Below are 144,179 nucleotides of genomic sequence, written 5' to 3' on the forward strand. Positions count from 1 at the left end.
ACCCTGGTTCGATTCCCACCCAGCCCATCTTGGAAGTTGTTTTTTATTTATGAAGTGCCCCCCGGGATTTATCGCTCACGGCCAACGCCACCGACGCCGACGACACCGGCTTTTCTGCGACACGAGATCCTTAACGCTGTCGCGTTAAAAAACATACTTAATGCCGTCATTACATTTAACAAATTGCGCAACCTCCGAAGAACTTTTCACACAGAAAGGATCATCCACATCTAGCTTCTTAAGGGGACAGGGTAGGTCCTATTCTTGCCATGCATTTTAGGGTATGTTCGTGACCCTTTTTCTCGTGATCTGCTGGGGTTAGAACATTAAACTTGGTGGCATTGTAATCAGCAATGTTAGGCAGTGTTACTGAACCAGGATTATTTTTTTTTAAAGATTAGTTTTTTTGTTTTCATTTTTTTACTGGACCCACCAAATTTTAGAGCCAAAATCTGCAGTAAATAGCCTGTAAACAAAAATATCCTAGAGGGATATTTATAATCCTGGTTCAGTAGACTTTCTGTAATGTTTGCTCAATATCTGGAAAATATTTTCTCCCTAGCTCTTGTAGTTTCTGAAAAAAAGGGTCAAATGTAGGAAAATTTGGTGTTTTGAGGTAATTGGCTTTGAAGTGGAAGAAAGAGCTTTATTGCAATATAGGACTATAGAAACAAATTCTGGCGCATTTCTTCAATAGCCACCAGCCTGGTAGTCCCCTCCATCGTCAATACTTCTTTTCTGTGCTGAGCTGCCTTGTTTTCCGGGCCTCCTTAGTTACCAGTCGTGTAGCCCTCTCTGCAAAGTACAGTCGCCGCCGGTCAACTTCGCGCTACCACTGGACTGTAAACCGTCCTGGAGAAACTCCGAATGACCTCAAAATGTCGGATCGAGCAATGCTGCGGTGATTAAAAGTTAGCACAGCATCCATTGTCGATATCTTCAGCGTCTTGAGGCCAAGAAAGACATTCTTCGGAGCGCGCACCCGTACAACGTAGTTGATCACCTCATTCGCGTTCTGAGTTTTTCCATGCAGACATTTCTGGAGAAGCTATGGCTTTGAGAGCTGCTGAAACACCGGCGTTCCGCTTCGAGCGTTCCGCCGAGCGCGAAAGCTTCGATGCAGACGTTCACGTGGTGGCCGCGGCGCCCACTGCTGGATTGTGTTGTGGAGAATTGGCGTCATTGGAGGTTGACTTATGCCGGTTTCCGTGGAAGATACGTTTTTTGAAGCACTTCTTTGGCTTCGTCATTGCATTACCGCTAAGTAACAAGCACCAAAGTATAAATAAATTCGATTGTCCGCGAAAACACGTCAAAGCACGAGCAAAACGCCGCGCGTTGCGAGTAATCCAGCTGCGTCTTAGGATTCGTTTGGCTAAGTGAAATATACTAGCTAGCTTTTCACTGTTGCCAGATGAGTGACAGCCATTCCGCTAAACGTGACAAAAAATAGGCGGTGAAAAAAATTTTTTTTTCAGTTTAGGAGAGGCAATGATCCCGAGCATGTGTCAAAGGGGGCGTGGCTGGATGCCGCCTAGGTTTCGAAAAATGTTGATTTTGAGGTAAATATTTTGCGTGCGCGCAAATGAAACACTGGGTCATGTTAAGGAAAGAATAGAGATTTTAAATTACACAAAAACAAAAAATCAATTTTCTTCGGAAAATTTGCCTACCCTGTTCCCTTAAGCTTATTCAAGAAAAAAAAAAAAGGCTCACGCTTTTTTTTTTTTTCTGCGCCCAACAAGCTTTCGAAGCTGTGCTCTCGAGTTTGGTGTGAGAGAAGGCGGGGCTGCCGCACGAGGCATCGGAAGCCTTTCGTTAAGTGCTCCAGAGGGGTTGTATATGCAGTTCCTTTGCACCGTTGCGGGCAGCTCTACATTGGACAAACCGAGCGTTGCGCGTGAATGACCGTTTAAAGGAACAAGCGCAAAAACTAAAGAAAAATGAGGATAAGGGCGCACATTGGTGGCTCATGTTAGCGCGTCTGGTTGTGACGCTCGATTTTCTGCGACTGCTATTGTGGGCAGGGGCGGCAGCGACTCTTCCAGGCTCTCTCTTGAGGCTTTCTTTGTCAAGGAGAATAGAGGTAGGCGTATAAGTTAGCCTTCTATCTCATCACTAGATGCCGAATTTAACTTCTTGCGCAATCGCCTTTGATGTGCATGTGCCTGTTCTCTTCTGCTTGGTATGCGCATGCGTGACAAGAGGATATATATGCACTATCCTTCCTTCCCTTAAACAGCTGTGAGTAGCGCTTGTCCTTGTCCACCTTTCTTGTTTCCGTGTTTTTATCGCGCTAAGTGACTACTTCAATTTTATCAGAAGTTGGTCTTAACAGAAGTGTTCTAAGAAATTCGAATGCAGTACCCAAATATTTTAAAAAAATTGATTGAGCAGCTTTATTTAGAACCAAAGGACAGCTGTGAAAACTAATTTATTTGATGTGTGCGATGCAAAGCATTGCTTTATGTGCGCTAATGTTAACGAATAATTGTGGCTTGCTGGCGCTGTGCAAGCCTGTGTGCTATCATAAAGCTGACATATCTCATCTAAACATTTTGCTTTGTCCTCATGTTGATGAAAAAAAAAAAAGTACCAGCGGATTCAGGAATAGCTGCGCCATGCGTGGAGATCGCTGGCAGGTGTCCGCACAAGGCCCTCAATCACGTTTTGGCGCCAGCACGGCAGCTTTCCAAGTCATTGACGTTGGCGAGGCTGTTTTTGTCCACAGAAACAACGTTCGCTCCTCGTGTAGCCGACAGAGCTGCATCCCCCAATCTGCCGATTCGGACCTCATCTAGGCCTATCGCGGAAGCTGTTCAGCGGTTCCTATTAATTAAACGTTTCTTGTGCATTGTACCTCTCGGAAATAAACAAAATGCGCACACATCTGGTTGAATATCCGGAAATTAGGCTTAACCTGGTTCGTCTTAACAGGAATCTACTGTATATATTCATTAAAACTTCTTTCTGGGCGAGTTGGTGCATACTTGATTTGAAAATTTTTACAGCGCCAACACATATGCAACCACAAAGTAACATGTATCGTCCTTGTTACTTTGTGGATGCATGTGTTAGCGCTGTAACAATTTTCAAATCAACTACTCTATATATTTTTATTTATTGCGGCTACGAGTATTGAGATTTCGCGGAATACCCCATTTAAGCAGCCCATAGTCGAGATGGCGATCGTTTTGGCCAACCGATTACTGCTCTACACACCACGAGGAGCCAATAAATCCAGCATGCTGTCACTGACAGTCACCGTGACGTTTGCAGCACAAGGACTCTGCCATTGGTCGCCATAAACGTCGCTGAGAACGCATCGGGGAAGCCGAAAAGCGCCGCCGCGACCCAACAAGAAACCACTGCAGATTTCGCTTTGCAAACGGCCTTCAATGCTCGCTTCTCCACAACAAGGATCAGTGTGTGGGGAAGCCTGCTTCGGTGTCTCCCTTTGTTCTGCGGACGGCATCCTGTTCCATTTTTTTTTTTTTTTTTTTTAAGAGCGATAGTTGTTTTTTTAGGTACAACTCCAAAATTCAATCTCGGCGCGCATTTGACCTTCAGTCGACGGCGCGCAAGTGTGAAGGTGTGATGTCGCGTCACGTGATCCGCTGCGGAGAGGCGTCGCAGCTGCGCTCGCTCGATCGAGCCTCGCCTCTGTGTACCACGTGACTGGGCGAGACAGCTGCTTCGCCGGCGCTTGGTTGGCTTGGTCGCTCAGTGTGGCGGTGTGGCTCAGTCTCGCCGTGGATGAAACACGCGCCGGTGCGAGCGCGTCAACTCTTCGCAGCACGTTGAGTCTGAGGACCAGGCTGAGTCTGAGCAGCCTGCTGACATAGCTCGGCGGGAAGAAGCACTGAAGAACCGTGTCGAACCATGCTTAATAGAGTTTTCGCTCGTGTAACTAGGTTAAAGCCACGTTGAACCACAGCCGTTTTTTTTTCTTTTTCTAACCTGTACCGAAATAAAAGAAAAATGTCTGTGGCAAATAGCACAATTGTAACCCTTGAGCTGAATGAATCTATCAGGCGACCATTATTAGTACGAGAAATCGAAATGCCTAATTGGATAATCAACATAACACTAACTTCTTAATTACTTCACGGTACATATTTAAATCTATATTGACTTGGAACGAATTCTGAGGATTACACCGGTTTCGAGATGTGCGCCGTCAAACTTGCGGTAAATACGCACTGCTGTGCTGCCCCACTTCTTTTAAGAACACGCTGTTTTATGCATTGCAGCACCAAAGTAATTGCAACGCTAATGCATTTCGTCGGACACTTTGAAAATTAATACCTCGAAACTGGCGCAGTATTGAAGATTCGTTCCAAGTGCATACACCTTGAGAACTCGTCGGCTAATTGTAGCCGACGACTAATTGTAGCCACGCAAATTGAAACATGTGCTGTATAATGAATAATTAAAAACAATTAGTGTGTGTTAATTATTTAATTAATCATCTTACTTTTTCATAGAAGTAATGGCCGCCTCATCCGTTAATTTAGCTCAAGGGTTAGGATTATGCTATCTGCCACAGGCAATTTTTATCAAAATTTGGTGCAGCTAAAAAAATACATAGCTGTCCATTGGAATTGCTTAACTAAGTTTTCCGCGCTGCACAGACTCTGGAAAGTGGTAGACACGTCTGTGCATTTGCCCTTCAGTCACGTACGTACTCTACACATATATGTGTACGCATCTTGTTTTTTTCAAGTTCTGTACAGTGCGTATAGTGGTACGTACACTATTGTGTTCGTACAAAACGTTGGTTCGTACACAAACATCAAGCTGCGAACATAAAGCTGCGGGCTAGACGCGGTAGCTTGTGGATGCAGCGCTACGCTGCTGCTAAGCTCGATGTCGTGGGTTCGAATCCCGGTCATGACAGCCACATTTCGATGGACATTTCGTCGAAATTAATCCGGAGCTTCCCACTACGGCGTGCCTCATAATCAGATCTTGGTTTGGTACTAAAACCTCGGAGATTATTTTTATTCATTTAAAAATTTTTCTTTTGTTGCATTAGCATGCGAGTAAAATCAACCCTCTGCTTACACTCAGTGACTACTTTTCACGTCAACGTGACGAGTGTTAGTTACACACGACCACTTTACTGAAGGCACTATACCGTGTCCAGTGGCGTAGCTAGGTCGTCTGGCACCCGGGGCCCATAGGTCTTCTGTCACCCCGCCCGGGTGTAGTCGAGGAAGTCGAGGATATCAACGATTTCCGGGTGTCGTGACATACACGTCATGCATGCATCCTGATATACAGGTATATGGCCAGTTAAACGACCACGACGTCATCACGACTGCTTAATTAAGAGACTAGTAGATAGACTCAAAGTGCCTAAAGTATACAAACAAAGAATGTTAACCGCATAAGAAAAATTACAAGGCTCCACTAGATTTAAAACGTACACAAAGATTGGCCTATACCAACCACCCTGACTTTTTTTCGGGTGCAGTCTGTCTACAGCGTCTTGGAGTACATTTCTGCGGTTAGCATTGTAACTTTGGCACATATTGAAAGTCGATCATAATTCGTGACTGCAGAGTATACAGTATTCCGGAGGAGGAGTTATTGTCATGGACGATGCTGTGTGCATTGCAAATGAGTTGTCCTTGGGAAGATGGCAGTGTCCGCGTTGTGAGAGTCCTGCTGAGTTTTAAAGTAAATGAGTTCAGATCCGTAGGAATTGCTCTGAAGTGATTTTTTTTATGTCCGCTCAGTGAGCCATCACTTTTTAATGCGAAAGCGTCAAATGGCTCATTGAACGAAAAAGCCTGCGTCTGTAGCGGCGAAACGGCACTTAAATTCCCAATGGCTGCGACGCCACGGCAGCACGAGCGCGCTCCGACGGAGAAGAGCAGGAGAAAGGGGACACCTGCTGTCCCAGTAGCGTGCCAGATGTTGTGTGAGGGGAGAGAGCAGACAGACAGACAGACAGACAGACAGACAGACAGACAGACAGAGAAAGAACTTTACTAATGGTCCTGAGGAACCGCGTTAGGGTACCTCCCTTTTCAGGGAATCCCCGTAGCCGTCGCGGGCCGCACCCACGTCGGGGTCGGAAGATCGTGGTGCCAACATGCGCTCCTCGCCACTCCGTAGACGCTTCTCGAGCAAAAATGGCGCTGAAGCAAGGCGCGAGGGCCCACGTGATGCTATTAGGCCAATAGCGACGTCGTCGCTATTCTCAGTCGCAGCAGGAGGGAGGTCTCCCTGAGTGCGAGGCCGCGCTGTGGAAGTGGTCGCGGAGGGCGGCCCAAGGCAAATAGCGACGCGGCGGCAGCCTCGGCCAGAGCGCGCGAGGAGGATGCGGTATTCTTCAAAGCGTGGCACTACTTTACGAAGTTTAAGGGGTTTTAGCGCCACGGCGATGCTCTCTCCCCTGTGGCGGGCTGTCCAGAGGGCCTGCGACAGGGGAGAGGGCATCGCCGCGGCGCTAAAACCCCTTAAACTTCGTAAAGTAGTGCCACGCTTTGAAGAATACCGCATCCTCCTCGCGCGCTCTGGCCGAGGCTGCCGCCGCGTCGCTATTTGCCTTGGGCCGCCCTCCGCGACCACTTCCACAGCGCGGCCTCGCACTCAGGGAGACCTCCCTCCTGCTGCGACTGAGGATTGGCTGCTGTTGCACGGGTGCTCGCCGCCACCAGATTACCATTCCTGCCGGACCCGCTAGGCCCTTCCTGCCGGTTTACTCAGCCGCTGCCATGGCGACTCTTTAACCCCCTACTCTCCTACCTCCTTTGCTCCCACTATCTCCCCCCACCCCTGTTGACGCTGAAACGTGCTCCCGCAAGGGCTGCAGAAAATAGCGTTAACCTTTCCTTTTCCCTTCAATAACCACTTCTCTCTCTCTCTCTATTGGCCTAATAGCTTTACGTGGGCCCTCGCGCCTTGCTTCAGCGCCATTTTTGCTCGACAAGCGTCTACGGAGTGGCGAGGAGCGCATGTTGGCGCCGTTGCTACGCTCGAGCAGTGTGAGTGGCGCCAAGGTCGAGGAGGGAGCGTGAGAGAGGAGAAACGAGGAGGAGATCGAGTGTCGCTTTACAAAGTTTGAGGGGCTTTACGCAGCGCCAAATTACCTTCGCTCTCGGAAACCCGTTATCCGCGCGTTCCTTGTCCGCGCAAGCTATTGCCTGCGTTCTAACTGCGCCTCGATAAGGCCAAATCAAAACGCGCCAAGCCAGAAGGCCTGTGCGCTCTGCTTTATGACGTCACGTTACTTGGATTAAAATTTCCATTGTCAAGCCCGGTGCCAAATATTGGCAAAAGATAAATATATACACGACCGTTGTTGAGTGACTTGGATTGGTGGGGTACTTCAGACCAAACTGTTCTAGCACAAGCTGGGTGAACCATTTCTTGTCTGGTTTTTAAATGTCCACATTGAAATCTCCAATTATGATCGATCACAGGGGTACACTGTCATCACGGCTAAACCGTACAAAGTGTACGTGTGGTCATGAACTTCTCGATATCACACTTGGGTGTGCCTGGAGAATATATATACACACTGGATATTACAATTCCGTGTATCGTTTCTACGGCACAAACATCCGCGCAGTCGGTGGCATTGTCCTCTTGCGAGGCAAGGGTGTATGGTTGCACATACATTTTGTCCTTGGCGTACACTTGGCAACTGCCTCCTGCTCGTGAGTCGATGTGCTGTTCACTAATGATTATAGTATACCCACCGACTTGAAACAATGGATTATGGTCAATTTCATTTATTAACACGTGTCGCAGAAAATCCGGTGTCGGCGTCCCGAAGCAGCGCCCCCGTGAGCGAAAATTCCTGTATATATTTAGGTATATGTATATGCCACGCCTTGATATATGGCATGCGGTATACGTGGGTTATATTGTCGCACCATTCTATCACTCAAGTTGTTCATACCTGTCTTGCATATACTTGACAAAGTTATTCCTCAGAATTCTGAGAATGACAGCCCGCAAACAAACGACGTGAAACAAAACAGCGACAGCGCGTGCCTTTTATGTTAAATCTTCTCAGACTGAAACATTAAAAGTGCGAAACAGTAACAGAAACTTGAAAATGATGCAACTTTCTTGTCGCGGCTGTGCACTACCTCCTGGATCGGCCCGCGCAAGAGGCCGCGTTTCTACCAGAAAGCTCGCGTTCGTGCAGAGCGTTCGACGCCAGCGTTTCCCGGTAAACATTACGGTTACATAAGCCGCAGTTGCCGAGAAGCGTGAGAAGCTGTCAGGAATCTTTGAATGCTTTAAGCGTTCACCAAATTTTATTATTATTAGGGGCGGAGTGCTTTAAGCCTGCGTCTCCTCCGCCGCAGGTCGGCCCTGTATTGCACAATCTCCGCGATCGGTTCACGCTCACTTTTATTGTCGACCAAACGCGAAAAATAGACGAAAATCTTGATTTACTGATTTCAATTTATTATCAGTAAGGGCGGAGTGCTTGAAGCCTGCTTCGCCTCTGCTGCGGGTCGGCCCGGTATTGCATTACCTCCGGGAATGGCCCACATTTTTGCCTACGGACACGTCAAATACAATGTGGGGTAAAGGTGGGGTGATGTGGGGTAAAGGCGCTATAAAAGCAAACCATGCTGTACTCGCATTGCACACATACCAGGCGTTCAGTCTGCCACTTGTCCCGTTGAAGGTTTTGCGAAAAAAATCGGAAGCCAGCATTTCTATAAATTTTTTCAGACATGTCTTATTTATCTTATTAAACTAATTAAAGTGCAGAAAATGGTCCAGTTGATTTTTTGATAAGTAATTTTTGTCGTAAAATGGTGATAAATGTGCTAGTCGCGCCAGCAATGATAAGTAACTAATGAATTGCTGAATTGAGTAAAGCTTTGGCCTTCATTTAGCTAAGTGCCTATGCAATGAACTACGCTAAGTGCAACGTGATAAATATTAAGGAAGTAATGTTCGAAAAACTAAGCAAAGTGAAAAAGAATTGCGAGCTTGGACGAAATTTATTTGCAAGATGAGCTGTAAATGCAAAAATATTGCATCAGTTTCTTTTGTTCGACTTGGTTGCATGCATCTCTATGAATGACTGTGCAAAATTTCATATCAAAATATTCATTCAGAAAAAAGTTATCAAAGATGGCGTAATATGAGGTACGCGGAGCAAAATCTTTTCAGAAAAACGTAAACAAATCTTTCAAACCACGTGAAAGATGTCAGACAGCACAGAGGCTTAAATGCACCAGCTTCATAGCTGGAGCATCCATGAAATGCGCTATTCTTTTGTTGGTGTGGCTGCTCATCGACAAAATAAAACGAAAAAATGTTTTACGAATATTTATAGAAAAGAAATAGCACTGATTTTCAGTTCCGCAATATGAGGGTATGGGTTAGAAAACTCACTGCAACTCCTAAACTAATGATGACAGGAAGATAATTTCTTTTGCAACATGTTTGAGCATACATAAAATGTAAAAAAAAAAGACTTTTGAATGGTCCCTACAACCACAATATTCCCTCTCCATAGAGACCTTTTTTTTTTTCGATTTCTCGGAATTGAAAACAATAACCAGTCATCTCGCACTGCTGGACGCAGGTGTTCTGTGGCAGCACCGAGACATATTGCGAAAGTCGCAACTCGGCTGGGAAAGCGTGTGACGGCTTGTAACCGTCGGAGGAGAGATGAAAAATGGCGGAGCGTGCCGAGAAAACTGACAAAAAAAAACCGGCGTCGCAGTGGTTATGTCGGCATCGGTCCCTTCAAAAGAATGTTGCCACTCTGCATGAAGCGGGGGAGGAGGTGCGCAATGAGGCACCCTGCCATTGGTATGTTGGCGCCTTGAAACGCACCGCAGAAATTTTGTAAATAGCCATCGGCTTTTTCAAAAGATACACGGAATAAGTTTTACACACTGTTCATACGTACGTGCTATGTATAAATGCTAGGCCATTGCCTTATATTTGGCTTGTTTCGGAGTGTTACGAAAGTTATCGGTAACAACATGGCAGCGGCGACGCAGTTACATTTTTTGCCGAGCTTTTACCCCAGAGCAAGTCTATTAACTGCATAGATAGGAAAGTTGTAGTAGGTTTATTTTACCACCGAACACACAAACGTTCAAGGTGGGGCAGCTACTCATTTGTTACATTCGAAAGTTGCTAAAACCGGTAATGCTACAAGTGGGTTTGACTGTGCTTCTGCCTAGATAAAATGTTTGTTCCTTGCACTTGAATAGTGACAAGCGTGTTGGACTGTAGCCTATTTCAAAATAACCCGTGCCAAGGAGCTATTGATAAATTACATACTGGTGCTTCCCATGCGAAAACTATGACCCAATTACGAGGGACGCCACAGTGAGGGACTACGGATTAGTTTTGACCGCCTGGGGTTCTTTTTTAACGTGCACAGTACAAGAGCGTGTTTGCATTCTGCTCCCATCGGAATGCGGCCGGCCGCAAACCCACGACCTCAGCAAAGCAACGCCATAGAAAAACTGAGCTAATGCGGCAGGTACCGAGGAGCTACTGCAATGCTTTTGGTCATGCGATTGGTATGACAAGGTGATCATTTCTTTAAATTTTTGTGGAATGTTAAAAAATCGCCTGTAGCAGATACCGCAATTCTAGCCCTTGAGCTGGATTATTCAGAGGCGGAGATTACTTGCATGATAAATCGAAACACATAATCAACAAATTAACAAAAAATCCACTATCTTTTGAATTACGGTTAAACCTCGATATAACGAAGTCGGTAAATTACTTCGTTCTACTGAAATTAGTCCTCTTATGCAAATAAATACGGTCACTGATTGATTTTTCTGACACACAAAGGGGCCGCAGAATTTCTCTAATTATAGGGCAATCGAAAAAAGCAAACTTGAGTAAGAAAACAATTTTGATGAATTTGGGAGCCGGCGACGGATGATACTGTTTCAGGTCACGTACGTCGACGATGTCTTCTCGGCGGTATGAATTAAGCGAAGCTAAAGTGTACTAGAATATACGGTCTAGTACACTTTAGCGAAGCCAACCACGCGTTCGAATACACTCCGTCCTCCGCGGCCGATAGCGTCGCCCCTACTGGGACGACGCAATCGGGAAAAGAGCCGGCAGGGGGAAGCGAATGCTTCGTCGGCCTCTCGATCCAATGGGTCACCGAAACTCGAGATTACGCAACCTCCAATACAAAACGTGTAGTAAGACGGCTTACGAAGTGGCACGCCTACTACCCCCACTCTGTCCACGAGCTCGCTTCCTTCCCCCTTCTTTACTCGTGCGGGTAAGGCGGCACTCGTGAAGCCGCCACCTTTGTCTCAAAGGACTTTTTTAGTACTAGTACCGAGCACAACTCGCACCTAAAGCACAGTGCACAATAGGATCTCGTCACACATAGACTTTATACGCAACATCAAGCGTCTCCACGTCGGCGGTCGCTCATGTCGCGCGATTCTAGGTGCGTTTGCGAGCAGCCGTTTGTAATTCAATCATTTGACCACCTGCGTCAGCGCAAGTTTCCAGTATCTCGGCATTCCTTTGCGGCAGCAGTGAAATTTCGTTACAATGAAACCTTGTACATACTTCGTTATACTGGGGTTCAAAATACACGGTGTTCTATGCACAACAGGTTATGAAAAGTTAAATACTTCGTTATATAAATAATTTCGCTACAGCAGTGTTTAACTGCACTCTATGGCACATACTGAAATTTACAAATTGTAGCCAGCGAGTTCAAGGCATATCCAACTTCGAATGGATTTCTAGAATGACGCACGTTTAGAGATGTGTGCCATCAAACTTGCCCTAAATATTCACTGTTCCACTGAAAAAAAAATCATCTATTTACGCAGTGAATCACTGAACTGGAATGCCCATGTATTTCATCCCACACTTTGGGAAATATCTTTGAAACTGGCATCAGACTAGAAATTTGAAGTGGATAAGTCTTGCATGCTCACTAGCTACAATTAACACACTGCAATGTGTGCTGTAAAGTAATTGAGAATTATTGAATTTTTGTTTATTTGGGTGTTTCGATTTCTCATGCTAATAATGTCACCCCTGAATAATCAAGCTCAAGGGCAAGAATTATGCTACCTGCCACCGGACATTAAAAATTTCTTAAAACAAAAACGATCAACCTGTAGAGAAGCTATTATTTAAGGGGGGGACACGGGTTGTGGCGACCAAAAATCGCGAAAAAAACTCGATTTTTTTTCTTGCATTTTTGGAATGTACAGCTATTATTGCATCTATATTGTTAATTTCATACCGATAACATCAGTATTTTAGCCGCAGTGACGCCTTATACGACATGTACTAGCTGAATTTCAGGCGGAACTTGCGCTGAAACGGCATATTTTCCGAAACGCGCGCCTGCTCTTCCACGTGTGCTAGCGCGGACATCTTGGTCTCATTTGAAAGAGCCGACTTTTCCCTTCAAATTCCCGCCAGAACGGGCCCCATTCAGCCATTGGCCACTTGTAAAATGCGCGGCAAAGAAAGGTACTAGAACGCCCTCCTATTCGTCACTCGGTGCACGTGACTTGAGCTTGCCTCCCGATTGGCGGAACTGCATGGCCATCGTCTGCTCCGCGCTTGGAGCCGCGCACTGAGATGCGCCATCTTGCCCCAGTGTCAACGCGATATCTGAAACGGAACGCAAATTTCGAACGCGGCACAAGTTTGGTGCGCAAAAAGTGGGACGGACACTCATCGAAAACTTCAAAAAACGCTCAGGACGCCACAACCTCAGCGACCGATGCCGAAATCGTCGATGCAGCAACGGCAGGCCTAACGACCGCATCGGCTGCTGCGGATACTGTGACAAGTCCGCCAGCCGTTGACCCTTCGACCCAGCGCTCGCGTACGGCAAGATACGATCTACCGGCAACCCTCCAAGCGGGAGGAGGAGGAAGCGAAAGCCAAAGCAAAGCTATCGGAGTTGTCTTCCGCTCCAGCGACGGAGAGGAAACGCGAGTGTGGGTGACAGCACCGACGATGCACTTCGCCCGCCTGATGGGACTACGTTTACGATTGTGGATTTGAGTGCCGTGAACACATTATTAACATTTGCGAACTGCAACATCTGCAGTGGTGCCTTATAAATCGTCCGAGACGAGCGGGAATATGGACTCGCTGTGAAGCTGCGTTTTATGTGCGCAAATTGTGGAGAGATTGCGTCGGTGTGGAGCTCGCCGCGCGTTCACAGTGCTGAACGAATGAAACCCTTTGCTGTGAACGTTTTGGCTAGGCGTGCCATGCAGGCAGCGGAGAACCGACAGACCGCGCTCAATGACGTTTGTCTCGTTGATGGGCATCAGCCGTCGGGCTCTTCACACGAAAACGTGCCAGACCTACGTGAAGACGAAGTTGACGCCAGCGGCCGATCGCGCGTCGCGTAATCTGACGAGCGACTGCGCGCGGTCGGTTCGCGAACTTTACGCCGAACTGAACGTGGGTCATACTGGGAACATCGCTGTGTGCAAGGGCCTCAAAGGACATAATGAAAGAACTATGTCTAAATCCGAGCGAGCAAAGTCGCACCCTCATGGCCGAGAAATATAGGCGTCAAATGACAGCATCAGCCAAGAAATGCAAAGCATCACAAAATTTGCGCCAGTCCCTCAAAAAGCGGCACACCGGAGCTGCGAGTCAGCAGGACTACATGCCTGGTGCCTACTGAGCTGTTACAGCTGTAAATTTGTAAATAAAGTAGGGTTTTGCACGTTTTCTCAAAACATTTTTTTGGGTCACTTCACTAGACTGTCGAAGTGATATCTCATGATCTAGAACAGCTAGAGCACTAATTCTTTCTTTAGCAGAAAGCCTAATCTACATATTACAAAGTGCTGAGAGCAGAATTTCAAATTTGTGCGTATGTATATTTCCATTTTATGAATTTTCTTTTGGTGTGGTAGCCTTAGGTCAAGGAAAGAATTTTGATCACCTGCAGAATGGCTAATTAAAATTTCATTTGAAAATTTTTTTTGCAGCATTGCAGTTATTGCACATTATAGTATCTAGCTATGCAATAATATTCAATTTCTGCTCAGCAGTTTTTTTTCCATTGTCTCCGGAAACAATAGAGTGGCAGCACCGTCAATCTCCTGAACTAATGAACCTACAAGAAAGATTATTGCATATTTGAAATCAGCACGAAAAACTAAGTAAGCTTGTATATTTTCATCAGATTTGGCCATAAGATGCAGGTAATAATCTCCACAACCCATGTCCCCCCTTAATGTCACAAGCTTCTCTTTTGTTTTCAAGGTTACTGGACCACATGCACGACATCAAAGGCTGCACACCAACAGAGAACAGCATTCGATAAATGCGCAGGGACCCTCTTTATTTTATGTGAAACGGTTCGGTTCACTTCTTAGCCGCTGCTGTCTTGGCTGTGCTCTTGGCCTTGCCTTTGGCGCCAGCCTTCTTTGTGGGCTTCTTCGACGCAGCGGGGTCCTTGACCTTGCCACCCCTCTTTTTGATCGCAGCTGCCCGGCGGGTCTCGAAGGATTGTTTCAGTGCAAGCTGCCACGGCTTCAGCTTGCTCTCATCCAGCTTCACCTAGAAAGATATGGATAGCCATTGTCACACTTCTCTCTCAAACCACACTATTTTCAGGAATTCCAACTTGTAAATTAAGAATGTTGGAACTAAGATTCGGTCAAAAATATTGTATTAGTACTCCAAATCTTTAGTGTTAAACATTTGCAGACTCCGTCTCGTACGCTTTGAACAGGTCCTCTGCGCTGCAGCCACAGCAAGAATGATCTACGCCACAAACAGAAATGTTTATCAAGTTACTTCATTAAATATTCACTTTGTGGGAAGTTCTGTCATACAGCAGTTCCATAAGTTGGCATTGCTGCTGCACAGGTAGGCTCATATACAGTTTTTGCCCATTAGAATGGATCCGCACACAGCATACTTTCGGATATATAACACTTTTCTTGATACTTAGTTTGGTCTGCCTATACAATTTATGCAACAAATTCCAGTTTGAACAGACCCAGCTATAACAGGCTATCAATTGCAACAGACACGTTTTCGAGTAAATTTTGTTTAGATTGTGTAAATGTGAGTGTTTTCATGATTATTTGTTCTTGAATTCGACCCTTGCATTGTGGTGAAGAGGAAGACGAAGAAGGCGCTCTTGTGTCGGCTGTGCGCGCGATCAGCGTTCGTCTACTGCCAGTGCAACTAGACTGTGCCTAGTGCTTTATTATAAAGTTCGAATTATCCATAAATTCGAATTAGAGTCGCGGACCGATTTTCCGGACTCCAAAAATTCGGACATGCTCGATTATTCGGTTTGCTTCGCGGCACCGCCATTCTCCTTATAGACCATAATGTATAACAACTGCCGAAAGTTCGAACACCTTAAAACCTCTTGTCTGATTTTTCGGACACTCCTTGAGCCAACTCGATCGAGAGCACCATGCTTCGACTGACCGGTGCATGGTTCGACTTGCTGAACGCCATTTTTGTTTTGAACGGAGCTTTCTTGCTGCCCCACGAAGTGGCGCTACTGCAAATCCCCGCTCATCATCATCGTTTCTGCCTGGTTCGGTAGATTGGCTATACAGCAGTTCCGGTTTCAGCTTAGTAAGCCATGCCAAGACAATCTGACAATCCAGCAGCTGATTTGTTTCTTCGCGCACGACGCTGCAAGTAGGCGACGTTTTTCGTTTGTGCGACTGGTGTTGGCATGGTGGCGCTTGCTTTTTGTGCTGTGTCGAGGTTCCGGTGATCCAACGCGGCATACAGAAACATCGCGTCAAGTGTCTAATGGCGCCGACAGTGCCCGCGCAGACTGCGCTGGGGAATGCCGGCAAGCGGGTGCCGGGAGGCCTAAGATTTGTCGCCTTCCGATGTGCTCCCTACTGACGCGGAAAATGTTCTGCCGAGACCTGCGCAGTAGTTGCATTGCGATTCCGGACACCGGCTCACAGTTTCACAGGCGCTGACACTGCTGTACTGACATGCGCAGAACTCGACGACGGCGAGATCATTCGTCAGGTTTCTGCTGCACCGCCGGACGTCGACTCCGAGTCGGAAGATGACGCACCATGTGCTACGCTGCCGTCGCATGTACAATCAGTGACTGCTTTCAGCCGCCTATAGTGACCGTACGGCCCTCTCTGAGATTCAGGCTTACCTGATTGCGCGCAAACGGAACAGCGTGCAACGGCGCATTCACGGTTTCTTCAAGCCTACTGCCGAGCTCGAATAAGTGCGTTGAAATAAAGGATTCCATTTTTTTTTCTTAATCTGCTTTTTCGGACACCTGTTTATTCGGACATTTCCGCAGTCCCCGTGAGGTCCGAATAAACGGTCGGCGACTGTATTGAAGTTTGAATTAACGAGCTTTCAGTGTAGAAACACATGGCTGGCATGCTGCGGAAACTGCGGCATCTGTCTTCACTACTATCCTAATACGGCATGTTTCCGCTAAGGGTGGGTGAATATTTTAGCTGTGTTACAAGCGTTGACGTATGAATAGGGTACACTTCTAACGTATCAGAGTAAATGTGGCTACTATCGTTGCCGCTCGCGATTTCTTGCGTGCCCACAAGTGCAGATGAGAAGAATCTAAAGACGCCTTTTTTGTTGTTGACCACAACCGTTATAATGTCTACACATAATAAAGGCAAGCTTGGTTGCAGCTTTTTTAAGTCATGGAAGTGCGGAAAGCGATGAAAGTAATGAAATGAGGCATCTACTTAAGAATGTTTGGTACGTGCAGACAACTTGGTTTGTCTTGAAGTCGTTCCCGTAGCATTCGACAGATGGTAAGCGCGATCAATATTAGCTAGACTTGGCACACGACATATCGCTGCGGCAAGTTTGAGGTGCGATTATTACAAGGGAAATTAAAAATAAAATCTAATTTTGACGACAAAATTCAGGGACGCAATCATTATGTGAGTAAATACGGTAACTCCTCTTGCCGGATTTCATCAGATTATCTAACTCCTGATAAACCATCCAATACAGTCGAACCCGACTATATAGAACCCGTTTACATCGAATTATTCTATATATCGAACAATTGCTGGTCACGGTATAGTTACAATGAGTATATATTTCTTTCTTTAGATCACTATATATCGACACTGCCCAGCAAAAAATACTCCTGGCCCGCCTACAGTGCTTGCTCAGACAGCCAATCAGAGGCTCTTGTGCGCTCTTCGTGCAAGATGGCGAAAGTGCGAGTCGTCTGGCTGCTTCTCTGGTTTATCGTGTTTGCGCCTTGTGGGCCTTCTCCCGCAGTGTTGCCGTGATGAAGCGGCAGAATTCGCCTTTCGTCGTGAAGCTCGAAATCACAAATCGCGTCGAACGCGATATCCCCGCAGCGTGCAAGATTCCGAGGAGCACTCAGCACGATTAGGGCTAAAGTGGCCAGACTCGCAACCCGGTGTCCATGGCGCCCGACGCGTACGCACGGCCGTGTACGAGGCGTTCTTCATACGTGCCGGTTTCCGCGTGCTCGGTGATGACTGTAAATTCTGATGAATGCAACGAAGCCGTTGCCGGTGTTGCCGAAGTTTGGAGCGAGCTGTCAAAATTTCCGGGACATTCGAATCAACGGTGGACGAGTTTGTGAGTGCAGATGATGGTGTCGCGACGACGGTAGATCCCGAAACGAAGACTACATCGCCGACATCGTACCGAGCACAAATGAAAGTAGGCACGTTGAGGAAAGCAACTACGGTCCTTTGCCCACATCTTCCGAAGTGATTCGTGCACTCGCATTAGTCCGGTGCTTCTGCGCGAATGCGGAAGGTTGCGGCCTCAGCTGCTCGGACTCCTTAGACAACGTGGCGAAGTGCGTGCGTCGCAGGCAGCGAAATTGCCCAAGCAGAAGAAAATGCAGGACTAATTTATGGAAAACTAAGCTAGTTTCTTCAATAAAGTGATTTTATAAATGGTATGTGCTTTTATGACATCCAATTATTTAGCAGGCTTATATCGAATTATGCTCTCTATCGAACTGATAGGAGTTTTTTGCGAGTTCGCTATAGCCGGGTTTGACTGTACTAGAAGTCATCATCACCTAAACATCTCGCCTTATTTTGCCCATACAGACACTCTTAAACACAGTGTCGCATACATGTAAACGCAGCTATTGTTCAATCACCTAAGGAGCAGTACTTATGTTTCTAACACGCAACAGTTCTTCACAATGTGAAACAGCTGAATAAAGACCACGGTTTCATCTTGACTGAATGCATGTTGGTTACGTGCCCTCAAAGCTGTGTGGTTGCCACTTATGATTGCAGCAATAGTGAATGTGGTTTCGGCTGCAGCGGTTGTGGAAAACAGTAGTTTTGTTTCAAGGCAGTGCAATGGCCGAGCATGCCACCAGTTGAAGCTGTCGAGAAGAGCAATCCTACCGCGGACCGCAAGATGACATCAAACTAGTTGACTACATCGTGATGCTGTTGCCAATTAGCTAAGTGGCAGGAAAAAAAAATTATCAGGATGTGCACGCTGTCGTGGAAAGCATGTCTCACATGAAGACATGTCTTGTGTTGTGGTCACATTGTGAAGGAGGTTGTGCTCATCACGAGATGACAAGAATTGCAGCTCCCGCACTGCTTCTGTGTAAAATTGTAACGGGATAAGTTGATTCATTCAGTGAATAAAAGTGTGCTGGTGCAGTAAACACCTCTTTACTGTTCTCATGAGTTCCTCGATAATGCAACACTCAATTTAACTCAGACATTTCTTTCAGTGTGAAATCCGAACCAACTAGGTTTTAGTGTATCTCGAATCCTGATATTAGTTCTTTCTTGTCAAATAGCATTAGCTACACATCTCTGAAAAATGTTCTTCCCAGCAACGCAAAATACTTGCTCCAAGATGCACCAAATCTACCCTATAACAACACAAGTGTTTTCGTTCCGAGCTTTCACCCTTGTCAGGCAGTGAAATATCGACCAAGATGAAATGGGGGAGAAAGCAAGAGAATGACTTACTCCCTTCTTTTCAGCAATCAGCAACTGCCTCTTCATCTTGCGCTTCTGGTTCAAGAGGATTGCAGCCCGTCGAGTCACTGCCGCATATGGATTGAGCCTCAACATTGCATTGGTGTTCTTCAGCGGGTTCTTCTTCTGGGTGCGACGGACAACGCGTTTCCTACGCCGACACAATTTGTTGAGGCACCAATTGTCACGCAAAAGACAAAAAGTGAACAAGAAAGTACGACTTACTGCGGTGCCCTAAGAAGGTGACGGATTTCCTCGCTCTTGAGTATGCGGTTAATATCCGAGTTCGTCATCTGGGGCTTGGGCAGACTGCAAGAGAGAAAATCATAACTTGAGAGCACAGTTCTGTGCAGTAATGATGCTCGCAGAACAACTCGTAGTAACCATTCAATGTAGAATGAAAGCAGAACAGCACCTTCGAAATTGACACTGACTAAATAACATAGGTGTCCAACGTTGTTGCGCAATACAACAGCAAACCAGATTTGATACAAGCAACAGCTACCACTATACGTATGCCAATTTCACTGTGGCATTTTGCGAGGCTGGCTGGTAAAGAATAGCTACATTGTACTGTGGGCAACCTGGCAAGCGCCTTGCAAACAAGGCAATATCCTTGCCTCTCCATGCTGTGTAACTAACTTGCTACTTATGGCATTTACCATACCCCAGAATGCGCACCTAATATTTACTTTTTTACTTTGGTTCAGAGTAGATAAACCTCATGACCCAATACAGCCGAACCCACTTATAACAATATTCAAGTGCCACAAGAACTGTAATAGCGAGGAGGCTTATTATTATATTTTTTCAGAAGGCACGGACCATTATTTGCCTCGTGGTGAAATACAATAAAATACGTGGTAGAAAGCAAGAAAACAGCACTTTCGTAGAGCGCTATCACCAAAAATTGTGAAAAAAAAAGAAAGCCAAATGCGGCATTGCGATTGCGCGCTGCAGTCACGTGGGGCACAGGGCACGCTCCTATTGGCTCCCGTAGATTTGAATTGCTGACGAACCTTTCCTGGGTGCAGAAAGGTTCGTTGAGAGACTGCTTGGTATATTTTCAAGAGTCATTCGCGTAGCATTCGACAGATGGTAAGCACGATCATCATTAGCTAGACTTGGCACACGACATATAGCAGCGACAAGTTCAGGGGTGCGATCATTATGCGAGTAAATACGGTATTTCCGTGTTTGCTTGAGAATACTGCCCCTTCGACGAAAGCTAGCAGCAGTGGAGAGCAATGCGGCTATTCTTTAGTGAGCTTACTTGAAGTTCTTCTTCTCGGATGAGGGCTTCTTCCATGTGCCATAGATCTTGTCAAGTCGCCGGAAAGCACTCTCGGTCCAAATGACGAAACGACCCACATGACCACCAGGCGCCATCTTCAACAGGTTCAGCTGGTCAACGCGTAGAGTGTCCACACCTGTGAATTAACGCACACAAAGTGGGTGAGCAATGCTGCACCACTCAACGGTCGACTCTTGGCATAAAGAATGAAGAGAACTGCCTAAAAGGAAAGTAACATGTTTGGAAAGGGTACGTTCCAACCGTTAATGTACCACTGATAACCAAAATATTTTTAACACAAGAACTACCGCATTTACTCGCACAATGATCACACCCCCGAATTTTGTGCCATGTTTTGGTTTCGATTGTAAGTCGACCCCCCACTTCCGATTTTCACATAAAAAAGGTCGACTTACAGTCGTGTAAATACGATAGGTGCGAGAACGAATTAGGAGCATAAACGACACTGCAAGTCTGATTTTTGAAACAAAGTGCTGCCGATTCCAGCTTCAGTGCGGTTACTCTTTGAGCATTTTCAAGGCCGAGTCTACATAGGTACAGTCAAACACGGCTATATCGAACTCGCAAAAAAAAAAAAAACGCCTATCAGTTCGATATAGAGCATAATTCGATATAAGCCTGCTAAATAATTGGATGTCATAAAAGCACATACCATTTATAAAATTCCTTTATTAATGAAACTAGCTTAGTTTGGCATAAATTAGTCCTGCATTTTCTTCTGCTTGGGCAATTTCGCTGCCTGCGACGCACGCACTTCCCCACGTTGTCTAAGGAGTCGGAGCAGCTGAGGCCGCAACCTTCCGCATTTGCGCAGAAGTACCGGACTAATGCGAGTGCACCAATCACTTCGGAGGATATGGGCAAAGGACCGTAGTTGCTTTCCACAATGTGCCTACTGTCATTTGTGCTCGGTACGATGTCGGCGATGTAGTCTTCATTTCCAGGCTCTACCGTGGTCGCGACACCATCATCTGCACTCACAAACTCGTCCACCGTTGATTCGAATGTCCCGGAAATTTTGTCAGCTAGCTTCAAACTTCGGCAACGGCTTCGTCGCATTCATCAGAATTTACAGTCCTCACCGAGCACGCGGAAACCGGCACGTATGAAGAACCCCTCGTACACGGCCGTGCGTATGCGTCGGGCGCCATGGGCACCGGGTTGCGAGTCTGACCACTTTAGCCCTAATCGTGCCGAGAGTGCTCCTCGGAATCTTGCACGCTGCGGGGACATCCAACTTCTCATCGCGTTCGATGCGATTTATGATTTCGAGCTTCATGACGAAAGGTGAATTCTGCCGCTTCATCACGGCAACACTGCGGGACAAGGCCCACAAGGCGCAAACACGATAAACCAGAGAAGCAGCCAGACAACTCGCACTTTCGCCATCTTGCACGAAGAGAGCACAAGAGCTTCTGATTGGCTGTCTGAGCAAGCGCTTTAGGCGGGCCAGGATCATCTTTTGCTGGGGAGTGTCGCTAGATAGTGATCTAAAGAAAGGAAGGATGCTTGATTCTGCAACCCGTGTGGGAGCACGGCGAAGCGTCGTCAGGGGAGAGGGGTGGCAAGTGAAAGATGATAGAAAAAGAGGGAGGATGGTGGCCTAATAGACTCCACTATGTGCGACACGGGGAGTGTCGACGGCTCGCCCGAGATAGCGCGTTCACGGTAGAGAGAGCGGTTGGAGCCGCGCCGCCGGGTTTCCCCGCTACCGCGAGGGAAAGCCAACCTCTGGGGGCACTTTTCCGCCGCTTGACGTTCGATATATCAGGAGTCACTGCAATATTTGTTCGATGTAAGCGTAATTTTTGCTATATATACTCATTGTAACTATACCGTGACCAGAAATTGTTCGATATATAGAATAATTCGATGTAAACGGGTTCGATCTAGTTGGGTTCGACTGTATAACGAAATACTGGTGAACAACCACTTTTCATGTAACTATCGAGTTTGTTATAAACAGGTCCGGCTACATTTAAGTTACCGACAGCTTGCAACGTTCTTGTTATGCAATGCTAGGAGACTCCAAGCACATGGATAACCACAATTTCTTGCCCAAAAATTTGTAAGCATTAAATTTTGTGAAACATTTCCCGATATTTGATTCAAACTAGGATTTTTCTTCTCAATTCAATTTGATATTTGATTTCATATCTAGTACTCAGTACTCGCACACCCCTAGCATTTGGAGCTGTTATGCGCAAGAATATAAGGCAGTCTGGAATTCCTACAGACATCATAACTACCAAGCACTCTATGCATAGCTGTTGGAGTCACCGTCTGAGCACCTCCCAAACAACCAGCGTCAGCAGTACTGACCAGGAATGTTCCTAAACGCGCGGGTCAAGCCGTGGTCAGCTTCGTAGATGACAAGTGGACCAAGCCTCTGAATGCGCCGGCGGTTCCTCATTTTCCCCTTGCCAGCACGCAGACGACGAGACTTGTACACCTGGCACAAACAAGGAGTGCAACACGAGCATAAAATTTTGACCACTGGCTTCATGGCAGCTTGCACAAGAAACATTTCAGACATGATGCAACTAACAGCTGGAAAGTAAAACACTTTTAACAAGCTGCTTACATTGCCCACAAATAAAGAATGCTTTACAAGCACATTACCACCAGCGACTAAAATATTGCCACAACATTTTGGTCACAACACACACACACACAAAACTATGCTCAGCTAAAAACAACGAAAGAATTTCAAGGTTTTGAAGGACAGCTACGACAAATAAGAGATTGCAATCACGACCAATATTTACGCTGAAATTTTGTTCGAAGGCGCTCGTTCAGCAAAGAGGACTGGCTGTCAGAAATACGCAGTTATTTTTGCTGCTAAAATGTGGTAGCCTTAATTTAAAGGATGCCAGTTATGCTAGTTACTGTAGAAACATGAAAACTCTTCAAGCAGCAAAATTTTTTTCTATCACTTTGTAAGAGCATAACTGCTAAAACAGATTGAACTTCTTACAAGTACACATCTTAATTTCATTAGTGAGCACCAACCTAGCACAACAGTACATCGTGCAACTTGTGAGCTTGGCAGTTATTTGATTGTGTGATTTGGCCTTGCCTGAAAGCTGCATTTATAGGCCAGCTGCACACTGAATTGTCATTAATTTGCATCTCCTTAATTCAATATTTCAGATAACTTGAAGTAGCCACTGCCGTCCGTCTAACAATGCATTGAAAGCAATATGTAAAGCATTCCGCTGATTCACACTGAAATCCGCACCGCCATCGATAATTCGAGATCCGCGGCATCGTGGATGGGGATAGTGCTAGCGTGTGGGAGCACGTTGGCATCACCGTGCGGGCCGCGAAAATTTGCTCTTTCCCCCTGCGGCCCTTTGTTTAGGCCTGACTGGAGAGAGATGCATTTGCACGTGGCCAGGCATGGCCTCCACTGCAGGTTGCTTCTCTCCCACTCTCAAGACCTTCAAGATAAAACGTGGCCACCATGCTGCATGTTCTTTCTTTTTTCTTTTCGTTTTTCATGTGACACCTTGGAGGCTATGGTCTTTCTTTACGGTAACTCTTACGGTCTTCTTTACGGTCTTTCACCGATAACTTGCCGAAAACACGAAATATCAGCATCACCAGCAGCGAATCAGGCTGTCAACATGGCGAGTCAACACAAGCTGGTGTTTCCCCGGCGATTTCCTCGAGCCGGTCATGCTCAACTTGAGTTATCTGACTTTAGACAAATGGTCTAAATGGTAGACCATTTGGTAGGGTAATTAAATTTTATTCCTAGACATATGTCAATGGCGCAGATGCAACGGTGTGCGAACACCAACACTTGAACTGCAGAATTAGCACAATGTTGTCAACAACAGTGTGGTGGAAAATTCTCATTTTGAAAACTTCATGGGTGCACACCTTGGGAAAAAAACTGTCCAGTGACCACGCAAAGCCCCTACTGCAAAACCGTTCAGTTTTCACAACTGTGCTGTGTACCCACAACGGGTGGCTAATCGTTTTTTGAGCACAACAAACACAACCTCAGACTCGAGCCACGGCATTTCCGGGGATTTCCAGCGCAATACTCTCAGTCTTTCATGAGCACCACATCCCCCTTATATATATGGCCACTGCCCCGATAAGAACAGCCAAAGCTCGCGGCCTTTTTTGCACCTGAATAACGTTTTGCTTTGCTGAATACACTGCATTTTGACTTACTCACAGTTATGGCATAATTAAAGCTTGACTGCTTTGTCTTTTCTTGAGTGGTCGCTTATATTGAATTACCGCTCATAATGAATTTTTTCGCCGTCCCATTGACTTCGTTTTAACTATATGTGAAGCTTCTGCCATAAATTTAGTTGCAAGCAAGCATCTTGTCCTGTTCTTTCCGTTTTGTCTTTGCGTTGAGATTTAAAAACTTCCTACAATGTATAAAACGAATTCCCGACAGTTTCCCGCTCTCTGGATGAGACCAATAAAATGTGTTGTCAGGCAAGTTCGTTCATGATGCGAAATTAATAGAGAGAGAAAAGAAGAAATGCACAAGACGAAACAGTGGAACCACTAACTGATGTATTTTGATACATGCATGCACAATAATACCAACAACAAGGACAATTGAATAAAGAACACTGCCAGTGCTTTACCAGAACTAAGGACCTTGTCAATTTAACCTTTTCAGAAACCTGTTTTCGTCCTTCCTCAAGTTGACAGACATGTCACTAACACAACCACCAAGCCTGTGCCTGGTGATGAAAAGAGACTAACCTTCTCCACGTCGGTCCACGCCTTGACTTTCTTGAGGAACAGCACAGCCTCCTTGGTCTTGGTGAGGTCCTGCACCTTGTCGCTCACCACCAGCGGCACCTCGGGGATCTGCTCAATCTTGTGACCCTTGGAGAGCACCAGCCCCGGCACTCCAGAGGCGGCCACCGCCGAGCAGATGGCGTAGCGCTTCTGCGCCACGTTGATGTGACGGTGCCAGCGGCGGTACGTCTTGGTCGGTGCAAACATGCGGCCACCACGGCACATGTTGCCAAAGGCACCCTGGCCTGAGCGGTGGGTACCTGCAGGCGTGCGTGGCAGAAATATGAAACTTAATGGGAGGGGACACGAGAAATTCCACAAATTGTGCTTTCAACACATACCACACACGCAAGATTAAAGTTAATAGATTTCATAGTGTAGATCAGGAGCACCTGAAAATAGACAAAACAGGACATGCATTGTACAGTCAAACCTTGTTAATATGTACCCGCTTAATGCGTAATTGCGGTTTAAACGTAGTTGCGAAGATTCCCCCACCCAGGCCCCATTGAACCCCATATATTGGCTGACCGCTTAAGCCGTAGTCATTCGGTGCCCACCAAATGTTTAGTGTGTACAGTCAAACCCGGCTATATCGAACTCGCAAAAAAACGCCTGTCAGTTCGATATAGAGCATAATTCGATATAAGCCTGCTAAATAATTGGATGTCATAAAAGCACATACCATTTATAAAATCACTTTATTAACGAAACTAGCTTAGTTTTCTAGCATTTTCTTCTGCTTGGGCAATTTCGCTGCCTGCGACGCACACACTTCCCCACGTTGTCAAAGGAGTCGGAGCAGCTGAGGCCGCAACCTTCCGCATTCGCACAGAAGCGCCGGACTAATGCGAGTGCACCAATCACTTCGGAGGATGTGGGCAAAGGACCGTAGTTGCTTTCCTCAATGTGCCTACTTTCATTTGTGCTCGGTACGATGTCGGCGATGTAGTCTTCGTTTCCGGCCTCTACCGTGGTCGCGACAGCATCATCTGCACTCACCAACTCGTCCACCGTTGATTCGAATGTCCCGAAAATTTTGACAGCTCGCTCCAAACTTCGGCAACACTGGCAACGGCTTCGTCGCAGTGATCAGAATTTACAGTCCTCACCGAGCACGCGGAAACCGGCGCGTATGAAGAACCCCTCGTACACGGCCGTGCGTACGCGTCGGGCGCCATGGGCACCGGGTTGCGAGTCTGGCCACTTTAGCCCTAATCGTGCCGAGAGTGCACCTCGGAATCTTGCACGCTGCGGGGACATCCAACTTCTCATCGCGTTCGACGCGATTTGTGATTTCGAGCTTCACGACAAAAGGCGAATTCTGCCGCTTCATCACGGCAACACTGCGGGAGAAGGCCCACAAGGCGCAAACACGATAAACCAGAGAAGCAGCTCGACAACTCGCACTTTCGCCATCTTGCACGAAGAGAGCACAAGAGCCTCTGATTGGCTGTCTGAGCAAGCGCTGTAGGCGGGCCAGGATCATTTTTTGCTGGGGAGTGTCGCTAGATAGTGATCTAAAGAAAGGAAGGACGCTTGATACTGCAACCCGTGAGGGAGCACGGCGAAGCGCCGTCAGGGGAGAGGGGGTGGTAAGTGAAAGATGATAGAGAAAGAGGGAGGACGTGGCCTAATAGACTCCACTATGCGCGACAGGGGGAGTGTCGACGGCTCGACCGAACAGCCCGAGGCAGCGCGGTCACGGTAGGGAGAGCGGTTGGATGGAGCCGCGCCGCCGGGTTTCCCCGCTACCGCGAGGGAAAGCCAACTTCTGGGGGCACTTTTCCGCCGCTTGACGTTCGATATATCGGGAGTCACTGCAATATTTGTTCGATGTAAGCGTAATTTTTGCTATATATACTCATTGTAACTATACCGTGACCAGAAATTGTTCGATATATAGAATAATTCGATGTAAACGGGTTCGATATAGTCGGGTTCGACTGTACTATTAGAGTGTTTTAGCAGAAAGTTTTTGACGGTCCGCTCCGCTCTCGCGTACCCGCTCACAGTTAGCGGAGCGGCGGACGAAGAATCAGTTTCAGTGGAGCGCCCGGCTGCGTCCGAAAGGCATGTGCTCGCCTGACGCGCCACCTTGCTGCAGAAGGTAAAACCGCTATGAACATAATACTCAAGTTGTAAGAATTGCCGCAATAAAATATTTGGAATTACTCAAATGTCTGAAGGCATTTCACGCAATACATTGCGCTTTCATTTATTATATATATATATATATATATATATATATATATATATATATATATATATATATATATATATAATCCTTACATTAACGAAGCCGTTACGCTGTGTTGTAGCCAAGGCAAGGTTTATTGCTATTTCAGTACACCTAAAACGTGGTCCTCATAAACAAACGCGCGCACATGGCAGGGTTCTGGAATGGGTTCATGGCCACGACCTCCCGAAGTAGAAGATCTTCGTGTCTCCTAAAGTGTACTCTAGGTTTGCGCTTTACAAATCCCCATTCAAACGAGCTCGTTGACGGCCCAGCAGCACTGGGGGCAGCCATTTTGCTTCGCTAGACCCGCTAGACCCGCTCGCCGCGCTCCGCTGAGAAAGCTTTCTAGCGGAGAGTGGGCTCCCGTCCGCTCGCCCGCTCACGGGTCGCGCATGCGCACGTGCGCTTCCGCTAGCCCGCTGAGCGGACCGTCAAAAACGTTCTGCTAAAACAGCCTATTTTCTTTCGTGTTCTATGTGCACAGGCACAAAATTGGCAAAATCTCGTGTGCAGACATTTGATTCTTGAGCTGCAACACCTGGACGACAGCCGCCAGCGGTACTGACATTAAAACTTGGCCACCATGACATATTTCCTGCTCCTACAGCTGTTGCCGACTGCAGTGCACAAAAGCATGGCCTCAGAGATTGACTTCTGGTAACGCAAGAAGCTCCCGGTAAGAGTGTGAATTCGCTGACCTCGTTGAGCGCCACCCAATTCAAGTAGCAACAGTGCAGGAGCGCATATTATTTAAATGCGTAGGCATTTCTATGCTTACCGAACGAGAAAAATGTCCCTCTGCCCCTCCGTCCTGTAAAACCACCGCTTTCAAGACAAAGCCAGCAGCAGCAAGCAACTGTACCTTCACGTTGCCTGTTGCTTCAACGCGAAGGAGGTGGTGAGAACACAGTGCTCAAGAAGCTCTCGGCTAAGCCGCACCCTGCCCCTTTCGCAGATCACTTTCAAGATGTGGGCCCGTGCATTTCTCTTCAGCGTGCGGAGTTAATATCGGGACTCTGTCCGCATCGCAGATTGTTTTCAAGATACGGTCTGCATAACCATGCCATATATGCAGGCGCTGCTGGTGTACGTTTGATCACAGTTCATGATGGTTCGACGCAGATGGATAAGGCGCTAATGAGCGATATGGGCTTATAATGATTGGAACGTTGTCAGCGCACTGGGTGCCGCCATCCGCACCAGTTCGTGTGACTACAGCGCTGTCGTTCGTCTGTACAGGTCAGATCAAGTTTAATAACACTGATAATGACATCAGGCTGCGTGGAGAGGAGCAACTGACCCAATGCTTATGCATACTTAGACAGCTTCCAGAGAAATTTCTGCATGAATTTTTTTAAATTCCAGTGTACTTGCAGTCGTGCTGTTCCACGGTATTTGCTGTGGCACGTCATGTTTATGTTATCGGGAAGTTGATGCTGCATCAGTGGAGTTATCTGATAGCGACATTGTTGCTGCTGTCGCACCTTGCCCATCCTCAAGCTAAAGTGATGACGACAAAGACGATGTGGAAGTAGATGACGGCCTTTCATTATATGACGCTGCGTGTGCTTTCAGTGTCATGTGAACCTTTACAGAGAAGCAGGGCCTTGTGGACAATCTCGCTCGTGGCCTTAGAGTTCGAAGATGTACGGCAAGGCCACCATGGCGGCATGCTAAGATTGCTGATCTTTTGCTGCCTACTTACAAATAAAGCCTGTCTGTGTGTTCATGTTTGAGAGCATTGTGACTTAGTTCTTTTCCGGCCGGTAGCAGCTTCTAAACTGGCACTGGCGGTTCATTCGTACATTGTTTAGTGCTTACCTAAACATAGTTCCCAGCCGACTCCGTATGAAGGAGGTTTGACTGCGCACGATGACGCCAAATGGTCTACCATACTGAATATGCTGCTCTCGACAAGTTACTGCCTTCATGTCTGGCTAAGGTCATGTCTAAACTTAGAACCATCCACACATAACTGTCAGAGCTGAAACAAGTGAAAACACCTCGGCAACTCCAATTCTGGGGTTTGCACATTAAAACCAGAATACAATTAGGAGGCATGCCGTTGTGGGGGCACTTCGGATGAATTTTGACCACTAATGGGGCCACTGCAGCGGGGTTCCAATCCCGCACCCTTGGGTTTAGCAGCACCATGCCACAGCCACCCACAACACCACGATTGGCACCCCTTGGCAACTCTGGCTTTTGGTCCTGGCAAGGGAGGTCAAGCCCAGTGGCCATTGAAAGCGCATATGTGACACAGCGATAGAAAGTACATATATTTATATTTGAAATTGTAATCCCGAGATTCGTACTCGTTGGGACAATGCCCACAATGCCTACTGAGCAAATTGTTAACAGGTTTAGTTAGAAGTGCACCAAACGAGACATCTAGGACAGGATATTCTTAACTAGCAACTGACAGACAACAGTAAACTTTATTGCACACACACTACACCGGTGTTACGAAAATGAGCAGCAGCAGGGCGCTTACATTCTCATCGGCACGTTTTCGCACTCAAGAAGGCAATGAATGGCTGGCTGATGGAAATCCTATCACTGCCTTTTATATAAAATGCTGCATTAATGCTCGGAGCAGTGCTAGTGTCAGACTGGTCAAGCAAACGAGACTTACCACACGAATACATTCCTTTTTACAACAAGGCAGTGCGATGTGCCACCACACAATTCACTTTTATGCAACTTTACTGTCCTATACATAATTCGATATTCATTCTTTCCATGTGCCCCCACCCCATTCAATATGTACCATGTTCGTCATCGCGCCTCTCATTATTGCCTTTGCTTTACTTCCATCTACTTTTGGATGTTGCTTTGATTGATGCACAGGGTTTAGCGTCCCAGAGCAACGCTGGGGCTATGAAAAACGCCGCAGTCGGGGGCTTCACATCTATTACCTTATGTCGTTTGACGTGTGCATACACAGTTTTCTTTTGCATTTCACACCCATCAAATTGCGGTCGTCGGGGCTGGCAATGAAACCCGCCATTCCAGATGCAATATTCTGCGCACAGGTCTTCCGGGCGGCAACGCTCACAACAACGCAAGCGGTTTGCTCTCGAGGCGGACTCACCTCCGCCGCGCACGCGGGGAATACGCGCCACAGCACGGCCCGTGCCCCAGGACTCGGCGGAAGTCTGGTGCCCAGCTTCCTTCGACACGGCGTACGGCTGGCGGCTGTTCTTCGCCATGTTCATGTGGACGAAGTTCACGATGTCGGGCCTGATGGGCGCCTTGAAGACGGCCGGCAGCGCCACGGTGGCGCCGGACAGCTCGTTCTTCTCATTGTAAACGTTGACCAAAGGTCGCGCTAAGGTGTACGCCTGCAAAAGAAAAGCGCGAAAGTTGCAAAGACTCTGCTGTCACGCTCGCGGTATCTCGATCGGTATTTAGGGCTGGACAGATTGCACTCAAAACTAGGGCGGCACTAAGCGGCCGGCGCATGTCATTCATCACTACGACGTGGAGCGACGTAGCAAACTACTGCGACGCTAACCGCACGATCCAGACCGACAAAAAGATGCCCCTCCGACACTGAGCGTGTCAAAACTCGCGAGACAAACTCCTGTACCACGTGGCGCAAGTCTGTAGAACAGCGATGTGACAGGCATTACGTCAATCAGACACTGATGAATTACGTGAAGCACGTAAAACCACTGCATCGATTCAACAGACTACATTAAGCAACACGTAGCATGCGGGCCTGAAGACCGCTTTCTTTTCTTCTCACGCTATTTACCGTTACAAACTCACGCACTAAGCCTACTGCTGCCGGCTTCCAATCAAGCGAAACATTTCGCACGCAGTCAGAAATTAATGCGCTAAACATACCAGCGTAATCTCAACGACAATATATGATGCGCTAACAGCGTAAGATTTCATGGAGAAATTAATTACTTACCATTTTTAAACGCGATTATGTCACGGAGACTACCTATCGCCTGCGCATATGGCGACGACGGAGCCGAAAAAGGGCGTAATGATACATGCACACACTTTTCAGACCGGAAAGCCGGAACCTCTTATACCAGAAACTGCCGGAAACACACGAGCAGAAAGAGGTTGTTCCTGCCGCGACGAAAAATAGATCTCAAAAGAAGCATTTTTTTCCTTTTGTTCAGTACAAGAGAAAACTGTTTCTATGTTACTTTTTATGTATACTTCAAAATAATGTATCAAATTATCCGTTAGCCATAGTAAAATATTATATGTTTCACAATTGCTATCGCTGACGTTTGTGGCGCCATCTCTTGTAAACACCCCAACATATTGCCAACACTGCTCTGCAGAGAAGACGACTTTGCGTGCTTATCAACACTTCCGACATGGTGAGTGGATATGTAAATAATGCATTCGTGTTGATTATTTTCTAGCTTTTGTGGAACAGGACACCTGCATACATTGATGTTCATCTTTCCAGCAGGCTGGAGAGCGTGAATTAAACGACGGCCACCACGATGTAATAGTGCGCTACTTGAAGTTCTCCAAATCGCAGCGAGCCCAGCGCCTCAAAGTTATCGACAAAAGTTTCGACGACGTGAAGCATGCGAGGTATACTTTTATTTGTCTCGCATAAAGCACGAAATGGTAAATAGGGGCTGGTTTCAACGCGCATGTTTACGCAGGCTCCTCGAGGAAACGTACACGTCCGAGGAAGTTCAACAGATCCTCGACGATCTTTGCACCGTAGTGCGAGCTGAGGTTGAGAGCGAGCTTATCAACTCGGCTCATGCAAACGTGGTTCTGCTCAGACAACTCTGCAAGCAAGCGGAACAGTGGCACCTCCAGCTTCAGGCAGATATGTCGGAACTTGAAGATGGGTAAGCTCATACATGGCGTCCGCACTAGTATCTTTCCCAGCTCGTAAAACGCGAACGTGACACACATTCTCGGACGATCACTTTCGGCGATACTTTCGCATGACGTGGCGCCCAGCCAGCCAATCATCTCAGCCGGTTTTGGTCAGAAAGTGATGTCCACGAAAGTGACCGTCCGAGAATATCCCCATATGTCGGCGTCAAGAATTTGTTGGACCGTGGTATTCGAGAAAACGTTGCATTTCCGAGCAGTCTGTGAAACCGTATTCTTCCTTGTCCTCACTCTAATTTTTTCAACAAGATTGTGTTTTTGTTATGCTTCATTCAATAACGTACATGGCACCTTGGTTTGCCTGGTTCATCCAGACTTTCTAATGCCGACACGAAGCGAAACCAATGTTTCATGTCAGTGCAGCAGCTTAAACCTCTGATTGTGAGGTTCCTGCACAGCAGCGGCTTTTCATATTTGACACATGAACCAGGTAAGCAAAAATGCAGTGTGTTGTATTGAGTATTGTAGGCCAAAAATGCGATCTTGGGAAATTTTAGCGCAAGCAAAGGAGCATGGTAAGCCCAAAGTCTCTTATAATTGCTGGAGTGTGGGTTGCCATGTAGTCGCTCTAGCCAGGATCACTACAGTGATGTGAAGTAAGCACATAACTGAATTAATTGGGGGTAAAGGTTTCCTTTAGTCATAATCGTTGGCAATTTAGCTTTTAATTTGTGTATCTATATTATATGCCTCGTGTTCCCAGATCGCTAATTGAAAATGTTGGTGGCATGGAACTGGAAGGATTGAGCACAGGAAAGCAATTGCAGGCATCTTCGTCAAGGTCACACAAGTTGAGCCCCCTTGAGGACTCGCACGGACCGAGCGCTCTTCTGCAGAAAGTATGTCCCAAAATGAATTGGCGATGGATTGCTTGTAAAGAAGCTGTGATTCACAGGCTTCTTGGATTTCTCTGTGTACCCTTGCATATTTTGGTCTTGCAGGAAATAGCACGAATGAAGAGTGAAAATGCAATGCTTCGAAGTCGGCTGAAGGACGTTGAAAGTCAGGTAGGGAGGCTTAGTTTTGCAGGTTTTATATGTAATAGTAGCACCATATGGCTATTGTTGAAGTTAACAGTGGCATGACGCACAGAAAATACAGTGAATCAGACAAGCACATCTGCACTAACATTTCGCTTTGGTCAAAATCAGAGCATGTCATTCATTACCTGTTCTATCCGCATGTCCTGGCACCACTAGTGCCGGTAATGTTTGATGAAGAAGCCAAAGTTTGAGTGAGTGCATTCTGTGTATTTAAGTGACACCACTGTTTTTATTTTCAGGTTTCTCAGATACTCAACCAGAAGTCCGAGCTGGCTGAGAGGTTTAACCAGAAGAAGTGTGAGCTCCTGGAAAGCTTGAGGAACAAGGTAATGCCTTCTCTGTTGATAATTTTGGTTAGTGTCAGTTAACCTTACGTTTTGCCCAAAGTGCTGTTGCCCAAACAGCACTCATCAACACTTTTCTGCACTATATATATTGCAATTGTTGCATGAATGACGTGAAGTGCAAGTTTGTGCAAGCTGCACGTCTTTGAATCGAACCTGTTTACTTTGAGCTTGACTTATTTGTTACGGATTCACAGTGCATACACATTCATACATATCTGTCTCAATTGTCCTCTATGCATCACTTGAAGATATCTGAGGCAAATTATGCTCTAGCTACCAAGCTGTCACATTGATCTAGCCGGGATTAGATATGGAGGAGTTTTAGAAATAGCGTAGGCCCTCTGCATTCTTTTGTGCTCCTTTTGTACTCTTTCATACATCTAGCAGATTTAGTCCCCATGACTTTGGGTTCCCTATATTTCTAAGATTCCCAATTGGCACTGATCTGAAATTTCTGCCTCTTTTGAACACATGTATGTTAAAGGGTCCCTGAAACAATTTGGACAAATTTTGCAGACTCGTAGGGTGCAGCTACAGCAAAACATTCGTGCCACAATAGACCTCTCCCTCTTTGTAAACAGCATGACGTCACTTCGAGCGCCGGTCCCACCTGCCGCACCTCCTAAATGGGTGCTGGTTGGCAAAAAACGTTCAACCGGCCGCATCTCTCTGCATAGGAGCGCTGCTTGTATCTAAATTGTTGCAATCACAATTCCTGCACATTTGTATTTTCTGAAGGGACAGCATCTATGAATTTTGCTTTGAAAGTAACCGTCATATATATTACTAGCGCAACAACGTAGCATTGTTGCCAAATGCCTGGTGCCAATTGGTCAGCATGACATTGTAAAATGTAAAGTGACATCGCAATTTTCGTAAATATAATAGCATTGCATTGACGTCAATGTACTTAATTTGTGTCCACTTGCATTGTAATCTTAAACAATATACAAGAATAATTTTGTCTACAACTAATCAGTCATACCCAGTTGTGGTGCTTAATTTCCGATGGGGTTGGAATGCAAAGGCAATTGATGAAAAAGTGCACGATGAAAAACCCCAGCTGGTCAAAATTAATCTGGAGCTCTTCCTTAAAGCATTCTTCATAAGCCACTCTGCTGATTAAGGACGTTAGACACAACATTTTAATTAATTTGACCTATTGGTCATCGCGATGCGAATGTGCGAACTGTATATAAAATAATACATCATCCATTGCGTGTTAAAGGGACAGACAACCTCTTGGAACATGAATTGAGATATTCCCACTGATGGAAAGGTAGCCTATCGTAGAGGCTAGAACGAGCCATGTTTTTCTAATTAAACATAGATTTATATTTTTGGTTCTTCTCTAAAAGTCGCAAAAAATGACTTTTGGTGCCCCAAGCGGCAATAACATGAAGATGTATACGAGGCCTACCACGTGACCTTCTATTATAGTACGCAGTTCCTATTCTTCTTACTAGTATTGAAATACAGTATACTTTTTTTCTGTTATAAGTTTTTTCTAATTCACAATGTGCAGATAGGCCTTCGTTTGTAGTGAGTAGAAAAGTGGCGCTGCCTTTGCCTTCGTTTTGGATGAGTTGGCTTGGCTTGCCTATTGACAGAACGAAGACGGTGCCTAGCCAGCCATGACTTATCAGCGTTGTTTGAGGTGGGACTCTTACTTTTTTAGAGGCTGCTCAGATTGATAAATTCTGCTTACAAAACATCCACATGCTTTTGGAAGTAACCGCTGCAGATGTAAACACTACTAAGGGTGAGCTTTGCGTTGCGCCATAAAAAACTAGGTCCTTGAAAATCAGTTGTCAATCCCGTTAACTTTGCTGTGCCTGTGGCTCCAACTTTAGAAAGCCCAGTTTTTAGTGTTTATTTATATTTATTTGTTTTTATTTGCATATACTGCAGTCCAATGTAGGGCTGTAGCAGGAGTGGGAACATTATACACTACTATACATTACAAATGAAAAACACACATATACACAACAAGATGAATGGTAAAAAAAGAAGCGCTTTACATATTAGCGAAGTGCTTACCAGTGATAGCTATAAAATCTTTTAGTGATAAGTGAACAAATGTTACTGGGTAGATAATTCTAAAGCTGTATTGTACGCGGAAAAAAACTGTACTTCAGTGTATTAATATGGGCATAAATAGGTGTTGTGTTCAAGGTGTGGGAGCTAGGGGTACAACTTGCATTAGTAAATGTGATATATGGTTAGAATCAGAAAGACCAGATGTGGAGTTATCAATTGCATATAAAAGAGTTAAGGCTTCAATGTGATAACATGAAAGTTATGGCTCAATCTTCACAAAGAATGTTGAGCCTGTGTTGGTGAGAAACTGCGGCTGTAACTTCGGCAAATGAAATGGACAGATTTTCGTTGAATGTTATTGAGCAAGCTTATTTCATTTCACCAAATGACAGGTGCATATTGTAAAACAGAGCAAATTAATGTGCATCGTCACACCATAAATTTAGTGTCGTAAAGTTAAGTAATGAAACAAGAAAACACAAATGTTCACTGTTTTAGTTAAGACCCATGAAATCTGCTGTAAAGCAAGAAAATTTTACTGGGTCGCCTTTTGTGCAATCACTGTGGTGAACCGTACACATGCAGCTTTGGAAATGGTAAAATCATGCTAATAGCGCATGCATGTTCCTTGTGGCGAGGCGTACCCTGTTTCAGGAAAAGCGAAAAACATGCTATGAGCTCATTTAAAGTCGCACCTTTCTTTAAACCTATAGATTATCCTCAAAAAATTTTTTTCTCCACACAATGCAGACGGCACTGAGATTTACGGGCTCCCTGATCATCGTGTCTTATTCATTCCCACATGTAGAAAAATGACAGGCCCTGAAGTTATGCCTAGTCACTGTGACTGCCCCTATTACACGTCAAGTGCATCTGTATTTTAGAAACGAGATGCATTGCTAATCGTGCATTACGCCACACACACACACATCCACACAACAATGTGGTCTGTTTCCCTACATAAAGATGAGCCCATACTGTCAATATTTTTCGTTGCGCACACTATCACACCACTACAAACGTGGCGCATCTCCGAAGAAAAGCCGATGTTGCTGTCCTTACCACAAACAGCCGCATTGTTCACTTTCGCAAGTAAATAAGCCAGCGTCGCCAGTTTTTCATCACACAGTTTACCATACATTGTTGTTCTCCGGTACAGACTACTGCTAATCTGACTGATAATATAGTTGTGGAGGTTCATGCAAAGCAGAAAAGACGCATCCATGTGGTGCACTCCTGCACCAAGCGCTGCACGACTGCACCTAGCCGAGAGTTGGCGGAGGCAGTGTTTTGCCAACCAGAGCCACTGCACACGCGCCAGTGACGTATTCAGGGAGAGGTCTATTTAAGTGAAGTGTCTCATATTAGGAGAGCGCTAGGTGATTGCAAGTTACCGTCCTCCCTAGCCATGCTTTTTCTCCTCAACTTTTTCGCCAAGCAATTGGGGCTATGCTCCAGCTTCACTGGCTCTGTGTCATGACGGGACATCGTGTCGTCTACTTCTGGTGTCTTGAAGCCAGTGTGTCAAAACTTTTCAACCTCTCCGCTATCTGCCTGGCCGTCGATCTCCAGCGAGAGCTATCCAAGCAGCGTGCCATGCGAGTCTTCTGTCTTGGCGCTGAGGGTGCTCTGAATTCCGGTAAATGCAGGCAAGCTGGGCGTTGTGACGGATGGCTGGCAGCATAAACGTGAGTGGCCTGCACGGTGCGGCCACCTGGTGGTGCATAGCTCAACAAGCCAATTACAGAGCTACAAATATTGCTGTAACCGAGTGTAAAACATTTTAATTAAACTTTGAAAGAGACAATGTGTTCCCGATTATGCTGCTGCCGTAAATTTACATGAGCAGAAAAGTAGAAGGTTAACTTGGTTACTGCTATATTAGCTCTGTGTTTGTCTGGTTGAGCTCTGTGCCACCAGGTGGCTGCAGCCTGCAGGCCATTCTAGTGTTCCTGTATATGCTCCCGCAGGGAGCAGAGTTGCGCATAGGTCTGCCGCCATGATCCAGCTCTGCAGCGAAGCCACTCCTCGCGCGCGCAGGAGCCAAATGCCGCGTGGTGTTCCGCCTTTTTCTCTAGTGGTCGCGAGTTACAAGCGCCAATGGTTCGCAGCCACTTAGCAAAGAGCACTTCTTAATACAGGCTACGCTCGAACGAGTCATTCGTGCAGCCGGAGGGGGTGGGCTTCCAACCAACCGAAACTTTGTATGTACCTATGTAAACACGCATATACAAACACACACACGAACGTATAAATAGGGGGTAGGACCGCCTTCGATTCCCCAAAATAAAGTATTCCCGTGGCTCGAACAGCTCCAAAGTTCGCTCGGAAATGCGCAGTACATTGCCACAAAAAGCGGTGCAATGATTTTCAGCATGCATATGAAGTTGTCTTATCATGGTCAGAAAGCAAGAAATGTTTTAAAGAGTGTTTAGAACTTCACACACGTAAGGTGGACACTTAGCGCATTTTGGCTGCCGAAACCAGCCGATTAATGACCGTCGCCAAGAGAGCTATCGTGCCTGCAGTTATGTCAGTGACCGTTAACAGAGCGCCATTTATCACTAACCATCGTTCACAAAAGCTGCACGTTTTCGATACATGCGGTGCAGACACAGATTTAAGCGCATTTCAAATGTTGACATGCGCACATTTTAAGCAAAGCTTACTTTTATTTACTATTACTATTTAGTAGTACTTACTATTTAGTAGTGCTTACTATTTAGTAGCAGCAAATCTGCAAGTAGAAAAAGATTCAAGATGGAAGAGCTTCTAGCTGCTCCTCTGAACGCACGATCGACAGCCCACTGATTGCAATGGCGATGGTACTGACGGAAACGACGAGTTCGCATGAGTCGGCGATGCGCCCGTAAAGTTGGCTTCGCAGCGGCGCGGATCATTTGACGTCATTTTTCGCGCTCGGCCAATAGCGGTGCGAGCGGCACCGGAAAAGTTATGCGCAACTCTGCTCCCTGCGGGAGCATATACAGGAACACTAGGCCATTCATGTTTGCACCTCCGCCCATTTGACACAACACCCAGTCTGCCTGTGTTTATTGTAATACTGGACACACTAAAATTCTCTATGCGGTAGTGAAGTGAAGGCTGCAAATGTGCAGATCCTGGTGCCGATCGGATACCGACAACACGATGTGCTGCAGCCACTCCGCTTGCCTGTTCCTTGCAGACAGACACGATGTCACAGCTTGACATGCTGCCAATCGCTAGTTTTGCAGTCTACAACGCAGTAAGGATGATTCGTGGTCCTCGTGAAGGGAAACCTTGAGACTAACACTCACCGCGCAGCTCGAAAGTTGAAAAATTATCAATGACACAATCTGAGCAGCCAATCGCATAGGTTGCCTGACATACATCATGCATGCCTGCTGCATAGATGGTAATGAGGCGGCTTGCAAACTCAGGGGGGCAGCACCACTGTGATTGGTAGCGATGCAGATTTTTAAAACTTCATAATAAATTACACGCTTTTCATGGAGTACTAAATTGGGTCACTTAATGATCAGGAAGACCTACCCCAATGACTCGTAAAATCAAAATCGTAAAAATCGTTTAAGGGTGCCTTTAACTTCACTGCTTTCATCCAGTGACAGTCACCCCACCTAGTGTGAAAAGCAAACATGGTTATCTTTTTTGATTGGCATCATTTTTAAACTCTACCATTCATGAAGTATATATGAGGGCACACTCACCACGAAGCCGCGGCATCTACAGTGCATCTTTCAGTGCGCTCATGGTGGTGTGATTGCTTTGACTGGGCATCTTTTGAGATCTTGAAATCAAATCTTGAAATCCACAGAGTTGCACAAGAGACGAAGCAGAATATGTGCATATTTTGCATTGATTTTGTTGCAAGGCTTCAGTGCATTATCATCTTTAGCTGTCGAGATAATTTGTATGTGTTACTGCCCCCTGCTGGCCTGATTGACCAAACAAGCGCACTGTGCTTAGCCATACCAACACACACTTTCGAGCACATGTTAATTTGAATGTAGTATAGCCACTGATCTTTTCTGTGTTTAATGTAGTCTCAAAACAGAAAATAGCCCCCTCAATGGCACTGTTCCAAGTTGAAAATTAAGTGTTCATCTTGAAGTTGCCCTGCCATCTAGGGGCAAAATGTCTTTTGGTTTTTGAAAAGTGAGTTGTCAGTAGTTTGCTTGGAAATAAATGTTTTCCTTTTTATGTAGCCTTTTTCACTGTAATTAGTTGTGCATTCTTCTTGTGCCTTCACCAAAATAAGGATCTTATTGGTGTCAGGATCTTGGCATTAGGATTGACACTTCACGTTGGTATTTATCGTACACAAAGTTTCCGAAGCAGTTGCATGAATGTTATGATATCACTCAGATGCTCTACTAGCTTTGTATTCAGCAGAGATTAAAATGCAGGTATTGGCAGTTTTTCAAATCATATGCATTATTGTAAAGTATACATTGCAGAATAAGGAAATATTTTTTTTTATATATATATAAACTACTATAGTATTTTCACAGTTGTGTGCCTTCTGTTATTGTAATCTATGGAAATTTTATGCTCAGCTGCAAGAATGTTTTATGACAACGTTGATTTCATATACCCCTTTCAGGAAAGAAAAATGGACGAATCAACAGAGTTTATTGAAGACCAAATGACCAAAGTCAAACTCGAAATGGAGGAGGTACTTTGTCATTTACTAAGCTCAAGTTTTGGCATGCTTTGTGACAGGTTTTAGTATTGCTGTGTACAGCCTTGGACGATAGTTATTATCAATATTTTCTTTTCTTCAGAGCCTAAACAAAAGCCGGTTGTCGCAGCAAAAATTGGAATCTGATTTGGTAGTGACAAAGCAGAAGCTTCTTGAAGTGCAAGCACAGCTGGACTTGGCCGAAAAAGTAAGTAAAATGTTGAAGTTTGCTCCTGTTTACCTTCTGTTGACAGGAAATGATTTTTTAAATTTTACCTCATCTTATGTAACAAAGTTGCATTTTACTATAACAGAAATTCTATAATTAAAAGGTTGCATTGCAATTCAACACCCATGATCTCAACTACTTGTAAGGCAGAGGTTGACTTGAACACTTGCTTGGTCTACATCAAACCTATGGAACGTGAGAAGGACAAAGAGAAGCAGTGATGGTGGTTATGTACAGTCAACCATAATTGTTTATTGGCCACAGGATCTGAAACAACATTGAATGTTCAAGCAGTTTATGACCATATCCAGTAAAACCGTACAACACTATGTTGTTCGCATATGCTAATTACAGGCTGGAAATGCTGCGTTCTGAGGACGGGGAGATATTCAGCTTTTTCTCAGATCCTGTTGTCCGTAACCTTTTGTGGTTGACTGTGCATGTCAGAGAGATTTGAATGTGTAACTTGCACTGTGATTTTTTATGAGAGGTACAATGTGTTAGAAATGTGTCATGTGCAGTTGGCATCAAAGGTTTACAGACTGCAGATCTGAGAAAAATTGAATGTTTCCACAGTCCAGACATGCAACCTGTTATCTGGATTTCTAGTCTGTAATTAGTACAGTGAAACGTCGTTAAACCATAGTTGGCTGGAGCTTGGAAAAAGTATGTACTAAATGGCAGTACTGCTTAACCGAAAGAGCATGAGATCGCCCCCTTACCTGTCAAAAACGGAACTCGGAAAGAGTGCGATGAAAGGGTTTGAAAAAACATGCAGTATTTATTCACTTCGTGCGACAAAAGTGTTATTTTCCTTTGATGCCGCGGTGGCCTAGCAGCGATGACAGCAGCCTCAAACTTGCTGAAGCTACGAGCCAGCTTTTCAGCCATTCCCCTCTTCTCGGCAAACACTCGCATGGCAGATTCTTCGTTGGCATTGAATATTCTCCGTGAACGGGCGCTGTAGCGCTGCAGAAATCGTGGAGTGCCTTTTTTATTGCGGGGTGCTGTTCTCGTCACAACGACTGCATTCATGAGGCTGATGTAACGCGCAGCTTCTGCCACTGTCAGGCCTCAATCTCCCGTGCTGCACTTTCCATGTCGTCCTCATCACTATCGTTAGGCGACACTTCGGCAACAAGAGAGGCGCAACTATGGCGAAAAGTCCAACCTTGTAGCCAACATCTCTTCACGGTCGCTGCAGCGCTGCTGAGCAACTTCTTCGCATTACAAATGCCGCACAGCGTAGTCAACAGTAGATCCCTGTCGCATGCCTTCGCGTCAACGCTGACTTCGTGTCACGTTCGATAGCACAAACGATGCCTAATTTTTCGTCTATGCTGAGCACCCGGCATCTTTTTTATTCGAGCTTCGGCATGACGTGGGTCCTTGCTTGCACGACGCCACAACGCTCTCTGGCACAGCACGGTACTGAAATGATGTTGATGTTGATGTGGCATCATAAGCAAACACACAGGGCGCTTGGAGGCCATTGTTCTGATCTCTGGGGCTTGTTGTTCTACCCGGCTGCCCGATAGGGACGATGCACCGCCGTGATTGCGCAACGAAGAGTGGAAACATTACATGTTAACCAATATGTACGCAATAAGCTGCTACGGTTTATGCGGATACAAAACGCATTATGTTCAATGGCCGCTGAGTCAGGGATTTCACTTTACTACTTTTAAAACAAAAGTAATGTTTAAGCGGGTATGGTTTAACGAGGTTTTACTATATGTGCAAACAACATGGCATTGTAGTTTTACTGGCATGGTAAAAAACTGCTGAGAAATTAGGTGTCTTTTCTGATCCTGTAGTCCATAGAGGCCGACTGTTTTCTCTAGAAGTAAGTACACCATAAGAAATATTGCAGAATGTCTAGAATTGAAACTATAGAAGAATGGGCTTGGAAAAAACGTGGAAATAGGGCTGAGTTTTGCTGAACGGTTAAACTTGAAACATGTGCATTACTGCTAAGATGATGGTATTAAAGTTGAAAAAAGGATGATAATTGCAAATGCAGTTTTCTTCATGTTCCTATAGCAACATGGCAGTGCCACCAAGGGCCTGCAATCACCCAACATGTGGTCAGCAGGTGGTGCACTATATATCACAGAACAAGGGTGGGAGCTTGTGGTGGTGGGTTGCCTTCTTAAAGGGGCCCTCTAACCCTTTTCCGGCCAATATTTATCGGTCGTGGGCTGCGTATATTGACTGTTGCAAATTTAAACGCAACAAGAACAGCAGCAATAGGGGTACACAGCCCACAAGTTATTCAGCCGAGAAATTTCTAACTACAAGGAAAGAAATGCATGCCTAAACTCGAGTTTCGTATGGTCTCCCATCCCTATTTCTGCTGCCCACTGATGGGCTGCCAATGGTAAGAGCTCCAAGCACATATCAGAAGTTGACACTCCACGATTGCCTGTTTTGCGCTCACAGACTTCGATGTGCTGATCGCACCTTTGCCATGGTAACAAACTAAGTGGAACCTCACCATGCTGTCTTGGTTACGCTTTTGAAGGCAAGGCTGGTGTAAGTAATGAGCTTCCCTGATGATAATGACTGAGAGGCGCGGCTATCACTACTGGTCACGTGTCCTGGGACTGCGCAAGGTCTCTTCTTTTGTTCTCTCATAGTCTGCGCAGGCAGCTCAGCACAGCTGCGCGAATGAGAGAATGAGAAGTGTGCACCGACAAGAATGCACTGAGGTGAAAAACTTTTAACTGCCTGAGAAACACACGTGAATGTATTACACATGTTAAACGAGGTGATGAAGCGAGAAGCTACTTGTGCGCACACTTCTTTGTAACATGGAGCATTGCTCAGAAGTCAGAGGCAAAAGAGCAGCAACTTCCGTGCTTTGTAGTTGCAGTGTTTTTTTTTTAAAGATAAAAAGTACAACAAACAAAAGTAAAGCCACACCTTTATCATGTTCTTGATGCAGTGCAGTGGTTATATGTAACTTTGTTTTTAACTAGTCACGGACGAGCGAGTGGTGACTTCGATTCTGGCACAAATGCTTCTAGCGAATGACATTGGGCCATGATGGGGTCAGCAGCGATGTAATTTTGTTTGCATCAATGAAATATTGAATATATTTATATTGGTGCTTTGACCTACACTAGAAGTGTCTCCAACCATCAGTCTTTGCAGCCTGCAGCAGAAAGATGGTGGCTTGAAACGTGTTTGAGGGCCCCTTTAACATGTACAAAACTGACATGGAGCATTGCAGCCATTAGTGGTATTGACAATGCTGTCTTGAGTTGTCGACCACAACCGCATTCTAGTTTACAATGACAGGTGGAAAGCCGTCATGGAGCCTAGATTACGTGAAGGAAATCTATAGATGAATAAAAATTGCCTGGAGCTTACTGATATTCTTGAAAAGGGAAGTATATACTCTGTGCATTTTACCAGCACCAACTTCTTGGGGAAGCTTGAAATGAAGGAAACTTGAAATGAAGCTAAAGGTCACGCAACAAAGACATGGCAGTTAAATTAATGAATTCAGTTCAGAAGTTCATGCAAGGGTGTAGATTATGTGGTCTGCGAGTGTAGCAGAAGGGATGCCAAGAGGACGAAAAAAGGCTGTTAAGGATGACAGAGATTTAGGTGCTGTAATGAGAATAGGAAATTAGCAGGTGGATGATGGAATCAGCTGTTACAGGACAGGGGTAGTTGGAAGTTGCTGGAATAGTCTCTATTTTAGCCTGCTATTGATATAATGATAACAGGTGTTGGGGAAGAGGCATTTGCCAGGCCCCCCAGGGGCACGGGCTTAGCTTTGGTGTGCTTTACAGCATGAATTGGCCTCCCATTATAATGAATGTATGCAAAAGGGACCAGCTCTACCGGTTATGGCATCGCACTGTTATTGCTTTCTGCTGGGATCACAGACTTGCTTCTTGCAAGGGCTGCATCATTTCGATAGAAGCAGAACGCGATAACAGCTGTCTTCTGAGATTTCAGTGTGTGCCAGTGGAATCTACAAGATAAATGTTCATGCAGCCTTTTGCTATAGCATCCATCTGTGTTATGGTGAATATTTCAGGAATGTTCAACCAAAAGAAAGGTCCACCACATCATGGCCTTTTCACTGTTTTCCACTCTATGTGCAGAGCTTGCTTTGCAATTGTTTAATTCATGCTCTCCTTGGCCATACCTTCGTGGTTGCCATTTTTGTCACTTGCATAATGGCGGCCAAGTTTCGCCTTATGCATTTCCCTCTTTCTTCCGCTCTGGGTACTATATATTTCATTGTACATAATCATTGAATGTTAATAGCCAGTGCTTGGTTTGTCCTCCTTGTTAACCTCCTTTCTTTAATACTTTTTCTTCACGTTTAATATGTGACCTTCTTTTAGAGCCATTGTGAGGGCCCTCCCCTTCAAGTGGCCAAAGAGACATTATCTCCTCTCTAAATGGCCTTAAAAAGTTATTGGACCAATCATGATAGCTCATTGGCTGTGGTGTCTTTATCGCCTTGTGTTGATCAATCCATCAATCTTCCAGTTTCAAGCAGGTGGTATTATTGCGTGCATCTTGCTTCGGCCATCAACTATTGGTTGTCTGCAGTACTAACAGCAGCTGCACACTGATGCTACATGTACGTGCACACAGACATAAAGAAAGGCACTCTGCTTTTAGCCTCTGCTTTGCATTCATTTATGTTGCGTTACTAGACGGTTGCATTATTACCATCCAATGTGTTACTATGCTAAAGAAGCGGTGCGTCTCTGTGCAAGCTAATTAAAGAAAAGTTGTCTCTCCCAGGAGCTGGAAAAAAAGTTCAGCCAAACCGCAGCTTACACAAACATGAAGAAGATGCTGGCCACTAAGAACGATCAGATCAAGGAGCTGCGCACTGTGCTGGCTACGTGAGTCGTTGCTTGAAGCACACGGAAAGCCTCGGGCATCTCCGCACACTTGCACTGAGGGCTTGTGCACACTGTCGCCTGCAAGCCTGCATCTTTGTTTGCTCTTTTGTTGTTTCTTTTTTTTAATTTCTTTATGTGCATCCATTGCAGCGCACGAAAGCGTCGCTGAAGCATGGGCTTCTCACCTACCACATTGTATACCTCAATCATACTCTTGTAAATTTAGTGTCACTTTGAGCGAGCTCACTTTGCTTCAATGAATGTGATTTTGACAACTTGGTGCCATGCGGCAAAATGAAAAGCCATTCAGATTTGATGGCAGTGACAATGGGAGGCTGAAACACGCACTTCAAGTGGCTATTTATATTTGGGATTGGCCATTGTGTGGTGAATGCGTATTGTGTTGCTAGAGGCCTAGTCAGGTGACTGCTGACGTTGCCTTTCGCCTCCCGCATCATGACAATCACGTGTTGTCAAGCAAATAAATAAATGTTACTTTCTTAAAGTTAAATATTTTTTAACAAACTGCATGGGCAGCAACACCACCACGCACCTGGGCAGTATTCTAATCCACTGTTCCACATGCAAGGTAGGTCATGATACCGGCTGCTGCTGAAATAGAGGATCGCAATGGAGAGATGATTCTCTTGTAGTGGTTTTATACAAACATATTAGTAAGAAAATTTGCACCTAAATACAGCGCTCCTAGTTTTCTTTCTTTTTTGCTGCTTTTTTTCACGCTTGCAACAGCTATTATCAAGGCTGCATTCGATGGTGCTGGACGAAGTGAAGCAGGTTCACCAAACAATGTGACTTTGAGTGTCATTTCACTCTGCCTTGTGACATCCTCTAAAGGACACAAATATCAAGTAATGCCTGCTCAAAGTGGCACTAAATTTGCTCATGTGAAAGTGTCTCACTCTGGGGCACGCTTTTGTGACACATGCATTCTTGTTTCCAATAGGTTTCAGACTGGAGAGGCGTAGAGACGAGAGAGATTGTCGAGTTTGTAAAGGTGGCAGTCTGCAGTGTATAAAGGCAGCTGCTTAGAGCGCTGGAACCTTCTAGTCTTTATTTATTATTTCTTTATAATACTAGATGCTCAACTTTGTCATTCGGTGCTTTATGACCACTATTGTGATGTCATTGTCTTTCTTTTTTTCTTGCTTGTTTATTTGACATTGCATTCAATGTTCTTTGTGTGATGTTCAGTGCAATATAATTTACTATGCTGAGATCTACGACATGTTCTTTTATCAAGTAACATTAGCGTTGAATTTGGTGGTGTATAAACACTGTTACTGCACCTGAACACTATTTTTAAGCGCATTTTTCACACATTCATGGCAATTTTTGATGGGGTCATTCTGTTATCCTTTGTTTTCTTGTACATGAGTTCATAGTACTTTTCACATATGTGAAACTAGGTGAATTTTCTATATTTGTACACAGGCAGATTGGTGACTCACAAGAAAAAAGGCCGTTAGAAACACTTCGATCTGTGATAGGTAACACATTTACTGTGATCTACTAGCTGCTTTAACCTGTATACACGACGCATTTAAGGCAGCTGGAATGTTAGCTCTCACCTGTTTGCTAATGTTAGGAAGAAAAGAAAAGCACGGTTGTCTCTTGTAGAAATCAATATTTTCACAGTAGGGAAAGGCACATCAGGTAAATGTGATATTTACGGTACGTATGGGCAGAATCAACAGGCCTTTTTTTTGCTTACATTTGAAAGTCGATGTTAAATCCAGCGATAGTGATAGATTAGGGCCCTCTATATCTCCATTTTTCTCGAGAGCTCCTGAGAAAATGCCACTTGAGGAAACAAATAGTAATACGGTTACACCTCAATTTGACAATGAAATCAAGGCTAGCAAGGCACTGAAGTGCATCGGACTGAGGATGTTACGGTATCGAGCTCCCAATAGGATTGTCATTTTTTATTGAAGCAAATACAAGATCTTGCATTGCTTTGTTATTTGCAGTATTTGGGAAAAAAATCATACTCTGCTTTTCACATTTGCACTTAACCAAAACCTAAATTTCTCAGTTAAATGGTGGCAGGTGCCATGAAATTTGACAGCACCGATTCCACTGACTTTCATTAACTCTCCCTCATTCCCATGGTGCAAGAAGCATTTGATGCCTCTCATCTTATGCTGATGGCAAAGACTGAGGAATGAAATTTCTGTTTATATTGCATTGTGATTTTGGCCATCCAGTCAGGTAAGAATATGTTGCTCTGTATACAATACTACTATGCTTATTTTTGTTTCAAGAAATCAGAAGCAAAAGAAAATTACCTGATAAAATATTTTCAACACATCCATTGCTTTATTTCGTTTGTGGCAGAATGTCAGTGCACTGTTGGCATTGAAAAATATGGTGGTGTGAATTGTGTCCAGGCTGTTGGTGGAGCCATCATTGTCACTGAATGTTTCTCGAGCATAGTGCCACCTGATCAAGTTACATAGGGCAGCACGAGTGTGTCCTATATTGAAATATAATAAAATTGGCTAAACTATTTTATTTCATGTCCAGATTCAATTCAACCATTTTATTGGCATTGGTTGACCATTATTTAAAAATTATACTGGGACACAAGATTTCATTGGGGAGCTAGCTCTGAATCCCATCTATCAATTTCCATGCTAATGAAAGCTCTAATCTTAGTGACAGTGGGGACATTTTGGAGTATTAATCTATCACTTTAGCCCGACTTAACATTTGCTCCTACTGCCCTTTTGAAGTTCAAGACGATGTCGTGCCAGCTTGTAGTGTGCGTGTTCTGTTTGCATTTCAGCAGCATCACACCTTAGGCAAAATAGTAGTAGAGAATATGATATGTTCAACACACACAGACACGCAGTTCCAAACACACAGAAGGCCCAATTATTTCGCACATGGGTACAAAGGCTCGAAAGGCTTATGTTAGATGTGTGCTTTGGTGGGTAAGCTTGTACCTATACACTTCACAGGAAAGTATAGCCTGTACGCAGGTTCGCGTTTTGCAGTTATAGTTGCACATTGTTCTAGTCGAAGAAAAAAAATGTTATTTATAAGCACCAGCAAGGAATACACTAGGAAAATACTTGCATAGAGCTTGTTGTAGATATTGTACGTGCATTGTTCAGGTGAACAAGCTGTTTTTACTGGTATTATTACAGGTCGTTGCACATTGTACTTGATATATGAATATATACGGGGTGCTGTGAAAGCAGAATTTTTCTGTTACATGATGCATCATTCTTAAATACCTCTGTGCACAGTAAGCTTGTTCATCTCCAAGTGGTACGTGTTGGTTCTTTAAGGCAGCCTTGGTGACTGCACGACTCCAGCATCATGAAATCTTGTCATAAAGAAATGGATGTTCCTCATCACACATGAATGAATGTGGGAAGGACTGTATTTTGCTGTTTAATCGCTAGTGCTGGACCTGCAGGTAGAAACCCCTATTTCGAGAGTTCAAGTTTGTTCAGTGCTGTTGCCTCGTTAAGAAGTATCATTCTTTTGGTGGTCCAGCAACTCTAGTCACCGAGGTTTTCAGTTGTGTGCAACCCAGCATGTCTGTCTTTGGCTGCGAGATTGTTGTATTAGTTTCGAAAGCTTTGGACCACCACCAGACTAAGCTTTACCGACATGTTTGCACCTTCCTAACCAGCTCTAGAGTGTGCAGGGGCAAATTGTTATACCAATTGCCTAACTCTTTGTGCAGCCTCGTTTAATGCTCAGGAAATACCAGTAAGAGGTTAGGCACTTGCAAAGTCTGGTTTTGACATTTCGGGCCTAGTTGAAAAACACTTAGAATGCACCGTAAAACCCATGCATGAAAGCAGCCCAAATGTGTTCTCTACTTGCAGCCTTGGCTGGCAATTAGTGTTTTGTCATTTACTCTACACGCAACCTATGCTCATTAAGTTGGCCAATGTACAAGCACACCGATTACTAGAGGGAAAGTGGCACTCCAGTCATTCAGCCACTGTGCAAATCAAGGGCAGCCCATGGACTTCTCATTTGACGTAAGTTCATAAAGATTAAATTTTTACAACGAATACATCGTTACTTAACACCCACTACCTATAGCAGTCATGGCAGCCAAGAGTACTTGTCGCTGAAACTGGTCTGATCAGTTACATTATATATATATTTAATGTCTCATATGGTGATTGTTGGTAGTAGTTGTAGTTCTAGATTTTTACCATTTAATAGTACAACATATCGTTTCTAGTACAACATATTTGTGTTGAAAGATGGGGTCAGTATAACAAAGGACAAGGTCATTAAGTCGAAATGGCACTGCCCATCAATTTCCATGCTGCATGGAACACAAGACTGCTGGTTCTAGTGTCCCAGTGAAACATGTTACAGATGTGGACAACAAAATCAAAGGAAGAGACACACCAGTCAGAACTGTTATGCATATGTAATACTACAATAGTATTTGTAGTACGAAACTGACCCATGGAGTTTCAGGAGAGACAGCTAAAGGTAAGCCACACATGTGCGTGATGTCAGTGTTATCCCTGCAGAATTCATAGATTCTTCTCTACCATGTGTTTAGACATTGACTATAAGTTTTTGTTCACTAGCTCTCAAAGTGTTTTACTTCACTTGACTATGTACAATATTGCAGTTTCATGTCTTGAAGTTCATGTCATGTTGAAGTTTATCTTGGCAGTGCACAGTAAGAGTCTAACTTGATGGCTCTAGTTTTTGCTGAGGAGTTGTTTCTTGTGTATCTCGGTGAATAAAGTATTCTATTCAGTTCACAAAAGCATCATGCAGTGTTCCTTCTCATGGAGTAATGCAACATACAGTGAAGACAAGTAGGAAAATATCCTTTATTACAATGCCACATCCTTAAATAAAGAATTCATTTAAATTAGCAAGGCTTGACTTAAAAGAGCAGCACACACAATGGACATTTAAGGTAATATTCAGTCATCAAATAACTTAAAGGACACTTTGCTCTTAACGAAAATGCACAACACTATGATACACAAGCCTACGGGTCATGGCAGATATAGTACAACACGCTAAAACGTATACATAAAATGTACAAGTCTAAATAAAGCACATCATCCCGCTAGCACGGTAGTCTGTCTATACAAGAAACAGTCCGCACAAGACTTGTCTGGAGGTGTATTTACACGTTGCTCATTTCACTGTCCGAAGCACATGGCTTGTGCAGGTGCAGTTTGTAGGACACCTTCTTGGCCATGAACCTGCGCACAAGATAAAAACGGGCTTGTTAATCGGCAAAATTAGCACAAAACGATGCAGCTCTACTGTGTTCAGAGAAAGGCCCGTCAGTGACGAGTTCCACAGTGCCGACCGAGCGGCAACTTCACAAAGGCAATGCTTTACAAGATTGCTCTTGAGCGAAGCGAGATGCTATCTGTTGCAAGCATTCTTAGGTGGACGCTCTCCCGACCGCACTGGGGAAAGTACATGGTGGCGCTGGTACTTAGAGCCGGTAACCAACTTGGCGTGATTGACTGGCCAACTTCAAGCTGTTTTTCGACACTAAACAAGAACATTTATTGGACTGTTGATACGCTACGCTTTACCAATGCTATGACTCGGCTCTGTGACGAACAATGCATGTCACGCGGCCGACACCACGGCGAAAGCCCGGACGCCAAATGACTCGGATAAGCGAGACCGTTGGCATGTGGGCGCGTGTGTGCCTCCTCCTCAGCGCCCTCGACGGTTGGAAACCGTTAGCGGCTGTATACGTGAGTACGTGCCTTCTCTCCTCGACAGTTGGTTTCACTCGTGCTGGCCGCCAGCGGGGCGCGAATCTGCTTCCCCCCTCTCCTGGGCGTCGGTGTTCCCGAGGAGTCATAAAAGAAGCGTCCCTCGCCGACATCCTTCAGCACAAGCTTTGAGTGTTCTTGTCGTTCGTTGTTGAGCTGGCCGCTCCTTAAGTAGCCGTGTAACTAAACGTTGTTATTCGTTACGTCGCCTCTTTGCCTGCGCCCCTCTCTAGTGCTGGTAAAACACCAGACCGCTGGGCCAACGCTTCGTCTGTGGTCCCGAGTCCGTAACTTATAGCGAAACGAGGAGGAGGCTTGGTGACAAACACACACACAAAAAATCGTAAGATCAAAAGGCAGGTATGACGCCGCCCCACGTTCCCGTATCGGCTAAGCGTGAAGTCGCGGATTTTGCCAAAGCTTGCGCGGGTCGAGGGAATGCTCATCAATAAGAACGGTCCGCACAGCAGTCTAAAGACCATTTTTACGAAAATGTTGGAAGTGCCGCCGTCATGGCCTGTTCACACAGGTGTTTTCTAACGGCCAATGCGCGGTGCTACGGTGAATTCTTAGGCATTAAAATAAATGTTTGAAATCCGTCTGTTACGACAGTGTTAACTTGACGTCACTGCGCTTATAAAATTAAGGAATTGATCATATAACTGCCTAATCGTGGTGCCTATGAATCGCAAATAAAATTGTCTAGATGAACTAAAGAGTGAACTAGGCAAGTCAGTTTTCTGCGACGGAACAGCCGAAATCGGGGACATACTTTGATATGCGTGACGTCGCCCTGGCGTACGCGCTTTGAGCGGAAGTTCGGCTTTCATTTTCTGCAGCAATAATAAACCACTCCTACCGAAACGAATGGAAACGAAGTATTCGAAACACTTTAGCACTCTAAACTACTCGAGTCCTGCAACGACCTTCAGTGTCCCTTTAATCACGAACGCTATGCACGAAACAGCAACTTCGTTTTGTCCTGCAAAGCTTGCTTCACTGCCAGGTATAGTTGCATTCGGAGATGCCTCCGTCATTCCGCAGGGGGCTTTTTCAATGAGCAAAAAGAATCCATTACACTACGGATATTGTGTACCATCAACGCTTATTCAAATTATTTATCGGGTAGTATTGTTAGGATTTGCTGCCTAGGTAGGAGCAGACGCATGGTATGAATGTGTGAGCAAACTGAAATGACACTGTGTTGTCCACAAGTGTAGAAATTGCGGCAAGCGCACGAAACGCGAATCGATTACTATAAGAGGGGACCGCTCCATATCTGCCGATAGTCCGATACATTATTCCCACGTCAAGTGCTAAGGAATTTCAGCATAGCGGAAACTCACTGGCGTAGACATATCGGATTTCCGATAGTTTTTTTATTGGCGACGTATGTATTTGTGGACTTGATGCTTCCATTCATCTTGTAAATTTCCAATTTTCTGCAACATTGCTTAAGGAAGAGCCGATCTAAATAAAAAATTGCTCCCTTTGAAAGATGGACAAATTATTTTTTAATGCGACAAACACAATCAACTTCTACGCAGTGGACGCCGAGCGAAACGATCTTTCCTGTGCCACGTGTCCCCTGCCTCTTCATTAAGAACTCTCATTCTGTTGCGTTGATGGAACGCCGAGCCTTATAATAAAACATAGCAAAACAATTATAGAAGGTGTCAGTGCACCTTAAAAAATGTAACACTTGAGGGTATGAAGGTTCCAGCAGGCCAAAAGACTTAATCGCAAGAGGAGAACACAGGACGAACGCTTGACCTGCAACGAAGTTTCATTTGGTATCAAAGTAAAACGGCTCTGTAAGTGTTTCCCAACCTTAATACTGGCGAAGTCACCCTTCTTAAGTGCGAGAGACGGGTGCTAGAAGTTTGTGCAACCTCGAAAACTTCGGTACACCTTGCCGTGCGCAGCGTTTACGACCGAGCCAGCGGAGTCGGGTTTGCGAGGAGAAGGAGGCTACTTGGATGATGATGTGTGGTGTTTTATGGCGCAAGGGCCAGGTTTGGCGAAAGAGCGCCATGACAACTGGTAACGTTAACGATGTATTAAGGATGGCGTGCACAATGAATTCCTCATGGCAGATGTGACATGGCTGTAAAAGGGCCTAAAACCCGTCGCTGTAAGTGGCGCAGAATATATAGGTGCTAAAATAACGACGCTGACAAGGCTTACTTGGAGTGCTGGTTGTCGAAAACGAGGACGTAGACGCCCACGTTCTTCACGACGAGGCTGCCCTCGAACGGCTGCACGTCGGCCTGTACGCGCACCGAAGGCAGAATGACGTCCATCATCTCCAGCTGGGTGTCACTGTGGAGAGGCTTGTACCGCATCTCGAACGATATGCTCTGCGCACAGAAACGACAGAATCAGAGAGGGGCCATGGGTTTAAGCGCGCACACGCAAGCGGCAACCTTCACGAAGAAGGTACGCTGTTATAGATAGACGGCGAAGAAAGATAACCTGGATTGGCGTATTACACTTCTGGAAGTTTTGCCGGGATTGGTGTACCGGGAAACAAGTGCTGGCCCGACGCCGCCCTAACATTTTCCAATTAGTTCCCTGTAACGCGCATGTATCGTTTGCGGTGGTATTGGGTCGACGGTAGGCGTATGTATAAAACGTACATTGTATTTGAAAATAAGCAGCAACTCTTGTTCGGATTTTCTGCGCACAGAAAGTACCCCGAATACGAGAAAATTCTACGAAATCAATAACGTCACAGGCGTAGTTTGTTTCTCCGCGAAATAAGAACAAAAATGGCTGAATATTTTTCGCTACTTTGTCGCATTTTCCCACCAAGAAAACAAAATCCAGAAAAGTAGCACTTTCACCAGAAAGGCGAAGCATTGATAATGAAAGCAAATTATACAACTACACGAAATGAGGTTCGTAGTCGTATCGGCCGTATAAATTGCAGTAAACGTTCGCTTAATAATTAAATTAATAGGCACAGTGTCACATGCGCACGGGCACACGCACAGATCTTACTCGATCACCGCGAACACTCGCCGTCACAACGTTGACATGGCGAAGCGCGTCGGCCTCTAGGAGCGAGCGCTCCGGGCTGCCTCTTGGTTTAGCGCGTCTCCGTCACTCGAGATCATGCGACCTACCCGCGCGCCAATTGCCGGAGACAGCGCACGCGAAGCGCCAAGCCATCTCGGCTCGCCCAGACGTTGCAGCCGCTGCAGATCACCCCAAAGATTACCCGGGCCGCACATGCGTTCAGGTGCGCGGACACTCGCGCGCAGCCACGGCAGGGCTAGAGGGCGAGACGCATGCTCGTGTGCACCGGGTCGACGCGGCTGGCAACATCAGGGTGGCTACGCGTTGTACGCATGGGGGCTAAGTCACGAAAAGTGGGCGGCACGGGGTGCGCGGCAAGGTGAAACATCCAGCACACCCTCCCGAAGGGCACACGCATGACCCCGCTTTTCCTGGCTCGAGGCGGAGCGTAAAAAAAATAGGGAAGCGTTCTGGATTACGGAAAATGCCTACATAATGGGGATAACGCACCTTGGGCTCGCAATAGAACTGCCAGAAGAGCGCCGTCTCCGTCACCGGGAGCAGCACGGGGATGCTGTAGCGTCCGCCGGCGTTCACCCACACCTCGCCACGGAGACCCGCTGGACCGCACTGGGCGATCTCGTCCAGGGTGCGCGTTGATCCCACGTGGAACAGCGCGCGGTCCTGCGTCGTCCTGGGCGAGCTGTTGTACGGGCTGCAGGCGAGCAGCGAGCGCGCAATCTCCTCGTCGCTGATGATGTCGAACTCCTGCTTGGCCGAGCTGCTGCCGCTGTCGGTGAAGCTGCTGCTGCTCTGCAGGAACTGGGGCCTTCGCAGTCGAGGGAAGGACCTGCGCGGAACGGAACGATCGAGCGGCTCAGACGCGACCTCCAGAAATGAGGGCGTGGGCAGAAAGAGAGGGGGCGCTCGCCGTCACGACGAACGAAAATGTGAGCCATAGTTGGCGGCTCGTGGCGAAGCAGAGCACCAGGACAGAGCGCGCCTTACGGACAAGTACGCAGCACGGTGTCCTCGAGCGCATTCGCGCTATTGCGTCGAATGGTACCAAATTCCTCGTCCGTGCGCGCCTTTTGGTCTCCTGCCAGAGCTGGAGAACAAAAGTAATGCCTTTGCCAGATGAATAGTGAATCTGCGCGGAATCGACTGAACAGGTGGTCCTGGCCGTCCGGAACGTGCCTTCACAAGGTGCTACGAAAATGGTTCATCTAACGGAAATAGTCATTCAAAAGCTTCGCCAGAGCTTTGAAACGCAGCGTAACGTCCGTGCTTGCGGACGCTTTTTAGATACGCACTGTAAGGGCGACCGTAGAAGGAAGGCAAGAAGTCATCTCTCTTCATCTCTAACGTCGAGCACAAGTTTGCGTCTTGAGAGAGCCGTCTAGGGTCACTCGCGGTCACTTCGCACGGGTGGAGTACATGGTACCATCGAAGCGAGAGGAGACTAAACGGCCCCGAAACACGGGGCGGAAATTGAGAGCGAACGCTGACCCGTATTCTCCAGCTGTCTCTTCGCACTTTCTCGTTAATCTACAGACCAACTCGCCCAGTTCGCCATTTTGGATGTCATACTTCTAGAAACAATATATGCTCAAACCACCGTACTTCTGACACCCCCTTCACAACCGTAGTGCTGTCCCTCTTAAACGCCAATTACAGAGCTTCGTCATAAACCGTGCGCTAGGGTATTTCAAGCTAGCCACACTATGAACAGACTCGACTCCATGGTCACGTCGTCAACTCAGGTCATCGAATTTACGCGCACGGTATCGTTCGATCATCACACAGATTCCTACGCGTATTTTAACTGGGTTTGCATTTCGGCTTACTCAGTATAGATCATACAAGCGTCGTAGCTTAGATGCCGATACCCAACTGCGTTCCTTTGTCACCGAATACTGGGCGTGAACAGGGGGTCAGCTGCGGGTCGTTTATATGTAATTCTTACCAGTTTCGAGTCATCTTGATAACCTCGGTTCGGGGCGGCGCTCCCTGGGCTGGCGCCGAACAGCAGACGGCTTCGTCGGAAGAGCTTCTGTTTGGCGAGTCTAAAGAAAAAAAAAATATTTTGTAAGGACAGGGTTGCGCATGGCCTACATTTGTATAAGCTTTGCCTGGCAAAGAGAGTGCCGTTGGTTAGGTTACTACTAGACTATTATAGGAGCTTGCATCCGCACTGAACTATTACATAAAACGCGAGGTACGGCCATGGCTTCTCGTACACTTGTACGACAGTTCAGCTGCGCGTTGCAACGCAGCGGAATCATGCCGTGTGCCTTTTGCTTGACGGCGTGGTCTCTAAGAAGGAACACTGCAAGGTGTGAGCGGTCACTGCTACGCGTTTTAACAACACATATGCAAAAGCGTGGAGTATTACCGACGGTGTCCGTTTCCGACGGCTCTTTCTTCCTGCTGACGGCAAGCTCGCCGATGTCATCATCTTCGCTGTCTGCGGACGCATTTGAGCAGAGAGAAGGATTCCTGGCGGCCCGTTCAAGCTGCTGGTGCTGGAATGCGCAGGCATTGCAGACCCTCGCCGGACGACTGCACGACAAGCGTCAGCACTTTGGTGAGTAGCTAATTATTATGCACGAAATACTGTACACTGGAGCTGCTGGAGCAATTTTATAGAGCAGTTATAAAATGCTGTTATTTGCCCGCTGGCAACCACCAGTTAACCAGATCTACCTGTACATTTATGCACGAAAGAACACTCAACTAAGTCAAACATTACATATATTCGAATGGAATAATTCGATTTAAAGTTGCTCGGACATGCATTTTGTAAATATGAGAAACGAACAATTCTGTCAGCTGCGTTGAAGTGAACTTATTGTGTACCCCCGTGACAGATTTGACAATTTGTTTACTGCAGTGTTGAAAGTTCATTGGGCAGAATTCAGTTAAATTTAGTGATTAAATATTTCCTCCTCTCGACTCACCTGCTGGCAGTTGTCATGAGCCAATTGCTACAGCAGTTGTGGCAGTAGATTCGGCCACACAGCCTGCAGTGGTGCTGGAAGATATATACATAACCATGTAGAGCATTAATCAAGATGCAACAATGCTACTAAGAGCACGAAAATGAAAGTGATTTTAAAATACGTTTCTTTACATTCATGCAGCATTTTGCACATTTCTGAAAAAAAAAAATTGCGGACGGGAAGAGCAGGTAAAGGTCGACATGTTTTACTACATGCGACGAGTAAGTTACTTTCATTAGAGATTTAACGTCTGAAGCAATACGGGGCCTAGACGAGACGCATAATACGGGGGGACGCATAATACGCATAATTCAGACTAATTTTGACCGCCTGGGGTCGTACCTAAGCGTTTTCATAACCATCGGAATGGGACCGCCGCGGTCAGAACCGCGACTTCCCGCTGAGCAGCGGAACGGTTGAATTGCTGTACTATCGCAGCGATTAAACGATTTAGAAAAAAAATCAGCCTGCAAAAGTAGCCTCTGGTTTTGCCACACTCACCTTCCTCAAAGTGAACGTGAACGCAGAGGAACATTGCAGGCAGGAGTCCGTTTCGTTGTTGTCCATCCACTTGTCAGTAGCCTGCAGCTTTTGCAGAAACTGCAGATTGTCGTTTTGCTTCCAGAGCATGTCCTTTTCTCTGGAGGTCCAAAGAAAAAGGTGCACGTGCAATTAGCGTGAACTTTTCAACTGCTTTTATAGTGTTGCTGCTTCAGTATAAGAAGCAAGAAGACATTTTAAATCGTTTACATTACTAATGCCAGGTCAACGCCGAGAGGGCCTCGTACTATAACTAGCTTCCTATCCCTTGCAACGTGGCGTATAAACTGCGGGCGGAAAGAGTACCCTGTTTAAGTACGATTCAATGGTGAATCGCGCTGCTGTAAAGCTTAGCGACACGACAGAAAAGTCGATGTCGACGCTAGGAACATGCGTGGCAATTTGCTACACACTATGGCATACTCGCTGGGTCACAGTTCGCGCTTCATTTCTCCGCCGCGATGATGTTTCGGGAACACTTACTTGACCAGCTTGACAATCTTTTTCTTGAGTTCCACGGTGTCCATCTTCAGCTGGCTTAGTTGCTCTTCGAAAGACGTGACTTGCGCGTAGCTCTGGTCCAGCTGCTGCTTCAGCTGATCCCCGTACTCCTTGTCAACATCGGCTTGCACACGAAGCTGTGTGACGGAAGAGGCATCACAACTAATGTTAGGCTATTCGCCTCACTGCAATGTCGTGGTGGCCAAAACTAACGCCTATCGCGAAACATGAACGCAAAATCAAGCAGTTTCGAGTAGAATAAACAAGCGCGTGCACTTGCATATAAACTTGGGGATATTTCTTGGATGTGAAAAGTCGGTGAAGTTGATCGGAAAATATTTGAAATGAAATGGTTGCCGTCTTCAGTCGGCGTGACGCCATGTATGCTGGCAATTATTTGGGACAGATCGTAATTGTAATTGCTCGTAGGTGCAGCTATCTTGCCGGGAACTGCGACAACAGGCGAACGAATGGCCGCAATAGCCTGCTCTTGTCGCATGCTTGCAGCCAATGCTCGAATCCGCAGTACCAGAGCGGGCCGCGCTGACAACTGGGGCCGAGATTAAGTGGGCTCGTTCAAGGCGGGTAGAGAGAGTAGGCCTAAAGAAAACCTGGTGCACAGAACTTACTCTTTTTAGTTCGTCGCTGAGAATGGAGCACTCTTCTTCCCGAGATGCCATCACCAGCTGAAGCCTTTCAATCTGAAAAGACGAACATTGAAAACGTCACGCTCGCCATTTCAGGGTCCGCTTAAGCGAAAGGGTGAAGTTGCACAATGAATGATACATCTTGCGGTAAGTGTCTCGTGGTATTAGGTTTACAGGCACGCATTCGACGAGTTCGTGCACAGCCTCGAGTCTTCCCGACGCTCAAGTTCTGGCCACCAAACTTGGGGCCCGATAGAAAGCCGTTGGTTGTGCGATCCTTTTGCATATTGGTTAGGACAGAGTTACTAGCAGTAACGATGCAGATATGGGTTGCTGCAAGCTTACTACTACGTATTAATTTCCGTTGCTTGCGCGTTAGTGCGATGCGAAGTTTATTGCTGCACATCTCACCTCTTGCGCGAACTTCGTCTGCTCTGTCACTTGGTCCTCCCTGAGGTCCTCGACACAGTGTTCCAGCTCTCCGATCATGCGCTCTTGGTCTTCCAGCCGCTCGCGCATTTCCTGGATGATAGCCTGTTGTGTCACGTAATTCTAGGGGCGGAGAGAGTTAGTGGCAGGCGGTTTAGTGAAGCAGGAGGTCTCGGTAGCCAAAAAAAGAAAACACCTGATGCTAGTCCATTCATGCAATATAGTACGTCACTCAAACATGCGCTTTACTACGATTGCGAAGGGCAGTAATAGACAGAACATTACGCTTAATATTACGGTTGAGTAGATTGCTCGAGAGTTGTTTTCACGATGCTAATAACGTCTACACAAGTAGTGGTGAGTGAAGGCTTATGAGGCAAATATAGCTCATGAACGACAGGCCGCACACCCGTTCTGTTGAAATCACGTGCATATCACAAGGCAGTTTGGGATGCACATGGCAATAAAGTACACTACAGCGTGCAAACAATGATCACAGGCATTTGGAGGCTTGAACTCCAAGAGTCTTCAAACAAGGAAAGGCTCAGCGCGGAGTTAATGTTTCAGCGAATGGGATTTATTTTTGCAATTTCTCTTATGACGACGAATAGACAAGCCGATTTCTCTGGACGTGGCTCGAAGTAGAGGCACTGCTTGTTCCCCCACTGTTGACTATACAATAGCGTGCAGGACTGACAGAACTTCAAGCAGTCTAAAAAGGAGGACATTCTTGGGTGCGGGGGTTGGGGCGAGGTTGGACCTGTTACGTTCACATGACGAATTATCCGTTTCAAGAGGAAGATTTACTTTGGGGCCTACTCCAATTTCGATGTCCAAATACACGTGTCTCGATCGATCTGAATGAAGTTTGTTGCATTTAAGAGAAAATGTGTACTTCTACCGACAACTAGCATATGAAGCAGAACTTTCATTTGGGGCCTCAACTCCTACCAGAATTGTCGAAAATTAGCAATAGGAACCCTGAAGTACAAAGTTTAAAAACCTATGAAATGTCAAAAAAATATAATCCTGTTCTGTAAAATCGCTGATTAAATTGAAAATTACTGCGTACAGTGGGTAGATATTAAACTTCATTCTTATTCAACAAACGGCGTCAAATAGGTGGTGCTCAATCCCAGTGCCCACTTCCTCGAAGTAACCAACATATCTCGAAGGCAATGCTTTCGCGGGATGTACGCGCCGGAAGTTGAAAAGCCGGAAACACGTCCACCATGTTTTGAATACCACCTATTCGGTGCAGTGGATGCCTATAGCAATACGACTTCTCCGTTTCCACGTCTTTAGATAGGAGCTCGTGAGGCAAGGACTTTTCTCTTAAAGGTCAAAAATGTTTTTTTCGCGCTTGCCAGAGTGGTGAAGCTCAAGAAAGAAAACGCGAGGCGAGTCGTTTCGACACTTACCCTGTACAAGTGGCTGTTGGCAGCCTCCTGGTCCTGGAGCCTCTCGGTGAGCGAGCCGACTTCCCTCTCGAGCATCTGCTGCTTTTCGGCGCTCTCGCGGCGGTTCTCGTCGATCCGCGCGAGCTGAAGATCCTTCTGCTCGAGCTGCTCCTCGAGTTCCTTGTTCCTGATCAAAAGCTCTCCCCGCTCGCGCGAGATCTCCTGCATCTGGACGCTCTTCAGGCTACGCTCTGTCCGCAGCATCCCGCTTGCTCTCTGCCTGCGGAACGCCGATTGAGACAGGCCTCTGAGAATCGGGATTCGTTGGTCTCGGCTCAAGTACCATTGTAAGTGAAGCCTATGTTGGGTTGACATTGGCTAACGTAAAGTCAATGTAGCCAACCGTCGGACCTACATTGGTTCGTCGGTGTACCGCAAGTTTATAGACAAACGGCAAGGTATACAGGCTACGTTAGAGCTATCCCAAGCCAACCAAGAAATCAAGGGCACCCATTCCGTCGCATAACGCACACTACGAAGAAATAAACATACTAAGCCTGCAGAAAAAAGTCGCAGTTTCGCCCGGAAGGCGATTATTCCGGCGACGACGGCGAAAATGGGCCTGGAGTGTCCGTATAATTGTTATCACACTTAAAAAGGAAAGTCAAAGCTAAATACCGAACTACGGAGATCTTTAAAATGCGTGATGCGCGAAGTAGGATACTTTAGTCTCACGCTTCCTGTGCTGCCAAGGAATATAAATTATATTAGGAGGGACGCTGCAGTATCAACCTCACAATAATTTTGACTAACTTGAATATGGCACGCATAGACTTTACCATACACATTCGGACGTGTTTGCATGCGGCTCTCGTCGCAATTCGGCCACCGCCCGACATCATACGTGCGACCTCGTTTTAGAACAAGACCTTTTGAGTCAAGACCTAACCGCACATGGTTGCCCTTGCGTTATTTGATCGTCCTTCCGCGACAGACAGCACACGTTGAATGTGGCAGTTGCGTTGTCGTAATGTCAGCGACTCGGCAACCCATGCACTCGCGCGACGTTTAGCTACACGCGAATACATTAAGTGTTGCCCACGATGCTGAATAATTCGCAGACTCAAGCGTGCTCAGGCAGTCATTCTGGATTTGACAGAATACGTGACAATGCTAGAATTGCAGCGTAATTCACACGGGCGTCATACGGTACATATTCCATCGCAATAGATACATACCTGGATCGAATTTCTCGACCGCGATTAGCTCCCTTTCTCATCTTGCGTAAACCAGCCAATCAGAATCGAGAAATTTGATCCCGATCAGGCTCCATCGCCATGGAAAATGAACCGTGTGACACTCGTACAACTTTATGGCCTCACGGTTGGCTTTTTTGGCTAGCAAGCAATTTGCACTTCTTTTACGCACATTAACCTTCGTTTCTTTGTGTACACTGATGAGAAAGTACGCTGTTCGGGAAATGACTTATTCGTGCAACGAACGGACGCAAAAGAAAGTTGTTTCTGTACTCGACGGCAGTTGGAAAGTACGTTGTTTTGCACAGAAGATATTGGTTCTCTGCTGTTTTAACATGCAAGCACGCTATCAGGTTGAATAAACAAAACGCTGACGATATAATAAACAAAAAGGGCGTGACGTGCAGTCAGTGTTTGTATAACCTCCCAGCAATAGGCGCAAAACTTTGTGCTTGGGCACAGGTCTGCACCGAGCACCTTGTGTTGACTGACACATGCTGTGAATATAGCATTCATGACAAAGGTGTTACGTTTCAAGCTCAACGATCAGCGCGTCGCTTTGTTTTCAACTTATTGCTGGTTTTTTGTACTCGGTCTTACGAAGGAACATCACGACAAGGGAGACAGGATGAGTACCTCATTTCGTTTTCCCTCTGCGCCTTTTCTTCAGCAAGGCTGGCCACCTGCTGTTGCAATCTCTCGTTGGACTCCTCCAGCCTGGCAATTTTAGCGCGCAGTTTGGAGATGACCTCCTCGCTCTGGGACCTCTCGAGCTTCACCCTGTGCACTATGGTGCCCAGGGTCCTCTTCCGGATCTCGGGCAAAGCACCATCGTCGCACACGTCCCCGCAGATGGCGGACACATCCGGCACATCGTCACACGCCACATCACACTCTTCGGCCACAACTTCGCGTGACTCAGAATCCTCAGAGTTCACTGGAATGCTGGACGCGCTGTCCTGCGCGGGTGGCTCGTTGCTGCTGCCGCTGCTGCCGCTGGCGCCGGCCTCCAGCAGGCTGTGCAGCCGGCGCTGCAGGCTGTTGCTGCGCTCGCTGCTTCGCACCAGGCTGTTGTACAGGATCTGGCACTGCTGCTCCAGGTACTCGAGTCGCTGAGAGCGCGCGCGGTACTTGCACTCGATGTCGGCCACCGTGTCTGGAATGCACTGGGCTCCCCCTTCTTCGGGAATCTCGTCCACGTTGAGCGAGTCGGAGCGGTCGTCGTCCTCGACCGACTCCGGGTCGTCCCGCTCCGAGCACTCCTCGCCGCTCGAGGGCGTCTGCTCGCGCGTGCTCTGGCCGTTGTCGGAGACGCCGCTGTCCTGGCTGTCCTGCTTCTTCCGGCTCTGGAACTCCTCGCGCAGGCTCTTCCACTCGATCTCGGACTCGGCGTTGGAGCGCATCACCTTGACGCAGCTCTCCCGCGTGCTCTCCAGCTGCTGCCGCAGGTTGTGAAGCAGGTGTTTCTTCTCCTGGAGCTCGTACCTCATGACAGCTTTGGCAGTCTGAAGCTTGTGGTGCGTATCCTCCATGCCCGCCAAAAGGGTCTTGGTGCGGTCGAGTTCTTGCACGAAGCCGCACAGTTTGCGCTCTTGCTCGTGCACCTTACTGGACAGCAGCTTGTTGAGCTCCCTGGAGTCGGCGAGCTCTTTTTCGAGCTGAGATTCGGACTGCATGAGAGACTGCATCTTGGAGTGATTCCTGCACATGGTCTCGAACAGAGAGGTCACGAAGTCACAACCCTCTATTCGTGGCGGCACCAACTCTTCCGAAGGTCCGGCGGCTTCCTTGCTCAGGGAAATGTCATTTTCGTCTGGAGCACCGTCCTCCTTTAGATGTTGCATGCTGAGCACTTCTTGCATCACATGCAGCTGAAGGTTAATACTGTGGCTTGTGGAAATGAGATCCCGAACTCGGGCGTTCGCCTTGTCGATCAGGGACTCATGGTGTAACATGGCGGAACCGAGGTACCTCAGGCAGTGTTCGAAGAGTTCACAGTTCGAGTTCTCCGTCCTCGTTACTTGTTTGGTTGGAATGAGCGAATCTTCCGTTTCCTCGGAGGACAACATCTTCAACAGCGCTTCATCGGACATATTGTTCTCCAAAGCAAGCTTGGGAGACTCTTCGGGCGAAGTATCAGCCTGCTGTGTGGGAGACGACTTGGAGAAGAGCTTTCTCCGAGCTACGCGCACTAGGTTGGCAAGCCTTTCAATTTCGCGGTCCCTCATGGCGCTAGCGTTGATGCTCTCACAGCATTTTGAGCGCAGCTTAACCAGCTGGTCTTCGAGACACTTACACTGCATCTTCTTCTGCTCCAACAACTCGTGGCTACTCTTGACCTCTTTGTCCATGATGATAACTTGCTGTCGAAGAATCGTTGCTTCGTCTTTCACCGCGTCGACGAGATTTTTCAGTCCCTCGTTGACGAAGCTGAGCTTCTCTGTCCTCGTCCGAAGGTCCGCTTCGGAGCGCTTCAGGTCATTGACGGTTTCTTCGGAATCTTCGAGCTTCTCCAATACCTCGTTCAGCTTCCGCGCGAGGAAATTATTTTTAGTGGTCAGATCATCTTTCTCTCCGCTTAGACGCTGCACTGACGCGCTCAGATCATCACATGTTTTGCAGGTACTTTGAACACACGCGGTTTCACCGGACTGAGAGGCTCTCAGCGATTCCAACTCCTTACGCAACTCCGCTTCTTTCTCCAGCCAGGCCTCCTCCTTGATGCGCCATTCCTCGGCCATCTTCTCTAGCTTCTCGGAGCACAAAGCAGCTCTCGCTTCTTCGGCGAGTCTTTCAGGCAAACAACCCTCCGTTTGCGAAGAAGAGGCGGCCGTCTGGACTGGCGAAGACACTTCACCACAAGCTTCTGGAGACGATATTCTGAACACAATCGGAGATAGAGATCTGCTCTTCAGCTGCAAGAGAAGAAGAAATTGTTCAGCGTGAGCGTCAAATATTTGCAGGAATAAGAACACAAACAGAACGAAAGACTTGTCTCTTACTTGCAGAAAGGATGCGCATATGCCTAGTTATAATGAGCACTATTCAAGTTCCGGACAGTGCGGCTGGTGGGCATGCATATCAACCACTGTATCAAACAAACTGTTTCTCACTATTTCTTCTCTATACAGTCTTAAAGTTTAGACCACTTCCCTACTTCTGTCCCCTTTTACACTGACAGCTGTTCTATGGTCCTCGCTCTGTTTTGTTGAAGCAGATATCTGCGAGAGGACTCGACGTGGTAGCTCTATGGTTATGGCGTTGCCGAGAACAAGGTCAGGGGCTAGATGCCAGCCACGGCGGCCGCACTCCGAAGGGGGGGATGCGAAAACCATCGTGTACCGTGCACAGCGTGCACATTAAACATCCCGAAGTCGTTAAAGGTAATCCGGAGTCCCCCACTGTGCCGTGGCTCATAATCAGATCGTAGTTTTGGCACGTAAAACCCGAATGTCTTTATCTCCGAGACGTTCATTACAAAGCACGTAACTCCACTTTAGAGCTGCATAGCTCTCTGGAGACTATCATATTTGCGCACGCACAAAGGAAATATTTGCTTGGTGAGTATGCCCGAATGCTTAAAAAAAACCCACATAATAGACAGCTAACAAAATAGGAAATGCGAGATAAACTAACGAACCGTTCTCACGGTTGGCAGACTCGAGAGTTCGGATCGCCGAGAGACGTCTTCCGTGGCTTCGTCCACGGAGGGAGATTGTAGGAGCGAGCTAGCTCGAAGAATGGGGGATCTTGGTACGGTGCTGCGCCCTTCATCAGGCAAGGACGAGCACGTCAAGTCCATCTTTCAGAAAGGAAAGAAAGGGATCGGCAACAGTGAGATTGTGTAAAGTACTCGTTGTAGCCGAAACGCTGGGCATATAATGAAACTCACCTGAGAGTGCGTGCTATTCACGCTGGACATGCTTGAAATGCTAGAGCACCGGCTCAACGTCGGCCAGCTCTCACCAAAGACTTTCCTGCAAGTAAATGTCCTAGGTGAGGCATTCTGAGTGAATTGTAACGACACAACCAGAATGGTTAGGAATAAACGCTCAAATAATTTGAGTTAAAAGCTTAACGTCTGCTCCGTCCTCCATGAGCGGCAGCCGTCAACACAGTGCTAAAAACCAAGTGTACACAGATGTGCCAATAAGAGAGCCCGCTATAGATAGGTCTTTTGGCTAAACAGCGCGATGGGTTGCGGTGAATTTTTCTTTGAAAAATTGAACATATCGTGGTTTTGTTCGATATATTTGGATGCATTAGCTGTCTGTTTCATCTGTAATACCATTGGATGCACACGGTGTGTGCGATGATTGTTGCCGGAAAGACTATTTGTCTCAGGAAAAGGAATTGGCGACGCCATGTGAACCAAGAGGGCGAAAGGCCCACCCCGTGAGGCGATGGAACGCGGAAGAGTTTCGCTTTCCCAGTGACAGACGGCGCCGTGCTTTCTTCAGAAGAAACATTTTCGTCTGGACTCGCCGCAGACAACATTTGTTTGCGAATTATTCGGATAAACCAGGCATGTTCTGCGACGATGCGTAGCATTAAGGCGGCCGCGAAATACGACGTGTACGCGAAATTTGGGAGCGAGCTAGTTAACGTACTAGCCTAACAGCTATTTGTACTGTCTCGCTTGTCGGTGCAACGTTGCTATGACAAGGTAAACGCAATGCAACAAATCTTGACGTTTGAAACTGTGCGTATCGCCAAGAAACAGTAAACCTAGATAAAATTTTAGTGGGATCGAAGCTGTTCCGTGCCTGCAACCAGAAGGCTATAGCTTGGCATTGCCAAGAAGTCAACTAATTGCACTGTGCCTAGACAAAGGACGAACCTCGCAAACAGTGGCCAGGAAGAGTCCAGGTCATTGCCACTGGGAGCAAGGTCGAAGGGGACGGCGTTCAGATCGTAGAGGGATGACAACAGCGACTGCTGAGTCTCGGGCTGCCGAAGGAGCGCCCACGCATGGTAGTGGTCTCTGGAAAAGGCGAAACCGACATCGGTTTCTAAATTAAGATGGCGTCGGATCCAGTGAACGTGAAATTTACCACAAAGGCAAAATAGCGCAACGTTTCGCAGCTCCGCGCGCGCGCACTACGTGCAATGCTAGAAGACCACAAGGTTTTGAAGCCAGGCAAAACAAAGGCACACAAACGAGGTTTACCCAAGGAAAAGAAAAGCACTGCATTCCAGAAACTCGGCTACATACTAGAACCATCCATCGAGAGAAAACAAAAACCTGTGCTTCATCTTGTACCAGCATTACTTCGATAATTACGGGATTAGGTTAATTTCTACTTTCATGAGACTCGATTGGTTGGACCATTTTTGACGGAAGGCACTCTTTCCCCGCGGACATCTGTCGTCGTCTGGATCGCTCGACTGGGGATTTTCCCCGAACCCTCGTGATTAGACTGTACTGTGCCAGCTCACCTTGTCGACTTCTCATCGACCGTGCATGTCTGCAACGTATCAGCGAGGCACTGGTGCACAAGGCAGTAGCGAATCACCGCACGTCCTCTTCCCAAGTGAGTCTTGAGCTGCGTCAGAAGCAAGCACTGTCAGACTCCCCAGTGGCAAGCGACAGGGTAGTTTTGGGTAAACGTGGTACGGGTTAGCGTTACCGTATTACCGTGGTGCGGAGTAAGCCGAAAAAGCAGCCCTGGCGGCGACATCTAGCGACAGTATGTTGAACCAATGTATGCAGAGCTCTCGCCGCGACGTGCGACTGCTCGGCATACGCGCTGGAGTGAGGCTATCACTGAAGCAGCCTTGTTCTTTTAGTTTTAGTACGATGTTACAGAGCATGAGCCTTTTCTACAACAACATGCTAAATGCGAGGCCATAATACGTCGCTGCCAAAGCCACTATAGTCAACCACGTCCTGATACTACGATAGCACGGATGACGACATGGAATTGGTTATTTGGAAGACACTGGAAATGTTGGGAACTATTGTGTCGCCGGCTTCTTGAAGCCCTATTGTTCAGTAATTAAAGAATCATAACAGGAAAAAGAGAGGATGATACAGGGAAAAAAAGTGTTCCGGCAATAAAGCGCTTAAAGAGTCGATAACGAAAAATTGCAACAGCAGCAAGTTCCACGATTTGTGCGGTTAGACAAACGTCAATCCAATAGTAATTAAAAGCATACTAAATGTTTATAGATAAAATATCTATAACTAAAGGAATTTCATTGAGACTTTTCGAGCAGATCGCTGTAACAGTATAGGAAAATTCTGGGTTAGAGGGCTACGCGCACTTCAGACGAACATCCTTGGCACACCTACCTCGGATAGAGACTTGGCGTACTTGAGCGCGCTGTAGCCCTTCAAGTTCTTTTCGCTGAGGAGGCAGCGGCAGAAGTAGCCCCAGTAGCCCTTGGAGACGTTGAGAACGAGGGCCCTGTCTGTATAGACAGAAGGGACGAGAAAAAGCGGTGAGCGAACGCGAAGGTGGAAAATATGTAAAGAAAAGCTGCGCCAAACAGACTCGCCCCCCTAACTCGCAACCTTACACCCTTTAGGGTAGTAAAGGCGTAAGTTATACAGCGATTCGCACCCTTAAGGACTGAAGGGTGTAAAACGGCTTACAGTGCGAATACAGATGCGTTATTCAGAGGTTACGAGAGGCGTACCTGTCTGGCCATGCTGCAGAATCTGTTCGAGTTCAGAGCAGAACTTGTGCAGCGTGGTGCTGTCGTCGGTTACTGGTTCGTTATTCGCCCTGAACTCTTCACATAGCTCTTGAATGCACTCTGTGCGGAAAAAAAAGAAAGAATGATTATGAACGAAAAGTAGCGCTATGGGCAAGCGTTTTCTCTTTTTTCTTCTATGAAATCACAATTTCGAAGCAGCGTGAAGAAAAACAAACGACTCACTGAGAAAGGAAAATGTGCTCGCCTGGTCTAAAGGAATAAAGCGAAAAATAAGAACCCGCGAAGAAAAAAAAGAAAACTACGCTCTTAAATTTACTCTTAAATTTGTCAAATTAACGCCATATGCCAAGTCATAGTTGACTGATAAAATATTTGAGTATCTACGTTGGACTGGCACATGTTTTTAGCACCTATAAAAACGGCTGAAGGCAGACCAGGGCTTTTAAGGTTTAGAAATAACCTGATGTTATGTAACTGTCCAGAAGTGCGAGATTACTTAGCAAGTGAGCACTATATATGCCTTCGAATGTCGAGCAGATTGTTACGCACTGTGACCAAAACCAGTTTGTTGGTGTGTGCGATTACAGCAAGCAACTGTCGCGTATACATCGCAACGGAGTATTACAAACCGACTCGCAAGATGTACGAGTTACTGTCGGGCAGAAACTGATTCTTCACGCTATATTAGTGTAGCGAGTACGAAGGGGAAGCGAACACCTACGCATCGCTCGTCGCTTCGTTGCAGTGTTACACTCGAGTGCGCCAGCAGAAACGACAACGTGCAGGGTTAAGGCTACGGCGATGTTTGCTTCCCAATCGGCTCGTGTGGGACCTGTTTGTGCCGCGTTAGCGCGTTCTAATCAACAGAGATGACTGCAGAAGCCCGGCGATGCAGTTTAGTCACGCTTTTCCTGTTTCCCCAAGAACCACGCGCTTTTGAAGCGTCATCACTGGCCTTTTATCTTGTTTTCTTGGGTAGAGGAGGTCAAGAGAAGTTGGTTTTACAAACAAGGCGCGCCATGTGAATATGATATGGCGCGTGTGCGGTGTGCAGCGAGTGCAAGTGTGACTGGCAGCTTATCGCTTGCATTTTCTTTCCCACGTTCGTGCGACGGCGCCACGTGATGCGAACTGTGGGGCGTGCGAGGGCAGCGTTGCCGCTACTACCGATTCTATGGCCTCAGTTGCTCAGAAGGGGAGGAAAAAGTTTGAGATGACAAAGGAGAAAGGCTAGTAGCAAAAAGTAAACCGGCGCAGAAAATTTGAGGAAAGACAAGCGCAAGGACGTATAACAAGGATGTGTTGCAGATAGTTTAAAGCATCGAATATATATATATACATATATTTTTTAATCTCGCATACAATACAGGTTTTGTTCAGCATTCTTAAAGGTCAAATTTGTCGCATCACAAGCGTGTGCCACTTAACTTTTTTTTGTGGGGTTGCGCTTATTTATCAATTCAAGAGGGCGGGGAGAGGAATCGGCGTCAATCTTAAAACGAGAGTTCATTAGTAGCAACATACAGAGATGATTTCTTCAACTTGGCTGCCTCAAAATTAAGCCTCACATATCTAGTTTCACGTGTGTGGGACTTCGCAGTGCAACGTTCTCCTCACCGACATCGCAATCACTTGTTTGGCGATAGCCTTTCAGAGTTAAGCGTTTAATTCAAAATCACTGCGAAATAAAAGTGCAGGATTTTGATTCGGTTCAGTTAGAGCTGGCTCGCGCGCGACGACACTTGTGCGTCGGAAAAATGTTTTTCTATAAAAACGAATCTCATCGTGCACTGGCGCAGCTTTGTAAAGTATCGCACGCTCGTCGCACGAATGATGGGTCATTGATTCATGGGCCCAACGTCCCAAGGCAACGCAGGTGCGCAAAACGCCTGATTAGAGCGGTCCGAGCGGAGGGCCTCCGCCCCCCATAGAAACGCAGCTGTTGCGACCGGGAGTCGAACCCACGACGTCGTGCTCGACAACAGAACGCCGCATGGCGACAGGGGGCGGACAGTTCGCACGAGCAGGCGCAATTGCTTCGTCCCGCACCTGCCCGCTCGAGGGAGCACCACGTGTGGCTTTGCCGCGCTCCGTAAAGTTTAAGTGGCTGTAGGGGCACATTTAGCACCAAGGGCAGGTCTTACGTAGGTCTCCGTTCCCCTTTAGCTATGCGGGGTAAAAAAGCCCTCCGCGTCGTGTAATGCTGCGACCCACGCACTTGCGCTGTTCACGCTGACGGGGTGCGCGTTGAGATATGTGGTCGCGGGCAAACACGCGACCCGATAAGGTCGCAAAGGAGCCCTCCTCCCGGCTTTTTGCTTCCACTTGCGCGGTCGCGTGCTCCCGAAATCCCGCGGGGACGTTGCACACGGCACCGATCCCGCTATCGGCGCTCGGCGAAAGGCCCGCACGCTGACGGCCCGACCAGCTTCCGGGGATGGGCGAAGGCTCGCGCGCTCGAAGGTTCGGCGCTTATCGTGGCGGCTGCGCCTACCGCGCGCTCACGTCACGCAACCGACTGCCCTCCGCTCAAGGGCAACGGGGAGAGCCTCGCGGCCTGGACGAAGCACGTGCATTGAAGGGAAGACCAACGCTGACTGCAATGCATTGATTCGAGAACGTCGCGCGGGGAACCATTCCGAGCGCCTTCGTCGCTTCCTCACGACACACAGTTACCCAATATCGCGTGCTTAAACGGAATAATAATATCAATTATAATATAAATAATAATATATTTTGCGATTGTATTGATTGCATAATGGTGCATTTCATTGTAGATGATGCAGTCTTCTGTTATTTTTCTATGATGTCACTGTCTTTTTGACGTTAGATGTTGCAAGTATTGTCAGCGAAAAATTATGTCCACTCCTGCTTAAGACTTGGCACCCAGGCTGGCAGTAATAAATACATAAGATAGTTTCTGAAGACCACCGAGCAGAAGCACCGATCACGATGGTCGCCAGGAGTACGACGAGCGTGAACTGCCGGAACAGCGAGGCTTATTGTAGTCAACTTCAGTAAAAGAGTTAGGGCAGTCGTTTGAAGAAAAGAAGCAGGCTGGCGTTCACCACATGCCCGCTATATACTTGCACCCGGAGAAGCAGCGCCACCAGCTACCAGATATGCTCCCTCAAAATGCGTGTCCACGTATAGCTGCTTTGAACGCCCGAGGGGGCCTTTTGAGAACACGCGCTCTGAAACTCACTGATCGAAAAGTTAGTTTGACAATTAGTGGATACCGCGCACGTTTCGGCGATCACCGAAAATATTAACTAAATTTCTCAACTACACTTGCACAGTCCTAGTTCACGCGAGATATACGGAACCAATTTGTGTTAGCTCTTCACAAATTTACTGCAAGAAATACGCACCAGGTGGCGCAATTTCTAAAGTACAAGTTCCTTCTCTTCCCTTTTTTTAAACCTATTATTTATTAAGCAGTATAACAGCAAGAGCTTGGTGGCGCAACCTGCCGCCCCGTTCCAAAGGGGACGCTCGTAACATCCATCCATCCATCCATCCAAGCATACTCGATTAAGTCAAGCAGGCTAGGTGCTCTATTAGTCACCGCCCCGAAGGTATGTGATAAGATTATCTACAGAATAAGCGAGCTTGAAGCCACTGGGCGTCATTCAGAAAGGCGTCAGAGGACGGGAGCCATTCGTATACGACCAAACGCTCGTACAGCGACAATGCAAGAGATTAGGCTCATTCAGAGCATCGAACAGATATATACGCGCATGGAAGCAAGATTGCACTTATCGAAAAAAAGCTTTCGCGAAGCTTAACCTGCAGAGCTCGCAAGAGGCCCCCCCAGCTTTCCCGTCTTCTCTCTCTCGCACACAAGGCGATTGGTGCATACGCCCTCGGCTAAATTTCGGGGAAATCGCTTCCTGACAACGCAGCGGTGCGCGTCACATGCATGCATGCATGCCCGATAAGCGAGACAATTGTTCTGCGGTAGACCCGAGTGCGGAGTCCCCAGCTATAGCTTTCGAGCACACGCTCTGGTTCGCAGATATCGCGTTGGCCATCTTTGGCTGACAGAAACAAAGCCAGAAAGATAGAACCAAGAAGGAAAGCAGTGAAGCGTTATTCGGTGCTTAAGACCCGAAATAACGCGGATGAAATGGAATCAACTATAGATAAACATTAAGCCTCGCCGCTGCGTCAACACATTGAATCACTGCAGCTTTTTTCCCCCTTGATTTACTATGACAAGCAGTGTCTTAGTAAATGACCTAGACGCGATTTCGATATAAAAGGAACAAAAGCACTCAATGCAAGAATCCTTTCATTAAACAGCGAAAACCGCGAACGTGCTTAACATTCTGCGACATTGCCGTTGCACACTTTTACGCGTCACATACGTTTGAACGCTTACACTTAACTGCGGCGTGTGAATTTTCTACATACCCTAAACAAAATCGGCACCAATGAGTGCGAAGAAACTCCGAACGGGCAAAATAATGATGCGCCGTACTTTACGCTATGCGTCTGCACTCGGACCTTATCAAACAACACGGTTCCGTCTAAGGCACATCGTACGGCGGCCTGTGCTAACTTTGCGTACCAGGGGCAAGCTTGAGCCAAATGCAGGCACGGATATTAGCGCCTATAGTGTGTTCAGAAAGCACCGACTTGCGTGAGAAAGCGCGATGTGGACCCTCCGCGCCGTAAATGACTGTTCCCGATGACGGTTCCTTGAAACTTCTTTAGTGAGCACTTTAGGCGAAATTCACGCTTTATTGACAGCTGCGTTTGTTTACGTAAATGCGTACTTGCAATGGATTCTAACCTCCGTATTCAGAAATGCATCTTCAAGCCCACGCTGGACTTGATTTAAATTACCCCTGTGGTAAACGCACCAAAGGAAATGCAATGAGCGTTTTGGGGCGTTCGCACCATGCGCCGTTTATAGGAAGTCAAACATTTGCTTCAAGTTAAGATGCATTTCTAAATACGGGAGTTACTAAGCATGCTCTTTTCAGTTGCACGGCACGCTATCTGGACGAAGAAAAAAAAAGAAGAAGCCTATTGGTTGGCACTTGTACTCGTTAATTTAGTGCTGTTGGCACCCGGAATCTTTGCTTATGGGGAAGAGGATTAAGTTCAACTCCGCCCCGCGAACATGGCGAACTTTCTTGGCGCGTGATCGCTGGGCATGCATATGCGACGGCATGCAAAACGGGAAAGCCCGCGGGCTTTCCGGATAAGAACGACTTACGCTTGATCTGGGCCAAGGCCTGGTCTACGTGTACTCCAGATGCCATAGAAGAAAGCGTAGCGCAGCAATCATTGGCTTCGTCCTGGAAGACGGGGCAATGGAGCATGGATCAGGAACGCCGGCTCTTGCAAAGATTTTTCGCGCGTCTCGCAGTCAAGAGGAAAAGAAGCACTGGACAACAGGCGCCGAGCTCGGCTTCGCGTCGACTGCTTCAACAGCGAGCGGGCTCGCCTAAGACAATGGAGCAGGCAGCGAAAAATACAAATAAAACAGGCTGCTGCGGAACACTGCGACCGGCGCGATCCGGAACTTATCGACGAGAGGGCATCGATAACATTCCTGACTACAGCGGGCGAGATTGCGGCGCGCGTGCTGATAAATGTGGAGCACTGAGGTCGATACTGGTTATCCGACGGAAGGAAGGCGAGGGGGAGGGGCGGGCACGCCCCCTCGCGGCATCGGCCCGAACGAACCGCCGGTCTCTGCGAGATGGGTGCGGTGTGATTCACCCTCCCGGGAGGCGAGGGTGATACGATAGTTCCGTTTTGGTCGCACAGATGCATGGCACCGCTAGCTCAATCCAGTTCACGGAGTGGTGCCACTGTTCCTTACCGCACGGCCCACTAATAGAAGACAGCAAATACATTTAGTCATGCCGTCTTACCGTACGAAAAAAAAAAGCAGGAACGAACCTGCTCGTACGGTAAGCGTTTCCGTAATACGAAACGGAGCCGTTACAAGGCAGATTATTACCGTACCATAGCACGCAATGATTCGGAAAGTCAGTAGTGCTAAACTTGTTTCAACGTTGTACTTTAATAATATTGCGTTGCGTAGACCGCACGGCGTGTCAGCGGCCTTGTAGAGGCGAGGGGCACTCCTGAAGGCATACAGCGAAGCAGAAGGCACAAAAACTGGAAATCGCATTGCACGTCGGCACATACGGTGCCGCCCATCCGGCCACCCCTCATCGCCACAAGTCCGCAGGCATGCCGTGCGGTCGACACGCGCGCGATAAAAAAAATTACAAGGATGCACCTGATCCGATTTGCCATCTGGAAGGGCACACCGTATGCTCAGGCACGCTTTCGTAGGGTAATTCGCAGCCGCACAGCAAGGCGCACTTCCGTACAGTTTCAGCCTCCCCTTCACCAGGCTCTCTACAACCCTCTGTCTTGGAAACTGCCTCGTTTTGCCGGTCGGAAAGCTCTGCCGTCAACTTCGCCACCGCTCAACACGCGCAATACTCGTCGACCCCTGCCACTCGCGCGTTGCCGGTGAAGAGTTGCAACGAGCCTCTAACTAAAAGTGGCGCCCCCAATGTTTCGGTAGCAAACAATGTCACGTGGTTTCATCGCTACGCCAAGGCGGATTTAAAGTGGTGGCGAAGGCTGGGCCGAAAAGTGGTTTAGCGCGACTGCAGCACAACCAGAGGATGGGGGGCAAAACACTCATATAAAGAAATGATAAAGCTACAAAATTGGAATGTAATCTGCCAATAGACAAGAAAAAATATATTAGCACCTTGTTTTATGAAAGAGGTAAGTCATTTTATTAAAACCTGGCAAATTTTGTATTTTTGCAACACTCTTGACCTGCCCCCTATTCATGAGTGTGCGGTGCATTACAGCGCGTCTTTGCAGGCCTTGTTTCGATACCCGGCTAACCCGGCCACAGTGGCGGGAGCTTACGAAGCGATTTCTTATCGCCAGCTGTCTGCGATGGCGCGCCTGGTAAAGCGTATAAATTTAGCTCGCCGGTCTCAAAATGCTCCTTTTGCGAAGTTTTCGTCGTCCTTGCACGTCGCTTCTTTGTCACCGTTCGGTAAGATTTGCAGCCCGCTGCACCGCTGCGGCAGTTTTCTGGGTTTTGTCGTTTCCTTCGGCGTGCGGCCAGTGCGAAGTCTTTTTCCGTCTTTGCACGCTTCGCGCTCTTCTTTTGAAGCGCTTAGCGCTTCATTTCAAGATGAGCTTGCGGCATGTGAAGAAACGATGCTCCGTGGTACACTGCGACAGCGTGGATAGTACCATTGGTGCCACGCTACACCGATTCCCGCTGGACTTTTATCTGGCTATATTGTAGCGTACAGTACACTGATTACATGCTTTACTGCCCCGCGAATGTCCTTGCACTTCACTGTACGCTGTACTTCATGTGTACTTTTGTTGACGTAAAATTACTTCAAATTGATCCGGCTAACGACTAGAAGTACTCTGGAGATGGTACGCCGGCTCAATGTATGGTATTTGCTCCTACGTTGAGCACGTTTGAGGGTGCTAAAGCTGGCTTTAACATTGCCTTGCAGATGTAAACGCACCTGCTATATTCTTTCAGCTGAAGAAATTAAATGTGAAGAATAATCCCAGTGTGCTCTATGGTCTGTGTTGATGCGCCTACTTATGTCATGTTATGTTTGCTTCAATTGAAGCTGTCGTAGCATTGTTTTCTATACTTTTCAATTTCCTAACTGACAACGTTCGTGGCACTTCAGGGCTTTTTCCTATCTGCACTGTGACTATTGAGATGATTAGCCAACTTAAACAATACTGCTTGTGCTGCCTGTGACATGTATTTTTTGTTTGTGTGCCAAGGGTGTGCTTTGTGACTGTATTTGTTTGGTTGCTGCAATAAACAATGAATATGAAACTATGAAAACCATACTTGCCGTACACTCTATTGCGAACTGTGCACTTGAGCCAGTGCTTTGTGCATCATACCTTGCTGTACTCAAAAGCTCTCAAAAGTACTAGCACCAGTATTTGCACTACGAATCATGCATGCTTCGCCAGTGTCTGGAAGTGTTGCTGCCTTTCTATGCTGCCCCTCCTTTACCAGTCACTTTCATTGCGTTCCCAATTGCACCTTAACAAGGCCATAACTAGCAGGAACTCGAGCACATTTGACTGGCAAAGGTTGGGGCGCGCTGAAAGGCAGCAACCTTCGAGAGGTACGGGCTCGAAAACGCGGATTCTACAGAAAGACCGCTTTATAATTCGCGCCAAAAGCATACGTATGCGTGACGTCATTCTACGTCACGTTTGCGTAGTTTGCCCCCCAAAATCCAGGGCTGGAAATCCAGCGGCTGGCAACGCTGGAGTGCCCACGAGCCGCCATTTTTTGGACCAATGGGCGTCTATGGAGCCTTCGCTACCAGTACATCTACCTTGGCTACGCCACCACTAATAGCACCGAGGATGTCAACAGAGGTGACCTTCTTCGACACAATGGATGCTAGAAATGGCCCTGGCGAACTAAAGAAAGAAAATCATCGACCATTCCACTCTGCGAAGGTGCATGACCAGCGAAGCTGCTTAGCATACCACACAGAGGAGACACAATTTTGAACCTAAGTACGGACTCATTTAACGTGATCTTTATACACATTCGCGTGGATGGCGGGACCGCCGGCCTGAGCAGCCGGAGGAAACTAGACACGCGTGAGGTCACGACGAAAGCGCCACCAGGGGAGAGCGGAAGGAGAGGATTGAAACTTGTTAGAAGGGATGGCCCGTGGCCTAAGATAGAGGTAAGGGATCAGGTGAAAGGAAGGATGCCTGCCTCCTTCGCAAAGGACAGCAAAGCGTAAATTCTTCTGGTGGAATCTGGTTGCCGTGCGACCCAGTCTTCGGAAGAGGAAAGGAGAAACGCAAGCGCTTGGAATGCCGACAAAGAGAGGGCGGCGCAAACTAAATATGGCTGACGCGGGTCAACGTGTATATCTGTTCTGATCAGCTTAACATGCGATACGGGTTGTATTTGGACTCAAGATATTAAACTTATTTTTGTAAGTTGGCGGAGTGCTTGAAGCATCCTTCACCTCCCCCGTGGGTCGGCCCGGTATTGCACTATCTTCGAAATCGCCCCACGGTTTTTGGTCTACGGACATCGACCTACTGGAAGCTAACCAAATAAAGCTTCGCAACAAAAAAAAAAAAAAAGGACATGGTAATCACAACGTGAATGTGCTTCTTTTTCAGATCAGCTGGAGCGCAAGCATCGCGTTTCGTCGGATTCGTTCTTCACCCAAGGTAGACGTGTGCCTCGGGCGAAGTGTTTTGCGCAGGCGGCGTTTGCCCTCACAATACGCCTCAAAAAATCAACCTGGCAGGTGAGGCGTGAATAGGGAGAGCCCAACAGAAGAGGTGATAGAATGAAGAAGATAATTATTTACACGTACGCAACAGAGCGACAGGGAAAGAGTCATCCGTAGCTCGCTGGTGGAGCGACTTCCTCGACAGAGTTTTTCACCCTGCCGCGGCGCTTGTAAGCCACGCAGAGCAGACGGGGTGGCGTGGCCTGACTGGTCAAGCAGTCGCCTTTCTGGGATGGACGAGCGTTGTTTTGAACGCTACACATCTATTTCGAGTAGCACCTCCGTGACGACATTTAATTATCATTCTATCTCCTTCCGATTCGCTTACCAGACGCTAGTTTTGAATATTAGATGCTTTTAAACACCGATAAACTATTCGTGCGCATTCAAAAATGAGATTAAACAGGGAGAAAGAGATAAAGAGGAAAGGCAGGGAGGTTAACCAGATATCACTTTCCGGTTTGCTACCCTACAAACGAAGAAAACAGGTTATGCATACAGGGTTCATCCCCGGAACCTCCGTGCCATAAGTCGCGTCTTGGCTCGGGCTGCCTTTTCATTTTTCTCACATGGCCCTTTAATATTGCTGTTTATTTAGTGTCTTAACTGAAATAAAATTTTACCGGTGGGAAATTAAAATTGCGAAGGGGCCACGCGGACAAGGATGTACATGTATCTACTGGTAGGACATCCGCGACACGACAGACGCAGACAACGCTTAGCAAGCGATTTAGCGGAATTAGACCGCAGGCCCTCCAGCCTCAGGAAGACCTTATAGGTGCTTGGCCAACACACTCAATGCAAAGAAGCAATGCAAAGATTCTCGGAAACTATTGAGCAGAGTGTTGAAATGCGATAAGCTCATTCTATGGGATCTTTTTTACCCGACTTGGGACAATTCAGTGCCTGGATTCATGTACCTTCATTTCAGCCTAATCCGCTCTTTCTTATGCGCCCCGATTTTAGTGTAGTTATATGACCTGACTGTTTACTTTAGTGCACCTATGTGACTGTACTTTGTGTTGCTGTGTTTGAGTTCGCTCATTTTTAGTATAACATTAGTTTACTTGTATATGTGGCTGGTCTTCATGATTTCGAGTTGACTTCCAGTTTTAGTGTTAAAAATTAAATTATGAGGTTTTACGTGCCAAAACCACAATCCGATTATCGAGGCACACCGTTTGGGGGACTAGAAATTTCGACCACCTGGGGTTCTTTAACGTGCACCTTAATTGAAGTACACAGGTGCTTTCGCATTTCGCCCCCATCGAAATGCGGGCGCCGTGACAGTGACCCGATTTATTTATTTAAAAATGTCCTTGCAGGCCTCATATGAGGCATTGGGTAAGGGGGGCGTTACAGTAGGATTAAAAGAGTATATAGGGCATATAGCAAAACATAATAGACATACATTATTAATAGACAGTGGAAAAATGTATACACATCTTATGCAAGTATTAAAGCATTGTACAAAATAACAGGGTCCGCATTGTACATATTAGAAAAAGACAAACGATACAGTTCCTTCAATAAAGAATGAAAAAAAAATGTAGCCACTCCAATACAAATACTAAACAATACTACAAAAATACAAGAATAATAAGCGAAATGATGAGCTCATAAACAAGAGAGCACATAACTGGAAAAAGAAGAAAAAGCATCGTGCACTTTATTGAAGTCAGGCGGTGGAATATGAATTGATGAGCTCGCGCAATTTATCGGGATTAGGTTCGGAGACGATGAAATCAGGAAGAGCGTTCCACAGTCGAATGGCACGAGGAAGCGCCGACCAGAAGAATGCATGTGTGTTCCCGTAGATGCGTGTGAAGCTGAGGTGATTATATAATCTGCGAGATGTGAAAGGTGCGACTTCAAGCCGTAAAGAAGATTTCCTATCCGCATGAACGTACTTTTGAAATAATGATATGAGTGCAAAATCACGTCGAGTACTTAGTGGCTGAAGTGAAATATCAAGTTTTATTAGTGAGATGCTTGAATTGTAGGTGTAGTTACGCGAGATAAACCTCGCGGCCCTATTCTGAATTGATTCCAATAATTTGATTAGCTTGTTATGATGGGGTAACCAGATTGGAGAGGCAAATTCGAGCTTGGGGGGGGGGGGGGGACAAACGTCTGATAAGCTAGCTTACGGATGTTAGAGGGAGAATTACGTAGGTTTCGGCGTAAGTACCCCAGTGATTTTAAGCATTAGCACATATAGTAATGTGATGGGCCCAGGAAAGGCTTGGTGCGAGATTAATGCCTAAGTATTTGTAGGAAGTAGCTGTAGAAATTGGCTTATTACTTACGTTATATTCGAAAGAGATTGAGTGTTTACGAGTGAAAGACATTACTATGCATTTAGACGAATTAAGAGTCATTAACCAAGTGCTACACCAATCCAATATGAGATGAAGGTCGCTTTGAAGAATGAGGCGGTCATCGGGGCTGGTTATAGGGCGGTAAATAATGCAGTCATCTGCGAATATTCGCACTCGGGATGCTAAGTTATTAGGAAGATCGTTAATGCATATTAAGAATAGTAGCGGCCCAAGAACGCTACCTTGTGGCACGCCGGAAGTGACATAGGAAAGGGGCGAAGAAAGATTGTTAACGATTGTAAACTGTCGGCGATTAGAAAGAAAGTTCCGGAGCCAAGTTAGTGTCAGTGAATCGAATCTTAGTGCGTTTAACTTTGAAATCAGGCGGCAATGGGCTACGCGATCAAACGCCTTGGAAAAGTCAAGGAATAGGCTATCAATCTGTACATTATGGTCCATGTCTCAATGCAGGTCAGTCGTGAATTCTAAAAGCTGTGTCTCACATGACAAACCCTTCCTGAACCCGTGCTGAATAGTGAAAAAAAACATTGTTTGATTCCAGATGGTTGTATATGTGAGAAGCAATTATATGCTCGAGCATTTTACAACAAATACACGCGAACGAAATTGGTCGGTAGTTATCTGGTGAGTATCTGTCACCGTTTTTGAATATGGGAACTACTTTCGCAGTCTTCCAATCTGACGGGAGCGCTCCTGAAGTTTGTGACTGTTTGAGAATGTGACAGTATTTTGCTAGAAGTCATAACGATGTTCTTTAGTATTTTGGAATTAATCTCATCGACGCCACAAGAATTAGATAACTTAATATTGTTTATAATAGATACAATGCCGTCGATAGTAATGTCGATGGGCGTCATGTACTGATAGTCTAAATCGGGAACATCAGGTAGGGTGGGGTGATCTTCAGTACTAAACATAGATAAAAAATATGTGTTGAAGCATGAAGGGCACTCATTGTCTTCAAGGGGCACGTGGTCGCTATCATTTAAAAAAAAATGTGATTAGTGTCGCGGTTCGGAGATATAATTTGCCAGAACTTTTTGGGTTGCATTTGAGAAGAGATGGACGGTCATGTGAAAAATATCTTTAGCAGCGGATAAAGCGGGGTTGTTTTTTAAACACTGATTGTATTTTTCCCAAGCCGATGTGGTGTCAAATCGTTTAGCACTGGTGTATAAGCGCTTCTTTTTGTTTCGAAGACGCCGAAGGAAACAGGTGAACCATAGGTTCGATTTATCATTGGATATTTTGATTAATGGGATGTACTGGTTTACTAATCCCTAATTTGTCTCGAAATAGTACCCAGTTTTCCTCGACCTTTCTACTGTAAAAGGAAGGGAGAAATGCATTGTTGAAAAAAAAATCTAGGTCAGCATTAATGGTAGTATAGTCACCATTGTTATAGTTTCGAATTGTTTTTTTACTATACCCGCACATGGTAACGGAATATTAAGGGTTAATTGGAGTAGATTATGGTCGCTAAAACCATTCAAGTATGTCATTTGCTGAACTGTTTCAGGGTTGGTTGTCAGTACTAAATCTAAGATGTCGGGACCACGAGTGGGTTGGTTCACAGTATGGGTGAAGTTAAAGTCTAGGTTTAAATTCCGTGACCTCTTGCTTAGCAGCCCAGTTTTAGTGTGGAATGTGTACTTATGTGACTTGACTGTCTTATGATTTGGGGTTGAATTTTAGTTTTAATGGCTGTAAGTTAATCCTTTATTTTTAATACCTATGTGAAAAAGATTAGCCGGCGGCAATCAAAGGTGACATAATCTACTAAGTACCACATAATAAAAAAACACAAAGAAAGCGCCATTATTTTCATATTCAAAACACTGCATAACAGCCCGACAGGTTTCGGTGTTAGGTTATTCTGAACGCAGGATCCCCGTTACAAAATTTTACGTGGGCAATATGTACTGACTTTCGGTGCCAAGTCGCACATGCTGTAACAAGACGCCCGTGGCCGTATGTCATAATAGGGTCACTACGACTGCAATCAACGTAAACTTTAGGTCTAATTACCGAAATATATTCAAAACGTCAAAACTCGAACCATTTAAAATAAACAGGCTCCGTTACATTTACAACGTCAAAATATGCGTCTTATTTTAAAGTTACAACTAGATTTACATAAATTATAATGTAACTTTCGTATACAAATCAACATGGTTGTGGAATCGCAGGCGCGCGCACTATCGCACGACGCGCACAGCGACTCGGGAGTTCAAAACGACTGCTCCGTTGGAAACAAGTGCAACCGGCGTATATACATATATAATGTTGCGCGCTATCGTTAGGAGTGTTTGCTTCACTCTACACATTCTTAGGAACGGAAAATTCTGGAGTAAGAACAAAAAAAGGGAAAAAGAAAACGAAAGCGCGACGCTCGCAAGGCAGGATGTTTGCGCAAACACTCACTGGGGAAAGCTATACACAGCGATTAGAGGAGTGCGCGCGGTTCGCACTCCCTCGCGCACGGGAGGGGAGTTGACGGGTTGCCCGACCGACAGAGGCGGGCTAGGGAAAAGCGAAGCGACAGTTTGGCCGCGCAACATAAATGAACGGGAGTGGCAAGGAGAAAAAGGACGGCCACAATAGTCTATACCAGTCCGATAGCGGTGACACGGCACTTTGGGTTTCTTTCCAATGTCGAAGAGTACACACGCGGGAAAGCGAGAACGATCGCGTGGTCAAGGCGCGAGTCACAAGAGGGGCGAGGACGCTGCGGAATCGTTAGTTCAATGGCGCCGGAGCGTTTTTCGAGCACTCGTCGTTGTTAGAAAGACACTGAAGGGTAACAAGATAAGTCAGTTTAGCCTGATAAAAGCATACATTCCGGTTGATTTCGTGGTCACAGACCGTTCATTCCAAGAGAAAAAGGTCGGGCAAACTTTATTTGTTCGTCACGACGTTGTGCCGCAAATAAAAAGTGCGGTCACCAGGGGTGCTACCGCTCTCCCATTAAAGAAATTTTTTTTTATTGTACTATGACAGCTTCGCCAAATATCAACAAACTTGCCCAAGAACAAGTTATTTTCCATTTATGTAATTTTTTTTTAGTTAATCGCCGAGACCCGAGCTCCTGTATGTAAGTGCGACTACGGATTTTAATGCCTTTCTTTCGTATTTACGAGGTGGTAATATTGTCAAATTTCTTGAAACTTACGAAGTTCAGCCGCTAGCTGTATTAGAATGCAGTGTTGTCCACATGCACTTAGCGATGCAAAATTACCTACGGCCGAGCAAATACTGTCAGAAACCACAAAGTCACGGTGAGGTTGTAGCGAGACAACACTAAGGCAACGTTGCATGCATCCGTATTTCGGTCCAGCATCTTTCCTGGCTCACCAAGTTTAGGTTTAGCGCAAGTAAGCGGGAGAGGGCAAAGGAAGCATAAAGATCGCTTTGTCTGTTTTTTTACTTGCGATGTTAATCTAACTACCGAAAAAAATGTGGGCAAGCAACTGAGTAAGCGTTCTTATCAATTGATTTCACACTATTTCCAGAGCTCGAAAAAAAAATAAGGAATTCTGAAATAAAAAAGCACGTTAAATCCACGAAGATGTGTCCGCAAGTATGGACACGAGTTGCGAAAACATCTCGTGAACTGTTCGCAGTCATTCTTTTTTTTTAAACGACCGCCTCAGCAGGCATGTGGCACCCTTCTTTGGAAGCTGGGTAAACTGTGGTCAATGCTCAAAATTGCGCGCCATTTAATTGCCTCGGGACTTTTTGCTCAGGAGTACTTTGCTTTAGAAAAAAAAATGCCTATAAATGTGGACACATGGTCGCGAATATCTTAATCTGTTGCTGTCGAAGGATAGCACTATGAACGAGGGACAGAGAAAGAATGCAATTGCGGTTTACTACATGTCAGGAACGCGAATATATAGCATATCACGAACACGAAAAAGAAAACGCTAAGATTAGCGGCTAATTTATTTTCCAACTTACGCAGCATCCCAGACGGCCTCGCAGCGCACATGTCACCGGACATGTCAATCAAGAACGCTTCGGCGCTGGTAAAGAAATTGTGAATAAAGAAAGCTGCGCAGTCCGGCGTTGCGAGTTCCTCTGTGACGCTGCATAAATTGGAGATTGATAACTTCGTCGCTAAGTTTCTTTATACGTGGTTGTGACACACTATAAATTCGTGTCAGTGACACTAAACCCCGGTCTTTAATGGTCTGCGCTCGGACCGTGTTTGTTCCTCTTGTTCATCGCGCTATTCTTCGACAGCAGCTTGCTCAGCATTCAGTACTACTAAGCTGTAATTAAGAGTTTCCAACTAGCCCATAAGCAACTCTTCGTTTATTCCGCACACGGTAAAAGTTGCTCTCTCGGTACTGTACAATGGTAATTTACTTAACACAGCTGAACTTTCTTTTTTTGATGTTCCATTAAAACCATTCTATTTTAGTGTTCTGTTAAAGCAATGGGTCGGCAAGTTTGGATCACCGCCCATGGAAGGTTCCTCTTATTTCGAAAGGCAATATTCCCTGCACAGTGTGACCTGGACGCCAAGACTACTAAAGGTTAGCATTTGCTTCAAAGGCGACCTTCAAGGCTTCTCTGCAGTGCTTCGTACTCAAAGCAAAAATCTTTACGTAGCTACAAATATGCTTCCCGGTGGTTGACAATTCTTTCCTTTCACGAAACTTCCTCAATGAACGTAATGAATTTGTGGTTAACTACCTTACTGTTTTCGTTCGAACGTAAAATGTGTGAATACAATATTTCGTCAGCCTACCAGAGCTGATACTTTTGAGCGGGACTGGGCAGACCTGAATGACAACTTAGCTTTGAGTTCATGTGATGCAAAGGAAACAATGAAAAAAAAAAATGAGAATGCCGGGAAAGTCAATTTTGTTTACGTGCCATTCAAATGCAAACTGAAGTCTGCGAAAGCTGATCTATGCTTTTCTGCAGACTCATACACGCGCTTACTCAGCATGACAGGGTGCAAACAGTTTTTTCCCTTTCCTTTTCCATCACTCAGCTAATTTACAAAAGCTGCCGCTACACGTATACAGTAGCGATAGCTATGACATAAGTAAGCAGGCAAAGTTTCTGGCATCTAAAACGCCAGCATTAAAAAAATAAAAAGCCGGCAAAGTTTAAGTAAACCCCCATTTCCATATCTAAAATAATGCAGCGTAACACGGCTCGAAAAAATAAGGTAAAATATGTAAACGGCCTAACACAGCACTACCTTCCAACTTCATTGAGCACTTTGGTTTCGTTCATATACGACAATCTCGATGGATGACGTATACCTCCCCGGGGAAACTGAAAGTTGTGAGGAACAAGGTAAGTACAGCAAGATTACCAAGTCTGTTTAACTTTCTACTGGTGTTCAAGCTAGGGGACCCATGCCTTATTCGTAAATATAGCAATATTCAAATGCGCAAAATATTTCCGAACATTCTTACTCGAGTAATACCATGAATTATTCATTATTTATTTGTCGCTGCGTGCATTATGACACGACGGCCAACCGCGCGCCAAGATATCGTTTAAAGAGACTCACTTAATAAAACAAAAAAGCGTGCGATACGACACATGTCCGTGGATATAATTTTCCTGTAATGCTCCCAGTTCCACGTCAAGAGAAATAGGGACAAATTGTTCGCCTTTATTTCTGGTCACGCTGGAAAGAGTACATTTGTACAAAAAGAAAGCGATGAAATGCTATCTGGGTTATAGCCTAAATAGCAGAGTAAATAATAGCGTATTTTTAAAGTACACACAGCTGAAACTTATGTGTAACCTGATTAGGAGCATACGAATGAGCCACCGTGGCGGCTGCAGACAGCAGAGAGCACAGGCTACGCAGCCTGAACGGCTCATTGCTGGCACGGCGCCCGCGTCATCCACGGCACATCCCACCAGGGGCAATAACAACAACAACAGCCACTGAGAACACAAAGCGGGTCATTCTTCGGTGCGGCCGATAGCAGTCAACCGGAGACGACGCAACCGTAGGAGGGGGGGGGGGGGGGAGGCGTCTTCGTGGGCCGCGATGTCCCCGAAGACGGGAACTACAAGACGAGCTACGAGACTAACGACCGAGCTGGCGCGGCCACTCGAGCATACAGCGTTGGAAAAGAACTATTTTGAGAAGGCGGGATCGACCTAGAGGTGGGGACAGTGGGGAGGACGCGCGCGCGGACCATCGGGCTGCGACTGTGTCGCCGTGACATCTGAAATGCGTCTCGTGGGATGCCAACGCTGCGGCGGAGAAAGCCACGCCGCCGGCTTGTCTCGGCTCGGGCGCGCTTTCTGAACCGAAGGAGGGTCTTCTCCTCCTGTGCAGCACGTTGTTGCGCGCGTTGGCGCTCCCGACGCAGTCGGTGTGTCGCCCGACACAGCGCGTCCGTGAATGGAAACAACTGCAGAGGTGCTGTTTACAACCAGAATGCCCAAACACAGTTACGCATCAAGAAAGTGAGCTAATCGTTAGCCAGAGGCAGGAAAAAGTGCAAGCAGTGACTGCCGCCGAGATTAGCTGATCAATTTCGTTTCCGGTAATTTTTTAGCTCCGTTTATCGGGAAGTCGTAAAATATTTGAATCCATTTATTCAATTTTTGTTGTTTTTGTTTGTCTTAATGGAAAACTAACATCATAAGGCTGTACCGCTTAAGAGGCAATTCTGTTTGAGTGATGTCTGTCCAAGATATTACTGTAAATTGGTTTGTCGAACTATTCCCAGCTGAAATTCACCCAAGCACATCAGGAGCACAAATACGGGCTTATGTTAAGCTTCCCGCGCTTAAATTAACTCTTCTAGCCATCAGATTCAGAGTAGCATATAAATGACGTGCTGGGCATTACAGGAGAAAAAAAGAAAAAGGAAGAGAGAAAGAAAGGAAGAGAGAAAGATTGCATTTTCGGTCAGTGAGGTGACATACGTGGTATTTCATTTTCATTTACAGGCGATGGTGTGCCGTATTTATCTGTAGTGACTCTGTACCTTCAATACTCACTGCGTTTAAGAAATTTTATGATACAGGTTTCCTTCTTGAACGGGACATTTCTTGCTTTGAGTATTAGATGCGTTCCGGTATTTGATATCTTGCGATGATGTATTTTGACTGATGATTTGTAATGGTGGTATCACTACTTGTGCCACAAGTAGTAGTCGGCAAAATTCCCTGGTGCCAACATCCTACTTAGTAGCAAAAAAAATGATGGCGTAGCGTTACAAACTCACACATGCACACACACAAAATTAAGGTCCCTCGCGAAGCGACTTGGAAAAAAAAAATGCGCGACGTTACCGTAACACACGCTTTGCGCACTTTGCCGAATTTATCGAGACGCGAGTCACACGCGCACATATTATCCCCATAAAACTGGCCTACTTCGATAAAGCAAGCACGGGACTCCGGAAAACGCTGAAACGACACGCTGCATGAAGTGATGGCCCCGATGAGGGGCGCTGCACGCAAAAAAAGTTTCCATGCGCTCGACTGATCGATAACGAGGTCGGTGCATATTAATCGAACAATGCCCAAGATGCCTAACAGGGCTATCAGCACACGCCCACATAGAAATGGCAAGCGACATTCATCTATCGTCTGTGGATGGTTTCGCGACGTCGCGATTTTGTAGTATACGAGACAGCTTCGGCGTAAACAAACGCACACTGACCGCGTCGAAATGAAGAGCGCGCGCTCAAGCTGCCGTATACTCTGCTGCAGTGCGGAGTAAACATGAAAGAGCGCACACTAAAAGAAAGAAATAGACCAATGCAAAACGGAAGGGTAAAAATTGTGACCTGTCGTGCTCACGTCCGTGCCTGAGTATTTGTGCACCCGTATTCGCGTTTTGTCAAATGCATGGTGACATTCTTGCTTTCTTTTTCTGGGTTCTGCTCACGGGGCAAGCGGTTCTTGTGGGATTACACCTCATTACATTACATGCTTCTTTTGTAACTACGATATATGTACAGCCATCTTCGAAATGTCGGTGAAAGTCAGCGCGCGTCCTGCCACCTTTTTTTTTGTCCCTGTCCTTTGTTTGCTAATATGTAACCGCGGAATCGCAACTAAACCGAACCAGCGCTTTTTCAAACTCTTTGAAGTTCAAATAAGCGTGCGACAAAGGTTCACACCGAGCGAGTCTCTCCGCCTGTTGCGCCCCCGGCGCTCCAATGTAGTAATAGAACAGGGGCTGAGAACGCGAAGTAAAAATTCTGCGGGTCTTACGTGCCAAAACCACGATGTGGCTGTGAGGCATGCCGTGGTGAGGGACTACGAATTCTTTGTCACCACGTGGGGTCCTTTAACGCGCACCTAAATGCACGCTGCATTTGCGCGGCCTCTGCCAGTAAAGGGGGGGGGGGGGGGAGGGGGGCGGCTCCGCAAGATATATCTATGACAGCTTTTTTTTTTTTCTGTTTGGTCTCCATCATCGTGTAAATCTACGTGACGCAAGTACAGGTCAAAGTTCACGAGTGTTGTTGCATTTCTTCCCATCGAAATCTGGCCGCCGTGGCGGCAACCGAACCTGCAACCTCGACAGCGAGACGCCATAGCCGCGCTAACGTGGCGGCTGAGAGAACGGGAACCGTCTTTTCAGCCTCAAGAACATTGGAGGTGGTTGCGCGAGCCCGTGTGCGCTGGGCCATGATGCAAGCGGGATCGTGTACGTTTATCCTACGTCCAAACACAGTTAAGTCTGAACAGCCCTCACTCAAGTGACTGTCAAAAATACTATATCGCTCCTCATGTGTAGGCGTGGCGTGAACAAGATGCCGTAACTATAGTCGACGTGTGTGCGTGTGCGCAAAGTGGTTTAGACATCTTTTGAATCTATTGGACCGTTTGTTCCCTTTAGCCACACTACTGAATACGCCTAGAGACCTTATTTACTCTCAAGAGACTTGAAGTGACCCGCTTCGGAACGCCGCTTGATGTCCTCTGACACGGATACCGAGACGCGACCGAAAAGCCTCTAGCATCTGTGTGCCCGGCCGCTGTGACGTCATCGGCTGGCTATGGACGTGTCCTGCGGTACAGGTCAAAGCGTTAAGGCTGGCGCAATATGTAACAATGCACGCACACAGAGAAAGAAACCCTTTCCGCCTGCCAAGTTACTTCTCTTTAAAAATAATTCTGGGGTTTTACGCGACAAAATTATGACAGGAATATGAGGCACACCGTAGGGGGGGGGGGGGGGGGAATTGTAACTTTGCGTGATACGCGACCGGTTGACGTGATTTGTTAGGCTCTTTGCGCATTCACGGCTTCTTCGCGGAACCACTGTAGTCATGCTGCGAGATCAACGTTTCAGCCTACCGTCGTTGGGTATAGCGTCAGCGTGCAGGATCAAATTAATGATGCAGTCAAGTATTTGATTTCTAGTACGTCCCGCGTCGCCAACGCTGTTGCTGTGGTGCCCATCTGCTGCAGTGGAAATCAAAATACTTCCCGGGCTCGGTACCATTTCTCCAAGCCTAGTGGCGTGAAAGCAAACAGGTGATGTAAACAATAACGGTAAAAAATCGCGAATGCTTTGTACTCAGCGTGACATGGGACTAAGCGGTGCCCGATTACGCCATTGTTGCTGTCCGAGCGGAGAACAAATAGCAAGAGGGAATCCGGGTCGAAGGTGCCATGTTACGCATTCACGGTAAGCTGCGGTAGTGAGCGGTAGAAGACGCGCATGCGCAGTAGACTTAAGAGGAAGCGTTAGATTACCGCTTCCTATATAAATACATGGGAAAGGCAATTACTGCACCAAATTTGATGATATTTGTTGCATTTAAAGGGCCCCTCGCCAGGCCCCATAGCAAATTTCGGTTATACGTTAGAAGTTGTTACGTATCCTCTAGGGAGCGTTCTGGCGCAAAAAGTTTTCAAATCGGCTCATTAATAGCCGAGATAGAAATATTCAACTGTCGCGAACCCATGATTTCAGGAGGCGAGTTTCACCGCAAACAGACGTTCTCTCCACTCGCCCCGTCTGGCCTCCGCAAGCGAAATTCCTTCCCTGCGTTCTCCCATACGGAAGCTCGAGGATTGCGTCACGCATACGTCACGGGCCCCGGCTACATTTTTTTCTTTCTCCTCGCTTTTTTGCGGCGCGGCGCACGTCTCTTGACGGCGCCGCGTGCAAGCTGTTGCGACTGTCGTTTCGCGCGGCACACGATTTTGCGCGCTGTGCACGAGGACACCTGACTAGCGCTATAAGTCTGTGCTACACGAATACAGAGGCAGACATAAGCGGATCACAGAGCATGTTCCCGCACTGGAACACCGTAGAAAATGACAACTTCGGTGTCTGCGCGCGCGACTGTACGACGTGGGAACAAACAGACGAAACGGAAGTACGGCAGATCTTGCTGCGGTGCGAGGTAAAACAAAGACATGCAGACATCCGGTTTGCGTGTTTTTATTACTTGTCTAAGATTTAACTCGTCTATTCTAGCAACATATTACACAAATAACAGATGTTGGCTTGAATAATTTTCGAAGTCGCGTGTTACCACGAGCGATGTCACAGCGCGAACACGTGTACGTAGGCACACTAGCACGTGTACGTCATCCTCCGCGGCGGCCGCGAGGAGAAGGGAAAGCGGCGTTCAGTTGGAAATTTCAAATCTTTCCGCGGCGCTTAGCGACGTAATGCTTTGCAGACACGATCGTTATGCTCTGCGCTTGTTAGCTAAAAACGAGCCAGACCTGGTGAGACGCCCTTTAAATGAAAAAGTTAAAAAAATCTAGTGACTGTCGGTCACGAATATTTTAGTTAGGTCGTCAATTATGTTAAAATAAAAATTGACAAAAAGCGCAAGTTTTCAGGACGATATTATCGAGTGTAGAACTATAACTCAACAAAGCAAAATGATATCGCAATTCTGTAAATTTCACCTAATAGCACATCGAAAGCGGACAAAATTGATATACATGGCTCTCAATTCGACCACTAATTTGTGAGCAGAAATCTCGCAGAACCCTTGTAAACAATATAAATTCATGAAAGATATAAATTGATATATCAAATTCGTCCGCTTTGGATGCTCTAATAGTGGTAGTTTACAGAACTGATATCTGTTCTAGGTGCAGAGCTACAAATTTGTAAACTCCATGCTTATATTTTTTTCAAAGATACGAAGTTTCGAAAATTCCATTGAAAAAATTCAAGTCCTAAATCGAAAGTCCGCTTCAAACAGTCAACAGAATTTAACTTTCTATTTCAAATGCAACAAATGTAGATGAAATTGGCCAAGTGGTTATCTCAGAAAAGCGTTTCTGCGTTTTACATGTATTTGAATAGGCAGCATAGGAGTTGGGCCCGAGCTAAAGAGTCTTTTTAACGTATCAAGTATCACGCAAAGCTAAAGGTGTAAAAACCTTGGCCGAAAAGCGGTTCGTTGGGCTGGTGAATGTGACACTGATTTTCGTCGCCGTAAAAAAGGAAGTTTCATCTGCTGCGGGTCAATCAGAACACGAGCGACAGGGGAGTGGGGAGCCAGGCTGGACTGAAAGGGGAGTGCACTGGTCTACAGTAAACGAACTTGCGGGCAGCTACTTTAAAAATGGCACCGGCACTGTCAGCCATGAGCTAAAACTTGCTCTTAACGTAGTAACCACACAGAGGGAATTTAGAGAATAATGCGAATTTAGACAACAGATATGCGTGCCTAGTTGCAACACCATAGCGAATGTCAACGTTCCCGTTTTGCGCGTTAAAGTGGTTCATCAGAATACGTGTTGGCTAATCATGTAATAATCGCCAATTATTAATTTACAGAATAGGTAGAGTTAACTCTACAAATGAATGACTTTAGTAGGCATGTTGAGAATGTACAATTCAATAGAAAAAATTTCGTGCGCCAGTTTTCAGAAACAAAGCCTTGCGCTTAACCAACGGACATGTTGGACTAAATTCGAAGCGAAAAGATCAAGGAACGATTATGTGTGTACGTGCGTGTGTGTTGGTCGACGGAGAAAAGGAAAGCCGGCTGACCACACCTTAAAGTGCCTAACTCGCGGCTGAATCAAGAACCATCGAAGGTTCTTGATTCAGCCTACCGTGAAATAAGACGCTCTGACACAAAGAGAGGAGGAGCTCGACAAGCGCCAAGTATCCCCATCGCGGCACCTAAGAACTTAGGTACCGCGGTAGAGAACCGTCTCCCACCACAACAAATATCCATCTTCAAGCGAATAATTTGTTTATTAAAGCGAAACTTTCTTTTGCTTTCCGTCCCGGGATTTGACGTGTCCGCTCGGTCGGTTTCGAGCAGATACTAAAAGTGAGCCGAACCGGGAGACGCGTCGGTCACGTGGTCGGTACAGTGCAGGTAAGGCTGAGCATATAAAATCCGTCATTGCTTTCACTGGCAGTGCGCTTCGCGCGTCAGGCGAAGCTGCAATAATTTATATTTGGCTTGAATCCCTCACTTTTTTTTTCTTTAGTAACCCGACTTGTCTCACAAGCGCGCGGTATGTCACTAGAAAAAAGGGCGCCTTTCCACGATGTAGGAGTGGTGCCGTGCGCAGCAGAACCGGAAGTACCACGCGCGCCTAACTGAGCCCTATGCCTTCTCCGATCTCGTACGTTTCTTTTTTTTTTTTCGAGCTTTGCCGTTATACGAGAATGTAACGATGGCGCCGAAGGTTTCACCAGTGTCCCTACAGACGACGGAGCCAGAGAACTCATCTGGACGTGAAACGACCGAGAAACGTCATCGTTCGAAAACGCAACAGGTCTCGGTAGACACCGACTAGAGGATTGCTGCTGGCGTCGTCCCAACGCGCAATACTGCGAACGGGCTGCTCCAAGTTTTCCAGGACAAAGACTCATACCTCGCGAGTGGCCCACGTCTCAGTTACAGACACACGGGTATTTTTGAAATCTTCTCGCAGGCAGGAGGACCGTAGTATCGCCCCCGACACGCGGGCTTACAACTGCATGCAGCGGGAACTTTCTTTTTTTTTTCGCCTGTGAGACGTGAGCCCAATTACTTGGCGTGAGCGTTAACCAAGCACTCACGCCCGAAGGGGACCTAGAAGTCCAGTAATAAGGAGAGTCTGGTGCTAGGCTAGTTGGTACATGTTCACAACGGAAACGGAGTGAAAAATGTGGCAAGAAAGATGAAAGACAGACAATGCTGCCATGTCCCTCTATGTGCTTGCGCTGTTTCATTGTTAACGTGTACCGATTGCATGGGATAGTAGATTTGTGGTTGGCACGATATAGTTGAGGTGAAATCTGTGAAATGTGCTACTGAAGTGGCAAGGACACACGGAAAACAAACATGTACACATACGTAGACAAAGAGCGACTTGTGTTTTTTTCCCCCTCTGCACCTTTGTCACTTTGCCGGCGGCCGGGTTTCAATGAACAAGCTCAGTCACGTTGGAACGTTGGGAATGCCCGGGTATACGTGATAAATGACTCCTGTGTTATCACATTTTCCTGGCGGACAGTGACAAAGAATCGAAGATAACCATCGTAGCTACATATACGACAGTTACGACAAATTACTTCGTTTTATAAGTGTCATTGGGTCATGCGCACGTGCGGCTAGTGCTAACGCAGTTGTATACGTGCGAATTACCTGTGCTCCGGTTCCTTAGCATTTATTTTGCTTCATCTAGCCTTACAGGGCAACTATCGAGACAAATAATCACATACTGTCCTCGCCTTTAAAAAAAATCTAGATGTTATTTGGGCATTCGGTGACATCCGCTAGCGGCAGACCCCTATAACGCTTTTACGCGTGCTTGTAGAACGACTGCGCTCAGTTTTATAAGTCATGCAGTGCTCATTGTGCACGTTTACCACTCATCAACCGCACCGCCGTGAAGTGCCAGAAGACACCGCCGAGAAGTGCCAACGAACTTTCCTTCGGTGCAAATACCTCGGAAATTACGTTGGAGAATCAGGTACACGATGATAACCGGTGCCCTTCCCTTTGCAGCGGGCTCAAACGATAGCAATGCGACAGAAACAAACAGCAATCCAAACCCCCTTGCGGCGATATTAGGCCCCACTGGCGTGACGGAGAAGGTCGTCCGTGTCCACAACATTCGTAATGTAGAGATACTAGTTGCCGTAAGAAGGTCCCATTCGCTACTACACATTCACATTCCAGGAACACACAGCGAGGAGTTTTGTTACTCAAAGGAACAATGAGAAAGGCCTTAAGCGACGTCGGCTTTATCGTCCATATACTCGGCGAGGGCCTCGCGTCTAACGTCAATTAGTTTTAACTCGGGACGCGATACTAGGTTTAAGAGGAGCGGGCCGTGCGGGCACACGAATGCGACCGCAGAACAAAAGCTTATCCCGGTGGGAGGAGGGGGGAGGTCTCATCACGCCACACGACCGAATCGCTGATGCGCGCAAAGAAGTCGAGCACAACTCAGCGTAGATGCCTATGCTCCGGCACAGGCACTCCACGCGAACGGACAGACAGGCAGGCGTCGGAGATAACACAGGCTCGCGCTATCGGGCTCACTTTTCTGTAGATCGCGCGCGCGTGACTGCCGTGATAAAGCGCGAATCCGCGGCGATTAAGAGAGAATGGTCGCGCGGAAAATGACGGGCGCTATAGATTGTCGATTGTCCTACAGGAGCGTCCGCCTTTCACCTAAACCTTTAGCGCGAACCGCAGGCATTGCATGTACAGAACGTGCCGACCTACGGGAGGAATCTCGCTTTTGTCAGGCCAGAACGAATAACTTCTGCTGCCGTTATCTGTGCTACGTCACAAAGCTGAATTTTAGCGCACCCGTTCACGAAATATAGAACACGTATAAATTAAACCTTAAATTATGGGGTTTTACGTGCCAAAACCAGTTTCTGATTATGAGGCATGCCGTAGTGGGGGACTCCGGAAATTTCGACCACTTGGGGTTCTTTAACGTGTCCCTCAATACACGGGTGTTTTCGCATTTCGCCCCATCGAAATGCGGCCGCCGTGGCCGGGATTCGATCCCGCGACCTCTTGCTTAGCAGACCAACACCATAGACACTAAGCAACCGCGGCGGGCCACGTACAAATTCTAGACGACCGATAACCACGTCAAGTTATCGGTTAAGCAGGGTGAAACATCCGCAGTCTTATATACGTTCCTCATCTGTTATCCTCGTCTTCGTCGCGCTGTGTGTTCACGCAAACTATTCGCTTGCCTGCCTGTTGCAGCACCTGTTGAAACAGCGCGAACCGTTGGTATGCGACCCTATCAAGTGCGCGATGAAACCTTAAGGTCTAATATTCGGACACGCAAAGGGGGCGTGGGCCGATTGTATTGCAACCGATGCGATTAGCCGCTGGACGATGCCACTTTAAGCTGCTGAAAACAAAGGCCGAAGCTCCTTGGCGATTAGTGGTGCGCTTCTAGTGCAGTCGCGTTATCAGCTGTTATCAAACGTTTAAAACTGCATTAACGACGAGGCATAAACGCTAAACAATGGAATCGCAGCACTGCGCACAGCAAGCTCCTTTCTGAAATGACTTCTGTACCTAACAATTTGTATACCACACCGTGAACGTAAACAAAAGCAAACTACTTGTGGAACATGCACATTGTAACACAATGGCCCTACTATGAACTCTTTTCGATAACCGCCCTTAGCGCTAGTATTGTGGGATTTGTACGAACTTTGGTAACTTTGTCCATTCATTGATTGCCCGGACAATCACAAAGGTGAGTGTTGGCGTAATGCTCTTAGAACATTTCACCCGTAGTGCTAAAATCGCGTGACTAATCAATGTTCATAGGAGCGCAGTTTTCGAGCGTCGCTTATTAGGCCTAGTGGTTGTTGCAAGAACTCGGAATGCTATAGGACGAACGCTACAGATATCAAGGCATACGCTCTTTTTAACATTAAGCGTGAAAACCTTCCCAAAAGTCGAGTGCACACGTGTTGCATTCAAAACAAAAATGTCGGTAATGCAGAGCACAGTCGCTTGGCACGAAGCAGCCATGGATTTGCGCACAATACATTTTCACTCGCTGCCGCAGTGAAGATCACTTATTCAGACGACTACACTGCCCTGCGGATAACTAAGAATGGCGTCCTTGATGGTGCTAACGGCGGAGTGGACCGAGCAAATAGAACCGTAATCCCATAGCAGACTTGAGTCTAAAGCTATCGATGGGCGAGTTGTGCAGCGTTGCACCATTCGCATGACGACGTAAGGTATAACAGCAGCGCATGCCGGAAGCACAGGCACCAGACACGAAAGAACGGCGTGCGTGTCTCTATGCGCCCGAGTTCCCGTGTGCACTGTGCCATTACGACTTTACGATGTCGGCCGTGAGAGCGGCCGTTTCCTGCTTCCCTAACGCCACCAGGCATAGGCGAGGCTACGAGCAGCCAAGATGGTCGCCGCCGCACTTTGCACGAGGTTGCTTACCGTCTGAAGATGCGAGGGTATCCGCAGCCGGCGAGCAGCACGCGGATTCGAGGTGAGCTATACGCGACTGGTGTTGCGGGGCGGGTTCGCCCACGTTCCTTCCGGGCGGGGTCAAATCAGTGGTACACGAGATCCTGATAGAGCAGTACCGCACCGGTCACGAGCAAACTGCAAAGTGTGGCCCGCTCCGGGGTGGACGGTGCTTCTCTTGTGAGCCGCGATGCGCCCCACGGCGGGCCAGTCACACGGGCTAGCGGGTGCTTGCTTGCGTCATGCGCAGTTCGGCCGGGGGACGACGGCGGCAGCCCGGGCCAAGAACCCACACGAAATCTATCCAGGAATAGATCTCTCCCTCCCGACGGCAGCCTTTCTCTATCGTCAAGGCGGCCGGGCCTTACCGTCGCTTTTGCTGCTGCCGCCGCCTCATTCTTGTTATTTGTTCGTCGCTTCCCATCCCCCTTCCCCTCCCCTAAACTACTCTGCCACTCTAATCGCCCTCTCCCAGCCTCCCCACCCCCTCCCATTCCAAGGGTCTCGGTGCTCGTTCAGCTTTATTATTTGGTTCCTTTTTTTTTCTCCCCGTGACGTCAGACGCTCGCGTGCAGCTGTCTTTCGTCCCGAGGCGCAGTTCTCGCCCCTTCCTGCCGATCCCTGCCCTTCCCCTCGCGGCTGCTGGTATTATTGTCATTGCGAAGAGAGGTGGCAACAATGGTCCTGCTTCCGATCCCGCATCGACGACGCAACCGCGGATTAGTCACTCGTTCCAACTGCTCTGCTCAAGCGCGCGAAAGTACAAGGACAATAATCACCAGCGCCTGCATTTTCTTTTCCTTCTGCAAATGAAAAGGCCACCAGCAAGGCACTGGCGCTTAAATTTTGATATTTTTTTCTCCGTCTTCCGCAATCACTCATCGGTAATCTCAATGCAGTATTGACCCCCGCCAACCAAGTAATGTATTAGAGAGTTTTAGAATAGGGGCCCGCTAGCGCTTGGGGCCATGGTACTGCGCTTGCGTAGACCGCTACGTAAGGGTCTGCGCATGCGCCGTACCGTGGCCCCAAGCGCTAGGAGGCCCCAACGCTTGCGTGCCCCTAATCTAAAGCTCGCTATTATGTAGCTAGTTCTTTCTTCCCGCGGAAAGTTGTTTCAAGTTTTTAAGATATACAAGTGTCATGACGTCATAAGACAGGTCAGGATAATTCATGGAGTGCATGGTGCTTCGGTAATGAGTATGCAGCGATTTCACCTTCGACGATGCGCTTTCAAACAGAGAAATAGCGGTACAGCAAGACGAGTTTGGTTTTGCAGTCCGCTACGAGGCAAATTCCGCCACTCTTTAACGTTCGTCCACTCTATGGCAGTGTCGGTAATTTAGCGAGAAAGTCGCTAAATTTAGCGAACTTTTTTGTAACCTTAACGACAAATTTGCCTTTTTTTATGTGTTAGCGACTTCTTTAGTGAGTATTCAGTGACGCAAATTGCCGGCGGTAAAATTTCTAAAGGTACACTGGCTGAATTCGATGCGTCGTCCACCTTTTACCTCAAGGGAGACAATATGAACCTCCATTTGCCACTAAATAAAAAAAAAAAAACATAATGAAGAGCTTCCTCCAAGAGCGCTACGGGAGAAGGGGAGCCATTGCCATCTAGGAGGCCACGCCGAACAACCTATTAGTGAGCCACCTGGCTTTATTTAGGCAAAGTACAGTCCTGAGACCTTTAACAGTAGAAAAACAGGGGGTCGTTCTTCCCTTTCACATTCTGACTGCCGACTATTTAAGCATTTAAAACACCGGAAAGAGAAAAGTTCAGAACGCGTAATCGTCGTTATCATCATCACTCAGCGACTTTCCGCTGAAGTCTTTTGGGCCTCGAACTGAACAAAGTCCTGACTGAAACGCTGACGGAGGCACGTTGGGACGACAAGTAGGCGGCTGGTTCCGCTTGCAGAGAAGTTCTTCTTGGAGAGAACATCATTACGGAAGCAGAATGATGGCATGCTTTTTGCAAATATTTTGGGCGCGCTTGTAATCCGGCCTTCTAAAAATCAATAAGCAGAATCAGTTCGCTGTCTTCCCGCTGCTGACGAGCAATCGTGTCCGTGTCTAGAACAACTATAAAACCCATGTCTTCGTCATCTTCTGTGACTTCCTGCTCAATTGGTGATCTTGAAAGGCAGTAGGCGTCGGAGTGCTTTCGTCCGCACTTGTCCACCACTGTCATATCGAATTCTTTAAGCCTTAGGCTCCAACGCGCTAGTCGACTGGACGGATCCTTCAAATTCGTCAGCCAGCAAAGTAAGTGATGATCGCTGACAACACTGAAGGAACGGCCACAGAGATACGGGCGAAACTTCATAACTGCCCATACCACCGCAAGGCATTCCCTTTCTGTGGTTGAGTAATTAGACTCAGCACGTGAGAACGTCCTGCTTGCGTATGCAATGACTCTGTCGGCTGAGTCTTGCCACTGCACGAGCACAGCGCCTAGACCTACGTTGCTAGCGTCCGTATGAATCATGGTAGTAGCGTCCTCGTCAAAGTGAGCCAGCACAGGAGGTATTTGCGGGCGCTGTCGGAGATCATTAAACGCTGCTTGTTGTTCTTCACCCCATACGAAGGCAATATCTTCTCTTGTAAGGCGCGTTGACTGTGAAGCTATATGTGAAAAATTGGCTATAAATCTTCGGTAATACGAGCAGAAACCTAGGAAACGCCTCACTGCCTTCTTGTCCGTTGTCGTTGGAAACTTTGCGACGGCCGTGATCTTGTCGGGGTCAGAGCGGACGCCTTGATGGCTCACAAGATGACCTAAGAACTGGAGTTCCTCGAAACCAAAGTGACATTTTTCTGCTTTCAGTATTAACCCGGCGGACCGTATCGTTTGTAGAACCGCCAGCAGCCGTCTCAGGTGCTCCTCGAACGTTTCCGAAAAAACTATGACGTCGTCGAGGTATACTACGCATGTCTGCCACTTCAGGCCTGACAGAACTATATCCATGAGTCGCTGAAGAGTTGCTGGAGCTGAGCATAAACCGAAAGGCAGGACCTTTAATTCGTAAAGCTCATCAGGCGTTACGAAAGCAGTCTTTCCTGTGTCTCTCTCGTCAACCTCGATTTGCCAATAGCCACTATTGAGGTCCATCGACGAGAAGTAGCGGGCATGCCTCGGCCTGTCGAGAGAATCGTCGATACGCGGTAATAGGTATACGTCTTTTTTTTGTTACCCGGTTCAGCTTACGGTAGTCGACACAAAAACGTAGACTGCCGTCTTTCTTTTTGACCATCACTACCAGCGGTGCCCACGGGCTTTTTGATGGTTGGATGACGTCGTCGTCGAGCATTTTCTTCACTTGCTCTCGGATCGCTTCGCGTTCTTTTGGTGCTACACGGTACGGGTTTTGTCGGATTGGTCTCGCTGTCTCCTCCGTGATAATCCGGTGCTTCGTCGGTGGCGTCTGACCAACTCTGGATGTGGACGAGAAGCAATCACGAAACTGGTCAAGCAGGTTCACAAGGCGCTGCCTTTCCGCTGGTGATAAGCTCGCGCTCACGTCAAGAACAGGTAATGGTGCCGAAGCGTCTTGCGGTCCTTATTGTAGCACAAAGCATTCGCCAAATTCTGCAATCTCGTCGAGGTAAGCAACTGCTGCGGCTTTTGCAATGTGTCGTCGTTGCTTGCTGAAATTTGTCAGCAGTAATTCTGTTTGCCCAGGCATTACTTTGACGAGACGTCTGGGCGTGGCAACGCCTTGAAAGCGCAATTATCTGCTCGGCAATACCTTCCCCATCGTACTCTGTGTCGCACCTGACGGGAACAAGATGGAAAGATAACGGTGGTACGGTCACGTCGTCTATGATGCTCAAAGACTTGCGTTTTAGTTCTGCACTTTCGTCTACAGAGAAGGTTAGTACACGTTCTGGTATGTTCATGACGGTGCCGTACTCGCGTAAGAAGTCCATACCTAAGATTACATCTTTGCAGCAGTCGGGAAGAATAACAAAATTTGCGACGAATGACGAATCCCCTACGTTGACCCTTGCAGTACACTTGCCAGTAAGTGTCACTAGCTGGCCTCCAGCACCTCTAATGTGCGGTCCTAACCATTCCATTTTCACTTTGGGAAGTCTGTGCGCCAGTTTTTCAGTTACAATCGAAAAGTCGGCGCCAGTGTCTACTAGCGCCGTCGCGAGGTGGCCGTCATTTGATACAGAAACATCGGCGCTAACAATCTCGTCTGTCGTCAAATCGTCCGGCTGTATCGGCTTCTCGTTCGATGGCAATGGGGGATTTTCGGCAGTTCGACGTGTGGCAACCTCCCCCCCCCCCCCCTCCTGAGGTCGCAGCCTTCAGTTTCCCCGGCGTGGGCTGGGAGATCACCCTCCCCTTACAAAAATTTTTATAAATTTTCTATAAAAAATTCTGTAAGGGTCGGGCCACGTCGGTGGAAATGCGTCTTACTGCTGGAAAACGATGTCCCGGAGAAGGGGAGCGCGACCGGTAACCGGGAGAATCAGTTTGCCGGCTCGTTGAATTCGCGTCGATGTTCGCTCGGCTGCCGTCAAAAGCACGACGAGAAGCAGTGGATGGAAATGCTTGGTACCCTTCGACACGATAAGGGCAATGACGGCCGGTGTGGCCCGCTTCCCCACAGTGGAAGCACAAGGGCTTGTAGTCAGATGTGCGCCAAATGTCGGTTCGGCGAAGCGGTGGTCGCGTCGGTTGTTGCCTATGGTACTAAGGTGATGCCGGTGCTGACTGCTGGTGATACTGCGGCGTCGGCACCGGAAGTTGCGGTCGACGGAGAACATCTGCGTAGCTGGGCTGCCACGTCTGGGGATTTGGCTCGGGAGCTGCAAACGCTTGCTTTATTTCTTGGCCCACAACTTCAGCCACCGACGCAGCTGTGCATTCATTTGGCGTGGCAGTGAGCTTCTTAATTTCTTCCTGAACAATTTCGGGTATCAGCCGGCGCAAGCAACTCTCGTCTGTGACCGTCACTGCTGCGGCGCTTGCCGGTCCAGTGCTGGTCAGGTGATCATACTGGTGACTGCGTAGGTGTAACGCGCGCTCTATGGCCGTCGATTCTTTAATAAATTCATCGACGCTCGTCGGCGGGTTCCGCACAAAGCCGGCAAACAGCTGCTCCTTTACGCCGCGCATGAGGTGGCTGAGTTCTTTTGCCTCGGGCAAACCGGGGTCTGCACGACGACAAAGACGAGCCATGTCCTCAGCGAACATGGCAACAGTTTCATTCGGCTTTTGAATCCGTGATTCGAGACGACGCTGCGCGTGGTCTCGCCTTTCGGTACTCCCGAACGTTTGGAGGAACTGGCGGCGGAACTCATCCCAGCTTGGCCAGATTCCCTCGCGATTTACGAACCACGTGTGGGCTCCGTGTTCAAGAGAGAAATACACATGGGATAGCTTCTGTCCAGCATGCCACTCATTATACTTGGCTACGCGCTCGTACTCGTCGAGCCAGTCCTTCTGCATCCTCGTAGGCGTCGCCGTGGAAACTCACGGGAGATCGAGGAGTTAAAAGAGTCACCTGTGCAGGGCCTGGCTCTGCCATGGTTTGGGCACTCGTGGTAACAGGCAGAGTTCCTGTTAGGGGCCGAATTCTGGGAGTAGGCCTAGTAGGCGATGGCTGGCGCGGTGAACGGGTGTTTCGACACGCGGAAAACGTCCTGGGTTTGATGTGGGGCTATTGACAGGCTACCCAAACATTTACCCAGCGCCTCCACCAGTGCCGCGATTCACAAGCAGCAGGGACTGATAAAACAGGGCAGGACACTTAAATTGCAGGCAAACTGAAAAACGATGGTATGGTATGGTATTCCTTACACCCACTGTGGGGGATTGACCAAGGTTTGGATGAAATTAGGCAATCTTTATTAAATACTAAAATTGTTAAAGCTAACTGGAGGAAATGAACGATCGCGCAGGGACTTCGTCTTCTATTCCGCAATGTGCGAGATCTTCGTCTTCCTCTACGTGCCGCGTATTGGATGTGGCAATATTGAGACGTGGATGAAACACGGCTGTATAGAAGCCTGAATATGTTGGTGTTGGTAAATATATTGGTAATCGGCCGAGGCTAGTTTCCAGCGAGAGACATGCGGAGGAGAGTCGTGTTCTGCTACTACGTTTAGAGTTACGGGGAAGTGGTCACTTCCAAATTGATTTTTGATGACAAGCCATTCTAAATTATGGAAAAAAGAGGCACAGCCAATCGACAGGTCTGTTGATGAATATGAATTATGATGAAGATTGTAATATGTTGGTTACTTCTTATTGAACAGGCAGGCATCAGTGTTCAAGAGTTCACAAGGAAGTTTTGTATGACTAGACCTCTCGCGTCACATTGCGAATCACCCCGCAGAACGTTGTGAGGATTAAAGTCACCTAGAAGTATGTATACGGTTCCGGCAGCTGATCACTGATTTTATAAAAAATCTGTTTTGTTGAGATGATTATTTGGGGGTATATATACGGAATATATAGTGACCAAATTATTGATAAGAATTGACTGAACTGACACTGTCTCAAGAGCCATTGAAGGGCCACATGTTGACAAGCTACAGACTTGTCTTCAACCATTCCTACACCACCGGACGACACGAGAGCGTGGTCTCGGTTTTTCCGGAAAATGGCGTTTGCCGGAGAAAGTTTGTTTGTGTAGATTTAAGGTTGTCTCTTGAACACACAGCAGCTTTGGATTAAACCTGCGCAGGGTTTCTTTAACGTTCCACTGTAATATGTGCGTATACATGGTGAAAGTGGTTTTTGTGATATTTGTTCAAGAGAGACGAGTTAGCTCACAGAAACCTTTCCGGCCGTGTGAGTGAGAGAGTGAAACAACTTTATTTGGTCCACTATAGACGCAAGCAAACTCAACGTCACCTGGCTAGGCCCACTCGGGGAACATCAGGTGAAACCTGACGGCCCCCTCGCGAGCCCTCTGGACTGCCAGAATTTGAGAGGTCTGATCCTGGGCTCTAATTAGCTTCATCATTTCCCCTTGGGTGAAAGGGGGACCGGCAGAGGTGCAGCCCCCCAGGACATGTTCGAAGTCCGCATAATCACCAAACAGAGGACAGTCCGGGCTTGGGAACCGTTCGGGGTACATTGTGTGCAGCGCCGCGGGGCTCGGGTAAGTGCTTGCTTGCAGAAGTTTGCCGCCGTGATGCAAAGTTTGTCGCTTTTGGGTTGGTCGAGAGATCCGCATCGCTCTTTAGGTGCTAACAGTGCCCTCTGGTTGGGTGTTGTGCCAATTACCTCTTCAGAGGCGCTGGACACGCGCTTTGCGAGCGTTGCGTTTGACGAGAAGGCCTCCTCTCAGGGCACGAGACCCTTGAGGCCACCAGCCCGGAGGTCGATGGCCCCTTCTTCTGGGACGGCGGAGCAGCCCAGCTGTAGCCGCCGTGGGGAAGTGGGGGGGGGGGGAGGCAGATGGCGTCAGTGCCGGCTCACTGTGTGTGGGCTGGAAAGCCGCCGGAGGCCGTTGTGGCACTGCCCCCTCACGCACCACTTCGGCAAAGCTGTTCTTTGGCAGGTACGCTACCCGCCTGCGTGCTTACTTGAACGACAAGTTTTGCTTTACTTTCATTGTTACAATTTGCTTTGCCTTTTCTCCGGATGGGCAGGACTTCGAGTATGCGGCGTGCTCCCCATCACTCCCCAGTACTCTTGCATTTGTCAGATGGGTGTTCTTGGACACCACATTTAGCGAAAGTCTTGCGTCCTCGGCAGTTCTGTGAACTACGCCCAAATCTTTGGAAATTGAAGCATCGGAGTGGATTGGGGATGTACGATCTGACCCGGATCTTTATGTACCCTGCCTTAATGGTCGCAGGCAGCATACTCGATTCGAAAGTTTCAATTAAGTGCATTGTTTCGATCTCTTTGCCATCAGCCTTCATCTTAATTCTTTTGACATTTATCACATTCTGATCACTCCAGCCTTCTAGTAGTTCAGCTTCAGCCAGCTCCATCAGATCAATATCGGAAACGACTCCACGGGCGGTGTTCACAGTGCGGCGCTGGGTCACTGTCACTGGGAGATCCCCGAATGACGCCAGATTAGACAGCTTTCCGTGTTTTTTCTTTTCGCGGAGTTCCAGAAGGAGATAACCGCTTGCCAGGTTAGATACTTTATAACCTGGAACAAAAGCTTCAGTCAGTGTTCTTGCAACCAGAAAAGGTGAAGTCATTATCGCTGCCTTTTCTGTTTTCTCAGAGAGTATTACATGAAATCGTGGGAAATTTTCAATACATATGGCAAAAAACTTTAAAACGTTTTCTGTGCGCCTTCGTTTCTGAGGGCGATCAGGGAGTGGGGAGGGAATGAATTTGCCATAAGCAGAGGTGAATTCTTGACAGCAACGCCAGCCACCGCCATGGAGCCCAACGTGGGGACACTGTAGGTCCAGGAAAGGACAGGTCCTGCAAACGCCAGCTGTACGCCACTGCTATAACCAAATATGGTATACCCGAGGTTGTCTATCCACACAAGGTTAACCCTTGCCACGCAAGAAATCAGAAGTAAAAAGTGAGTAGAGGACAGGAAGAATTGAGAGTGAGAGAGAAAGATAAAGAGTGAAGAGGAGGACAGGAAGAGGCGACTGCCGATTTCCTCCAGGTGGGTCAGTCTGGAGGTGCCGTCGATGTGAAACAGAAGCCAAAAAGGTGGGCTGACTCCGCCGGGGGGCCTTGAAGGTCCGAACACCCGGCATCAGCTCAACGCCCAGGATCCCTCTTTTCGCAGACACGGCTAAGCCGCGCACGGCTACACGCGGGAGGGGCCAACCCTCGTGTGCTCGGGTACATGGTATCGCAACACACCAAACGCCTGCTGACGCAGACGCTCCTGCGTGGGGCCGAAGGGGCAATGCCCGAAATTCCTGGACGTGTTCTTCTATGGAGGAACTGAATTGAATTATCAATGAAATGCGGCCAGGAAATGCGCTTTAGTATTGGACAGCATGTCATACAAAACGAAGCCAAACGAAGCCAATATCACTTTCCGAACCGTTATTAGATCAAGCCTTCCGAATAGTAACCTTGCTTACTCAGATCGTGAACGACAGTGCTCTTTCAATGCTTTTCACGCGCCGAGCAAGGACATCAACTTTCATCATCAAGTTTCACAGAATGTCGAACAAAGAGAACATCACCATCACCAAATGAGTGTGGCGAACTCTTGTTGACAGCAGGCCCTGCTATTTGCTTACATAATTTATTCGTTCATCTATTTTTACGCACTGCAGCCCTTTAGCATGGCTACCGTAGGAATGGGTACACGGTACAAATAAACAGTCTCAAAGCAAGTAAACATGTAAAAAAAAAAACAATGCAGTAGAAGGTACAAATAAACAAAGACAAGTAAACAAACAGTGAATTGTAAAAACGAATCTGTAAGAAAGGAAAAAAAAAGAAAAGAAGAAGGAATTCCTCTGTAGCTCCCTAGTTAAATGCAGGACATTAGCAATTTTATTTGTGTGAATTTGTGCATTAGAACACAAGAAAAGTGCTTTTACGCTTGACGATACAACGACACGAATGCTGACGCAGACGACGCCAACAGGTCATGACTATGGTCCAGCGTTTCCGGACTAAACCTAAAAAAAAAGAAATCCCCGATAAACAACTGCCGAACCTTACTGACCGCTGTATACTCTCAGTTACAATGATAAACTAAGAATTCAAATTAAAGTTTATTTACCAGACAATATGCTGTAAGGTGCTTCTCCCGTACTTCTCCCATAGTTGGAGAAGTATGGGAGAGGCCTTTGCCCTGCAGTGGGCGTAGCCAGGCTGATGATGATGATGCTGTAAGGTCCGCTGGGCTCAAAGCCATGAAAACGGTTTGAGCGGGGTCCAGGTGAGCGTTACATGGCGGCAGCTATACAAAGTGCACATGCAGAGACTAAGATACACCGTGACAAAGGCAAAAATGAAAACTTGCAGGTTACAATACCTTGTACAACAGTTTCATAAATCACACGAATGAACTTGTAATACGATGTAATACGAGTCGCGGACAGAATATTATGGACCATGAAATCTAAGAAAAATCTGAATATCTCCGCAACCTCACAACGCAATCTGGTATTTGCATTTTGGACCTGGACTAGAATATGCTAACGACGTTGTCGTGGGCAGTTTTACTGGTTACTGCTACAGGCTGCTCGGAAATTGAACGTTTTCGGAGATCCTGTGGTCCATTTTATTCTGTCCGCGACTGTACATGGAAATGCATATGCAAATTATAACACATAGTAGAACCCATTTATCATTAACACAAACACACTGAAAATGCTGCAAAAATTGCAAGTGGTAGGCAAAAACGACGAGCTACATTTATTGATGTGTACACTATGGAATCTATGTTGAAGATAAGATTTAAGTAGAGTTATGCATTTACTACGAATGCCATTTGATTCTTGTTTGTGCAAGGAGAATACTATGGTCAAGAGAATCAAAGGCCTTGCTGAAATCTAAAAAAAAAAACCTAGCGTGAATTTTTTTTTACAATGTGATAAACTATAGTTTCTTTCAATGTCAGCAGTGCAGTTTCAGTAGACCTGCCCCTTCGAAAGCCAAACTGTGCATCTGTTAGAACGTTAAGTTTATTGAAAAACCGCGTAATTCGAACAGTCAGTCAGTCAAGAACTTTATTGAAGTCCTGAGGAGTTTCAATCCGTTGGAGATCCCACGCGGGGAACTCCTCCGGCAGAACAAAGGTAATCTTTTTCTAGGCATTTAGAGAAGACAGGAAGGACAGAAATAGGTCTGTAATTGATTTCTATATTACGATCTCGTCCTTTAAATATGGCTGACACTCTAGCTCTTCTCAAAGCTTCTGGAAAAAGTCCAGATTCGATAATTAAGTTAAATATATATGCGAGAACTTCTGTGATTAAGTGTATTACGTGCTTTATTGGAGAGATGTGCAAATTACCGGCCTCGAGTGATTTAGTATTATTTAAGCACACAAAAATGTGTGATGCACTCCATTTTTATCTGACGGATCAATAAAGATGCTCTCCTTCATATTACCGCGTCTGGCAACCAAGCCCACATGCTCATTACATGGAGTTACTGCGTTTAAGAGGTGTTTGCTGAAGTGATTTGCGAGTGATGTGCCAGTTCAATCGTGACCGCCGAGTGTTAAGGATTCAGGCAGAGCGATTTTATTTTCACCCCCAAGTATATTATTGATGAGCTTCCATATGGCGTCAGGTCGCTGTCGACTAGCATTTTCAAGAAGACGACGCTAATAGGCTTCTTTAGCGCGTCTTATTTCGACATTGATTCGATTTCGAAGTTCTTAAAATTCTTTCAACATTTGCATAGAGCGTGTGTGCGATAATGAATGATAACAGATATTTTTACTTTTTATCATTTTCAGATGCTCACGGGTGACGCAAGGTTTCTTGGCCTTTTTTACAGGTTTAAAAGTTTTGAAAGGAAAATGTTTTACATTGATGCGCATAAAAATTTCAATGAAGGCACTATAAGCGTCATTTGCAGTTTTGTTCTCGTTTACAGATGATCAGATTTCATTCATTATGTCGTTTTTGAATAATTAAATACTCCGAGTTGTAATTTATTGAATAATGAGCTGCTACTGTAGCGAATTTCTATCTAGTGGTTCGGTGTGGTAATTTAGAAAGACAGGACAGTGATCACTAATACCAGACATGATAGTACTGCGCTGTAGACTATGGTGTCAATATTTGTCACAATAAGGTCTAGTGCCGATGCTGAGGAGCGTGAGATACGAGTGGGCGTCGTAATTAAGTTAGTAAATCTAGTAGAATTTAACAGGGTGTTCAGATCATGGGTGACATTGCTTTGTTCCGTCACATTAATATTGAAATCTCCTGCCGAAACCAGGTGTAAGCTGTTATTGCCAAGCATATTAAAAAAAAAAAACTTCATAGAACAGCAGGAAACTGACAATACTTCCACGTGGGGGGCGATTCAGTACACAAAATATCTCAAGCTTACATTGAATTGTTAGTACTTCATAGTCATCCGTTACTACAGTAACTTGAGGGAGGATATGGCAATTCTTTTTTATCGTAAGAAACAGGGCCACAACTCCGCCTCGTTTGTTTGGACGATTAAGGGAAAATAATAGTTGGGCCACCGAGGTCACGGGTTCCTGTAATTGCTGTTCGCGATGGGCAACAGCGTTATCGAGTTTGCCATGGTTCTCGGCGAGCGGTGTGACCCATGAGTTCATGCCCCCTTCCAATGTCGTTCGTGGCTCGCGTTGCTGAGCAACAAACTTTTGACCTTATATCGCATCTGTTTGTAAAGAAGAGAGCGGTTCCTGTCACACCGTTGTTGCCCGTGACGTCAGCCCGCATTCGTTCCTGGCACGCCTCCCGTCTTTGAGGGCGCTATCTAATCTAATCGCTAAAGGAATAATCCCATTGTCCTTTTGCAGAACTCGGCGTAAATAGGATTGTAAGCCTGCGGTGAAAGGACGGCACAACGGGGAACAAACGACGCCGAATCGAGTGCACGGAATTCTGGGCCGGGTGACTCACTATGATTACGAGCAGCTGAATCTTTAGAATTGATCATAACGCTCACGCTCCTCAAGTCTAGGTCGAAAGATTGCATCTGCAGACTGCGTATGCAAGGTCAAGTAGAGCGAGGGCCCATGCTATCCTTTCTTTTCTCTATTTGCCATTCATCGTTGTCGCGCGTGTATCTTGTCTGTTAAAGGTACGCGCTGAAAAGCAACGCTGTGTTTGTTTGGACAAAGTGTTATTTCAGAACTCTTCTTGCACTATTTTGGTGCACACGGTTGACTATTATCAGGAAAAAAGAAATACCCAACTTCCGTCTTCTTTTTCTCTCTCCTTTATTTCGCAGCGAAAACCAGCGGCGGATGTACGTCACTGCGACGTCACGATTTTCAAAGTTTTTAAAAATTAATTTGGGGTCATCTTATGGAACTCGAGAAATACTCAAATCTGGTTATAGGTTGCTTCTTACCTTCAGAACGGAACACGAACCCTCTTGCTCAATAAACATTAACGCTGTCAGAACTTCACGACGTGGCGTGGAAACTGGAAAATGGCGTCGCCATTCGTGATTCATTTACATGTCTTTTTTGGCCAGCTAAGTCTTCTCACGTGGTAGGATTGACGTTTCCGTTATCGGAAAGTCGTAATTTCACCTTCACCTTTCCTTCCTGTTAAGTGTCTACTGAAGCTCAACTCTGCGTGTCCTTCCAGCGCACTAAGGTAGCGGTTATATAACACATGTTCCGTAACTCTCTCCCTTCGTTACGTTGTTACATGGCGCGTATAAGGTATCTGAAAACTCTACCGCGTCTGCCCCTCGTGCCACTAGTGAGAGGTCAAGGAGGACAGAGCGCGTGGTTGCTACGGGAGACGCTCCGCGGGCAGCCGCCATGACCGAGTTGCAGGGTGGAGGTAGAGATAATATGTTTAAATGGACTTATTTGTTGAAGTAGACCAGGGGAAGGGAGCTAAGTGCGACTCCCTATAGCTTTACACGCGAAGTACCAAAGTGAGCCAAATGCCTCTTTGGCGTTGAACCATCCTCCCTCTAGCAAGCCGGGTTACTCAATAGGGCTGCCGAAAGTGGCGCAGTCTAGAGCGTGCTAGCAGAGACTGACCTCTGGCGTCATTAAAATAAATGATCTCTCTCTATCTCTCGTCCGCTGCATGTATACTTCACAGAGAAAGGGAGCAGCTGGCGCCAAAAAAAGGCAGGAGATAGCCAGCTTGGCTGTATTGTAATTCCTGATCATCCCATTGAGAGGAAGAGAGAACGAAAAACAACAACAACAACAACAACAACAACAACAACAACAAAACAAAGACGTGCCACGTGTCGATAGTGGCCACGAAGAACAATGGACAGCGCAACGCTGCCTAAGGAACACAGTTGTTCCATTCGACACATTTGTTAATGTAATAAAGAACATGCAATAAATGTTTTTTTTGTCATACGGGAAACTTAAGAAAACAAACAAACAAACAAAGAAACAAACAAACAAACAAAGAAACAAACAAACAAACAAACAAACAATAAACAAACCCCACGAGTTCCACTAACGAAGTTTGGGCATTGCAAACATACAAGCTAGCGCGGTGGAGCGTAGGTGAATCAGCGACGATTGTGCGTGAAAAAAAAAAAAATCACGCATTTCTTGGCCGTAAAAATACCCGAATATTTGGACGAAAAAGCGTCTACCTTTATTTTTGGAACAGTTATTCCCTGCAGCAAAGACGATGTCCCAGGTTCTGCTTGCAACTCACCAGCACCAACGCGAATGCCGGCGTTCATGCGAAACACACAGACAGCACAGCACTGCAGCCGGACATAAACCACGCAGCATAAAGGAACAACAGAAGAAGCAAAAAGGGGTCAGGGGGGGGGATTGTGACATAAATGAGAGGTAACAGGCTTATCGAGTGTTCCCATGCATTTCTCCTTTTCCGCTACTGGGAGACATTTCACTTCACAGTCGATGTTTGTGTTGTTCTGCTCGTCTTTTTGTGTGTTTGTGTGTTCATGCTTTGTATGCTGTCTTCTCCGTACCACGATCTTCGAGCGCGCTCTTTTGCTGTTAGGTTTCATAATAAGCCGGTCCCGCAAGTATCTTGAAATGACATGGAAGCATTGGTCATCCCTCGTCGATACTCCACCCCACAAGTCGTCTGCAGCACCGTGGAACCTGTAGGATTCCTTAGCCAATAGGAAGGTCATTCGCGTCGCGTCGTCTGCTTACCACCGCAGTAATTCGCGGTATGCGATGCGCCTGCGCGGACGTTTTAACGTGTCACGTATCCCTGTAACGTATTATGTAACAGGCAAAAGTAAAACTCTGTAATCCCGTCAATAACCTGGCATTTGCGTCCGGAACTAATTTCCGCTGCGCAGGGATATGGCCTGTGCACGCCTCGTACCTTCGGAGGTGCTGCAAACGACTTGTGAGATGGAGTATATTGTTCACGGTGTTCGCAAAAGATGGCATCTAATCTTTCACTGTACTCCTGATCCAGCATACCCGGTTTTCAGCGAGGCGAACATTGGGGTAGCACTGTCTTGGAAATACTCTCGAAATACCATCTTGGTAATGATCGAAGTGTTACCAAGCGTAACCTGGGGAATAGTATCACCCCTCTGTCGTCCGCTCCTTCTTTCGCTTCCTTTCTCTCTTCGCGCAGGAGCACGGTGATGCAAGCCCTCAGTTCCTCACGCTTGCTGTCTGTATCTGTCCAGACCACGGAATTGGCCGGTAGTGATGGTGTGCGCCATTACACCTTTCATACTTCCCTTCCCGTTCGTATTTGCTTAGCGATACACGAATGAGGCTCCGGTCATTGCGCGTACCACGGCCGCGTGCAATGAGACCCAGCGATGAAGTCACAGATAAGGCGCACGCAATCAGCTGGCAGCGCCAACGCACAATACCCGGGTTAGCCCGCAACGATATGAAGGTGCCGTTGGTCGCTGGCACGAAAAAAGAAGCAGCAGCAGCAGCAGCAGCAGCAGCAGCGGAAGAAGAAGAAGAAGCAACAACAAAAAAGTCGTTCGTGCTTTCAAACCATATTATTTTCGTGTGCATTCGTTCAGACGGTGCACTCATAAAGTTTTCTTAGCGTATGCCAAGTTGAGAAATGCAGTCCCGGCGAATGTGAGCCGGACCTCTCCCATTTCATGCAATAACGAAGGACAATGATGCAGAAAGATATAGAGCGAGAAGAATATCGTTGATTTCGCAGGTAGCTAAATTTCTTTACTGATGCTGCGGATGCAGCTGCAGCTTCTAAGAAAGCAACTCTATTGAATGTAACAAAAAAAGAAAGTAAGAAGCAAAAAAAAAAAAAGCAGAAGCCAATACGAAAAGCGAAAACAGAAACGTTAATCCATAAGCGGGAATGGAATGAAAAGCGAAAGCCAGCGATTATTCCATACAATGTGTGACGTCCTTGTCATGTCTCTCGTTACCGTCGGTGTGAGGTGGCCCACTCAGCGCACTGACTATAGACGAACTCTGCGCCCTGATGCTCGCAAGTTTCGCCAACGCGCCAAACCCTCCGCTATATACTATATGGATAGCAAACGCATAGGTATAGGCGGAATCTATTCGATATACCATATTTTAGAAACTCAAATTCCAAAGTGATGCGCAGGAACAAAAGAAATTTAAAAATAAGCCGGGAGCATTCAATTATTTCAGTGTATTTTTCGCTTCATGTGGACTCGCGTGCTCCGGCGGTGAAATCTGCTGTGGTCAGTTGTCCCGTGTGCTAATAATCCATGACGAGTCAAGTTGAAGACGCAGACGCAAAGACCTATGAGAAGAAGCGGCACGGCCTTTGAGGACGCACGGAAAAAGCTGAGAAATCGTGTCTGAACAGATGAAATATGAATAAAAATTATGAAGGTCTCCAGCGTTGTGGGCATCAATGTTATTCGGAGCATCATCTCTGGTTCTGCAGTGCGTTATCAGGTGGCGCAAGATATCCGTGTATAAGGGAACAATTGTGTGTTGTGTAACTTCAGCACGTGCACATGACGACAACGGCAACTTGGCGCCGCAACAACGACGATGAGGTGACGACGACGCCGACGAAAATGGTTTGACGACGATGGTTGACGGCGACTCATTTATTGTACTCCGGCGATAAAACGTTACAACCTTTCCCGTTATACGAATTCGGCCGATCACGACATCGAACCTCCTGGCAAATACTCCCGAGGGACCTCCCTCAGAGACAAATAAAGATCGTGTGGGCACCAGCGAATCGTGGCATCCCAGGCAACGACACGGCGAACCTTACGGCTCGAGGTTTCGCTAATCGAGCCCCTGACACAGAGGAGCAGCCCTGGCACCCTCAAGTTCACCCTCTAGTCCCTTATCAGGAAATGGTCACACGCTATAGGTTGCAACGTTGACTATACCCACCCCCGCATAAAAAGCTAACCAATCTCAGAGCACGGTAAACCAAAAGATTTCGCCACCCGTCTAGAAACTACCACTTCACCTCCTACACGTCCTCTGCACTTTGCCACTTTCGTGGAATCGCAGGGCCCCCTTTACCACATTGCAGGGAGCTGTACAGAATGATCCCTTAGCACACCCAACCCATACCACTTGCTTGACCTTTGGGAGAGAGCCTTAGAACCCTAGCCAGTGTCACCCTGGCAGGCCAGCGTCAGATGGTAGCGAGGGCCGTCAACGCGGCGAAACCCTATGATTTCCTGGAAAGGGGAGACCGTCCCGAAGACAAGGCTTAAACATTCCCCGAATAAAGGGTGCTTGTTCCCTCTCTCTCTCTCTCTCGATGGTTGTTCTTGCCTCGCAGCAGTAATCGTCATCTGTGTTGCCCGCGTTTCCTTTCACTCTTAAAAATTACACCCTTTGGGGCTTATCCTGTCCCACAACGATAATTGTCATCTGTGTTGACCGTGTTTCCTTACTTTAACGCTGCGAGCCCGGTACTTGTCAGTCACGAATGGCTTGCGCGTTATCAGACTTGCACGCGACACAGCATTCTCGACATTAAAATAGCTAGCGCCGAGTTTTCAAGAAAGGAAACGCAAGCAAGGCAGATGACGATTGTCGCTGTGGTACAAATATACACCCCAAAGGGTGCAACCGTTCCTATCTAAATACATGTGAAAGTAGAATTCGTTTTTCTCGGCAACCACGGCACCAAACTTGACGAGGTCTGTCGCATTTAAAATAAAAACTTAAAATCTAGTGACTGTTGGTTCGGAATTTTTGATTTAGGTCGCCAATATTTTACTGAAGATTGGCAATAATAGCAAATTTTCAGACAACGAAACTAGGAAGTTTACAACTCCGTAACGCCGCAATGAAAAATGATATCAAAATTCTGTGAATTTCATATTATAGTACATTTAAAGCGGACAAAATTGATATGGTACACATGAATCTTAAAAAAATTAAGCAATGTGTCAATACAGCTTTTGCAAAGCGCTTGTATCAAACGTAACAAATTCACGTAAAATATAAATTGACATATCGGATTTGTCCGCTTTGAACGATGTAATGGATGCCGTTTACAGAACCTCGATAACTGTTTTTGACGGAGAGCTATTTGTAAACTTCGTGCATCTATATTTTTCAAACTTTTGAAAACTATTTCAATAAAATTCAAGCCATAAATCGAAATGACGCTTCCAACAGTCACTACAACTAATTTTATCTTTCAAAAGCAGTAAACTTCTGTAAAATCGGCCCAACGGTTATCTCAGAAAAGCATGTATTTGAATAGGCCGCGTCGGATTTGGGCCCGAGCTAAAGGTGAGGACAACGGAACTCTACCGTCAATGGAGCCAAATTAAAACGCTCACCACTAACGTACGCTACCGTAAAAAGCCTCCATGTTTGTTGTGGTTATTTCGCAAGTTTTACAACTGTATAGATTCAGTGTTGCGGGCAAGTTCAATATGCAGACTGAGCTGTAATGCTCCTTGGCCTTGTTTCACATCTTTTAGGCTAACGTCTTAATGTAGAGTAAATGTACGCCTAAAACTGTGCTGTTGAAGTGTTTGCTAATAACGCATAAGAAACTGTTGCGATGTCGAGTTTGAGACTTGCTTTTGAAGTGAGCAGTTTTCTGCCGCCTGCTTGCACTGTGAGTGTCTAAGCACAAAAGGTTGATCACAGTTATTTGGAAGCCCAGTATTGGCGGGGTACTCACGCTGCGCGCGACAAAGAGCATGTAGATAAATTATTATGGGTTGGCTAATTGCTTTTGCACTAAAGATACGGTAGACAGCCGTCGACCTCGCATGTTTTGCATTGTGTCGCAGCGTTTTCGAACGCATCTCCTAGGCGCGCGTTCCTGCGTTGAGCGTCGGCGTCCCTCCAACCGAACGAACGCACATAGCGGAGGATGAGAGGGCGAACGTGGAGGCGATAGGGAAGAGAGCGCGAGGACGAAAGCGGAGGAGGAGGTTACAGTGAAAGCATGAGGCGGAAGGCGGTGGGGAGGAGGTATGGCGAAAGTGTGAGAAGCGTAGTACCGCGCAAGACGGGCTACGAGGCGACGACCGCTACGAGATGGCGCCTCCCACGCGTTGCTCTTCGGCTCTGTGTCGCGGTAGTCCATGCGTTTCACATCGTAGACACATGGGTGATTGCGAATTGCTTCGAGCAGGGACTGAACCAGTGCATCCTCACTCGCGCTGTCATCACCCAGGGATGTTGCAAAAACCACAGCCGCGCTTTCAGTGCGAGCACCGCACGCTGAATTTTCCCTTCTGCCCGCTGCCACTGCAGCGCGCAGTGCATTTCGGTCTAGCGGCAGCCACGTGAAATAGAACATGCTCTATCTGCTTGCCGGCGGCGTTGAGATCACGAGACGCAGCTGGGCACGCCGGCTAAGCCGTGACGCCGGATTGCAGACTACGCGCTTTTCACCGGCGCTGCTTAACTGCGCGCGCGCGTTAGGCCAGACGATATCTTGCCCTTGATGGGACGCGGCGAGTGCGTCCACCAATACCGTATATGGAAACAGCGCTGCATGAGCAGACGTCTGTCTGCGGCGACTGCTGTGAATGGCGCCCACGCATCACCCACGTGCTGCCTGTCGCAATCTCCGGATAAGCGAGGCAGTCGCGCCACACTTCGCTCCGTTTGCAACGTGCCGCACGAGACAGATTGTCTGCGCCAGCCACTATATCGCGAAATGAAAACACGTATAGAGCTGTGCTCAAATTTAGCTTAAGGGAGTGTCGTAATGGTCAGGGAATTTTTCCCCCCCAAATAATTAGAATTGAGTGCAACGTTAATAACTGCTTGGTATATCTAGGCAGATGGTTTAGAGAGAATAAATTACAGTTAAATGCAGCGAACACAGCGTATATTATTTTCAGGTCATGCAATAAAATACTTACGCTTGAATTAAACGTTACTTATGAAGGTGCGCTGCCAGAAAGAGTTGCCAACCAAAAGTTTTTAGGATTATGGTTCCACGAAGAGCTTTCTTGGAACACTCATGCAGATAATCTTATCTCCGAGCTCTCCAAAAGTGTCGGGATAATGTACATAGCCCACTTAATACCGAATTGGCTCAAAGAACAATTATAAAACGCAATTTTTTCATTCGAAATTATGCTATGGCGACCTGATACGGGGGACGACAACAAAAAACAAATTATAAGAATATAGTCGTATTGCGGAAAAGAATACTTGCGAACTATTCCAATTTGTGCGGTGACTTACTTAATTGAATTCGGTGACTTACTTAAAACTTACACACAGCCCCATTGTTTTACCAATATTCTGTGCTCAAAGCTGAACAGATATACTGCATGAAGGCACTGTGCTATATTTGGCAAGGTAAAGTCGAAATCTCTGTTAATGCGGAAACAACAACTCACCAACATAGCTTTCGACATATCACGAGGTGCACACCAAAAAACTTGAACGAATTTCGGGAAACAAACATTTATCTTTCAGTCTACAATCATTATTAATAAAAAGAAAGCTTCGTCGAATTTAATTGCTCAATATGTGCATTTAGAAAGCAAATGAAGGAAACATTAATTAGATTGTACATATCTATTGTATGATGAAGACAGTGCACATTTCTTGCATATACCGGCAACTTTTTTTAAAGGTCCGACATTTTTAAACGTTGCCTGTGGCAGACAGCACAATTCTAACACTTGATATAAAGTACTCGATGAGGCGGTCATTACTTCTACGAGAAATCAAAATGCCTAATTAAGTAATGAACATAACTACCCCTAACTAACCTTTTATTCAATTATTTTACGGCACGTATTTAAGTCTACGAATTATAGCCGGTGAGCTCGCAAGGCGTATCCACTTAGATCTAATTCTCTGGACTGCACAAGTTTCGAGATATTAATTTTTCAAATTGTCCGACAAAATGCACTGTCGTTCCAGTTACGTATTTTAAGAAAGCATTGTTTTATGCCTTCACGCACAAAGGTGACTGGAACACCAGTGCACTTCGTGGGACTGTCTCCCACAGATTCTCCTAAATCTAAGGCGAAAAAGTAAAAACGAAAGAAGAGTCAAAACCACGAGCAGGATGCGTTGAGTTCTGCCGTGGGATCATCCATACTAGGATCACCATAGCATCAGTAAAAGTTATTCAATTGAATTGCCGCTCTATATCCTCCGGTTACGTTGACCTACTTCCTCTAGCTCATTACCTCATTCCAGGTGTTATTTTACTTCACGAATCATGGCTTTCATCGCATCTTCGATTTACTATTAATAATTTTCGAACAGTTCGTTTAGATCGCCCTGGTAGAGGCGGAGGGCACTTAGCATTAGTTCTACCCCCCCTCCCCCCAAAAATATGTATCATAAGGTAACTGTGCCTTTTGAACATGTTTGTTCAGACTGTGAACTTTTAGGATTAGATATTTTACTGCGTGGTTGCGCTGCCTTTACAGTGGTTAATGCGTACTACCCGAACGGAGTCAAGTGCACTGATCATCTGGACTCACTGTCCCGAACTTGTTCAAGTGTAATGCTCCTGGCACGGGGTTTTCATTCTCACCATACTTCTTGAGGGATGAAAAGGGATGTTAGTGGAAAAAGATTGTGCAATTGGGTAAACGATAACAGTTTTCAATGTCACAACGTAGGTCGAATTACTTTTCTACGTGGGCCATTCTCATCTGCATTAGACCTGACTTTCTCGTCTGCTCAGATGTCTATTTCGTCGTGGGATACCCTAGACGATGGAAATGGTAGCGATCTTTTGCCTTTTAATTTTGAAATTATGCTTTCACGTCACTATACTATTGCACGGCCAAGATGACTCATTAATTATAAAACTTATGAGTCAGCGAATAGTTCAGGGCTATCATCGATGGCCACTTGTGATGGTCTACGAAGGGCTGACTCGGTCGTATCGCTTTTAAATTGTGCGATTCAGCCCGCTGAGTTTACGGTTATGTCTGGCAGCTCGCCATCAAACTCATCCTGGTGGAATGGAGTATGTACACGGGATGTAATGGCACAGCATATGTGGTGAAGGGACGGACGCTGGACAGTTTGCTAGCCAGCATTTGGCCGGCAACCTCCGTCTCAGGGCGCAAGTTTTCCGACCAAGGCCCGATGCTAAAACTGCGAGGTATACAACGAACCGTCGTTGTTGCAGCTCCCGCATGCCACGGGACTGGACGAGCGGCTTTAGTATATATGGCCCGCTGTACAATCTGCATATAAGCATTCGCTCCTTCTCTTCCCTTCTCATCTCCATTAATTCCTACACTTTCATTCCCCTTTCCTTTCACTCCCCCGTGTGGAGCACCATATGCTAGAGCTACAACTATGCCAAAAGGAAAACTGTCGCAATAAAAAGAAAAAAAGAAAATCATGAGCTATTACACTCTGTGAAGCTGGTTGACCAGCGAAGCTATTTAGTACGCGACACGGAGCTGACACATAATTTTGAACAAAGGCACGAACTCATTTATCGTCTTGATGGGTAGTCATCGTGACGAAAAGTACACACGCTCATTTATTGTCTTGATCCGTGCTCATTACATCACTCGCAACCGCAATCACAATCTTTGGCGATGTCAAATCGAAGCACGCACCCCGCTGATGGGTCGGTTGGGCCGGATCGGTGTGGCATCGCAAGGGCTACCTCTGCAACACGGAACGCGCAAGCCGCTGCCTTTTCGGTACCGACACATCCACATTGAAATCACCGACAACGACAACAGGGGTAGTGCCATCGCAGCTAATCCACGCAAAGTGAGTAGCCATGAACCTTACGGGACTATGAGTCATTGCACGTTTTGCTTGCTTACGGGGGTATGAGCCATTTACTCACGGGGGTGTGAGCTATCGATGATGACAGTTTTCGACATGCTGTTCTGTATCTTGTATGTGGGATTAGAAAGCATTTAAGCACTGTTCGCTTCACTTTGCTCTGTGCTTGTAGCCTCTGCCATAGGGGGCTATGAGCCATGGCAGCTTGAGTACGGGAGCATGAATGCTTACGAGGGGTATGGGCCATTGATGATGATAGTTTTTGTTCGCAGAAAACAAAAATGCATGGAACCCTAGCCATATACAGCTTCGCTGTAAAACGGTAGAACACATTATAGCTCAGGCCCAGCTCTTTCTCCCTCCTGCAATGAGAATCTCTTTCTCTTTTCACCAGTATATGGCTTTATCTAGGCCCGGCTTAGGTTATAGGTTTAGCGCACTTTTTTCTTACTCTGTTCCCGTGGGCAGTTGCACGTGCGGCATGGACGCATCACATGCGGCACCCCTAGCTTGCGGGCTGTAAATATTGTGCCCAGTGGAAAGGTGCACACGCACGACGCTTTTGAATCACACTTCCCTACGAACGGAACGCAACGTTGCGGATTACAACACTCTGAGATGTACCTAACATGGATTTTCGTTTTTCCCTTTCACTTGGAATTGTCCATAAAAACATATTTAAAGCGCTTTTTTTCTTCTTTTTATCTGTTCTCCCTTCCCCCATCTCATCTTTTTCCTGGTGTGCCATTGCTTTTTGACAGTGTGTCGGAAGGCAAATATTTTGCTAGCTTCGCCTAGGCAACGTTCACTTGACGTGCGTAAGAACAATTTGATTTTGCGCATTGAGAAAATGCTGGGACATTTTTTATCCTGGGTTGCGTACGCCTCTGGTAATCAGCGACGAGTAGAAGTTGAGCGCGTCAGAAACGGGTAAGTACCGAATTTTGCGGCAAAAATATGGGCACGCGAAACCGTTAGTAGGCAGCTTTAGAATAGCGCTTGCAATCAAACGTAAACGTATTACGTACGTGAAGAAATAGCGTTGTTGTCACTGCTCATGCTTCGAACGTTACTGTGCTTTCTGTGGTTTACGCGCGCTATGATAGCGTACGTCATTTGGCGAGTTACGTTCGTAAATGCTGACGCGCGCTAAGTAATAGCGCTGTCCAACATGGCGGCACCCATGCCTCCCGCTTCAGCGGGAATGCGCGTCGTGGCTACGCTCTCGCTGTCGTTGATCGCCAGTAAGTATTGAAATGGGCTTTCGCTTCTGTCTGAACTCACCTGAAACGTTAGTTATGAGAGCACGGCGCGTCCAATTTCTGAGATCGTTCGGTGATTCCGGCGTTATATGCCTAAACGAGATGCGTTCGCGTAGCAACAACAGCATGGTTGCTAATGGATTGCCTTTGCTTGAATACGTTTGGCAGAAGGCACCAGAAGGCGCCCTGTCTTCTAACGTCCTTCTTACGCTTGCGTTCCCGCACGTTAGGGACGCACACCGTAGGTTCCCACAAAATTGCTTGCGTTTAAATGGACAGACAACCGCGCAGAACATGAATGGAGATAACCCCGCTGATTAAATGATTCCCTACCATAGTGGCTAAAACGAGCCATGTTTTTCTCATTATACGGGGATTTATACCTTTAGTTCATCACTAAAAGTCGCGAAAAATGTCGTTTGGCGCCCCACGCGGCAAAAACATGAAGCTGCATAAGAGGTCCACCACGAGACCTTCTACTAATGCACGCGGTTACTGGTCTTTTTATTAGCATTGAAATACGTATACTTTTTTAATCTTATAAGATTTTCCTGACTTTTAATGTGCAGATAAGCCTTCGTTTGTAGCGAGCAGAAAAGCGGCGCTGCCTTCGCCTTCGTTTTCAAAGAGTTGGCTTGGCTCGTCTATCGACAGAACAACGTCGATGGGGGCCAGCCAGCCAAGGCGTAGGCATGCACTTGGCGAAAAACCCGGCACAAGTATAAGAAATGTCTATACAACAACGCGAACTTATTGCACCAGGTTTTTATTTTAAAAGTGGCTGAAAAGGTCAAACTGTAGCTGGTTAACTACAGTTGCACTCACTCCTGTGAAAGCAGAACGATGGGCGGCTTTCACAATTTGCGAGCCGGGCTATCGACCCCACTCTCACTTCACAGTGTTGCTGGAGGAGGGACTCTTACTACTTTAGAGGTTGCTCAGATCGAAAAATTCTGCTTATTAAATATCCAGGTGCTTTTGGAACTAACCGCTGCAGATGTAAACACTACCGAGGGTGAGCTTTGCGTTGCGCCATAAAAATCTAGGTCCTTAAATATCGGTTGTCAGTCCCTTTAAGGTACATGAGGTAATGCGATAAACGCTATTATAAAACTGTCTAGTATCTCGTGGCAAAGGGTGTAGCTTTGCATAAGACGTTCGCTTTATATATCAACATTTTCGTAAAGATGGCTGTTATTGGGCGGGGCAGAGGGGGGAGAAGGAGGTGCTTCGTATACAAGAGTGCGAATTATACATAGGAAAACACGGCAAACAGAAGAATTTACTTTGTAATATATTAATTTACCAACGAGTCCACCATTTTTCGCCCCATCGTCCACTGTGCGCTCCTTCTCGCGTTTCTTTGTTTTCTTCCAAGTTTTATCTTCCGCAGGTCGATATATACTGAAGGAACGCGCTTTCCCTAGCTGTCCAACGGCCTCCTTTATTCGTATTGTTATTCTTTGCCTTCCTAATTTTTTTTTCATGCTCGGTTTGGCTCGGCTCCGGCGACGTCTGTTTGTATGCTTGCCGCAAGACCCGAGCACTGCGCAGTTAGCATCTCGCCGGTTGCGCCCTTCCGGTGCAGACACTCGCGGCCCTTGTTTTCGGCCATCACGTGCGGTCCCCGGCAGCACCTGTTTTGCCCTCTGCGGCAGCTCATTGCGCGGGTGCATCTTGAGCGCACCGAATCGTGGGTATATCCAGTAATATGCGCGATGCTCTGTTCTTTAAGGTTGTTTGAATTTCGTCGCGGTAAGATTTCCGCCCCCGCAAAGCACGTCTCCCGCCGTATGCAATAAATACCCCGGTCTATTGCGGTTAGGGCGCGAGCGCAGTAAAACGGAATGCCTGCCAGGACCCCGCCATGCAGAGTTCGTGTAAAATGTGTTTTTGTTTACGCAGCTCCTTTGAATCATGCGCAGTCCCCTGCCCGGCGCCTGTGCGCGTGCGTGCGCCTCCTTTGCGCGTCGGCGCTTGCGGAAGAATGCGAGACGACCGGCCCTCGAGGCATGCGGGGCAGAAGCGTTTCTGCTAGCAATACGATTTGGAATTTAAAGAGATTGCAGAGACGCGGACGCTGGGCGCTAAGGAAACAGTGCTATATATACGGCGACGTAAGCCATTTCGACATCGAGCGCAATCAGGTCAGAGACACTAACGCGTTTTCTGTTTTTTTTTTCTGTTTCATTTTTGTTTTCGCCTTGCAAAACAACCTCGCCAGTTTCGCGCGGTATTATTGTGGAGAGCTCGCTGGGGCCGCTAAGTGACTTCGACTGCGTGGAACGGGGATACGTCACGCGCGCTCAACGTGTCAGCACTGTCAGCGCGTTCTTCTCTCCGCGTCTGAAGGCCATTACTGCGTTTGTGTTTTTGCCAGCACGCGAAAGACAAGCAGTGTCAAGATAGCTCGCCCTGTTGTACGCTCTCCTGTTAGTAAACGAGGAATCTCGAAACAAGCGCCATTGATAACCTCCCTGACAGCTGCTCGTGCTTCGTGTTATTTGTCTTGGAGAATGTTTCCCTTGATAACCATAGAGGAGACTCGGTGCCACCGCGCCGAACCAGCAAGAGATTTGCTTCCTTCCATCTTTTTTTTTTTTTTGCATTCTGTAATTGTAAAGGACGCGTACAGCAGTGTCGTCTTCAACTTATAAAAAACATTACATTACCGCTGCACATTACACGCCGCGGGCAGTCAGTGCTCATGGCTCACATCAAGAGTGGGACATGTGTGCTTATATGCATAAGCATGTCTGCTTATATGAGAACGTTTGTAACTGTTGACAAGCATTATTTTCTTTAAAGCTATGTTACTTGAGAGAGAGGACAGTTGTATTGACCGTGATATTCGGGTCTGAGTCCGCTGGTAAAAAGAAAGGCCTAGTGGTCACTCAGACCTAGAAGCCTTTAAGGCGTCCGCAGCAGTGCGGACGCATTAACATTCGCAGCTGTCGTCCCTCGTGCAGCGCGTTTGAAACAAGACGCAGCCAAAATGCTGTACACCGCATGGGTGCCTGGTGGGGCGTTTTCAGATAAACATATTCTATCCGCTGATACCGAAGGCGCGGGAGATCGTTGAGATCACGCTCGTCCGTGGCCTTCCCACTGCCAGCGTCGGTGTCGTGAAGTGGGTGGAAATTCAGGCAGACTTACAAATATCAGTTAGTTTCCGGAGCCCGGCTCACTGGGATGCGAGTCGAGGGATGGCTTTTTCGCGCGTAGACCGAACGTGCGTTCCGCTGAAGCCCGTCACCATCAGCGGCAGTGTGGCCCCGCCAAGCGATGCTCACCCATAGCTGGGCGAACGGACAACGCGAATTCGATGGAAGACCTGTTTTGGCAGAACTGACTTGGCTTGACTTGAAGATGACCTGCACTTGCCGGGGTTAACATGAAAGCTAAATTCCGGTGCTTGCCAAAACCACATTCTAATTTTGAGGCACGCCGCGCACAGGGGGGGAGGAGAGGCTCCGTATTATTTTGACCACCTGGGGTATTTGAGCGTGCACCTAAATCTAAGTACACAAGTGTTTTGCAATTCGTCCGCATCGAAATGCGGCCGCCGCGGCCGAAATTGCAATGACGACTTCGTCCTTTGTACTAAGTCATAGCCACGAAGCCGTAGCGACTAAGCTACCACGTCGGTCAATTGCCGGGTCATGTATATGGGCCTCTTTGCGCTGCCACGGTTTTACGAGAATCAGCCGGACGAGAGCACAATGATGACGGACAACATAAAACCAAAGTTAGTCCGCACTGCGAGCGTGCATCGGTGATGCCAATTACAGTGCTACTTATTGGCAGGCTTCCTCCAATGTCGTCGAAGTGGCCAGGGGAAAGGAGCATGTGACGGTAGTGTAATGTAAGTGCAACGTTAGTCGGATGTTTGAAGGAGTCGGAAAAACCCCCTCAGACGCGCAGCGCACGTTTTGTGCCTGAGTGGTGGGTTATTGGCGAAATTGGCAATTAGGTGGATAAGAAAAATTTTGCGACTTACTATATAGAATAGCTAAAAGCAGTGCAATTTTAAACTCTGGCTAAATTTAGTTGCTACACCTGAATATGCTCCTGTGCGTATAGGACTGTGTGCTGTAGATTTCTCACCCGGCTGTTTCTTTTCTTATTACGTATATATTTTTCATACCCTCGTTACTGTTATGTGAAAGGAAGTGGCGGTCACCATTTTAGGCGACTGCATCTGTTTCTTTCGTTTTCATTTCAATAAAGAATTAGCATGCGACACACATTTGCGTCCTTCCAAAAATAATCTTATATACAACCCATGGCCTTGGCAAAGAAGCCTGCAAATGAAACGGAAAACTGAAAGAATATTCAAGTTATATTATGTATGCCAAAGAGAATAGATGTTTCGAAGCTCCAATTCTTACCGCACACTACAGGGTCTGCACCGAGTCGTGTATGGTGCCAAATGCACGCCCCAGTCAATTACTGCATGCTGCAGTACGTTCTCCACGGATTCTCTGAAGGTGAATGTGCCGTTAGGACCGTGGCCTATGAAATCTCGCTGGTACATTTCTGTCGCACCTCCTGTAGCCGACATTGTAGTGCACACTCGGGAAGCATAAGCGGAGACGAGTCTTTCGAACGGGTGCCGCACAATGACTGGCTTCGCGTACGAAGACCCAAGCTGATTTCGCCAATAAGAGGCTGAGGAGTGCTATAGAGATTTATACAGTACCAGTGGCACGCACGACGATAATGGAAGAGAGAATAGTCAAGAGGAATTTGACACCCCGCAAGTAACGCCGGAAGAAGTAAAGAAAGCCTTGGGAGCTATGCAAAGGGGGAATGCAGCTGGGGAGGATCAGGTAACAGCAGATTTGTTGAAGGATGGTGGGCAGATTGTTCTAGAAAAAACTGGCCACCCTGTATACGCAATGCCTCAGGACTTCAAGCGTACCGGAATCTTGGAAAAACGCTAACATAATCCTAACCCATAAGAAAGGGGACGCCAAAGACTTGAAAAATTATAGACCGATCAGCTTACTGTCCGTTGCCTACAAAGTATTTACTAAGGTAATCGCCAATAGAATCAGGAACACCTTAGACTTCTGTCAACCAAAGAACCAGGCAGGATTCCGTAAAGGCTACTCAACAATAGACCATATTCACACTATCAATCAGGTGATCGAGAAGTGTGCGGAATATAACCAACCCTTACATATATAGCTTTCATTGATTACGAGAAAGCGTTTGATTCAGTCGAAACCTCAGCAGTCATGGAGGCATTACGGAATCAGGGTGTAGACGAGCCATATGTAAAAATACTGGAAGATATCTATAGCGACTCCACAGCCACCGTAGTCCTCCATAAAGAAAGCAACAAAATCCCAATAAAGAAAGGCGTCAGGCAGGGAAATAAGATCTCTCCAATGCTATTCACAGCGTGTTTACAGGAGGTATCCAGAAACCTGGATTGGGAAGAATTGGTGATAAGAGTTAATGGAGAATACCTTAGTAACTTGCGCTTCGCTGATGATATTGCCTTGCTTAGTAACTCAGGGGACCAACTGCAATGCATACTCACTGACCTGGAGAGGCAAAGCAGAAGGATGGGTCTAAAAATTAATCTGGAGAAAACTAAAGTAATGTTTAACAGTCTCGGAAGAGAACAGCAGTTTACGATAGGTAGCGAGGCACTGGAAATGGTAAGGGAATACATCTACTTAGGGCAGGTAGTGACCGCGGATCCGGATCATGAGACTGAAACAATCAGAACAAGAATGGGCTGTGGTGCGTTTGGCAGGCATTCTCAGATCATGAACAGCAGGTTGCCATTATCCCTCAAGAGAAAAGTGTATAATAGCTGTGTCTTACCAGTACTCACGTACGGCGCAGAAACCTGAAGGCTTACGAAAAGGGCTCTACTTAAATTGAGGACGAGGTAACGAGCTATGCAAAGAAGAATGATGGGTGTAACGTTAAGGGACAAGAAAAGAGCATATTGGGCGAGGGAACAAACGCGAGTTAATGACATCTTAGTTGAAATAAAAGAAAGGGCATGGGCAGGACATGTAATGAGGAGGGAAGATAGCCGATGGTCATTAAGGGTTACGGACTGGATTCCAAGGGAAGGGAAGCGTAGCAGGGGGCGGCAGAAAGTTAGGTGGGTGGATGAGATTAAGAAGTTTGCAGGTACAACATGGCCACAATTAGCACATGACCGGGGTAGTTGGAGAAGTATGGGAGAGGCCTTTGCCCTGCAGTGAGCGTAACCAAGCTGCTGCTGCTGCTGCTGATGATGATGATGATGGTGGTGGCAGTGGTGGTGGTGGGTTATTTCCACATCTACGGCACCGCGTTTCAGCATATTCGTTGTGTATCTTTGACCATCGTTTTATCACTTTGCAACAGTCACTTTGATTTAACTTAACGACGCCCTCCAGGGCAGTGGGATGCTCTCGACGGGGTCAGAAAAGGGTCAGGAGCTTGGCAGAAAGTTGTATATGTTGGCTTCGTTCGATGTCCTGGAGCTGACGTTCTGCATCACGAAAAAAAAAAAAGCTCTCGGTAGCGTGCCCAACGCCTTTTGATGCACTTCATTAACGCGAGAGCACCCGTCAGTTTTTTGTGTATTTCACAGGCGTCGAACTTTGTCGTCTGTCCGTTTGCGCGTAGCGATCACGCAGTCTAGGAAAATATTCAGGGGCTGGAGGGTTTGGTAAGAACGCTATAAATTCTAATCCTGCATCTAGAGTCACATTGGGTGAGATGAGAGATTGTTTTACAACATGCAGACGACTTTATTGAAGCGGAACTTGAGTAGCGGGTGTATCTTATGTCAAGTGTCAAGTTCATTTAATAAGGCTGCCATTTTCCTCTCGAGCCACTTGGAATTTTTCAGCAGGCTTGGTAGATGATCTCTCTTGTCTTTCTACGGCGTATTGAAGCGTAATTCAAGCGTAATACTTCAAGTGTTATTATAATTTGTTGCAATGTGAAGGCGTCGATGAATACAACGTACATATTAACATTATTTCATTTATTCAGCATTTGCTTTTTACAGAAACAGAAAGCACAAATGTCAGGACAACAGCAATTAAGAAGCCTCAGATTCAGCAGCTTGACGAATGATCCTGCCTAAATTGTATTTGAGAGAAGACGGCCTCCCAATGTGTCAAAGAAGTGGTGACATCTCTCAAAGATAGATTATTGCATTATGTTGCTAGTAAGCGCAAGTGCGCGCGGTGATACCAAAATTGACGTTTCGAGAAATTTCCACAACGTACAAAGCACGCAATGTCCTCGCAAAAACGTGACATACTGACATGGCGAACACACACACACACACACACACACACACACACACACACACACACACACACACACACACACACACACACACACACACACACACACACACACACACACACGCGCGCGCACGCACACACGCGCGCACGCACACACGCGCGCACGCACACACACGCACACGCACACGCACGCACACACACACACACACACACACACATACACACACACGCACGCACGCACGCGCATATATATATATATATATATATATATATATATATATATAGAGAGAGAGAGAGAGAGAGAGAGAATAATTCCCAATGCATACAAAACGAACAAATTATGAAACGGAAACTCCGCTGATAATTCGATCACCACTGATCTTATTAAAATTTTGAATATACGTTCTCTCTTGCATTTTGATTATTTGTGCCAAACAATGTGGCTGCAAGTCCTTTAGTTTTGCTGAAAATGAATATTAAGGATTGGTTGCGTGTTTCCGACTCATGACTTTTTATTGGCCACCCTGTGTTTGTGGCGTCAGAGACTACACCGCTACTGTTGCTGATATCGCCGCTGTCTAGTTCGGAAACTCTGTAAAAGCTCCCTGTGTCGTCAGGAAACATCATCAGCTTCGCTTCTTTGGCGTTAGTGCTGCGTCTACTGCCTGTTTAGCACTCGTTCTGCGTGTTCACATTATGGTAGCGCAGGATCTGACGTGATCGGCTCATTGTGACCTCACACGAAGCAGCTACCCGTTTTGGTTTCGGTATCTCGTTTGTTGGTTATTTAAGATTGCTGATGCATCTCTAAGTAAACTGTCAAAGCCATTTGAATATGATAATATGCTAATATGGTTAAAAAAAAAAAACGCCCCAGTTGTCCTTTAAACCACAACTTGCACATTCAGACGTAAGCGCACTGATAGTTGTGTTTTCAGGACTCACAGCTATCGCCGAGAAGCCGCAATAAACCCAAATGCAATTTAATCGCCGTAAACAGCGGTTCCTGTCGGTGCGTGTTTGCCCTTCGTCGCTGTGAATTCATGCTACGTCCGTACGACGAGAAAACAATGGCGCAGCATTCACATGGAAGACAAAACAGTGCATGTGGCACTACTACTGACATTCTCGTGCACACAGTTGTTTAGGCCTGCTTCGACTTTCGAAACGCCATAGTTGCAGTCATTGAGACGATAAAGCTTTCGGCCGATTTAGTGATATGTGGTGCAAATATACTGAAAATCTCTTTACATTGCCAACGCCTAGGAAAGAGTGACAGTGAAGGGTAGGGGAGGAATGACGTCGCGAAGCTAAGCGTTAACCGTATTTTCAGAATTCACCGCTAATAAATACTTAAAATGCGAGTATCCCTTTTTTGCCTCGCAGTTCAGGCCCTCAGGTGGTTTCCTGGAATGGTTCCACATATTACCAGAATTGCCGTGGACGAGAAATAAAAAATGTTCAGCGGGCTAATTAGCGAAGCGCTAGTAACTAATAAACTATTCACTTAAGGACATATGATGCAGTTCTAGAAATGAAACCGGCTAACGGAGAAGCAAAATCTATTCAGCAAAAGTCCAGAGGATGCCGCATGGCTTCGGGATAATCGTGAACGTAACCTTACGCGCAAGACAACAAAAAGGCTACTTGGGTGTTGCGATAGCGAGAAAAAGACCGGCACCTTGGAAGCACGTGTGGGCTAAGAATAGCGTCGTCCTTGCAGGTAAGAGTGACGCACCTGCGATTGTTCGTATCTGCTCGTGCTGCGATTTGCATGAGACAGTGTCAGCGACGCTGCTCACGAACGCGTGCGCACACTTCTTTTCTGAGTCAAGTTGAACGAAGCTGCTCTCATCACACTTACCCAGTTTAATACACTCGTGGCAGGAGATAACGGCAAATACTTCCAGATGACGTACCTGAACATGCAATCTGCGCTGAACAAGGGCTGATAAACGAACGTGCTTTGTGACGGGCCTCTCCAGCTGCTGTGATATCATCTTGCTATCTGAGACTTGGTATCGATACGACGTAGATGTCATCCGCATTGCGGGGTGTACTTCATTTTTTTGTGTGTTCCTAACCGGTGCTACGAAGCGTGAGGAAGGCGTTGCATTATTTGCAAAGGACTGCTACTCTCGTACATTGTTATCCGAGTACTCTTTGTGTAATGGTAATATCGAAATACATATCGAAAAAGGAACGCAAGAAAGCCACGGATGACCCTTCGTCTTATAGTGCTCGTGTGGAAAGAAATACTGACTGCTTTACATATTAAAAAAAATAAAAAAAGAAACCCGGACGTTTTAGCCATTTATAAATCTCTACGTAAGAGATATGCTATAGGGGCTGCTCATCATAACAATTTATTTGGCATAAATCTCTTGCATAAGCCAAAGGAAAAATGAAGATATGCGAACGCGCTTTTAAACATCAATAATCGTTCTAAGGCAATCAAAGTTGAACAGTAAGCGGAAAATGGCTAACCGGCTGTTTTTTAGATATAATGTATTTAGTGTTTCTTCTTTCTTTATTTCGCGATAGCCGCTACAACGACGGTACCTTTAAGATTCTGGGCTACAGGATAACGGAGATCATATTTCCCGGCCCAACACTTGATATTTAATACGCACCATCTGCAATGTCTTAACTACATCACCTGCCGTGGTGGCTTCGACCTTGAGCTGCTAAGCCTGAGGTCGCGTGATCGAATCCCTGCCGCGACGGCGGAATTTTGTTAAAGAACCGCAGGTGGTCAAAATTAATCCGGAGTCCCCCACTACGGCGTGCTTCATAATAATATCGCGGTTTTGGTACGGAAAATATCAGAATTTAACTTGAATTTAAGGAATACATCAAGCCTTCATTCACTGATTATTCGAATCAGGCCCTTAAAATATGTACTGCCAGTAGATATCTCCACGTTTTGCACGTATTTATAGCATTCTACTGACTACACTTGCGTTTCCTGCTGACAAGCAGAAAACAAAAAGCCCAGCGATTTATAAGAAAGGTGATAGAAATTGCAGACCCATTTCTACATTTTCCTTTTTTTTCTCTAAGGGACTGGAGCGAATAGTTCACCATCGTTTTTCCAACTTTTTCCGAAAACACACGGTTGTAACAGATTGTCAACACGGCTTCGCTATAAACAGATCACCTGAGCACGACTTGTTTGCTCAAAAGGAGTACGTTATACGAAACACTGAATCACAACTTTTCACTCTAGGTAATTTTGTAGATTTCAGTAAGGCGTTCGACACCCACTTAACCATAATGTCCTCCTCGCTAAACTTGAACACTATGAGATTGGTGCGCATGCTCTTAGTGTAATTAAATCCTACTTAAGCTGTCGCTCTCAATGTGTGGTAATTAAGTATGGTTCAGCCGATGTGCTCCACATACCAAATGGGGTGCCTCTTGGGGAACATCCTCTTTAACCATATTGTAAATATAGACAAATAGGTTAAATGCGTAATTTACGCAGGTGATATTACAAGTTTTCTGGCTCAATTTAATCCAAGGGCCAATCAAATTAATTCACCTGACAGTCATTTTGATCCAAACGCCACTCAATTTATTCCAAGCACCACTGAATTTAATCCGAACGCCAGCCAAAATAATGCAACTGGCTGTAAATTTAATCCAAGCCTAACGCACTTCAAAAACATTTGAATTTCAAGGTAACTGAAATTTTGTGAAAATGTTAGGGATTTATGTTTTATTCCAAATAAAAGGACAAAGTGTGGGACCAATAGCGTTCTTCCCACGTGACTAATGACAACTTTTGAACGCTTCTCTTTTTATCTATTGAGAGCAACTCCGAAGACATAAATTCTCGCAGTCAAGTGTAAGGAAATGTCAGCACAGGATGGTTAAGAGAGTTAGTGACGCAGGTACAATGTCGTTATGGATATCAACAGCAACACCAATAAGTAACTCGATGGTGATCACTAGGTACGGGTAGGCCTTGGTCATTAGTGAATATGAATCACTGTTTTTACTGCCACTCTCAGTAGCCTTCATTCGAATGCGTCATCACTGGCACCATTCGATTTCTCATTATATTAGCAATTAACTGCATGATACGCGCAGCTGATAGGGTCTAGTCACTCGTGAACACAAATTGCATAAATGCCGGTGCAATTACATCAAACTGGAGTTCAATCGCCGCATTGTATTATGCGGCGATTGTGAACCTTTGCGATTAGGCACTCGTGTGGTTGTTATCGCGGATCCTTCTCCACACCTTCTTGCCATGTCGTCATAACCCCATACAACAAAGTTACAAAAAGGGTTCGCTCTCTTGTCTACGAGTAATATGCGGTTCATCTATCTAAGCGACATCATAAGCAGAGTACAGCATTCACGTGCGTAAAAATTACGTAACAGCGAAGAGGGAACGCTGAGTGCAGGGGCGTGAGCCCGCTACGTGCATCAAGAACGCACGTATGTCCAAGTAATAGAGGTCGAACTTAATCAGTTGGTGCTGTACTATGAGAGGCTATTAAATATCAGTAACAGCGTCCTTACTTCAGAAAGCGGTAAGTGCCAGATATGAAAGCAAGGGGAGTTGCTTTCTCTCGTTGGATCGCACACGTGCTTGGACTCTTGAGATTCTTGTACTAGAATAGAAACAACGCTGGGTTTCGTTTAACTTGATTAGTTCGCACGCAGTTGGAAACGTTGGTAACTGTTTCGCCACTGGCTTCATTAACTACCACTTGCTAAAATTATTAAAGTGATCAACTGTGGTCAAGCAACGGATGTCTCCGGATGGAGTCCATGTTTAGACTGGGGAACTTGGTCTTTTCCAGGCAGCTCTGAGCAAGACAATTTATTTGTCGTGTTAAAGAAAAAAAAAAGATTAAGGAGACGTATACAAATATGCTAGAACGAAAAGAATGTGTAACATACCTGGTTAACTCAAGCATGTTCGATTACTATTAGGCCACTGCCTCGATTCGAAGGAGATACCAAAGAATGATCATCATCATGATCATCATATTTTGTCGGAACGTTGGCAGCATTCTAATGTTTGTTGTGTTCACCCACTGTTGATAGCTTCCAGCCTGCATCTTTCTTCTAACAACTCCGCGTGTTTAAATGATTAAACGATGATAAGATCAGGTGATATGAGAGAATCATGAAAATAAAGCAGTTTTCACGGTCGTGCATGAACAGTAATTTGAATATTCATGGATGGAAGGCTCTTTATTCTTAAAGATGGGAGGTACACGGCCTCATTGGTTGAAGAGCTGGCGTTGTAAGATTGTAAGATTGCACTGCACTTGATTCAGTCGATCCAAGGATGGCGCCTTGTTCAAGGTCAGGACCGACCGAGCGACCGACCCAGCGACCGACCGAGACCAACCGAGCACACCTACCGAATGACTGACTCGGCGCAGGCGCGAAAGAGGTGATGAATCTACGACTATACTTTTACTCTGCACATAATGGCACTAAGTGTAAGTGCCGGACGTCTTTATAGGGAATAACACCTTGCTACGAGAATTCAGGTCAGGTTTTAAAGTGTTTGATGCTGTGGAGAGTAAGACCGACCTACCGCTCGCGACACAAGCTGAATGGCTTCGCATAGTTGCTGTCCTCAGGGGCTAAACAGGGGCTAAAGTCTAATACAGACTGTATGGCCGCTGCTTCAGGACAGGTTTGCAGCAGCACGCAACCCAAAAAGACAGCATGAAAGTGAAATCTAGGGCACAATGCACCAACTATCGCATTCTCTCATCTCATGTAAATAACAAACATCGAACGATAAACCATCCTGACGTTTTCGATATCGGCTCACCTTGCACACGCTAAATCTGGATTGTCTTCGCTGATGGCGGCATATACTTTCCGTCATTCTTGCTTCTCCCTCATTGCCAATTATTGACTTTTAGCTAGAGTTTAGAAGCCGGGAACAAGCTAACAACTTGTAATAATACACAATTTTGTTTCTTCCAGCAGTATTTCTAGAATTTCCTTTTGCAGCCGCAAACGTGTTACGTGAGCGCCCTTGCGCTCGTTATAGTAAAAGACGGCGGGAAGATTAGTGGTGCACCATTAGCGAACTTCCTATAGTGAATAGTGCAGCTCAGAGCATAAAGATATTTAAATATTTAAATGAACCCAGAAGTATTAAAAAACGAACCTCATTGCATCAGCCACCACCCCGTATCAAAACTGATCGCTCAAATAACAATAATAATAATAATAATAATAATAATAATAATAATAATAATAATAATAATAATAATAATAATAATAATAATAATAATAATAATAATAATAATAATCACCGTCACTGCCACCCCCACTACCACCACCATCAACATCTAGTGCAAGACGGGAACCCTAAATAAAAAGCGTTCGCGCCAGGTTACCGGGGGAACACGAAACGGTCACTTGGGGCTTCTATTCTAAAGCCCTCTATTGTCATCGCAGTCTGCAGTCCACATTGCCCGTGCGAAACGAATACAGAAATTGTACAGCCAGTTAGACTGCAAGTGGCGAGCGACTGGTGAAGAGGACGCTGAGCTTTGGCAGAGGTTATGTCATTGGAGGCGGCCTAAAGTGGACGTCGAGCACTACGGAAGTACAGCTCGCACTTTCTTCCTGTTCCACAGCTACAATGAACGTATCTGCAAGGTCGATACTAATAGGCGAACGAGCTTTGCTTTTCCCGAAGACGCGTTACGGACATGAGCGCGCAGTACGAGATAAAGAGCACGTGGATCACAGGCCAACACTCCGACACGCCGTCACCAAAGCGAGCCACTGTCAACGGTCGATGACTGCCGTACGCGGGAACGACTAGATTACATAATCGCGGGCCAACTGGTCGAGTGTGCGCGTGCCTACGCGTGTGTGTGTGCCCGACCCCAATAGGTCGAGTTCTTGCTATAGCAGCATCTTCTGGCGAGGCTAGGCACCCCCGGTTCTGTCGTCGCTCCCCACACAGGTTACGGTGTATAGTTTCATGCTAAAAATTACTAGAATGAACTATGACCCCCGTTTCCATCCGGCACAGGCAGGATGGCTCGTACCCCCCTGCCCAAAAGTGCACGGACCAGGGATTCAGCAAGAAAGGCGATTTTCTGCTCCGCCCATATGAATGCGCCTTGCATTTGAGGAGTGCAGTCCAAGCTTGACATCGCGAACTTTTCAGTGCACCCGTCAATTACAGTTTGTGCGTTCGAATTAAGAATAAGTTAACTTCCCTTTCGGCGGGCCGATGGTCCGTAGACTTTTGCTCACGGGTGTACTTATGGGTTTGCTTAACTTCATCCTTCTGGCTTCAAATGGCCGTGTTGATTTGCAGATTTATCGTTTAGAACGAAACATTGCGCTATAAATTCTGGAATCCGCAATAACTATCCACGTGCGCAGTAATGCTTTGGCATTCACACGCCCAGAAATAATAAAAACTTAATAAAAAACGCTACAAGAATGTCTGAGCCCAAAAGAACCAATTAAGTTTAGGCAAAACGATGTCCTATGGATAGTTCAACTAGATGGTTTTTCATCACAGTGGAACTACACTGTGAGCCGATTCACACCCTTAAGGGTCTTTAAGGGTGCAAATCGGTCTATTGCTCACACCCTTACACCCTAAAAAGCACAAGGGTGGAAGTTACAGACAGAAAACACACTTAAGAGTGCAAATTGGTTTAGAGTGTAGTCTCTCAGCGCTCGAATTTCCCAATGAAAACCACGTGCTATATTCATCACTGACGTAGTAAGTGAACGATCGCAGGGTCACAGTTCCCTCAAGCAATGTGTTTGTAAAAAAAAAAAGTTTCAATTGTAGGGCTTTAGGTGCCCAAACCAGGATACGATTACGAGGCAAGCCGTATAGTGGAGGACCGCCAAATTAATTTTCGACCACCCGGGGTTCTTTAACGTGCGCTTAAATGTACGTACGTACACGAGCGTTCTTGCCTTTCGCTCCCGTCGAAACGAGGCTCGACGGAAAGTCTGCGGATATCGCGGGTGAATCGCAGTGACGTCAGTGCCCCCTCCCTCTCCTCCTCCCAACGCCGCGGCGACTGCCAGACCCTGGCTGTGGCGCCAGGGCCAGCGGACGCACGTGAGCCTTCGATCAGGGCCAACCGCGATTGTTTGTTGCGCGCGGAACGAGGCGGCGATACGCGCGCCAACAGAAATGCGGCCCTCGGACTGTCACGAGAGACCCGTCATCGCGAACTGCATGCGACCGCGTCCCCGAAACAAAGCGTCCCGATAGGCGCTAATCGCTGTGTATACCGCGCATGTTCTTAGAAGCTTCGACAAGTGGGTCATCTCTTACGACACGTTTTAGCAACATTATCGCGCTCTAAGGAATAAGAACAACACTGATAGCGTAAACGTGAGCACGCGGCATCTGCACGTCCGCAAGCTATAGCGCAGCAAATGACTCGAGTTGAACGCTGGATTTGCATACGAGCAATCACAGAAACTGGAAATAGCGTTAAAAAAATTATGGGGTTTTACGTGCCAAAACCACTTTCTGATTATGAGGCACGCCGTAGTGGAGGACTCCGGAAATTTCGACCACCTGGGGTTCTTTAACGTGCACCTAAATCTAAGCACGCGGGTGTTTTCGCATTTCGCCCCCATCGAAATGCGGCCGCCGTGGCCGGGATTCGATCCCGCGACCTTGTGCTCAGTAGCCCAACACCATAGCCACTGAACAAGGAAATAGCGTTGCGTACCGAAAGAAGAGAAAGCTTACGAATAACTTACGACGGATACGTACCTTCTCATTTTTTTCCCTCGTTTCCCAGTTTACTACAGAATTCTAATTCTGGGGTGTTGCGTGCCAAGATCACGATATGATTATGAGGCACGCCGTAGTGGGGGACTCCGGATTAATTTTGACTCCCTTGGGTTGTTTAACATGCACCCAATGCACGGCACACGACATTATTGCATTTCTCCCCCATCGAAATGAAGCCGCCGCGGCCGGGATTCGATCTCGCGCCTTCGAGTTTCGCAGCTCAACTCCAAAGCCACTACGCCACCACGGCGGCTACACGGTGTAATCGCTTCCACAATAATGCAACTCTTTGGCGTGTGCACGAATTGTTACACAATGATTTTCACTGGGAAACTGTCACACTACTTAAAATGCGATCAGGCTAATGTGCCTTGTGTAATTAAAGTTGTACGGTTCTACGTCACGAAGGTGCGCAGTATATGCTATGAAAGAACCCGTAGTGGACGTGTACACGTTAATTTTGACCAGTTCTTTACCGAGCAGAAAAAATTATCCGACGATTACGATACGATCGCGATATACTGGCTGGAGCGAACAATCTGTCTCGTGCAGCACGTTCCAAACGGAGCGAAGTGTGGCGCCTCGCTAGCCGCGATATCGCGAGAGGCAGCGCGTGGCTGACGCTTGGGCGCGATTCACAGTAGCCGCGGCAGACAGGCCTCCGCTCATGCAACGCTTTGGTGAACGGACGACGCGTAGAGTGTCTTGGTGGGCGCGCCCCCGCGAACGGAGCGGAGGCAAGCGAGCGCATCGAGGCACCATAATGACGCGCGCTACTGTGGCGCTATTTCGTAGTCATCGCATGCCATCGCCGTACTACGCTTCTCTTCCCACGCTTTCGCTTTATTCCCCTCCGCTTTCCGCCTCAGGGTTCCGCTGCACCCCCTCCTCCGCCTTCATCCTCGCGCTCTCTTCACTGCCGCCGTATTTGATCGCTCTTCAAGTTCCGCGTTTGCTCTCATCTTTCAGTGTGCTCGTTCTTTCTGTTGCGATGTACAACGCTGACGCTTGCCGCATGAACAGGTGCATAAAAGCTACGCTTTAAATATCTGAGTACACAAGTTTGCATAAATGAAATCACTAGAGTGTTACGTAATATAGCAAAAGTAAAATGCGGTTTGTACAGCGTTTCTGATATCTGGCAATGTTTTGTTAAATAACTGGCTACTTTCTTCTATTTTTGTAGACCGTTTTTCATGGGCGCCGCCATATTGCGTACGAGGTGGCGCCATCTATGGGCTGTCGACGTGCTGGCTTGGGCGAGCGCTTCATATTGTATGCCGAGCATACGCTCCGTGGTAGTTCCTTGTAGTGGCTTTTAATCCCATTCCCCATCCCTGTACAGAGTAGCATGCCAACGGTTATATACGCGCCGGCAAAATTCTCTGTTTTTTCTAATAAAGAGCTCTCTCTTTCTCTCCTTGTAGTGGACTTCGCATCGTGAGGTCTGTTTAGTGTAACGGGGCGTCTTATACGTGGGAAACTGTTCTATGATACGTACTGAAGCAGTTTAAGGCAGCATGGTCGGAGTTTTTTGCGGCATTGAGGGGAACAGATCACCCAACCCGATGTGTGCGCCCGTGCTTGAGCTTACAATCAGCCTCAGAGATCAACTAATTTCACTAATGTTACTGCAGCATTCTCACTGTAGTTTCAAGCTGTGGTTTAGCAGCAACGAGTAGTTTCGAAACGTACAACGATCCCAACGGCGTGGTCACTGTAAGTAGTGCGGTTTACACTGACAGGTGTTCAAATGGTTTTCCGCAGATGCATTGCGCGGCTACCTCGTTTGTTGGGTGATATTTCTTCCTTCGAACAGAATAGTTCTTTTTTTTTTATTCAAGTACCCTCAAGGCCCATACGGGCAATACATACGGGTGTTGCAATAAATTAGTGATAGATACAGTATACGCGTTTAAACAGATAATGCATGCTCAACTGAAAAGAACACAAGCGGAAAAACAGGGAAAAATAACAACAATAAAAAAAGTAAGAGCAATGCAGCAACACGTCCTAAACGTTGAAGGTACCTATAAAATTAGAATGGGTGTTACACAACATCAACGTAACTTGGTCACATCATACAAGGAAAATGCTTGCTAAAAAGGTACACATACCAGCAGATACGGCATGAAACAATGAAAAGCACAACCAGAGAAAATTTTATGCAGTACAAGGAAATCTGTACTAACCTAGAACAAAACCATTTGCGCAAGGAACATGAAAATATGGCGAGGAAAAAAAAGTAGAATAAGAAAAAAGCACACAATAATACAGTAATGCCTATAACGAATGAGCAAAAGAACGCTACGTAAGTACGTTAAAATAGTGTTTCAGTTTTGCTAGGAAATCATCATGATTTAGAGCTGATGCGATTTCATTTGGTAACATATTCCAGTGATATATCGCGAGAAAGAGGGGCGAGTGACTCAAGACTGAAGTGCGCAAGAACGGGCTGCACTTTAGAGGGATGGCCAAGGCGCGGGAAGATACGATGGGCGGGCCTGATGTGGCATGCGCTGAAAGACGACCCGCAGTGATATAGCTTGTGCAAACGGGAAAGAAGTCCTATCAGCCTTCGATTTTCTAGCGATGGGAGATTTAGGGATATTTTAATGTTAGTGATGCTAGACGTTCTTGAGTAATTTTTCGCGATGAAGCGGGCTGCTTTGTTTCGGACTGACTCGAGCTTGTTTGTGAGGTACGACTGATGCGGATTCCAAATAGAAGACGTGTACTCCATTTTCGAACGAACCAGTGTCGTATAGGACAATAATTTAGTGGGCTTGTTGCTGAGTAAAGATTACGCCTAATGTAGCCAAGGAAGGAAGGAAGGAAAAAGGGGAGAAGGAAAGGCAGGGAGGTTAACCAGTTCAGCTTAACCGGTTTGCTACCCTACACACGGGAGAGGGATGGGGCGATGAAAGATGGGGAAGGGGAAGAGAGAGAGAGAGAGCACATGGCACAGCACACACACATCGTCCGTTAGAGTCCATCAATCTGGCATGGTACGTGATATCACTGTCACAGCCCCTTCTCCAATCCCGTCTCTTTCAAAAACCGAAGTAGTCCCTTCGTCGCCTTCACCTGCGATGTCTTCTGTTGGCGGCATGTGAAAATCGTGCCGAGGGACAATGGTCTAGTGTCAAGGTGCGCTAGAACGGATGCCAGGGACTGTCGCTGAACATTATATTCAAGACAGTCGCACAGAATGTGTTCCAGCGCCTCCTCGCAAAGACAGGCATTGCAGAGAGCGTTGTCGACCATTCCAATGCGAAATGAGTACGATTTCGTGAAAGCCACCCCTAGCCATAAGCGATAAAGCAGAGTCGCCTCTCTTCGGCGGAGTCCAGTTGGCATATAGAGATGAATCAAAGAGGGCAGGTGGTATTGACGGTTGCTCTGGTTGGTCCGGCTGGTTGGTGTGCACCATAGAGAGAGCGTGATCTCCTGTGCAAGCACTCAAAGTCTGCTAGTTGCGTCGGAACGTGAAAGCGGTATGGCCTCTTCTTGTGCGTCTTCAAGAGCTGCCCGAGCGGCATTATCGGCGTCTTCGTTTCCAGTGACGCCGCAGTGGCTTGGCAGCCACTGAAACGTCACGTGGTGTCCTTTCTCCTGTGATGTATGGAGTAGGCATCTAATATCGAATACGAGCTGTTCGAATGGCCCGCGACGCAGAGCTGATAGTACAGATTGTAGGGCTGCCTTTGAGTCGCTGAAGATTGACCATTGTCGAGGTGGCTCCCGATTGACGAAACAAAGTGCAGCTCGAAGAGCAGCTAGTTCAGCAGATGTCGATGTTGTTGGGTGGTCAGTCCTAAAGCTGATAGTAATAGCTTTTGCTGGGACAACCACATCACCGGACGAACACTGGATGTTTGGGGAACCATCAGTATAAATGTGTTCACTGTCCGCGTACCTCTCGCGCAGAAGAAGCAGAGAAAGTTGTTTCAGCACAGGCGATGACAGTTCAGACTTTTTCCCGATTCCTGGTACACTGAGATGGACTATGGGGCAGATAAGACACCAAGGGCTTATCGATGGTTTAGATGCAGCGGTGAAGCCCGAGGGAAGTTTGTCGTTGTACTTGATGATAGCTTTAGAGAATGAAGATTGGTGCCTGTCGGAAGGTAGTGTTGCAAGGTGGTGATAGGGGGCACGTGCAAAATGTCTGATGTGCGTTCTCAGGGCTTCCACCGTGATGTGAGTTCGCATTGGATGGTCCCGAGCAATCGCAAGAGTTGCCTCTGTTGACGTGCATCTGGGCAAACCAAGGCAGACTCTGAGTGCTTGAGCTTGTGCTGCCTGCAGAACACGAATATTTGTCTTGCAGGTGCTGGTCGGTATAGGAAGACTATATCTTAAAGAACCGAGAAAGAGAGCTCTGTAGAGTTTAAGCATTGCGTCTACTGACATATCCCACGTCTTTCCTGTCAAGTATTTAAACAACTGGGAAGTTGCTGTCAGGCGCCGTTTCATGTAGGCCACGTGCGGGCTACACCAGAGGTCTCGGTCAATAATTACGCCAAGGAATCTGTGGGTTCGGACATAGGAAATGGTCCGCCCATTGATTGAGATGACATAAGCCGTCATCGGTTTGCGAGTAAATGCTACTAGTGCGTATTTTTCTGGCGATATGCTGAGACCCTGTTTACACAAGTAGTTCGCTGTCAAAGTGGCCGCTCTTTGAAGCCGCGCACGTATCTGAGGACGTGTGACTGCCGAAGTCCAGACACCGATGTCTTCAGCGTATATTGAAATTTTGATGGTAGTTGGCAAGTATTCAGCAAGTCCAACAAGAGCGAGGTTGAATAGCGTCGGGCTGAGAGCCCGCCTTGAGGAACGCCCCTGCTGGTATAGCGTCGCGTAGTTGGGCCATCGTCAGTTAATATAGAATGATCTTGCAGATAGGTAACTTGCAATCCACAAAAGAACTCGACCACCTAGGCCAACCGTCGCAAGAGCGTCGAGAATGGCCTCATGTAATACGTTATCGTAAGCCCCTTTCACATCTAGGAATAAAGCTGCAGATAAACGCTTACGGGACCTTTCGTGCTGGACATATGAAACGAGATCAACTACATTGTCGATGGAAGGGCGGTCACGTCGGAAACCAGCCATGGAAATCGGATAAATCTTGTAGTATTCAAGGTAACATTCCAGGCGGCCAAGGATCATCCGTTCCATTATCTTTCCTACACAGCTGGCCAGCGCTATTGGGCGGTAAGAGGTGAGTTCTAATGGGGATTTGCCGTGCTTTAAGAGTGGCACCAGGAGGCTTACTTTCCATTCGTCAGGAATATTTCCCTCCTGCCATGAGGAGTTGTAAAGGCTCAACAATTCTATCCGTGCGGACTCTCCGAGATAGCACAAGGCCCGGTATGATATACCATCTGGACCCGGAGATGATGAGCGCCTGCAGAGAGCTAGCGCCGCTTCGAGCTCCTCCATTGTAAAAGGAAGGTCCATGCGGCAATCACGGGAATGGGGGACGTCAGCTCGGGCTGGAGGATCTGGACAGGTCGCTTGGTCTGCGATCCGCGCACAGAAGTCTTCTGCGACATCGATATAGCCAAGGGTTTTACACGCGCTGCTAGTAATCGCTTCAACGTCATGATTTCATGAAATGTTTGAAGATAAATGAATTCCCAAGTATTTTATTGTTTGCGAATGTGCAATACTAATGCAATTCATCGAGTAATGGGTAAGCCTCGGTTTACTAGTTCTAGGGAAAGCTATAGCCTTAGTTATTGGAACAGTTATTTCCATTTTCCACTGTTTACACCAGCCGGTAATTTTCACGTGGTCAGATTGCAAGATGCCAGTGTCGGAAGAGTTAATTATCTGTCTATAAATTGCGCAATCATCTGCAAATAGTCTCAGTGTAGATTTAATATTATTGCTGATGTCGTTGACGTACAGCAGGAATAAAATTGGTCCCGATACAGAGACCTGCGGCAGTCTGGACTTTACTAGTGATCGCGGAGAAGAAAATTCATTAGTAGTTACAAATTGGTACCAGTTAAAAATTTACTAATCGAATTCGTAACCCTACTATTATATTAAAATATCGAAGTTTCAATAATAAATAGTTTGAGCTACCTTATCAAAGGTCTTCGCAAAATCAGTAAATATTGTGTCTATTTGTGCGAGTCGTTAATAGCTTGGTGCAGGTTGGAGACTAGCTCGAATAACTGCCTCTCACATGAGGGACCCTGTTGGAACCCGTGTTGGTTAATGAAGAGAAGATTGTGCTCGGTTACGCATTTTATAATTGCTGATGATATAATGTGTTCTAATAGTTTACATGGAATACTGGTCAGTGAAATAGGTCTGTAGTTAGACTACAGACCTAACCGGACCTAAAGATTGGAATTATTTTATCTATTTTCCATTCGTCAGGAACGCATCCTGAATCAATAGATTGTTGAAAAAGAGCGGCGACAATGCGAGATATGGCTGGTTTAGTTATCTTTAGTAGTTTTGGACAGATTCCGTTTGGAGCGGGAGCCGAGCTGTTAGAGAGGCGATCAATAGCAGCTTCAATGCCCTTTTGGGTTATTATGATATCATTCATGATGGAGGTAACAGAACCGAATTCAATGTTAGCGGGAACGGGAAGTTCACTTGTAAAAACAGAACACAAGAAACAATTTAATGCAGTAGCGACTTCAGATGAAGGAAGGAATTCATTGCCTTTCTTTATGTCAATGAAGCCTGGTTAGTAATGGCAGCATATTGTGCAGCGTTAACTACACTTGTCGAGTGGTCGTCCACAGACTGCGCGAGAGTATGAAGCATTGGTCGCTGCTTGGCTATATATTTGTTTCTTCTACGTAGAGCTTTGTCCAAGCATGCGGCATGACCATGAGAGGTCTTATTGCGGCGTTAGCACGCTTTCTTTTTTGTTATGTTTTTTCACGAAAAAAAAAGTGCATGAGAACCATTTCATTTAGTTCGTTTTAGTCTCGTTCGTCTTCTACGACGCACTCACCCGTCATACGGAAATGTGTCCTGACAAGTAGCCGGTAGATTTTTTTTTATGCGATACGCTTCGGATAATACTGCTTTACAGGAAAAAAAAAAGACAGTACTAAAACACAAAGCCTATGTTAGCAGTACGCGTTTCTGCGCCCCCCCTCCCCGCCGGTTCATACTGAAAAACTTCAGTTTCACCGAGCTCATTTTGTTCCTTTCCCGTTTCTGTTTCCATGGGCGCTATAACGTAAAACTATTCCAAACTTTTCTATTCCAATCCTGCTATCAGCCGTCCATGATTAGTCAAAAACTTTTTTTGCCCACGCCCACTTCACCTGTATGTCACGCGACGTCACGAAAACCGCGATACCTGCCCATCTGACA

General features: G+C 46.7%; 3 protein-coding genes and 2 pseudogenes across 4 annotated transcripts; 3 read left to right on the forward strand and 2 right to left on the reverse strand.

The window, feature by feature from the left end:
• Nucleotides 1–8,366: 8,366 nt before the first annotated feature.
• Nucleotides 8,367–8,528, forward strand: LOC140218658 (U2 spliceosomal RNA; annotated as a pseudogene).
• Nucleotides 8,529–14,309: 5,781 nt separating this feature from the next.
• RpL4 (ribosomal protein L4) lies at nucleotides 14,310–31,336 on the reverse strand. The gene is made up of 8 exons (XM_050177616.3): nucleotides 31,230–31,336; nucleotides 30,402–30,651; nucleotides 25,027–25,325; nucleotides 22,609–22,738; nucleotides 20,245–20,401; nucleotides 19,197–19,280; nucleotides 18,963–19,122; nucleotides 14,310–14,544 (listed from the first exon to the last, which is right to left on the reverse strand). Exons 1-8 carry the CDS (start codon nucleotides 31,230–31,232, stop codon nucleotides 14,350–14,352), a joined length of 1,278 nt encoding a protein of 425 aa, XP_050033573.1. The 5' UTR covers nucleotides 31,233–31,336; the 3' UTR covers nucleotides 14,310–14,349.
• A 260-nt stretch (nucleotides 31,337–31,596) lies between these two features.
• LOC126530301 (leucine zipper transcription factor-like protein 1) lies at nucleotides 31,597–50,201 on the forward strand. The gene is made up of 10 exons (XM_050177617.3): nucleotides 31,597–31,656; nucleotides 31,749–31,879; nucleotides 31,954–32,148; nucleotides 32,901–33,036; nucleotides 33,139–33,204; nucleotides 33,480–33,566; nucleotides 40,234–40,305; nucleotides 40,415–40,519; nucleotides 45,317–45,420; nucleotides 46,385–50,201. The coding sequence occupies exons 1-10, from the start codon at nucleotides 31,654–31,656 to the stop codon at nucleotides 46,404–46,406; spliced, it is 921 nt and encodes a 306-aa protein (XP_050033574.1). The 5' UTR covers nucleotides 31,597–31,653; the 3' UTR covers nucleotides 46,407–50,201.
• Nucleotides 50,202–50,247: 46 nt separating this feature from the next.
• Nucleotides 50,248–96,897, reverse strand: LOC126530298 (uncharacterized). 2 transcript variants are annotated; one of them, XM_050177614.3, is made up of 20 exons: nucleotides 96,695–96,897; nucleotides 73,872–73,953; nucleotides 68,624–68,743; nucleotides 68,277–68,395; nucleotides 67,421–67,527; nucleotides 66,822–66,965; nucleotides 65,874–65,958; nucleotides 65,622–65,783; nucleotides 62,618–64,896; nucleotides 60,747–61,005; nucleotides 59,308–59,448; nucleotides 58,879–58,950; nucleotides 58,232–58,386; nucleotides 57,710–57,848; nucleotides 57,167–57,240; nucleotides 56,602–56,768; nucleotides 56,173–56,272; nucleotides 54,717–55,056; nucleotides 53,373–53,545; nucleotides 50,248–50,651 (listed from the first exon to the last, which is right to left on the reverse strand). In XM_050177614.3, the coding sequence occupies exons 2-20, from the start codon at nucleotides 73,915–73,917 to the stop codon at nucleotides 50,573–50,575; spliced, it is 4,761 nt and encodes a 1,586-aa protein (XP_050033571.2). In that variant the 5' UTR covers nucleotides 73,918–73,953; nucleotides 96,695–96,897; the 3' UTR covers nucleotides 50,248–50,572. The 2 variants fall into 2 exon arrangements, with proteins under 2 accessions (XP_050033571.2, XP_050033569.2); XM_050177612.3 differs by lacking the exon at nucleotides 96,695–96,897 and having other exon boundaries at nucleotides 73,872–74,232.
• Nucleotides 77,564–77,742, forward strand: LOC126530375 (U2 spliceosomal RNA; annotated as a pseudogene).
• Nucleotides 96,898–144,179: the final 47,282 nt, after the last annotated feature.

This window comes from Dermacentor andersoni, chromosome 5 (assembly GCF_023375885.2).
Source record: "Dermacentor andersoni chromosome 5, qqDerAnde1_hic_scaffold, whole genome shotgun sequence".
NCBI lineage: Eukaryota > Metazoa > Arthropoda > Arachnida > Ixodida > Ixodidae > Dermacentor > Dermacentor andersoni.

Excerpts from the sequence above, each read along its gene's own strand:
- RpL4 (XM_050177616.3), bottom strand. Across the intron at positions 20,402-22,608 it reads CGCGTTTAGGAACATTCCTG|GTGTGGACACTCTACGCGTT; the intron begins GTCAGTACTGCT and ends GTTAATTCACAG. Across the intron at positions 19,123-19,196 it reads CACCTTCTTAGGGCACCGCA|GAAACGCGTTGTCCGTCGCA; the intron begins GTAAGTCGTACT and ends GTGTCGGCGTAG.
- LOC126530301 (XM_050177617.3), top strand. Across the intron at positions 33,205-33,479 it reads TGAAGGACGTTGAAAGTCAG|GTTTCTCAGATACTCAACCA; the intron begins GTAGGGAGGCTT and ends TTTTATTTTCAG. Across the intron at positions 40,520-45,316 it reads AGCTGGACTTGGCCGAAAAA|GAGCTGGAAAAAAAGTTCAG; the intron begins GTAAGTAAAATG and ends TGTCTCTCCCAG.
- LOC126530298 (XM_050177612.3), bottom strand. The coding sequence starts at position 73,977 with ATGCTCCATTGCCCCGTCTTCCAGGACGAAGCCAATGATTGCTGCGCT. Across the intron at positions 68,396-68,623 it reads TCTGCAGCATGGCCAGACAG|ACAGGGCCCTCGTTCTCAAC; the intron begins GTACGCCTCTCG and ends CTGTCTATACAG. Across the intron at positions 67,528-68,276 it reads ACGCCAAGTCTCTATCCGAG|CTCAAGACTCACTTGGGAAG; the intron begins GTAGGTGTGCCA and ends CTTCTGACGCAG.